The sequence below is a fragment of the Mesoplodon densirostris genome, chromosome 1 (genome assembly GCF_025265405.1).
Source record: "Mesoplodon densirostris isolate mMesDen1 chromosome 1, mMesDen1 primary haplotype, whole genome shotgun sequence".
NCBI lineage: Eukaryota > Metazoa > Chordata > Mammalia > Artiodactyla > Ziphiidae > Mesoplodon > Mesoplodon densirostris.
Window position 1 is genome coordinate 192,092,102 of NC_082661.1, and position 134,835 is coordinate 192,226,936.

Below are 134,835 nucleotides of genomic sequence, written 5' to 3' on the forward strand. Positions count from 1 at the left end.
TTCTCTTGGGCTTTCACCAATTATAGAGGAGGTTTAACTCTCAAATTTCCCAGTACTTTGGAAATTTCTACTTTCTTGGGTCACCTACTATAATTTAGTGCATAGGAAAAAAAGTGCTGGATGAATAAACATGCTAACAGTGGTTATTCCTAGGGAGTGGGATTACTGGAGAGAGCCTTCCATTTTTACTTTACACACCTTAGAATTATTATATTACTTTTGTTATAAAAGTAATCCAGACATCCAGACATTTCAGGCAATAGGTATGATTCTCAGGCTGAAAAAAAAACATTCTTTACTTTCTTTTTTTTAAATAAATGTATTTATTTTTGGCTGCGTTGGGTCTTCGTTGTTGCGCAAGGGCTTTCTCTAGTTGTGGCGAGCCGGGGATACTCTTCATTGCGGTGCGCAGGCTTCTCATTGTGGTGGCTTCTCTTGTTGCGGAGCACGGGCTTTAGGCGCCCGGGATTCAGTAGTTGTGGCTTGCAGGCTCTAGAGCACGGGTTCAGTAGTTGTGGTGCACGGGCTTTGTTACTCCACGGCACGTGGAATCTTCCGGGACCAGGGCTCGAACCTGTGTCCTCTGCATTGGCAGGTGGATTCTTAACCACTACGCCACCAGGGAAGTCCCTCCATTATGGTTTATCACAGGATATTGGATATATTTCCCTGTGCTATACAGTAGGACCTTGTTGTTTATCCATTCTATATATAATGGTTTGCATCTAATATTTCAATTTTAAAGGAATTATTAAATAAGCATTTTATGTTGACAAAACTCTTTGATATTATTTAATTAGGTTTTCCTCACGACTACTCTTCTGGTGCTATTATCTGAGTTTTTAAAAAGTTATTAAATGAATGAATGGATGGATGAATAAATGCTTTGCTTAAGATCCCGAAGGTAAGAAATGGCAAAGACAGGTTAAAGTTTATTGACTCTGTCTATTGACTCTGTCTCCCCAGACTACTGTTTGGCCCCCTGAGCCCTGTTGTCTCCCCAGAACAAAGAGGTAGTACTGCAATGCTTCTTTTCCCGTGGCAGTAAATAAGTGGGTCATTTGCTGTAGTAAATGCTTGACAGGAAAACATGAAAGAGTAAGCCAAATAAGAAATATCTACTTACTGCAGGTACAGCTTAGCAGCTTGTTTATAACTTATCTATAAGAAATGTTATGGTCATCATTAGCAAGTCTTTGCAGTCTTTAAATATACAAACTCACATCTTCTCCAGTGCCAAAAAATAATTCCTCTGTGTTCTATGCCTGGGAAGAGAGAGAGAGAGGGATAGAATGAACAAAGTTAAAATGGATCTGAAATACTGAGATTTCTTTGCTATATTTTATTGAATTTCACATTTTAAAATTGAGTTGGAATGGTTCTTACTAAAAAAAATGGTATTGATGGATACACTTTGAAAAAAGAAAGGGAAAATTAAGGTTTTGGCAGTAGGTCAGTTTTTACTAAATCTATTTTCCTTTCTTTTTTTTCCCCTTATTACATTTTTATTGAGTCTTTTCCTGTAGTTTTTTGGGACTAAGCTAGTAGCTATAGAGGGAAACTTGTTTGTATGCACAAATGAGTTTTTTTCCCTACTTCCTTTGATGTTCATATGAATTTTTATTAAATTTCTTTGGCTTTGGATACTTACCTCTCTAGATCTTTCGTGTTCTGAACAGCATTTTCCTTTCCATCTATTGTTCATGTGAATTAGGCATTCACAGTTGCATTCACAAACTGTTGTGGAAATAAAAAGTTGTCCTTTGTGGCATGCAACTCTTAGAGCACAGTCCACTCTTGGTGGATGCCAGTTATGCGTGGTACCTATCCCAGTCTAAGCACTAACACAGGTGGTTGGCTGACACCAATGTTGAACTACAGCTTTCGACTAATAGATACAAAATCCCTATTGTTTCATAGTTCTATTTGGAAACACAAATGTTCTTTAAATGATTTGTTTTTGTTTTTTTTTTCTATTCCAAACTCTTTTTCTTAGCTTTATCTGCCTCTGAAATATTTGTCAGTGTTATGTCTCAGTATAATCACTGATAAATGTATATTATTATTGTGCTGGTTTTAATTCCTTACTAAAATTTAAATATATTTGAGATATTATTAATACCCACTTACAATATTCTTTTGATTCTTAATATGGAACAAATCTTGCTGGATAACATTATACAAAACAGTGATTTGATTTACTAAAAGTAAACCTTAGTAATGAAAATTCCTACCCTTTGGGCTTACGCATTATTTTAAATGTCAAAATCTGCCGAGAAAAATCAACTGTATTCCCCTCCTAGGCAATTAGTTACAAGCAGAAACGAAGAAAAAAATTGAAGTGCTTTTTAAAAAATATTGTTACAGCATTAAAAATTTATCTTGAGTTTATAATACAGAATGTCTAATAGAAATCCCCCTGTACCAAAGATGCAGCCCACTTGTAGACTTTTGTTTGGGAAAACATCATTTAGAAATAATTGCTTTTTAGTACTGCTACATTATTAAGTTCTATTCTCATTTTTTTTTTTTTTTCTTTTTGTGGTATGTGGGCCTCTCACTGTTGTGGCCTCTCCCGTTGCGGAGCACAGGCTCCGGATGCGCAGGCCCAGCGGCCATGGCTCACGGGCCCAGCCGCTCCGCGGCATATGGGATCCTCCCAGACCGGGGCACGAACCCGTATCCCCTGCATCGGCAGGCGGACTCTTAACCACTTGCGCCACCAGGGAGGCCCTCTATTCTCATTTTTAATGGAATGTGGCAAATATCGCTCACTTTCATGAGTGTCAAAGGAGTTTTGTGATGAAATTATTACAGTTTCTCCCCTGTCTTTATTAAAATCCTCAATCCCCAAGGATTACAGTGATTAAACCAACTCAGTTTAGCAGGCCAGAGCTGCTCTTTCTGGTGGGTCTCGCACAAGTCTTCCCTGGTTTCCAAACTTCCTAAGCCACTTCCTTTCCCAGAATTCTCTCTGACAGTCTCTGCTCCTGCCAATGCCAAACCCCACCCAGAATCCCCTTCCCTGTTGACCTTCCATTGCAAACTCAGTGGTGAAATCCTCACAAATACCAACCTTCTTTCCAGTTAGTCTGAGATTCCTCTAAGGCAGTGGCTTTCTAGTGTGGTCCCCTACAGGCAGCAGCAGTATCTCATCACCTAGGAACTTGTGAACAATGGAAATTCTCCTGTCACATGCTAGACCTATTGAATTTGAAAGGGGGTGGAGCCTATTGTGTATTTTAACCAGCACTTCTGGAGATGCTGACCCACAGCCCTAGGGCACAGATCCACTAATATCCATCTCACCCTCAGACTCTCACTTGTTTTCACAGTAAGTGCTCCAGAGGCTTTCATATGAAACCAATCCATCTAAACAAACAAAAACAAAAATAGTTGGCTAAACTTGGTTAACTGAAATACATTAATCTGAAGCTAATTTTCCCAAAGCTTATTATTTAATGATGACAGCTGTTAATGACCAATTTACCTAAAATTCAGCCTCCTTTGAGTATTTTTTACCACCGTATCAGTTTCCACACCTACACATTCTTCAAGCTAATAATGAAAGTTCTACTTTCATTCCAAACCTGGGATTCTCCCCACCTGGGCTTAGTCTTTTTCTCTTATTTGTTCCCATAGTGAGCTAGCAGTAGATTTCTCCCTTGTATAACATTATGCATATTTCTTGTGAGCAAAACGCTCTTAGTTTTCTGGTTATGTCTCATACAATGCATTATGCATATTAGACATTTGACACATGCTGCAATGGCAGTACAGTATAATAGCTGAGAATATAGCCTGGAGCCAAACCTTGTGTTCAGTTGCCACCCCCTTTACTTACTAGCTTTGTGACTTTGGGTATGTTTTTAAATACCACTCTATGCCTCAATCTCCTTACCTACAAAATGGGCATAATATACTAGTACTCAACTCACAGGCTGTCATAAAATAAAATGCTTTTATATGTAAAGCACCTAGAACAGGGCCAGCCATGAAGTATTATATAAGGGTTAGTTATTATTTCCTTAGTTTCCAAATCCTATTTCTGCTTTTATTCAACTATCTGTTTATGTCTTCATTTCCTTTTCAATGCCCCTTCTTATTTTATACCCTCTGCCTCATTTGGATTTAATAGAATAATTTTGTCACAAAACATAAAATATTACCACTTCTAAAAAGTTAAGATGTATGCTTGAAATAGTTCCTATTCTCTGGTATAGTAATTGTTTTTCTAGAACTCTAATTTTTTTAATAATAAAAATACTTAGCAAAATCTATGGATCAAAATATTCATTTTAACATCATTAATAATAATAGAGTTCTTCACATATTTTGGGTATGTATTGTATCAGATACATGGCTTGCAAATATTTTCTCCCAGTCTGTGGCTTACTTCTCATTCTATTAATATATCTTTCACAGAACAAACTTTAATAAAGTCCAATTTATCAATCTTTTCTTTCATGGATTGTGCCTTTGGTGTTTTACCTAACATCTCATTTCCAAACCCAAGGTCACCTAGATTTTCTCCTATGTTTTCTTCTAGAAGTTTTATAGTTTTGTTTTGTACATTTAGGGCTATGTTCCATTTTGAGTTAACTTGTGTAAAGTGTAGGGTATGTATCGAGGTTCATTTTTTCTACATATAGTTGTTCAATTATACTAGCACTATTTATTGAAAAGACTATTTTTTCTATGAGTTCAGTTTTTTTTGGTTTTTGTTTTCTTTTTCTTTTAATTGAAGTATAGTTGATATACAATATTATATAAGTTACAGGTGTACAATCTAGTGATTCACAATTATTTAAGGTTATACTCCACTATTTTGTTGTTTTCAATGTACAATTAACTGGGTTAGTTGATCACATGAAAGTTGGTTAAAAGGATGTGTACTACAAATGCAACAAGACCATCTTTTCTTGATCATTATTTTAAAGCCAGCAGTGACTAGACAATGTCAAGGTTTAAGTGGACACTGTTAGATGCCCCAATGACAAACTAGTCTTAAAAGTTTTGCACTTTCAAAATAAGTGTAAAGTTTTTGTCAGCAATGGAGATTCCATTTAGAGCATTCACCCTTAGTACAATACTGATTTAATAAATTCAGTTGCATTATATTATAATGCGGGAGGTCAAGTTTAAAAAATGGGTTGGAACGGAGTGGACAGGCTTCAAACAAGAATTCTGGGCTGGGGATAAAAAACGTCTCTGCTAGCACTATGTTACATTTTGCAGCATATACAACTAACTCAAACTGGACAAAACATACTACAAGAATCAAATGAAAAAAACGTTTAAGAATTCATTCATTTAAAAAACATAGCTGGACGAGCTCAGACTAATTTACTGACAGCTAGTTTACCTAAACCAGTTTGACTAAGAGAGTCCAATGTGTTCAAAAGTATGTAAAATAGAGAAAGACACCGTCAGGATAGGAAACATCTACCTACTTACAAAAAAGTAGCAAATTGTATAAATAATTACTAAATATACATGGTTAAGATAGCAGGGCCCTTAGGCGAATTGCTTAAAATATGAAAGGCAAACAGACCTTATCTAAGTATTTACTCAGATTTTTATGAGTGGTAATTTCAAAGCTTCACCCTGGTATTTTTGCTAATAGAACAACCATTGAGAGGTTTATTCTTCAGCAGTAGCCTTATTTCTCATTCTGACAGACTCCAGAGGACATAATTTGAAAAGAAGTGAGATTAGAGGTTGCAAACTCAGGTGTCTGCAGAGTCTAGGCTGACGCTTCGAATGAATGACATGTCCAGAGAGGCAATAAAGAGTGGTGACGATTGTGGTGAATGGATAGCTGATTCCCCAACTAAAAAGTCCAATGCATTCTCAGGTCCAGTGGGTCATGGCCATGTAGAAATATGGGCCCAGTATGGCTTGGTCTGTTGGCTATTTTCAACAGAGACAGAATCTAGATTTTTTTAGCTTAATTAGTTTTCAGTTCAATTAAAAAAACATTTCTGGGCCAATACTGGTTTAACAATGTATATTATCTCTGAGAATTCGTACTTCCCCTTAGGAGTTGTGTGTGTGTGTGTGTGTGTGATCTAACAGTTATCTGCTAGGCAACTGAAACAGCAAAGAGGCATTTTTGCCATTTGCACTAGAGAGAAAAGTTAAAGAGAATCAGATTATAATGCCAATGTCGTAGGCAACTGTTCTGTGGTCCTTGGAGTGTGCTAATGGACACTTGTTGGAGTCTCCAGGACATTATTCTTGACTGAACAACTCCAAATATTATATATGTATTATTATATATTGGAAGAGTTGTACATCATGGGGTAAGGCCTTCTCTTTTAAGTACAGAAGGAGTTTCAGCAAAGACTGGTACAGCATTGTACCTTGGAAGTAAGATGAAAGTGGTGTTCTTACAGTAAGACACAGACCTTAGGACAGAGTTAAGAACTAAAGTAACCATAAGAGGACTGCTGTGAATTGTTTGACTTCTTGCCTACATTTCCTCTGAACTATGGAAGTTGTTATTATTAGCATAGTGTTGAAATTTTTCACCAACAAATATAATTCTCTGTGTATTTCACACAGAAAAAGTTAAAGTCTGATCTAGCAATACAGTTGGCCCTCTGTATTCGAGGTTTCTGCATGCAGTGTTCAACAAACCGCAGATCAAAAATATTTGAAAAAAAATTTCAGAACATTCCAAAAAGCAAAACTTGAAATTGCCATGCTGGCAATGATTTACATATCATTTACATTGTATTTACAACTATTTACATAGCATTTACATTGCATTAAGTATTACAAATAATCTAGAGATGATTTAAAATATACCAGAGGATGTGTATATGTTATATACAAATACTATGCCATTTTGTATAAGAGACTTGAGCATCATCTGATTTTGGTGTCCACGGGGGGTCCTGGAACAAATTCTCCACAGATACTGAGGAACAACTATTTATTGACTAGGTATCTGTATTACTCAGAGGTGGTACAGTTTAATTTATTTATTTTTGGCTGCATTGGGTCTTTGTTGCTGCACACAGGCTTTCTCTATTTGCTGCGAGTGGCAGCTACTCTTCCTTCAGTGCACGGGCTTCTCACTGCGGTGACTTCTCTTGTTGCAGAGCACAGGCTCTACACTCACGGGCTTCAGTAGTTGTGGCACGCGGGCTCAGTAGTTGTGGCTTGCGGGCTCTAGAGCACAGGCTCAGTAGTTGTGGTGCACGGGCTTAGTTGTTCCGTGGCATGTGGTATCTTCCCAACCCCGGCTCAGACCCGTTTCCCCTGAATTGGCAGGTGGATTCTTAACCTCTGTGTCACTAGGGAAGTCCCAGGGGTGGTACAGTTTAAAAGAGTCAGTCACCAAGGATACACTTAGCAGGGTGGACAGAATAAAGAAAGGATATAGTTGGTAGCAAATAGAGTATAACCAGTACAGTATTCTTTTAAAATAAGAAATTATCAATAATTAGCAGATCATAGCAAGGAGAAACAATGTCAGGAAAAAATGAGTATAAGATAATGAAGCATTTTTGTAGCAGGTGGATTTTTGGCAACATGATAAGGGCAGAGCAGTTTTGTAAAAATAAAGCTTCCTTCTAATCTACTAAATTATTTGAAAGAGGCAACATAAATGACAAAGGAGGATTAGCCAGTGAGCATAATTTATTCAGATTTTGCCATGAATTGTGATAACGCTTTCTTACTGTAGACTATGAAGGATACTTAATTTCGTAGAATAAGAGATATGATAAATAGTCATAGGTAACTTGATAAGATTTAGGAAATTAGACCAGGATTTCATATTAATTCAGTTAATAGTAAGTTAAGGTATATGGTCCAGTGTGTCATATTTTATTATATAAACTGGAATTATATACTTTATAGAAAGGTACAAGGGAAAAAACCCTGCTAATCTTTGGCCAAAGAAAATTTAGGAGAATTAAACATTAAATGAAACCTAGTAAATAATTGGGCAACATTATTGTAGAAAAATATAATCATACTTGCTTGTCTTACTCTCAGAGGATTTTCTGCATGCAGCTGGTGTTTTCCAGACTGAGGGTGAACTAGAATTTGATTATTTCTCTGCCTTTAGGACACGACCAATAATTTTTTGTTCTATAGTTCACCCAAAAATGCTCGCAAGCTCTCCCACGTTCTGGATGGATGTAAGGATTGTAACAAGGGAGTGTCTCACTGGGTGTTCCCAAACACATTTGCTACTGCCTGGCATCAGCGGTTTTTGTCCTCTTCTGCTGCTTTTGGTTACTGTCTGTAAGAAAGGTGCCAAAGCCATCAAAGCTGTCCTGAGTGTGTCAATGCACATGGCATTGAAGAGTTTCTCTGATATCCTCCCTGTTACCTGGTTCCCATAGACAAGAAGTTCTGTGCTCACAGGTCCCCCAGAGGTCTCAGTGCAATGTCTTTTATATATTTTTCTTTTGCCTCCCTGCCCAGGTTCTAACGCTCATCCTTGGAAGGCAGCATGTAGAAGCAGGGCCCTGAAGAACACACCCAGAATTGCCTTCCCTTTACACTGGTCCTGTAGCCTTTAAATGCTCTCACCTCCCTTAGGATGAACTGCTCCTCAGAGCCATGCAAAACACACTGCAGGTCCTTTGTCCGTCCAACACGTGTCTGGATCTTAGGGTGCACACCAGTTGGGTTAAGTGGAACCCTCCGGTAACATAGCTACTACTTCCTGAATCCATTCTGTGTGCTGTGTAAATGGTGAATTGTGGTAACCCTGCAAAAATCCCCACCCTCACTGTCAGCCATGGAAGGGGTTGGGTCTTTTCCTATAATGGAGCCTTGAGCACCAGGATGTCTTACCTTCCCTAATCTTCTGTAGCCCTCCCCCGGAGAGGGTTCAGGAGGGCGATGCATTCTTGTATCTTCTTGAAGAATCACATGTTTTCTGCCAGTTATAATGGTTCAAACTAATGAAAGATAAGCAATTACAAGTAAATATTTTAGAACCTAAATTATTACAGTTGAAAAGAAATTTTATTTAGTATAAAATTTCCATTCTTGGGGCTTCCCTGGTGGCGCAGTGGTTGAGAATCTGCCTGCCAATGCAGGGGACACGGGTTTGAGCCCTGGTCTGGGAAGATCCCACATGCTGCAGAGTAACTAGGCCCGTGAGCCACAATTACTGAGCCTGCACGTCTGGAGCCTGTGCTCCGCAACAAGAGAGGCCACGATAGTGAGAGGCCCGCACACTGCGATGAAGAGCGGCCCCCACTTGCCGCAGCTAGAGAAGGCCCTCGCACAGAAAACGAAGACCCAACACAGCCATAAATAAATAAAAATAAAATAAAATAAAAAGAAACAGGAAAGATAAATTAAAAGGTTTAATATAAAAAAATTCCATTCTTATCTCTATGCCCAGCCATTATTATTTTCCTTTGATTTTTGGAGGAATCTATTTATTTTTCTAAATACAATCTATTTTCCCTGATGGGTCAGAAATGCTACTTACTTCCTCCCCTTGGGTCCCCGCATATCCCTTTGACCTGTTGTGTTTTTGTTCTTGTTTTTTGCTTGGGTTAAAGCTCTATTATCTGTCCCAGAGGAGCCAGAAGAGCATCTATTATTTACCCATTAAAAATTAACCCTTAACAATTATCCATAGTTATTTAGCATACATTCACAAGGTGTCACTGGAGCTGAGGAACTGCAGTGGAGAATCAAGTGCCACAAAAATGTTGTCATTCCTATTTTCAGATGGAAAAACTGAGGCACTGGGTGGGGACACAGCTTGCTGGGGTTGGCCATGCCACGAAAACCTGAACTGAACCTGTGGCTTCTTGATTATTAAAGCCTGCTCCACTCTGAGCCTCTTTTCTTCCCATCCCATCCCCTATTCCCTCCAATACCACCACTGTTCTACTCTTCCACCTGATAACCATGGGAAGAAGAAAAAGGCTAACCCAGTAGCAACAACAGAAAAACTGTTAGACGGAATAAAATAATTTAGACCAAGATGAGATGCTGCTATATGTACATGGGTGAATACTGGAGTATTTGATTCAATATTTTTCAGATAAAAATAACTAAGAAATAATTACTTAATCTTAATAAGAAGATTATTAACCACTTATTAGTCCCTAAGGTCAGACCTTGGAAAGGAACTCAGCCTCTGTCTGACCTAATTTAAAAGAAAGGACCTGAAAGGAGTGCAACAACAAAATGTCAAGTTCACTTCTAAGTCAACAAAACAATAAAGACACACAGCACAGAAGGGAGGACAAGAGTCACATCCTTTTAAACCTTACTGCTTCCTCTCATGAGTTTGCACACTCTTCTATAAAAATAAGACCTCTTCCTGAGAATTGCTTTATTGCTATTGTTACTTTTCTCAGATTTATAACATTTTAAAAAATGCATTGCCATGTTTTAGATAAATATTTCAAACAAGTTTTACCTCTGCGTGCATTAGAGATAAAAAAAAAAAAAAACTAACTCCAATTAGTGTTTTGTTGGTGCTTGTGATTTCCACCCTTGGCTTTGAAGAAAATAAATAATGTGTAGGTGCTTCCATATTATTTACTTTCTTCCACACACTCTGATATTACCTGGCCATTTTCTAATGTAAAACATTGGCATGAAAACTATTGAGTCAGGGCTTCCCTGGTGGTGCAGTGGTTGAGAGTCTGCCTGCCGATGCAGGGGACACAGGTTCATGCCCTGGTCCGAGAGGATCCCACATGCCGTGGAGTGGCTGGGCCCGTGAGCCATGGCCGCTGAGCCTGCACGTCCGGAGCCTGTGCTCCGCAACAGGAGAGGCCACAACAGTGAGAAGCCAGTGTACCACGAAAAAAAAAAAAAATGAGTCATAGGTGTATGTATGTATAAACACCAGAGTTTCGGGGTGGCAGTGAAGCAGGAGGAGGGGGTGATGGTCAAATGCACTGACTGGGTTGTTAGGCTTGAACACTACTTGTGTGGCCTTGGGCAACTCACTAACTTTTTGGAGCCTCAGTTTCTTTATCTTTAATTAAACAAGCTACTACATGCTTAGCACAATGTCCAGCAAGAAATATGTGTGTGATACAGGTATACTGCTGGTTACAAACATAGACTCTGGAGTCAGGCATCCTGGATTCAAATCCCAACTCAACTATGCACTAATTGGGCAAGTTACTGAACTTCTCAGTGCTTCTGTACCTTCATCTGTAACCAGAAATTTGAGTATCATAGAGAGGGTTTATACATCTAACTTTTCAAACTCTGAGATTCCATGATTAAGGCTTTGCTACTAATTCTGGCAGAGAGCTGCCAATTCATGCATCTTCACTAGAATAACTAGAGTCCCATGATTTTAATTAGGTCTTTGTTTGCTGGTTTAGAAAATAAAGACATTCACTGGTGATAGCTCAAGAAAACAGGAGTTGTTGTAGGGATATATATGGTAGATATGGATCTCACAAGAAGGCAGGGAGAGGAACAGTGATACTGCAGGCTTGACGGAAATAGGAACTGAGGCAGCATTTGCTATCTTCCTCTCAGAAGCGGGTAAGCTCTCTTTCTTCTTCATGATATTTCTGCTTTTCAAGGCATCCTCACTCCATTCTATTCTTGAAACTGACTGGCTTCATGTGACTCTACTCAGGCATCATTTCTGCTTGCTAATAACCCCAGCTTGCCTTTCAAGGCTTCTCTAGCCTTGAATCTACACCATGACCTTACAGCTTGAGTTCTCCCACCTAAATGTTTCAGCCCTTCATTTTCCCAATTCCAGTTCTGTGAGATGGATGACTGGCCCAGCTTCTCTTTTCAAGCCAGATCACTGGCTACAGTATGAACAGATTTTCCTTGAGTCAGATGGTTTCCACTGACCCAAATAGCTGGGGCTTGTGGAATTTTATTTATGTGGGAGAGGAAAGTTTCCAACAGCAGCAGATGTAGGCGGGGCAGGAAGTTAGTGATATTTCTAGTATCTCCACTGAGTGATGGAGGTCATGGAGTTTATACCTAGAAATTTGGGAATCCACTTAAGTTTATACTCTGTATTAGGAAGAGACCTATTCAGAAGGTTTTGGTTTGGGACTAATGATGGAAATATGAATTTTGCTCCAGGATGTGTTCTAGGACCTTGCTACTCAAAGTGTGGTCCATGGACTAGCAGCCTCAATATCACTTAGGAGCCAACAGATTTCTAACAAGAAATAAGAATCTCAGGCTCTACCTCAGACCTACTGAATTAGAATCTACATATTAATGAGATTCTCAGATGATTTGTATTCACATTAAAGTTTGAGAAGTGTGGCTCTAGGATGAATTGGTTTAGTGTTGGCCTTCTAAAAGTAACCAAAGGCTTTTACTAAGAAACTTCCAGTAGTGCTGTAGTCATGTGAGAACCAAGTGCTAGGTTGTCAGAATTTTGTGAGTTGGTTGATTTGATGTATGACAGCTTGAAATCATCTATTTTGGGAATGTTTACACCATGGAGATTGGCAAATACTATAAATTTGTGTCTTTTGTACTGGAAGGCTGGTTGTCAAACATTTCCCAGCATTCAACTGGACAGTTCTAAACCTCCTGATTCAATCTGGAATTAAAACAATCTCCTAGGGGTTGTTGGACAGAGAAACTCCCATATATGGAAAGGACAAGACAAAACGAGTTTCAATTCTTCACCAAACTTTCAATCTTCTAAGAAATTATTATTCTAGATAGTGATTTCTTTATTAAAAAATAATCTGAGTATAAAGTAAGCACAAGGAGGGAAGGGAACCTAGGAGTTGGTAATACTTAAAAATCCAGATGGGTAGACAGGCAGACATTGAAAATTCTCCCAGCTGACAGCTGGACAGTTTTGGAGCCGAAATCCAGATGTGGAATAGCAGTTTCTGTATAAAGGAGAAGATAAGAGTGGGTAGAGTCTGGTCCTAGAGACATATCACATGGGGAAATTCATGCTTTTATTGCTTATATTATATCGAGTATAAAATTGTTAAATAAAATGACTCCTCCCCAAGTTAATGATAGATATGGATGTAAATGTTTCACGATATTACATAGGAAGTGGATTTTAAAGTGTGGTCTCTAGACTAGTATATAAGCATCACCCAGGAACCTATTATAAATGCAAATTAATGAGCCCTGCCCCAGGCCTACTGGATCAGAAACTCTGGGGGGTAGAGCACAGCCATCTGAGTTTTAACAAGCCTTCTGGGTGATTCTGTTGCACACTAATGAAGTAGGAAATGTCATAGAGTTCCTTTTTTTGTCCAATCAGAGTACTCATTTTCAACTTGAACTACAAATGGGAAGAGACTCTTCTTGCAAAGGAGTTTCCAGCTCAATTGGAAGATAGTTGAGAAAGGCAGAGAACACAGATCAAGAGAACTATAAGGTTGGGCAAATATTGAGAAACTTTTCCCAAGGAAATTAGCCAGGCAGGCAGCTGGCATGATGCCAAGACTCCTGGAGAGTAAAAACCTTCCTAGAAATCAATTGGGAAAAGTTGCTTTAAAGTGAACTTTGAGGAAGTACACAAGCACAGCCTAAAGACTTTCTGAAAATACTAATGAGTTCTCATATAAAGAAGGTGACATCCTAGCACATATAGGAACAAGAATAGCATGTATCACATTAAGAATTAAGCAGATATTGGAAGAAAGGTTACTAGAACAGCGTATTCATTTTACCTCTCTGGTTAAGAGCTCTCCCTGGTTCCTTAGTAATGACAACATTTAACATTTAATGAGTGTTTACTCTGTGCCAGGTATGGTAGTAAGTACCTCAGTAAATTATCTCACAGGTGAGGAAACTGAGGCCCAGAAAGGTATAGTAACTTGCCCCAAGTTACACAACTAGTAAGTGATGATACTGGGATTCAAACCTGGGAAGTTTTGCTCCAGAGCACCACTGTTTAACTAAAACGCTCTATTGCTTCTCTTTAATGAGAACCTCATTGTGTGTTAAATATTTAGAGGCTTGGAGTTCCCATCTCAGAGTGTGCATTTTTGTGGTTTTTACAAGTCTCAAGCTAAATAACCTCTTTATATATTATTATATATAGATAACTGGACTCTGGGCCCCACCTGACTAATGCTATCCAGTTCTGGTGCCCAAAGTGGACAATCAGGTAAGCTGCACCTCTACAGGACATTGCTTCAATAAAGCTACTACTACAAGCACATTAAATGTTACTCTAAATCCTAATATTGGATGTTTAAATTCTCTTATTATAACAGGAGACATAAAGAAGCACACACATGGGGGCCAACTGATCCCAACTATGAAAAGGAAGGGATGTAGAGTCTAAGGACCAGAATCTCTAATCTGGATGTTTGGTTTTTGTCTGAGATAAATTAAGTGAACTTGCTCTAATTCTGGCATTTACCCTTACATGAAATTCATTTTTAAGTATCATGAGAGCAACGGCTCTTTTATTCACCATATCTGTGCATAGCCAAGCACACTGCTTGACACATGGCAGGCACTCACGCATTTGTGAAAGGAAGGGAGGAAGGGTAAGGAGGGAGACAGGAAAGAAAGTTATAAAGGTAGATTCAGTTTTTTTTCTAATTTTTTTTTGTATAACAGCCATAAATGGGTGTGGAACTTTTGAAGTAACTGCTTAGGTGTTGGCAAGGCAGGCAAATAAATTAGAAATCTTATACTTCATATAGATGAGTACAGTATACAAATACAAAATAAAGCATTTGTGAAAATCCTACTTTGATCCAGTCCTATGGGCAGCTTCATAGAAGCAAATTTGCAAGCTTGCCATTCTAATCGAGTCAATAATTCATGTGTGCATATAACATTCACTTATTCAACAAATATTTGTTGAGAGCCTCCTATATGCCAGGCAGGTAGTATGTGCTCAGTTTACAAAAATGAGTAAGACATGATTTCTGTCCCCAAGAGCTCAGATGATTAGTTGAGAAAAACAGATAACATTGTGGTGATGGTCACACAACTCTATAAATATACTAAAACCCATTGAATTGTACAATTTAGACTGGTGAATTGTATGGTATGTGAATTATAACTCAATAAAATTGTATAAAACAAACAGATAAACAAAAACAGGTGTAAGCCTTGTACAAAACCGCGAAGAGGTGGCCATAAATCAGCCTGGTAAGGGAAGAGGGAGGCTTCATTAGTGAATAAACCCTGAGTTGAAGTCTTAGATAAAAAAAATTAAAAAAAAAAAAGTTACCGAGCCTGGAGGTGAGAAACCGTGTGTGTGAATGGGGTTGAATGGGGGTGGGCTGTGGGCAGAGGTTTGAGGCCGGGGAGGTAGGCGGAGGCCAGAAGCGAGCTCGAGGTAGTCACGGGAGGGTTTTATATTAAACTGGGAAGTGATATAATTCGTGATCAGATTTGTTTTAGATAAACTACACTGACAGTTTTGACATAATGGAAAGGATACTGATTCCCCCCCCCCGTCAGAATAACCTGTGCGTAGGTCTTAGATCTGCCATTTTAAAACTAGAAGTGTTATATAAATTTGTCAAGTTTTATTATTCAGTTGATCCTAATGGCACAGTTTGTCAGCAGCGGGAAAATGTAGAACTGCTTAATGTTCAGATTAACTGAAAACCACGCTGATCTTGCGATGAGTTCAAAAGAGTTGGTTAGTGAGTGGACACGCCCCTTGGGTGGTAGTGGACACCCTGGTTAATTTTTAAAAGTCTTTACGAGGCTGGAAACGTGGCGGTGGAAGCTGGTGAGATTATTCAGATTTTCTGTTTTTCATGCTCTCCTGGGTACTCTCACAATTTATTAATAAAATGATCGTTCTGAGTACACTTGCAGAATCAAAAAGAAAAAAATAAAAAGGAATAAAATAGTTGGAGCATCGCCAACAGGACCGTACTTTCCAGGAAGGGCAGGTTTCCCTGAAGATGGATGAACTGTCGAACCGGAACCAGGAAACACTGGGCCCTACACAGCACGCAGGACTAACGGGAACACAGCCACGGGGCACCCGCGCGGTGCGCCCTCCCGCGCCGGCTCGAAGGCTTACCTTGGTCCCACCTCGTTTCCTCTTGCTCCTTCGAATCCCTTCCCCCTCCGCCGTTTCCGCATAGGAACCCTTTGTAAATTCTTTCCAAGTTGAAGCGTGGGACCAATTTCGTCAACACAATCCGGAATGGTCAACATGGCGGCTGTAAGGTTCCTCGGTAGAGGTAAAGCGAGGGGTCGTCTGGGTTGGCGGGGAAAATAGCTCTGGCGCCGGGTCTTCCGTGGCTGCACAGTGCAAGCCGGACTCTCGTAGGTGCAGGTCTGCACTGGGGCTCGATAAGCCTCTACTCTTTCTGGACTCTTAAGTTCTCTAAAGGGTTGTTGCTACTTAAAAACGACCTTATCAGAGGTTTCACTCCTTTCTGGAGCTGTCCACCCTAGGACGGGAGTGGGAGAGGGTATACATTGACACCTTTCCAGCCACCCGTAGGGACCGAGGCAGAGACTTGGTTCTGTCTCCGATGCTGGGGATGTGGGCTGCGGGGGGAAAGGAGTTTGATACGTGAAGAGAGATCTGGAATGGAAAAGGTGGTATATTTTAGTGGCTTACATCCATAAACTTAGAATACTTGGTGCTTTCGGAGCACATCGTTGCAGGCAATTCCAATCCTTAAAACTTCCAGATGTTGTCCAGTTTGGATCAACATTTATCATTTGGAGGCTAATGCCGTGGTGCTTCTTGCTAGCAACTCTTCTCAGCAGTTAATAAGGTCTAATTTGTTGGCTAGGATGACAAGCCTTTTTGGGTACAATACTTAAAATTTTTTTGTTTTGTGTTTTTGAAGTACAGTGATACGTATTATTTAATTATGGTGGATTTTTGGGTGGAGGCAGCAGCCAGGAACACCCCCATTTTACAGAGGAAGAAACTGATTCTGTTAAGTATGTCGCCAAGTTCATGTAACTACTTAGTGGCAGAGGAAGACTGAAGCTTAACTCCTAGACCAGTGATTAGTTGATTTTTTTTTTTTTTAACAGCATCATAGTCTTCTCTTTGAGCTTCGTAACAGGAAAGCTCAATGTAAACATCAGCATTCCCTATTTGGGATAGTTGTTGCTTGAAAGATAGGGGTGACAAGAGATCACAATAGACCCTGATAACTGCTAAGTGAGCAAACCAAAAAGTATATCTTTACTGAAAAGAGATTAATGGTATTATCTTCATGTATGACAGAAATAACATTATGTTAGACAAACTAAAGGAACCAAAAGGAGAATCAAAGGTTATCATCCTCTCCTTGCCACATTTTCTTCTCATGGCTCTCAGAATGTCTCACTCTCTTAATTTTCTTTTTATCTCACTTGTCACTTCTCACATTACTTTGCTGGTTCCTCCTCTTCTCCCAATTTCTTACCTTGGAATGTCTCAGGAGCAAGGATTCCATCCTTCATCCTCATGTCTGTTGTATCTAAACTCACTCTTTTAGTGATCTCATCCAAGTTTTGTGGCTTTGACTATTGTCTATATCTTAATGGTTCTCAAAATTATCTACAATCAGGAACTCTCTCCTGAACTTTAGATTCTTAAACTCATCTCTCTATTCTAGATCTCCACTTGTATATCTAATCAGCACCTAACACTTGTCTAAAATCAAATTCATTGTCATCGCCTGGAGTCTTCCCCATCTCATTTGATGGTTACTGCATCCTTTCAATTGCTCAGACCAGAACCTCAGAATATCCTTGACTCCCCCTCTTTTTCTCACACTTCACATTAAATAGTTGACAAATCTTTTCTGCTTTACCCTCAAAATAAATCCAGAATCTGACTTCTTCTCACTACTTTACTACAACTACCTTCCAAGCCACTACCATCTCTCACCTAGATTTCTCTACAGTGTTCTCTCAACAAGTAGTCAGATTGGTCCTTTAAGAACTTAAATCAAATCATGTTACTCCTATGCTCAAAACTCTGCAAAACCTCCCCATTTTTCTAAATCTAAAGTCCTTAGAATGGCCTACAGCTGTGCTGTCCATTTTGTTATCCACAACTGAGCACTTCAAATGTGGCTAATCCAACCTGAGTGTATTAAATACACATTAGATTTTGAGGACTTAGTACCAGAAAAAGTACAATATCTCAATAATTTTTTTATATTGTTAACATGTTGGAATGATAATATTTGGGGGTATTAGCTGTAATAAAATATGTTAATTTTTATTATTAATTAATTTCCCTGATTTCTGTTTCACCTTTTTTTTATTGTGGCTATTAGAAAATTTAAAGTTATGCATGTGGCTTATATTATACTTCCATTGGACAGCACTGGCCTAGGGTCTTCCATATCATTTTGTGCCTACCTTCTTCCACCTCCATTCACCCAGCTTACCACTCTGAGTTCTTCTCCAGCTCTCCTCCTTCTCACTCACTGTGCTGTAGCACATTGGCTTCTTTGTTCCTTAAACGCACCAAGAACATTCCTTTGTTGGGAGGACTTTTTCTCCCAAGTGGAGTGGGCCTGGAACACTTTCTCTAGATATTTGCATGACCGACTTTCTCATTTCTTTCAAGCCTTTGCTCAAATGTCACCTTTTTAAAAGGGCCTACCTTAACCTTCCTATTTAAAGCTGCAACCCACTTTCCCCTTGATTTTCAATTCCTTTTATCCAGTGGGTTTCCTCTTACCAGTACCATTTTATGTTTGTTAGTATTGTCCACCCCCAGTAGGATGTAAGCTCCATGAGGACAGGGATTTTATTTGTTTTGTTCACTAAATACTTAAAGCAGTGCTAGCACATGTTTCATTGGCATAATCGTTGTCTAATAAATAAATGAGTGAATGAATACATGGATCTTCAACAAAATGCCACCCCTCTTCCATGTGTTGTAATGAATATTAAAGTGATTTAAATCCAGTTTTTTGCTCTCATTAGTTGACATTTCCTTCTTTCATTCAACAGATGTTTATCATGTCTTCATTTGCCAAACACTGTGTTTTGTGTTAGGAACAGAATAGTGAAAAAGTTATATACACTCCTTGGCCATGGTACTTATCATCTATTGAAGAGCAGACATTCATTGTATAATTATTTTTTTAATTACAGTTGTCCTGAGTGCTGTGAAGGAAAGTACAGGTTGTTATAAGAGTGTATATGAGAGACCTTAATCTATTCTGAGTCTTCAGGGAAGTCTTTTCTGAAGGAGTAGCTTAAGCAGAGTCCCTGAAAGATCATTGGATAGTTACAAATTAGCTATTGGAAGGGGGAGTGGGAAGTAGTAGGGGAGAATGTCACAGATGGAGGGAAGATTATATTTGAAAATCTGAAGTTTGTAAAAACCACGGTGTGTTCAAGAAACTGAAAGGAGGCCAGTGTATTTGAAGTGTGGCAAGCATGAGAGAGAATGGTATTAGATGAAGCTCGCTAAATAGGTTAGAAGCAGCTCATGGAGGACCCTTTTAAGAATTTACTTTATTCAGAGAGCAAGGTGAAGCCATCCAAGTGTTGTAAGGGTATGACGAGATTTCGTTTTTAAGTCATTCCTCTTACTAGTAGGTGGAAAAGAAATGGAAAGGGCCAAGAGTAGTAGAATAGTTTGGAGTCTGTTGCAGTATTCCATGTAGTAGATGATGGTGGCCTGGACTACAGTGCTTATGGTGGGAAGGCAAAGACTAGATGGATAAGATCTCCTGGGGAAAGTGAGGATTATAGAGTTAGGTTGAGAAGCCCTGGGGAACTCTAACCTTTCAGTATCATGTTTAAGAGAATGAGCTAGCAAAGGAGATGGAGTTATTTCCATCTCATTGCCACGAGGTAGGGGTGAGGATAACTTTTGAGAATGAGTGCAGATTCAGTTACGTTCCTAAGTAGTGGGGGAAGTTCTGAGGGCTTCTGTTTTCTCTGAAGTAGCGAGTGAGGTTATTTGCTAACAGTGAGAGGAGAAGAAATATATTAAAGGAATATAATAAAATACTACAGATAAATTGACTACAGAAGTATTGAAAATACAGATATCATGGCCTAGCAGTGCTATTTAAGTAGTGGTATTTTTGTAGTTTATTTTTTCTTAGTCTGGAGCAGTTTGATTTTTGTTGAAAATTTTAATTTCTGGTTGTCATGACTGGGGGTTCTGAAAGTAGTGGTTGAGTATTTTATAGCAGGTTGCAATTGATATATTCAAGAGGATTATTATTTTGAGGATCCTGCCAGGTTGTGGGGTTCTTGTTTAGTACAATTAGAATTATTTTTTGGAAGTGTTTTCCAAATCTTGAGTGGATAATTGCTCTTCCTTCATTTACCATATGTGATTTTTCAAGGTAGCTGGCTTCTTTAAAAATGTGGAGAATCTGGGCTTCCCTGGTGGCGCAGTGGTTGAGAGTCTGCCTGCCGATGCAGGGGACACGGGTTCGTGCCCCGGTCTGGGAGGATCCCACATGCCGCGGAGCGGCTGGGCCCGTGAGCCATGGCCACTGAGCCTGCGCGTCCGGAGCCTGTGCTCCGCACGGGAGAGGCCACAGCAGTGAGAGGCCCGCATACTGCACACACACAAACACAAAATGTGGAGAATCTCCTCTTAGACTGTTGCATGCCAGCATAGCCCACTAAATTTGAGACTCTGGAGGTCAGGAACTGGATCTCATTAGTCTATTTCTCTTCTTTTTCCTAGCCATTAAAGCCCCGGTTGTGGCTTTTGTGCCACAGTAATAAACAGGTGTCCTATACTGTCCCAAATGTCGGACCCATATGTTCACAGAATTCACAGTTTTGGTGATTTTCTTGTACTTCAACTTCGTTTTGGAAGATTAGAATTAGAGATGAAATTGAGTTGTTAGGCATGTGGCTTTGATGACGTTTGAGCTGATGATAAGGAGTAGGCCAGGGGAAGATATGGAGCTGGTGCATCCCTGTCAAATGTAACATTAACTGTAAAGGCCCTGAGTGAGGAATTAACTTGAGGGATTCTAGAGATTCAAGGATCTGAAAGAAGGTTCATAGTGAGCAAGTAAGAGAGTGGTATGGAGTGATAGGCAGGGGCCGGCTCACATAGGGCCTTGTAGACCACAGCGAGGACTCGGTAGCTCTTCTGCATGCGCAGTGCCCTGCACTTGGAAACTTAACTCATGAAATGAATTCATTTGATGTGTAGACAAGTCTTACAGTTTACATGCTATTGGTTTATATAATGAGTGGATTTTAAGATATTAGATTTTAACAGTTATTTTACCGGAAAACCTAGCTGTAGAGCACTAATTTAAAAAGTTGAGTTTAGAGAGTTCCCTGGTGGCCTAGTGGTTAGGATTCTGGGCTTTCACTGCCATGGCCCAGGTTCAGTCCCTGGTCGGGGAACTGATGTCCTGCAAACCACATGGCACAGCCAAAAAAAAAAAAAAAAAAAAAAAGAAAGAAAAAGAAAACAAAATTGAGTTTAAGCCCAATTAAACAGAAAAGAAATATAGATGACCAAACATGAAAACATATTCAGCCTAATTCATAAGGAAATGCAAATTAAAACAACTCTGCATACCATCTTTCATCTACTAGGTTGATGAATATCAACATGTTTGGTAACATACTATGTTGGCATGAGTGTATGGAAACAGGCAACCTTTTCATTGCTGCTTGAAATGTGTATGGCACTGTTATTGTAGAGAGCAGTATTTATCAAAATTACAAACGTTCATATCCTTTGACCCAGCAAATTCCCTTGAATTTATCCTATGAATATACTTGTATGTGTGCAAAATGATGTTTGTACAAGGTCATTTACTGCAGCACTGTTTATAATAGCAAAATATTATAAATGAACTAATTGCTGGTCACTGATTATGATACAACCACAGAGTGTAGTACTTTTGCAGCTCTGAAGAGATGAAGTCTTTATGAACTGATATGAAATTATTGCTGTAATACATATGTATAAATGTACCTTTGTGAAAGGCATACATGAGATTATATATACACATCTCTAAATAATGTGTGTACATCTATATCTAATATATGTGTGAAAATGGGCTCTAATACCTTTACATGAAAAATAAAGGTGTAGAACAGTGAGTAGAGTGTGCTGCCATTTAATAAAAGAGTAGGGAAATAATATTTCTAGAGAGATGCATAAGAAATTACTAACGTGGGAGGGAAGCTGGGTTTTAGGGGTTGGAAGAAGACTTTACTTTTGATTATTCTTTTGTAATCCTTAAATAAAAACATTTTCCTAGTATTTCTACATACAAAAGATATTTATAACATATAAAGAATAATAACTTAAAATTCTGGATACTTACTAGTAAGCTTAAAAAAAAAAAGAACATTATCAGTACCTTCAAAGGCCCAAGTACTTTTGTCTTATTTGATCTGCTTCTTCCCCAGAGGTAAGGCACTTTTCCTAAATTTCTATTCATTGTTTTTCTGTATAGTTTTTTTTTTGGGGGGGGGGTGCTGCATTGGGTCTTCGTTGATGCGCGCAGGCTTTCTCTAGTTGTGGTGAGTGGGGGCTACTGTTTGTTGTGGTGCACAGGCTTCTCATTGCGGTGGCTTTTTTTGTTGTGGAGCATGGGCTCTAGATGCATGGGCTTCAGTAGTTGTGGTGCGTGGGCTCAGTAGTTGTGCGTGGGCTCAGTAGTTGTGGTGCACGGGCTTAGTTGCTCCACAGCATGTGGAATCTTCCCAGACCAGGGCTCGAACCCATGTCCCTGCATTGACAGGAGGATTCTTAACCACTGTGCCACCAGGGGAGTCCCCTTCTGTATAGTTTTAACATACACACACACACACACACACACACACACACACACACACACACACACACTCCTAAATACAATATTGATTACTTATGCATGTTTTTGAATTTAAGTAATACCAAATGAATTCTTTTGCCAGTGACATTTTTGCTCAAATTATGTTTGTAAGATCCATCTATATATATGGCATATAGTTTATTCATTTTTACAGTCCTGTAGCTTTCCATTATAGGAATATACCACAAATTATTTATCCATCCTACTGTAGATACACACTTGGGTTCTTTTCTTCAGTTTTGCCATTTCAACGATGTGATGATCATTCTTGTGCATGTCTCTTAGTACACGTGTGCAGGAGTTCCTCTAGGGTACATGCCCAGGAGTATAATTGCTGCATCATTGAGGTGTGCGTGCCCATCCTCTTTGGGTAATGCCGTATTGTTTTCCAAAATGGTATTCCAATTCATACTCTTAACTGCTATGTGTAAAATTTATCCTGATGTGATATTTTCAGCTATACAGGACTTTTAAAAAAAAGTTTTGCCAATTTGCTACATGTAAAACAGTGCTACTTAAATTATCTCATCTACAAACTGTTACCTGTCCAAAATAAGATCAAAGCACTCTTCCTTCATTGAGAAAGTCTTGTGGAAAAAAAATTTTGTCAGCTGCACTAAATAATATACTTACTTAGTGATGTGTTTGATTTACATGCTGGGGTAATTTTAATTTGGTAACAGATAGGCTGTAACAGGCTCACAGACCACTCTTTAAGTAGCACAGTAAAATGATATGTTACTGTGGTTGAAATTAACATTTACCTGATTACTAATGAGACTGTACGCTTTTTGGGGTTTTGGGTTTTTTTTTTTTTGCGGTATGTGGGCCTCTCACTGTTGTGGCCTCTCCTGTTGTGGAGCACAGGCTCCAGACGTGCAGGCTCAGTGGCCATGGCTCACAGACCCAGCCGCTCCGTGGCCATGTGGGATCTTCCCGGACCGGGGCACGAACCCTTGTGCCCTGCATCGGCAGGCGGACTCTCAACCACTGCGCCACCAGGGAAGCCCGAGACTGTACATTTTTTATATGTTTATGCATCATTTGTATCTCCTTTTCAGTTAGAAGTCTATTCATCTCTTTTGTTTATTTTTCAATTGGGTTGATCTTATATATTCTGGATATTAATCCTTAGTCCAGTATGTATGTTACTATTATAATCTCCCAGTTTTTGGCTTGTCTTTTCACTTTCTTTAAAGTATCTTTTGATAAACAGGTGTTCTTAACACTAACGCAGTCACTTTTTGGTTAGTGCTTTTGGATTTTGTTTGTGAAATTGTTCCCTTCTCAAAGGTCATAAAGATATTTTCCTATATTCTGAAAACCTTTAAATTTTGCCATTCACATGTAAGTCAGTCCATCTAGATTTGATTGATTGTGTGTGTGTGTGTGTGTGTGTATGTGTGTGTGTGAAACAGGGATCTAAATATACTCTTTTCCCTGTTGATAATCACTTGTCTTAGCACCACTTATTGAATTCTTTGCACAGTGTTTGCAATAACATCTCTGTCATATTTCAGTATCCATATGTACATGGGCTTGTTGCTGGGCTGTTTATTTTTTCATTAGTCTATTCTTCTATACTTGTGCCAATACCAAAGTGTCTTAATTACCATAGCTTTATAACAATCTTGATCTCTGGTAAGACAGTACCCTCCACTTTCTTATCCTTCAGAAGTACCTTGGGCAACATGAATGTATTATCTATACAAGAAAAAAAAACGAAGAAGAATAAAATTTAAATTAAAAATTCAGGATACGTATTTGTAATCTTTAATAATAGAGCTAACATACTTTGTTGAGCCTGAACTAGACTAAGTTAAAAATAAATTAGGACAGAATTCTTCAATTAGATATGTTTACTTGGCTTTAGTTTCAAGAAGTACAGTTTCCATTTTTACACTTTTTAAAGATTGTGGTTAACTCACAAATGTTGAATATTTTTGTTTTAGAAAACACTGAGAATGTAAAAACTATGTATGTAGTGATTAATATTAATATTTTACATGTTTTTTTTCTTTCAAGTCTTGATACATCAGCAAAGGCATAGTCTTTCCAAGATGGCTTCTCAGACGTCTCTTTATCCTTGTTCTGTGTACGTTCTGGTGCCCAACAGACATTTTGCTGCTGCTACAAGGTAAGTTTTTTTGTTTTGTTTTCTTAGTTATTTCATTTGCTATCATTTAAATCTTTGATTAAAAAACAATATGCTTGGGGGGCTTCCCTAGTGGCGCAGTGGTTAAGAATCCTCCTGCCAGTGCAGGACACATGGATTCAATCCCTGGGCCGGGAAGATCCCACATGCTATGGAGCAACTAAGCCTGTGCTCCACAACTACTGAGCCTGTGCTGTAGAGCCTGTGAGCCACAACTACTGAAGCCCGTGTGCCTAGAGCCCGTACTCCGCAACAAGAGAGGCCACTGCATTGAGAAGCCCACGCACAACAATGAAGACCCAATGCAGCCAAGAATAAATAAATAAATTTTAAAAAACAAAACCAATATGCTTGGTTCTGTAAAGACATACAGGGATATATAGTTGTAAAACTTTATCATCTCTGCTTCTTTGACCTGGTAGTCCTGAAGGAGAGGCATGACTTATTATAATAATACTTCACATGTATTGAATACTAACATTCAATAACTAATTTAATACCTACAGCATCCTTATGTGGCGGCCATTGTTATGCTCTTTTTTAGAGGCAGAAAGCAAGGAATAGACTATGTAACTTGCCCAAGGTCACAGAGCTAGTAAGTGTTGGAGCTAATATTCTGTGACATAATAAGAACTATTTATATTGGGCTCTGCCACCAGCTCCTGACACAGAGCTCATAAAATCCTTGTGATGTCCTGAGTGATAGGGATGCTAGGAGCATTTTTCAAAAATATTTGGTCTTTGACCCAGTTCCTGATACAGAGCTCATAAAACCCTTAATTTTCTGGGTGATAGGAGTGTCTTTTTGTCTAGTGAGGCAACTCTTGGTGGACTCCTGGATGGAGACTGGTCACTAGAAAGACCAAGCAGTGATTACAAGCTTGGAACTTTTAGGCCTACCTTCCATCCTTCAGGGAGGAGAGAGGGGCTAGAGATTGCGTTCATAATTGCTCATGCCTACATGATGAAGCCTCCATAAAAATCCCTGAACTATGGGGTCTGGAGAACTGCTGGGTTGCTGAACACATCCGTGTGCTGAAAGGGTGGTACACCCAAATCCTACAGGGACACAAGCTCCTGCGCTCCAGACCCTTCTGGACCTTGTCCCCTGTACCTATTCATCTGGCTGTTCATCTGTATCCTTTATCATATCGTTTCTTATGTAATAAACCAGTAAGTGTTAAGTAAGCGTTTGTCTGAGTTCTGCAAGCCATTCTAGCAAATTATGAAGCCTGAGGAGGGGGATCCTGGGGCCCCCCCGATATATAGCTGTTAACCAAAAGTACCGGAGGCCCGGACTTGCAGTTGGCATCTGAAGTAGGGGCAGTCTTGTGGGACAGAACCCTTAACTTGTGGGATCTGATGTTTAATCCAAATAGTGTCAGAATTGTGTTGAATTACAGGCTATCCAGCTGATGTTGGATAATTGGAGAGTGTGGGGAAAAAAATCCACACATTTAGTGTCAGAATTGTTGTGAGTAGAGGAAAATAGTTTCCTGTCTAACTATACACCCTGCATCTCACTTCCTTGCTTCTAACTTAACAGTATATCTTGGAGATTGTTTCAGATGGAGCTGTTTAGTCATTTTTTTAAAATTGCGATATGATCGACATATATTAGTTTCAGGTATGCAACATAATGATTTAATATTTGTATATATTGGGAAGTGCTTACTACAGTAAGTCTAGTTAACATCCATCACCATTCAGAGTTACAGATTTTTTTTGTGCGGTGAGAACTATTAAGATATACTCTCTCAGCAACTTTCAGATATACGTTACAGTATTATTAATTATAGTCACCATGCTGTACATTACATCCCTATGGCTTATTTATTTTATAACCAGAAGTTTGTACCTTTTGACCATCTTTACCTATTTCACCTACACCCTACTCCCCCTGCCTCTAGCAATCACCAATCTGTTTTCTGTATCTGTAAGTGCATTTTTTTTTTTTAGATTACACATATGAGTGAGATCATATGATATTTGTCTCTCTTTGGCCGACTTAGTTCACTTAGCATAAGAGAAAGGTCCATCCATGTTGTTGCAAATGGCAAGATTTCATTCTTTTTATGGCTGAATAATATTCCTCTGTGTGTGTGTGTGTATGTGTGTGTGTGTATGACATTTTCTTTATCCATTCCTCCATTAGTGGACTCTTAGATTGCTTCCGTGTCTTGGTTATTGTATAAATTGCTACAGTGAACATGGGTATAACATTTCATTGTGTGAATATACCATAACTTACTTAACCATTCCCTTATTGAAACACATTTTGGAAATGTCTTTCCAAAAGACATTTGCCTTTTGCTATTACAAATGATCCTGCATTGAATAATCATGTACATAGATCTTGTCAAGTATTATGAATATATTTGTAGTATGAACTCAGAAATAGAATTGAATCAAAAGATGTGTGCATTTATAATTTTGATAGGTAATACCAAATTGCCTTCATAGAGATCTTGCCAATTTATGTCCTTACCAGCAACTATTGTTAGAATGCCCATTTTCCCATATACAATGTAGTCAAAATTTTTGAACTTTGCCAATTTGATAGGTAATAAATGGTATCATCATGTTTTTAATTTATATTTTATTACTGTTATTATTGAGGTTGTATATCTTTTTATCTGTTTAAGAGCCATTTATATTTTCCTTACTGTGAATTTTCTGTTCATGTCCTATTCCTATTTTTTTGTTGTTGATTAGTAGGAGCTCTTTATACATTGTAAATTAGCACATATCTGCACTATAACTTTAATATGTCTTAACTGCTGTAGTAGAGGAATGGACCAGGTACTGTGGGATCACAGATGAAAGGTCAATTAATTCTTCCTGGAGGAGAATATGGCAAGAAGTATTTGAGCTGGGTCTTTTTTTTTTTTTAATAAATTTATTTATTTTATTTTATTTATTTTTTGCTGCATTGGGTCTTCACTGAGCATGGTCTTTCTCTAGTTGCGGCGAGTGGGGCTACTCTTCGTTGCGGTGCACAGGGTTGTCATTGCGGTGGCTTCTCCTTGCAGAGCACAGGCTCTAGGCACACAAGCTTCTGTAGTTGTGGCACGCGGGCTCAGTAGTTGTGGCTCTTGGGTTCTAGATCACAGGCTCAGTAGTTGTGGTGTACGGGCTTAGTTGCTTCGCGGCATGTGGGATCTTCCCAGACCAGGGCTCGAACCCGTGTCCCCTGCATTGGCAGGCAGATTCTTAACCACTGTGCCACCAGGGAAGCCCTGAGCTGAGTCTTGAAAGATAGATAGGATTTTGCAGGGGAATTGGGAGAAAGGTATTTCACTGGTGCAGAAGGATGAAAGTGAATGATATAGCTTGAATATAGGATGAAGAGAGAGGAGGCAGAAATGATGCTAGAATGGAGGCTTCCTTTGAGTCTGAGTAGTACCTGGATTCTTTTTGAGAATTTGGAGGAGTATTGGTTATACCAGTTTACATCCCTACCCAGCAGTGAGTGAGAGTGCCCACATTTTTAACAACTCTGGTTATCATCAATCTTTATTGGTGTTTCTTCATTGTATGTCTAATTTATATCTTTTGCCCATTTTTCTATTGGGCTATTTGTCTTTTTCTTTCTGCTTTGTGGAATTATTTGTTTATTAGGGACAAATTATTTTGAGAATATTTTATCTTTAAGTGTTGTTTTCTTTTATCCTATAGAAATTTCTCATTTTATGTCTTCCCCATATTCCAGTACAACTTTAAAAGGAGTTTTCACTCACCTAAAAACTGTAGCATAAGAAATACGCATGGGGCTTTCCTGGTGGCGCAGTGTTTGAGGGTCCGCCTGCCAGTGCAGGGGACACGGGTTCAAGCCCTGGTCCAGGGGGATCCCACATGCTGCGGAGCAGCTGAGACCATGTGCCACAACTACTGAGCCTGTGCTCTAGAGCCCACGTGCCACAACTACTGAAGCCCACACATCTAGAGCCCGTGCTCCGAGGCAGGAGAGGCTGCTGCAATGGGAGGCCCGCGCACCGCAGCGGCGGGTAGCCCCTGCTCTCTGCAGCTGGAGAGGGCCCGCGAGGCGGCAGGGACCCAACACAGCCAAAAATAAAATAAATTAATTAAAAAAAAAAAGAAATATGCATGTTTAAAAAAAACCTGAAAATTTATTAGCAGATAATTTTTTCCGTGTCTAACAATGAGTTATTCAGTAGCTTGATGAGAATCATAGTATTCGCAATTTTAATTGTGGTTTTAATTTTTTAATATATTGACTTTATAATATACTAAAAAAAATAGTTGTTTCATGGCTGATTTTTTATCAGGACCTGAGACAGGGTAGAGGGGCTTGTGCTTGCTTCTCTCTTCTCTCTTGTCACTCTGAATCTCCTCTCTTCTCCGTGTATGTGTATATACTCATGGTCTGCCAGTGGCATCTCTGACTCTGGTTTTGCTTCTATCTTGACAACAGGTTCTTTTTCTTGCTTCTTTGTATATCCCAGAATATTTTATTGACTGCTAGATATTTTGTTCAAACAGCTGAGACTAAAGTACATACTATTTATGCCTGGAAATGGACATGGCTCTTCTGTCACAGTGTTAAGTCAATCCAGTCAAAAGTTGAGCTGGGGTTTGGTTTCGTTACCACCACCAGCTTCAGATTTCTGTACTGTTACCTTGTGCTTAGGGTGGGGGCTGGGTTGCTAGAAGGTTTTTTTTCTCAGTGTTGCTGTTCCGTGCCCAGTTTTCAACCTTGCCTGTGCAGCTATGCCTCAGAAGGGGGTCACTCTCCATACTCTTGCTCCTCCCCAAGTAGAAGACTGCTATTGCTTATTACTCAGTGCTTGTCAGGCTAGTGATGGGTGCAGAAGGGATTCTGTGTTTTCCAAATTCAGCCATTGTCTTAAGTAGGCCCAGTGTTGCTGGTCCTTGGGGATGAGGTTTTCTCAGTATTTCTCTCCCTCCCCCCATGGTATGTATCTATTGGAGGTCTTGTGCCATAGTGCCTGGGCCCTTCCATAGCTTTATTGGTAGATGATACTGCACTCAGGACTATTTCCTGCCCTACCCCCGAGGATAGAAGTTTTAGTGTTTTTTCTTCTTTCTAGTGCTTTTTTCTTCTTTTGTTTCCCTACATACAGTGGGTGTTTACCTGTGCCCTAGAGGGCTTCAGGGTTACTTGCCTTTCCCGCTGTAGTAGCTGATCTTCTCCATACTGCACCCTTGAAGGAGGCTCCCTAGTCCCCTGGCCTGCTCCCGTCTTTCCCGGGAGCACCTGGTGGAGGTCTGTGGAAAAGGCCCACGCAATGAGTGTGAACTCCCCTCGTGTCTGGATCTCTCAGGGGGTTTATACGTTAGTGCTAAAAGTTTAGCTGATTTTTTTCCTGCCTGCTTGCCTTCCTCTTATTCTCTGCTACAGGTGAGACCCTCCTGGATATATGCATATGGAGTGGGGTTGTGGGGAGATTTCAGACCTACTTGGTTGCCCTACGATCTCAGCTCTGTGACGCATTCAAGAAAAGTTGTGACTTTATCTGACTCTGTCATTGTTAATGCTCTTTCCAGCTTTTATTTGTATTATTATTGACTAGGTTTTATTCTGTCAGTTTTTACATTTTAGGTATAAGCAGAACTTCTGCATTTAGGTTTTTTTTTAATAATTATTTATTTGGTTGCTTGGGGTCTTAGTTGTGGCAGGTGGGCTCCTTAGTTGTGGCACGCGAACTTTTAGTTGCGGCATGCGTGTGGGATCTAGTTCCCTGATCAGGGATTAAACCTGGGCCCCCTGCATTGGGAGCGCGGAGTCCTATTCACTGCGCCACCAGGAAGTCCCTGCATTTAAGTTTAATGAATAAACCGGCATCAGAGGTGGGTGTTTGTGATTTTATTTATGTGATTACACTGAGAAGTAAGAATTCCAAACATTGGCATTCCATTAATAGTTATATGCCCTAGGCATTTTCTCTTTAGTTCTGTTTAGTTCAGTTTAGTTTGACTGAGGTTGTGTACCCTCCTACCTCCACCCCAATTCCTCAAAGTAAAGGCTTCTTCAGCCTTAAAAGGACTTGGATCTCTGGGGTCACAGATCTTCAAGGATCTTGAAGTGAGCTTTATTATAGCACTGATTTTTTTCTTATCTTGTTTTATTTGGGTATGACCGTGGAATTATTTTTTCCTTTCATTCTCTTGGAGGTAGGAGACAGGTGAAGCAGGGAGAAAGTTATTATCTGAAAACAGTCTCTTATTACTCATTTAGTCTGTGTGGTTTAGTTACCCAGGTAACTACAGCTAAATTCTGTCCTCTCTAATTCAGACTGCCAGATGTTTCTCCCTCACCTTCCCCAAAACCTTTCTAATATGATTATTTTATTCTCTGAGAATCATAGTATTTAAGTTCTCCTGATAGGGCCTTACATAATTGCATGAACAACAGAGTTCTTCTGGATGTGATTCTTTTGAATAAAAGCAGACAATTTTTGGAGCATCATGGAAAACAACAGGTGGTGGGTTTATAAAATTAATTATTATTGACAGATTTTATTCAATTGCAGTTTTTTTTTAATTTTGGAAGACAGTGTTTTCCTTAGAGTGCTATTTGCTCTGTGTTATAATGATGTACTTTTTTTTTTTTTACTAAAATAGTGTTCTATTTTTAACTTAATATTTTGACTGAACCATCTCAAATATTTTGTGAAACAAGGTCTAAAGTATAAATAAGTAAACTGCTGTATATCCCAACTCAGTCTCATTATGTATCAGACTTATATTGGGTTTTGCAAATATTTATTACTTTAAAAATCATATTTTAGCCCCTGGGAACTTCATATTACTAATTACAAATTAAATGGACAGGTTCAGTCATGGTTAAAAATATACTGGTGAAATCAGCATTTACATAAAGTAAATCTGTAGGTTATAGTTACAATATTTATTCCTTTGTTTATCTTAGAGAGTTTATTACTAAAACAGGCTCTCTAGGCTCCTTCTTCTATTGGCCTCACTGCTCTTTTACTAAATATAAAATGTGATTTCTCCAGTTTGGAAGGTTTCAGGATTTTGTGGTGTCCTCCCAAATACCACTGGGACATGTCGCATCATCCACTTGGGCACCTACTTAGACTTGTCAGCAGTCCAGTGGTAGGGCACCTGTGTCCCATTAAAAAGAAGCACTGTCATTATCTGCTATTCGGTCAAATTGCTTATTAGTTGGGAGGATACTCTTATTAGCTATGGTAATAAGGATTCATCCAGTGCTATAAGTGAGAATGGAATTATATGTTGGATTGGTTTCTGAGGTTCTTTTTTAAAATATCATTTGACTGTCATCCATTTCTTTTGCATAAATTTTATAGGACCCCATATTAGTTTTCTGTTGCTGATGTAACAAATTACCACAAACCTCGTGGCTTAAAACAACTCAAGTTTATTATCTTGCAGTTCCGTAGGTCAGAATTCTGACATGGATCTCACTGGACTAAAATCAAGGAGTCATCAGAGCTTCGTTCCTTTCTAGAGGCTCTAGGGGAGAATCTGTTTCCTTGCCATTCCCAGCTTCAAGAGGCTACCCATATTCCTTGGCTCATGGCTCCCCCTTCCTCCGTCTTCAAAGCTAGGAATGGCATATTGAGTCCCTTTTATGCTCACATTTCTCCTGTCTCCTCCCATATCTATCAGATGCGGATGAGAAAGGGGAAAGTTTCTCTGCTTTCAAGGACTGTGTGATTTAGGCCCACCTGGGTAGTCCAGGATAATCTCCCCATCTCAAGTTCTTTAACCTTAATCCCATCTGCAGAGTCCTTTTTCCCAGGTAAGTACGGACATCTTTGGGAAGCCATTATTCTGTCTACCTTAGAACCCAGACATCTTTCTAAAATATTATTTCACTAATTTAAAAGTTTTATGGTTAAAAGATTAAAGGTGTGATTTGAATTAATGCTGAGAAAATATATCACCTCTAGCTCTGACTTCTTAACTTCAAACTCTTACCTGTAATTTTCTGTTGAACATATTTTCTTAGTTTGGAAGCATCTTGTTAGCATTTGCTATGTAACAAACTACCTTATAATTAGTTATCATTGCCCACACATCTCTGGGTGAGCTGATCTAAGCTAGGTTTGGATGGGTGTCTCTGATGACCTTGGCTGGGCTTGCTGTGCATCCATGAGTCTGCTGCAGGTCAGCTGAGAATTGTCTAATCTAGGGGCTCTGTGGGGCAGCTGTGTTTCACACTTCTCGCATCCTCCCACCTTGGGCTACCCGGGTCCTGTTCTTATGAAAATAGCAGAAATACAAACTTACAAGTGGAAACAGATGAAGCCTCTTATGCCTTAAGCTTAGAGCATAGAAACTCACTTTTGCTCTATTCTATTGGTCTACTAGTCACATGACCAAATCAAGGCACTGAGAAATATACTCCACCCTTTTAATTGGGAGGAACTGCAGAGTCACTTAGCAGAGGGACTTGAATAGAGAGAGGGAGTAAGGAATTGGGGCCAGTGATGCAACTAACCCCACACTCAAACTCTGTTTACCCAAACTGAACTCATCTCTGTGACTACCTCCCTCACAGGAAACCTGTTTTGCTTTCTTTTTTTTTTTTTGCTGTACGCGGGCCTCTCACTGCTGTGGCCTCTCCCGTTGCGGAGCACAGGCTCCGGACACACAGGCTCCGCGGCCATGGCTCGCGGGCCCAGCCGCTCCACGGCATGTGGGATCTTCCGGGATCGGGGCACGAACCCGTGTCCCCTGCATCGGCAGGCGGACTCTCAACCACTGCGCCACCAGGAAGCCCCTGTTTTGCTTTCTTTATTTCTGGTTTTAGTTAATGATACTACTCTATGTCTAGTCACCCAAGCCAGAACCCTACAAAGTATTCTAGAGTCTTCTCTTTCCCCTTTCCCTATCTTCAATATTTACCTTGTAAAATATCTCTCTGTAATCTGTCCAGCCTATTACCATCACTGCTCTGGTTCAGGCTGTCATACCTCCTTAAGAAGAGAGGGAGCGAGTTGTCTCTTAATTGTCTCCAATCTAGCTTCCTTCAGATCCATCCCTTATATTGCAGCCAGAATACTCTACCTGAAATACAGATCCCACTCCTGTTCAGTGGCTTCTCATTGCTTCTAGAGGAGGCCCTTTGTGATCTAGATTTGCCAGCCTCATGTGCTACTGTTCCCTGCCTTTTGCTTTACCTTTAGTTCAGGAGTCAGCAAAATATGGCCAGTGGGCCAAAAAATCTGGCCTGCCACCTATTTTTATACAGTTCATGAGCTGAGAATGTTTTTCACATTTTTAAGTGATTAGGGAAAAAAAAAGGAAAAAAGGAACAGTATTTTGTGACACATGAAAATTATAAAATTTAAACCAGTGTTCATAAATAAAGTTTTATAGGAACAGAGCTACACTCATTCATTTTTGAATTGGCTGTGGCTGCTTTCACATTACAGTGGCAGAGTTGAAATTTTTGCTCATAAATATTTTTGCTCATAAAATATTTGCTCTCTGATCCCTTACAGAAAAAGTTTACCAACCCCTGCTCTAGTCAGCTAGAAATTATAATAGCTCCCCTTATGTACCATTCTGTTTATCATGCCTCAGTACTTTTATTACATTGTTTCTTTGCCTGGATAACTCTATAACTTTATTGCTATATAATTTACGTACCAAACAATTCACCCATATAAAGTGTACAATTCAGTGGGTTTTAGTATATTCACAGCATTGTGCAACCATCACCACAGTCAGTTTTAGAACATTTTCATTATCTTCCCTCAAAACCTCATGCCCATTAGCAGTAGCTCCCCATTTCCTTAACCCTCTCCCCTGGCCCTAGACAACCACCAAATCTACTTTCAGTTTCTATAGATGTGCCCATTCTTGATATTTACAATAAATGGAACCATACAACATGTGGTGCTTTTGTGACTGGCTTCTTTCACTTAGCATAATGTGTTTACGGTTTATACAAATTATAGCATGTATCAGTGCTTCATTTCCTTTCATTGCCTATTAATATTCTGCTGTATGAATATACCACATTTTGTGTATCCATTCATCAGTTGATGGACATCTGGGTTGTTTTACTTTTTTGACTCTTTTGAGTAATGCTGCTATGAATATTTGTGTACAAGTGTTGGTGTGGTCATATATTTTCATTTCTCTTGGGTATATATCTGGGCTAATTCTTCCTTATCCTTCAAGAATTGATTTTGGGGTCATCTCTTTCAGAACTCTTCCCTTCCTCCTACGCAGGGTTAATGTCTTTTCCCTATGGCCCTGATAACATTCTCAAAGTATTTACCACATCATATTGAAATTATCTCTTTGCATGTCTGTCTCCTCTAAGTTTCTGGAGAGCAACATCAATGCCTTATCCAACATTGTATCAATTGCAAACAGTTCAAAAGTTCACTTAATATTTGTTGCACTAGAAAAACTATAAAATAATCTATGCTTTTGAATTAAAATAAACTTTATCTTTTGTCTTTTTTTGGTCTAATGTACATTGCCTTTTTCTTTTTTTTTTTGGCGGTACGCGGGCCTCTCACTGTTGTGGCCTCTCCCGTTGCAGAGCACAGGCTCCGGACGTGCAGGCTCAGCGGCCACGGCTCACGGGCCCAGCCGCTCTGCGGCATGTGGGATCTTCCCGGACCAAGGCACGAACCCACGTCCCCTGCATCGGCAGGCGGACTCTCAACCACTGTGCCACCAGGGAAGCCCCATTGCCTTTTTTTTAAGTCTCTTGGACTACATATTGAGATAACTGATCTTGAATTTTTTTTTTAAGGCCTGCAAAGAAAACAAAAAAAGGTGCCAAAGAAAAAGCGTCGGATGAGAAAAAAGATGAGATAGAAAAAATAAAGTCACATCCCTTTATGGAAGGTGAACCTGAAGATGATGTCTACCTAAAACGCTTATATCCAAGGCAGATATACGAGGTGGAGAAAGCTATTCACTTACTTAAGAAATTTCAAGTTCTGGACTTTACTAATCCAAAGCAAGGTGTCTATCTTGATTTGACACTGGATATGACACTGGGGAAGAAGGTATGTAGACTCAATTAAAATTTATTTGTGAACAGTGGTCTAAAGAATTGCTGTTTCTTCATTTAAACAATTTTTGTCTCCTGTAATAATTTTTAGAAAATCTTGTGCTCTTTCTGAACTTTAGGTTGAAAAATATGTTTGTTTGTCCTAATTTTCCAAATATAAAATAAAATGTTGAATGTACTCTTCAGAGTTGATGAACATATATCTCCTCTTCATCTGAAAGTCACCGGTATAAATTTCAATAAAAGTAGTGTTAAAATTAATTGAGGTATTGCTGTAACTTTGAAAAATGACTTAGGCTGCCTAGGTATGTTGTTCCTTCCCTGTAAATGAGGACTTTGGATTAGCTTAGTAGCCTTCAGATGTGTTCCTTAGAATCCTAAAGTTGAGACTAAGTTTGGGTAGAGTTCCAAGCCCCTTACTCTCATCTCAGCCAGAACTTTGTCTGTTTATATATTGCAGTTCCATGGAAGACTTGTTTATAAAATTCTAAAAGTGGGAAAAACACTAGATTAGATTTGAGGTCCATTACAGCTCTAAATTTTATAAGCTTCTCACTTAAGAAGTCTGATTTTTTTGGAGATGATATTTTAATTTTTATTCCGAGAATGTCTTTTTTGGGTCAAACTAGAAGATATGTAGTTTTGAATACAATTTAACAACCTCAATGACAACAATTAATTAAGCATGTAGAAGGAGGCAGTCCAGCATAGTGCTTAAGAGCATAGGCTCTGGAGTCGAGTTACAGTACAGGCCAGAATCCTGGCATCACCAGTTACCTGCTCTTTGAGCTTCTGGTTTAACCTCTCTAAATCTCAGTTTTTTCCTCTCTTTGTAAAGGGGGATAAAATGCTTATTAGTTCATTTGGTTATAGTGAGGATTAAATGAGATGATAGTGAAGGATTTGGTAAGAGTTTAATAATAATGATCAACATTTACTGGAAACTTTCTATGTACCAGCCACAGTGCTAAATGCTTTGCATGCATTTGCTCATTTAATTCTATAATAATCTCAGAAGAGGAAGCTGAGACACAGAAAGTGAGGTAACTTGCTCAAGGTCACAGAGTAGGGGGTGGAGTTAGGATTTGAACCAAAGTCTGTCTCATTTCTTAGTTCTTATTTTAGTTCATACCAGCCCTGTTGTGATTTTATTTTATACCATAGTGTTACTGTTCTTTTATTTTAAAATGTTGTACCTCCAAGATAATCACTTTCTCAGTCAACCACTAATGTAGTTTATAACGAAGTCTTGTAGGACCACAGGTTTCATTTCATAAATGGAAGCCACTTGTAAACTAATAACATTGGAAGGGTACAGTTGTTTTCCTGAGACATTTTTTGTTATTGATAGAGTGCTTGTAAAACAAGCCAGCATTCCCCCAGGGGATGCTATTGTGATTGCTTGCCATTGAAAAATTTACTGAAGTCAGTTGTGACATGTTAATGGCAAAGGAATGCCAGTCAGTAAAACTGAGTTGCATGTCTGATATAAAGTGTGCTTAAGAGTTTGTGCCTTCTTGTCTGAAAAGAAATCTCAGGAGGTTATCTCTATGCAAAGCTTTTCTAAAAATATAATCTTTCAATCAGTTTAATTAGGGAGCAACTCCTTTTCTCTTTCTTCCAGACCTTAAGGCTGCACCAAAACTATGGGCCTAGAACTTGTTTCCCTGTGACGTCTCCCTAAGAGATCTGAGCCATAGGCCTAGACAGGTCCTTGACCCAGTGACTGAACATATTAGTTCTGAGGCCCTGTAGAAACTCCACCTGTATTAGGGCGCCTCACATGCATTCCATTATTTATTTGGGATTTTCCAACTGGCTTCCCAAATATATCTGAAAGTGGTGGGTGGTCCAGGTAATTTCAAAATAGACCCACTCAGAAGAGCCTTTCAGGTTTGGCAGTCTATCTTGGATTTAAAGTTAATATCATCTGATTTACCTGATGGTTTAGAGTCAATGATGGAAATTAGGGGTGACCTACTGAGCAGATCAGCTGGATATTGTTCAATATGCATAGCTATATACATGTCCTGCTTGATGGTATTAAAAAAATTACATGTTCTTTTGAATGTAATTCAGGGTAGCAAACGCTTATTGGCATCCATCATGTGGAAAGCATTGTACTAGGTGCTTGGGAAGATACGGATTGTGCAAACACATCTGTTAATATGTGAGAGACTGTGATGAATGATGTAGAGATAGAAGCCAAGTGCCATGGGAGTATGGAGCTGAGGAGAGAGATTTAAATTTTTATTAGGATTTCTTACAAAAGAAATGTAATCTCTTATGCCTTAAAGTGTAACCAGTGAATATTTCAGATATAGAAAAGCTGAATGAATTTTTCATAGTTGTTTTTCCATTGTTGTGTATTTAGAAAAAAGTGGAGCCGTTTGCCAGTGTTCTTAGTTTGCCATACCCATTTGTTTCAGAGACCAGCAAAGTTGCTGTATTTACAGGGGTGAGTAACCTTTGTCAACTTTTTATATCGCTTAATTTTTTTTACATATCACATTAGTCAATGATTAGAATAACTGAATGAGTAGAGTTAGAGGAAACCTTAGCATTCCTTTAGACTTATTTTCCCCACATGAAGCTCAAAGCAATTAGATGACTTATTTGAGGTTATGTTATTAGCTTGAGAAAGAGCTAAGCCACAACATTAACTTCATCATTATTCATCTACTATATTATGTTTCTCACAAGAAACTGAAGAGAAGTATAGAATTTATCCTACTAGCTGCTGCTTCCTACTGAAGCTCTTCAAACAAGAATAACATTGACGTTAAAGCAGTGGGCCCATTTAGTGCTGTGAAGACATACAAACCACACTTTTAAAATGGTCTAGTCTGGAAAGTCAAGAAAGTCAAGGCGATAACAAGTGTAGTAATACAGCTCTTTGTCATTCTTTTTGTATTATAAACATTTGTTTATAACATGTTCATGAATTTGTTTTGTAAGGTGTTTTGATTCCTCTCTATCTGTCTCGCTTTCAATGAAGAAATTCTTTACTCTTTTCCTAGGAAAGTAGAGAATATAGCTCTTGGAATGCCACAAAACTTGAGGAAATAAGGGAGTGATATGTTTTCACAGTAAAACCAAATGGCATGAATGGAACATATAGAAAAAAAAACCCTAATACTGTGCATTTTTCTTTTGAATTTTCAGACAAAAGGCTAAATTTTGGTTCTCGTTTCTTAAATTAAAAAAATTTTTACTCTTGTATATTGGTTTGATAAAATGTCTCCATTTAGATTAGCAAAACTAAATATATTTTAATCTTTTACTTTTGGAAGATGATGTATTGATAACATTGGAGACTAAGGACCACTTGGTGGGTTCCTAATATGCCATTTTGATGTGTTTCCTCATATGTTAAGTCAAGAAACACTTTAATCACCTCTAAACTAAACTTGTTCTGGATGTAATATCTCTGATGCATCTAGTTGAAAATTGATGCACATTCAGTTAAAAGTAAAAAAAACCAGTTTTTATTTTGAACTGTGGTATTATTTCTGACAAATACTTGAAAGCAGACTGAATTTGCTTAAAGATTGATGTTCATACTATTGTGTTTTGGTAGAATGCATCAGAGATAAAAATAGCAGAAGAAAATGGAGCTGCATTTGCAGGAGGAACTAATCTGATTCAGAAGGTACAGTATTGTTTTCATGTTCATTAGTTATAGAAATTGTTCTGTTATCTTTGACATCTATTGATTTATTACATGAGGAACATAACCACTCTGTTCATATCTTTTGATAAATGGTTAGTAGAGCTTTACAGAACAGGGGAAATTTTTCCTACTCTTTTGAGTCTCAAAATCAAGCTAAGAAAAAACTATCCAGACTTTCTGATATTAACTATGCTTGATTTATATTGTGATTTTTTTTTCTTTGCTTCCTATATGTTTGTGAGAGTTCTGTGGGTAGACTGGAAAGGGCAGTATGACTCTTTCTGGTTTTGAATATGAGATTTGAGATGAAGCGCAAAAGGTAGCATGCATGGATATCTCTATTCACGTTTTGAAGGTCAAATATTTGTTTTGCTTTCTTGGAGTGAAAAGTGTGATTTGCTTTAGTAGATCACAAAGGATCGTATCTGACCTCTATAATATGGTACTTCTAGTTACTCTTAACTTTTACCTCCCCAACTTCATCAGTTCAAGTAATGTAGGCTTAGCATGGAGGCAAAAAAAATGATTATATAGCCTGCCTTAAGAAAATAACATAGAATTTGTGGAGCCCGTTTGAAACAAAGACAACATTTTTTTTTTTTTAAGAGGTGGGGAGGGGAATTTTCTGGTGGTCCAGTGGTTAGGACTCCTCACTTTCACTGACTGAAGGAACTAAGATCCCACATGGCCAAAAAAAAAAAAAAAAAAAAAAAAAGACGTGGGGAGAAGAGGCACATCTGTTGAATTTTGGGAGTTATTTCTGAAATACAAAAGATTTCCCTAACATTCTCTAAAATCTCTTCTAAATCTAATCCTTTAGACTGTGGAATACTTATTGTTTTGTTTTTAGAATGGGAGAAAGTGATATGAAAATTTATCTTTTGTCCTGTATCCAGATTTCAATTTGGGGGAAGTTTTAACTGGACCATTAACTGGACCAAGCACAACAGTGCTTGTAGCGTGTTTTTTTCTACCCCAGTAGTTCTCTAAATTTGGTGTGGATTCTGGATTTTTAAGGGGAATCTCTAGAATTATTTTTGGGAGCAGAACTAATGGAAAATATGAAGAGATGTACTTTCATACAGCTTCTAGGTCAAAGTCAGAGGGTGGTACCCAATTCTCTCTGATGTATCATAAATTTTAATTTAGTAAGATTATTAACATTCTTTTAATATTAAAAAATAAACAGTACCACAAATTCTTTGGAATTTGAGAGTGTAGCTTGGACCCCGGAGTCAGAGAACTAACTATTCTTATTAAACTTGTGTACTACCTTCCATCTGTTTTCTTCCGCAAGCATAAGAGTATGTTATAGAACTGTCATAGCAACAGTTTAGTTTGAATAGATATCTCCACTTCTTAAATGTTAAGTAAGAAGTTACTTCTCAAGAAAGAAATGGTATGGGAGCAGAAAGTATTCTGTATCATTAAGTTCATTAAATAAAATATTTTGAAAAAAGTAACCCAAATAAGGAAACCAGGTACATTTTGAAATTATTTGGTAAGTAAAATATTACAGGTACAGAATTTCTCTTTAGGTGCCCCACTGATGATCTATTATTAGAGGGAAAAATGCCACCTATATACGGCATCAAAACCAATATATTCTTGCAGATTACCCCCTGGTATCTTTTAAAACTCATCCATTTTATTTTCAAAAGGTATTCAGGTTGTGAAGTAAATTCAGTACAGTTTTGTAAATAGTATCATGGCTGCAATTTTTTTTTACACATTCTTGTATTTTTTAATTAGTTTACATATCAATACTATTTTACTTAGTGCTTATAATAGGTAAATGTAGGATGAATTTACTGAACTTTTAGTCATTTCTTAGGTAAGACTTTATTTACTAAATTCATTTTGCTTTAATTACAGTACTTTTGAAATATCACAAGAATGCTTGGTTCTGAGGGATTTTTAAATAGTTTCATTTTTACTTGTCTCTAGAGCATGCATGATTTTCATCCATATAGTTTTATATTATTCAATGATATGATCTTAAGGTTAACTATAGCATAACTTTCAAACATAATTTTAAATTTAATTCAAAGGGACATGTTTTAGAATCAGTATTAGAAGGTGTTGGAGTAGAAATGTCACATACAGTTCTTTGACATTTCAAAATTGCCTCTGCTTTCATGATTCTAGTGATGAGAGCCCTGGTTCTGGAACCACACTGCCTGTGTTTCAGTTCTGGGTCTGCCTCTTAGAAGTGCAAAGATTGACTCGTCCTCCTTAAGCCCTCCATTTCCTTATCTGGAATGTGTGGTCAATAGTACTTTCTTCATAGATTTATTGTAAAGACCTTATGAACTAAACCATGTATGATGCTTAGCAGAATGCTTGGCATGTTATAAGTTCTCTTTTAAAGTAAGTTGTTATTGTTTAGGGGAGCACAGTATGTTGTTTAGGGAGTAAAGAATTTGTAAAAAGAAGAAATAGTAACAGGAAGATCAAATTCCAGAATCACACTTAATTTTGCCAGAGTCCAGGTTTTTACAGTTCAGTGTGTAACCCCAAACCAAGGCTTTGAATGACATACTGTGATAAGACTTTATGCAAAACAATCATTGGCAAAATATTTGTTGTCCAGGCAGTATTGTTCTAAAAAGTTGCTTCATTTTATTTATTTATTTTTTTTTTTTGCGGTACGCGGGCCTCTCACTGTTGTGGCCTCTCCCCTTGCGGAGCACAGGCTCCGGACGCGCAGGCTCAGCGGCTGTGGCTCACGGGCCCAGCCGCTCCGCGGCATGTGGGATCTTCCCGGACCGGGGCACGAATCCGTGTCCCCTGCATCGGCAGGCGGACTCTCAACCACTGCGCCACCAGGGAAGCCCGCTTCATTTTATAATCAACTGAATTTTTAAATGGAGTATACTGTAGGAGTAAAACAATTACTTTGGGTGCCTGCCTGAATTAATTTAAAATGTCTTTTAAAAATTGAAATTATTTTCTTTGCTCTTAGAATGGAAATAGAGTATGGATAATAAACTATAAGTAAACTTGTCTTTGACTATTCCACTCCTCTTATTTTTTGGAGGCAAAGAGAATTTTGGTTTCAATTCTTTGTGAAAATAACGATAAATTCAGTTCTCCTGATGCTCCAAATTTAGGAAAGCAGTGTAGTTGCTAGTGATTTGGCAGCTAGTGGTTATTAATTTTACATGTGATCTATTACAAAATTTTCAACATATTTCTTCAGTTTTGATGGACATATGAATTCAACTTTGTGGGACTGTATGAGTCATGTACACATCAGTGATATGTTCTAGCTTGTAACACTTTGCCTAACATAACGCCATGGAAGAATTAAGCCCATTAAATGTTTGTTTATTTTTAATGGATGTGGCTATTTTTAAAAGAAAACATCAGAAAATGTTTTGCTTCTGATGGTTTTCATAATTGATAAATGTGTTCAAATGATCCTTGTGGTTAAAGAATTGTGCTTAATAGCTATTTTCTAAATTATAAGGGAAATTATTGCTACATTAGACTTTATTTTTAGAAAAAGCTTTTTATACAATCTAAGGTTATCTTTTCCCCCCTGATTTTTAGATTTTGGATGATGAAATTCAACCAGACTTTTATGTAGCTGTTCCAGAAATAATGCCGGAGCTTAATCCATTAAGGAAGAAACTGAAAAAAAGATTTCCTAAGCTTACTCGAAGTAAGGGAGAATTCTTTTACTATTTCAATATGCTATCAACAACTTTCTAATATATATGTTTAGTTAGAAAACAAAATTGCTAATATATGTGTAGAATAAATAATATGTTCTTGTGTTTGAGTGTTGGGTTATATAGGAACATAGGGATTTAATATTTTTTTCCTTTGGCATTAATACTGGTGATTTAATGTAATTTGAAGACCTAGTTACTTTATAATACCAGATCTTTAAATTTAGGCCATATTCTAGTTTTAAATTAGTGGAACATAATACCCACTACATATGTTATCATCATACTATTTTATACCTCTTTATCAATATAACATGTATGCTCATTTATGTTAGCATTCAACATATATGTATGAATGCTTACTGTGTATGGTTCTGCAGTTATTTCCCTTGAGCAACTTTTCCCTTGTGGATATTTCCCCCTTATGAAACCTAGTAAGAGAAGTAAGGGTGCTACATAAATAGCCGTGTTATAAAGTATGAAGTATTATATGATAAATTCACAAGGTGCTGTAGGTGTTCAGTAGAGGAGGAATTTATACATAGGTGGGGAAATCAGAGAAGGTACCCTGAAGGGGGTGACATTTAAACTGTACCTTGAATAATTTGGTGAGCAGATTAAGGGGGATATTATTTTAAGTGGAAAGAATCTGTTAATCATAGACACTGAAGTAAGTTAGAAATTATCGGCTACATCCCATAAATACCAATTAGTTCTCTTTGGCTGTAGTGAATGGTACCCCTATGAAATGAAAGAGAATATGTTGTACTGGTAGATTGATGCCATGTTGAGCAGAATCTTGAATAAGATCCTAATAAATTTGGACTTTTATTCTGTATTCAACAGGAATCTCTTAGAAGTTTTTAAGGTGGGGGATTCTTCAGAGCTTTAATTTAGCAAGAGTTTGTAAGATGTATTGGCATGAATCAAAAGTAGAGGCAGGGAGACAAGTTCAGGTGCAATCGCCAGAGACTAATAAAGGTAATGTTTAAACTAAAGTCTTCATAATGAGACTGGAGTGAAGAGGACAGATGTCAAAGATAATAGGACTTTGCACTAAGTAGTTAGGAATGGACATGTTGAGAGAGAGAAAGGGAAGAGTCAAATGATGCTGAGATTTAAACCTTGGGATCTCTCCTAATAAGTTGATGTCATTAATGGAAACAGGGAGTAGATTTGGGAAGAAAAGTAAGTTCATTTGCAGACATTGTTTCTTTTAGATGGTGCTGGATATCTGCTATAGATAGACGTTATTTCAAATACAATTTTATAAGGTAAAAGCAAGTATTTTAAAATCATTTTAGTAGATTGGTCTTCAAATTTTAACTCTAGTTGAGCTAAAAAAAATCTTGTGAAAATTCTTCATACATGATAGCCACTAATGTTCATCTGAATTATAGATCATGTTCTATGCTGTAAGCAAATTCAAATGTACTCTTCAGTTTTGTTGTACCAGTGTTTTGTTTATTCTTGATAGCCTGCATTGAATGACACATCCTTTTGAGATATTGAACTGAGGTTTGACACTTTTTATTACGGATTTCCAGTACAGTAGTGTTTGTTTTCATGGAAGCACACTTACATTCTTTCCTAAGTAGGACCTGAAATTGAACATTATTTTAAAAATTAAACCAGAGTTACAGTTGAATTTGAAAATAATTCTCATATTTTTTTCTAATTAAATTCAAGCTCAACAAAGCCAAACAATATTAAATAAAGTCAATTAAAACTGAAACTGAATACTGAATATATCTGTATTCAGCTCACTCCTTGCTTTGCACGGTTAACTGGTTTTTCACAGAAATTAATTTTGTTACCTTTGCTGCTTTATCCATTCTTTGAATAACTCTTTTGGCCTCAATTTTCTTTAGCGTTGAGGTTTCTTATTACCATTTTCATTGCAAAATTTGGGACTGAAAGGTTTTCAGATAACTTATTTCTTTATTTCAGATAAGAAAAGTTTCTTTTGAAAATGTTTATTTTTAGTAGTGGGCTTTGTTTCTGCTTTCATAATGAATCATAGCTTGTGTATACCATGGTCAAGTTACCTAGGTATGTTATCCCCACCCAGCCCCCCCAATTTGCTTAACAAATCATCTTGGAAAACCAGGCAGACTTTTCTCGTTCCCTAACTTTTTCTTTTCAGCCCCACACGATCTGCTTAACAGCACTGGCAAAACATTTGTGTTCTTTAAACATGAAGACAAATGATTAACCTGTCAAAAATGTGAAAACAGAATACAGCAGATGTTCATTAGAACAAATGAAGCTTGTATTATGCATTTTTAGAGCTTATTCAGAATCTTGTTTAGGAACATTTGATTCCCCTTACATCCAACAAAAGACGTAAGGGTAAAACAGAAATTACGTTTTGAGCAAATGGATGGAATTAAAAAACAAACAAACAAGCCCCTGCAGCTGAGCTCATTAGTTTCCCATTTTATCTTACATTTTGTTTTTCTAGTGGGAGTGGGTGTAACCAACTTGGCTGGATTGAATGTGCACATTTTGCAGCATGTTTAATGCTGCAGTTTTATTTGTTTTATTTTAATTGCTTACATAACTATAGGCAAGTTCTCTATTTTTCCAGTGCACATTTAGCTTGTTTTCTGAGTATTTCTTTTTTATCTCATTAAAAAAAAAAAAACATTTAAAACTTGCTTTTTAAAATTTCTTGGAAGAAATTAGCCTTCATTTTGCATGTCAACTTAGCTTTTTTTTCTCCACAATACAAATGCCCTCTGAAATTCTTTCATATCTAATATAGATATATCTTATTGATATTTTTTGATTTTCTTTATTCCTAATCTTATTTTTTAGCATTTACTAAACAAAAAATACTAGTATGAAAAATATCTAGACTTAATGGAATCAGTTTTCTATTATGCATATTAAGCCATAGTAGGTATAATGGCATACGTGGAAATAGTTGAATTCTTTTAAAGCATACTAAGTTGTTGGCAGGTAAGGGATATAATTAGAAAACTGGAACCACTACTGTGTGTTCCTCTTAACACATAGTTCTTAGGATTGAACATCAGTGCTCTAGTTGGAGTCTTGTCAAAAGGATATTCCAGCAGACTTGTCCAAAGAGTATTCACATCTACTGAGTAGGACACTGCTTTCTGTATGGAAGTTGGTATTGTATCATATTTGAGAGTAATGGATATAAAATTATTGAAATCTAATGTAAATTATTTTTAACTCATAGATTGACATGCTGTACTTCAGAGTATTGCTTGCATTATTGAAACAATTTGATTATATAAAGAAAAATGCTAAAACACAGGGAATTTTTGCAGGGTAACCAATTTGAAATTTTTCTAAATTTCCCTCTCTCATGTGTTAGTTTAAAAACTATTTATGTGTGAAAGACTCCAATGATGAATAGGTATGATTATAATTATTATAGATGAATTATTGATATATTACAGCTGGTTCTGTTGCTCTCCTTCATTTCCCTTACTCCAGCCATAGTGGCCTCTTTGCCCTTCTTTATACGCACTACGTGTTCTTCCTTCTCAGGTCTTTGGACTCATCGTCCCATCTGTCTGTAATGCTCTTTGCTAATTTGCCTGGCTCACGTTCTTATTCAAATATCACCTTAAACAGAGAGGCCTTCTGTAACCATCCTATATAAAATATTAATCTCCACTTCCCATCATTACCGGATTTCTCATTATTGTGTGTTTTTTTTTTTCCCTTTGGCTGCGTTGGGTCTTCGTTGCTGTGCGCAGGCTTTCTCTAGTTGCGGCGAGCAGGGGCTAGTCTTTGTTGTGGTGTGCAGGCTTCTCACTGTGGTGGCTTCTCGTTGCAGAGCATGGGCTCTAGGGCGTGCAGGCTTCAGTAGTTGTGGCGCACAGGTTTAGTTGCTGTGCAGCATGTGGGATCTTACTGGACTAGGGCTTGAACCTGTGTCCCCTGCATTTGGAGGCAGATTCTTAACCACTGTGCCACCCGGGAAGTCCCCATGTATTTTTTTGAATTATAGTTTTGTCTAGATATATGCCCAGGAGTGGGATTGCTGGATCATACAGTAATTCTATTTTTAGTTTTTTGAGGAACCTCCATACTGTTTTCCATAGTGGCTGTATATAATGAGATTTTCATATTGACTTATCATGGGAAGAGCTGCTGGAGACACACTGAGAGTGGTGTGTCTCTAGTGGTATGTTCCTTATTGTATTTCTTACCCTCCAAATAAATTACATTTTCTAGGTACAAAATTGAAATTTTTTCAGGTTAAGTTATGGTATTGTGGGATATTAGAAGTATGTATGCAACTAGAGATTATCATACTAAGTGAAGTAAGTCAGAAAGAGAAAGACAAATACCATATGATATCACTTATATGTGGAATCTAAAATATGACACAAATGAACCTATCTGTGAAACAGAAACAGAATCAGGGACAGAGAGAACAGACTGGTGGTTGCCAAGGGAGAGGGGGATGGGAGAGGGTTGGATTGGAAGTTTGGGATTAGCAGATGCAAACTGGTGTATATATAATGGATAAACAACAAAGTCCTACTGTACAGCACAGGGAACTGTATTCAATATCCTGTGATAAACCATAATAGAAAAGAATAGAAAAAGAATATATATATATATGTATAACTGAGTCACTTTGCTGTAGAGCAGTAATTAACACAACATTGTAATTCAACTATACTTCAATAAAAAACAAATTTTTAAAAAGTTTAAAGTAAAATTAAAAAATATATTTATCTTTATGTGTTGAATTTGAGTTAAAATGTTAATGATTAAAGATTAGGAAGGTATAGTTTATGTTTGGAGTCTCCTCCATTATCCTTTGAAAATTCTTAGTTTTTACCTTGATTCCTTTTTTCTCCTTTCTTTATTCAGTTGCATCTTTTTTTCCACCTTAATGGAGGACAAAGTGACATTCGAATCCAATAAAGTCTCAAATCTTAACTCTTTCTTCCTGCCAGCTTCTGTAACCATTTGTGCAGCAATGAGCTGCTTCCAGATTGTACCACTCACTGATGTATTATTTCTACTGCTAGATCTTGCTACTTTTCTAGTTCCTTCCCTTCTTTATGGTAAGGCAGGTCAGACAAATTTCACACAAAGGTAAGTAAAAAGTACTTCAAAGATTTCAAGACTCCACTGTCAGCTTTTATCATGGGTTATTTTATAGGTTTTATTTTAATTTGTCATCAGTGTTTCTAGAGTATAAGCATCATCATTGTATATACTTATTTATTAGTTATTTATTACTGTACAACAATAATATCACAAATTTAGTGGCTTAAAACAACACACATTTACTATCTCAGCTTCTGTGTATCAGGAATATGTATACATCTAAGCTAGGTTCTCTGCTTCAGGGTCTCATAAAGCTACAATCAAGGTGTCAGCTGGGGCTGTGATTTTATCTGAGACTTGACTGGGGAAAGTTCCCTTCCAGATTCATGTGGCTTTTTGGCAGAATCCAGTTCCTTGCAGGTTTCTGGACTGAGGATCTCAGTTTCTTGACCCATGGCTCTCTCCATATGCCACCTCACAACATTGTAGCTTGCTTCTTCAAAGCCAGTAGGAAGAGAGACTCCTCCAAGATAGGCATTGCAGTTTTATGTAATGTAATCAGGTATGCATAATCATACTGTCTCTTGCTTAGAAGCACGTTGCAACTCTCATCCATATGCAAGGGGAAGGGATCACACAAAGGCATGAACACCAGGAAATGGGCCACCCTAAAGTCTCTCTGCCACAAATCATTTTTTATATCTTAACTTGGTTGAATGTTTCTCTTATTCAGTAATTTTTGCTACTTGTTTAGATGTAGTGATAACTTTGAATTTTCTCCTTTTATAACCAGATTCCATTGGCCGAGACATCCCCAAAATGCTTGAATTATTTAAAACTGGACATGAAATTAAGGTAGATGAAGAAAGGGAGAACTTTCTGGAGACCAAAATAGGAACAGTAAGTTATAGTGAAAATTATTCAGTAACCCCTTTTATTTTTTGCTTAAGTGATTCATTAATAATTTATAACATACCAGCCCTTTCAACTTGTCCTTGTCAGTAGCATTAGAAGTGGCACTAAATATATACATAGATAATTTTTTTTATGAGTTGAATTCATAAATTTTAGTGGTGCTTTAGAATTCCTTCTTTTCTAGAGTTATGTGCCACTCTCTGACATTTACTTGTACTTTGCCTTATTAGTCTATTCTATGTTATTTTTGCTAATATTTTAAGCATTTTGGGAGTTGCATCTATATCTTACATGTACCTTATAGAGTATTACATAATGCTGAGTCCATAGTAAGTATTTAATGCTACTTTAATGGAATTGAGTAATTTGCTTTATTTTAATGAATTGTTTCTGATTATCCCTGCTTGTGTTTTAAAAGCTGTTTGCCCACTTATTGAAGATGCTGGAAATTAATTTCCAAAGCCATTTTTGGGACACTAATATAGCTAAATCAGATTTTTATAGGACTGTGTTTCAAAAGATATAGTCTTTTACTAATATTTCTTAATCCTACAGAATTTCTAATGTGCCTATTTAATGTATGTAATTTTTTCCTGTGCAGTAACTATAGGAATAATAATAATATTGTTAGCCAAATTTAAACAGTGCCTACCAAGTGCTAGCACTATTCCAGACATTTTTCATATATTCTTTTAATCCTGAACCCTATAAGAGGTAAATTATCATCCCTAATTTATAGGTGAAGGAATGGAAGCCCAAAGAGGTTAAGTAATTTTTCCAGTGTCTCACAGCTAGTATGAGGCATACTTGGTATTTAAACCTTGGGAGTCTCCGCAAGAGTCCAAGCTCTTTAGCCTGTCTTGCCTCATGACTGGAGTTATTTGAAGAGCTATTATTCCTCCTCCCATCCTACTCCTGAGAGCAATTCTGCATTATAGCCCACCACTAGTAGTCCAAACTCATTGAGCTGTACCTATTGTAAATCATCAGAAATATATAAAAGGAACTTATCTAGTTTTATGGAAGGAAAACTTGCTTTAGAAAGGGGGCAAAGCAAGTTTAATCCAGTCAGGGATTGAGAAACTCCCCTTCGCCTTCATTATCATCAAAGCTTATCTCTAATTCAGTTGGTGTTGAACTCTGCTTGAATCTGATGTTGGAATTTCCTTGTTCCCAAAAGGCCCTTGGCAGTGTGTCTTGTTTCTCAGAGGTGGTAACATTGCAATGTGAAACACAAACAGAAAACCAAATAGAAATTTTAAGAGAGTATTCTAGAGCTGTAGAGACTTGGGCTTGAATACCTGTTCTGCTACTTAAGGGATGGCAGATTTTAGACAAGTTTCTTTTCTTTTTTTTTAAAATGTTTCTTTAATTGAAGTATGGTTGATGTACAATATTATATAAGTTACAGATGTACAGTATAGTGACTCACAATTTTAGAAGTTATAATCCATTTATAGTTATTATAAAATATTGTTTATGTTCCCCATGTTGTACAATATATCCTGGTAGCTTATTTTATATATAATAGTTTGTACCTCTTAACCCCTTACTCCTATATTGCCCCTCCTCCCAAACAAGTTACTTAATGTTGTTGTGTCTCAAATTTCCTCATCTATAAAATTTATATAGTAATATCTATTTCACAGTGTGGTATCAAAGATGAAATAAAATTTTAGAATGATAACACCTATTGTTACTGTTTTAGTTGGACTGTTTAGGTCTGTAAATTCTCTTTATAAGACTCTTTCTTCCTAGATGTATCTTTTTTCTTAAGTAATGTTTTCAGTATATTGAGTAGTGTTAATAGTTTATATAGATCCTAACTCAGTGTATAAGAAACCATGGCATCTCATTCATTATTTTTAACAAATACCATAGTGATTAAGACATGGGCTTCAGACCAGACTACCTGGATCTTTTAGAGATATAATGCTTTTTCTTAATGAAAAAGAAATTAATCTGTGTGCCTCAAGAGAATCTTTTCTGAGTACTATTTAAATAGCATAGTATAGTAGGAGGTTAAGAGAATGGGTTTTAGATTCATACGTGTGGATTCAAATCCTAGTTCCAGATTAGAACTGTGTTACCTTGCTCTCTGAGCCTCAGTTTTCCCCCATTCCCCATTTTCCCTATATGTAAGATGATGTTGATAATGATATATACTTTATAGATTAGGAAGGAGTAGATGAGATAATGACCTGCTAATAACTATTAAACAGAATTCTACTTCTGGCTAAGATGGAGTAACAGGGACCTGATTTACTCTCCCACCTAAAGCAATTAGCATTACCTTGATACCAAAACCAGACAAAGGAAATGACAGTCCAGCATCATTCATGAATGTAGATATTAAAATTATAAACTAAACTTTAGCAAATAGAATCCAGCAATGTATAAAAAGAATAGCATATCATGACTGAGTAGGGCTTATCCTAGGAATTCAAGGTTAGTTTAACATTCAATAATCAATCATTATAATTTACCACATTAACACACTAAAAATCAAAAGTCATGTGATCATCTCAGTAGATACAGAGAAAACATTTGACAGAATCCAACACTTGTTCCTGACTAAAATGTCTCAGAAAACTAGGAATAGAAGTTAATGTCCTCAACCAGAAAAAGGGCATCTAAGAAAAAGCAGCAGCTGATATCATAGTGATGAAAGGCTGAATGCTTTCCTCCTAAGATCAGGAACAAGATAAGGATATCCACTCTCACCACTTCTGTTCAACATTAATCTAGGGATTCTAACTGGTGTAGTCAGGCAAAAAAAAAAGAGGCAGCAGATTAGAAAGGAAGAAGTAAAACTCATTTCTCAAAGGATGACATGATCTAGATACTAGAACAAGGAAGTGAGTTAAGTAAGTTGAAGGATACAAGATCAATATACAGAAATCAGTTTGCTTCTATATAACAGCAATGAACATTTACAAATTAAAATTTAAAACTAAGGAATGCCATTTATAGTGGTATTAAAAAATATGAAATACTTAGGGATAAATCTGACAAAAGATGTGGAAGATCCATACACTGGAAACTTCAAAACATAGTGGAGAGAAATTAAATAAAGAAGATCTAAATAAATGATGGAATGAATCATGTTCAGGGATTAGTAAACTTAATATTGTTCAGGTGTCAGTTATCCCCACAATAATGTATAGATTCAGTACATTCTCAGTCAAAATCCCATTAAGGTTTTTTGTAGAATTGACATGATTCTAAAATTCATGTGAAAATACAAAGGATCTAGACTAGCCAAAACATCTTTAACAAAGGACAAAGTTGGAGGTCTATCTGATTTCAAGATTTACAAAGCTACAGGAATTAAGACAATGTGACGTTGATGTCAAAAGAGACAAAACAATCAATGGAGTAGAATAGAGAGTCCAAAAAAAAAAAGGACAAAACACATATGGACAACTGATTTAAAACAAGATGCAAAAGCATTTTTAATGGTGAAACAAGTCTTTTCAACAAACGGCAGTGGAACAATTAGGTAGCTGTATCTGATAAAATGAACTTTGATCCACACTTCATACCATATATAATTACCTCAAAATGTGTCAAAGACCTAAATGTAAAGCTTAAAATTATAAAACTTCTGGAAGGAAATGTTGGGTCAGGGACTAATTTCTTAGATATGACACCAACAGCATGATCCACAAAAGAACAAATTGATAAATTGTACTTTTTAAAAATTAAAAGCTTTTTCTCTTTAAAAGATACAGTTAAGAGAATGAAAAGGTAAATTGCAGATTGGGATAAAATATTTGTAAATCATCTGTCTGATAAATCCACGATATATAAAGAACTCTTAAAACTCAACAGTAAAACAATCCAGTTTTAAAAGGCAAAAGATTTGAACAGGGCTTCCCTGGTGGCGCAGTGGTTGAGAGTCCGCCTGCCGATGCAGGGGACGTGGGTTCGTGCCCCGGTCCGGGAGGATCCCACATGCGGCGGAGCGGCTAGGCCCGTGAGCCATGGCTGCTGAGCCTGTGCATCCGGAGCCTGTGCTCCGCAATGGGAGAGGCCACAACAGTGAGAGGCCCGCGTACTGAAAAAAAAAAAAAAAAAAAAAAAAAAAAAGATTTGAACACACCTCACTAAGGGGTGACAAACACATGGCAGACAAATGACAAACATATTGAAAGATGCTCAACATTATTGTAGTTGTTAAGGAAATACAAATTAAAATCACAATGAGATATCATTACACATCTATTGGAATAACTAAAATTAAAAAGACTGATCATACCAACGTTGGTGAGAATGTGGAGCGACTGGAATGTTCATATGCTGCTGTGGGAATGTAAAATGATGCACCCTCTTTGGCAAACAGTTTGGTAGATTAAGAAGTTTAATACCCACCTACTATATGATCCCACTACTTCACATTTAGATATTTACTCAGGAGAAATGGAAACATATGGTTATGCAAAGATTTGTAAACAAATGCTTATATCAGATTTATTTGTAATAGCCACAACCCAGAAGCATTTCACGTGTCCATTGACAGGTGAATGTATAAACAAACTTTGTTATGTCTATACAATTAAATATTCTTTAATACAGTAATAAAAAGAAACAATTGATGCATGCTTTAACATGAATGAATTTTTAAAAAATCATGCTGAATGAAAGAAGCCAGACAAGAAGGAGTACATACTGTGTGATTCCATTTATGTAAAATTCTGGCAAATGCAAAGTAATATATAGTGACAGAAACTAGACTGGTAGTTGCCTTGGGGACAAGGTGGCTGGGATGGGGTGGAGAGGAGGGATTACAAAGGAGCACAAGGAATTTGGGATATGATTGACATGTTTGTTATCCTGACTGGTGATGGTTTGAGTGTATACATATGTCAAAACTTAATAAATTGACACTTTAAAAATGTGCAACATATCCCTTGGAATACTGTTTAGCAATAAGAAGGAACAAACTATGGATACATGCTATGATGTGGATGAACCTCAAAAACATTATGCTTAGTGAAAGAAAACAGATGCAGAAACCACATTTATGTGAAATGTCCAAAAAAAGGGTGAAACTGTAAAGGCAAAAAGTAGATTAATGGTTGCCTGGGGCGAGGGGTTGGGAGGAAACAGGCATTAACAGTAAATGTGCCTCAGGGATCATCAGTTTTAAAACTGATTTATGGTATTGGTTGATAAACATACTAAAAAATCATTGAATTATAAATTAGAAAATGGTGAATGACATCATATGCAAAATATGCCTCTATAAAGTTATCAAGTATACCTCAATAAAGTTGTTGAAAAAGGAATAAAAATCTGTCTACAATTGTATCTAATACAATATAACTATTCCATAAAAATATTTATTTTTATAATTATCAGAGGTAACATTTTTTTAAAAAGATTTCAAAGCAAAGTAATATATCTTCCTTAAAAGTTGGCAATTTCCACGAGTGATGTTATTCTTATTATATAGTTGGAAATACTAAAGGTTTATTTTTGTTGTTGCTTTGTTTCTGTTGTTGCCACCTGTATGATACAAGGATTGGATTTAGAATGAGTGTGCAGATGAAGGGGCACTGACAGCATTACATGCCCATTCAGGGTCTGCCTCATTTTGGATAAAAGGGGGCTATCCAGAGCAGGGTCAAAAGAGATGTATGGCCATGGGCCAAATCCAGTTGTGGCCTGTTTTTTTTTATAACCTGTGACCTTGGAATCGTCTTTACAATTTTAAATGGTTTTAAAAAACAAGCAAAACAAAGAATTTGCAGAGATTATATGTGGCCTACAAAGCTTAAAATATTTACTGTCTGGATCTTTAGAGAAAAGTTTTGCTGACTCCTAATCTAGAAAGATGTTTTGAGGGAGAGTGAAATGTATTAGTTTTGTGTTTTTATTTGCCTGTATGGGAGAGACTATCTTACTTTAGTTAAATCACCTAGAATTCCCTTGTTTTAATTCTGTACTACCACATTGCTTCAGGATCCAGTTCTAATACTGCTGTAATGTGAAATTGATCTTGAGTAGTTTAAGCTGGTTTTTATTCTGTATCAAAGTGATAAATACAATCAGTTGAATGATCTTTCTTAATTATCTGACTTGAGGATTAGCATCTTGGGTATTAGAACTCAACCACTACTGCCTTTGTATATCAGAACTTTACTAATGCTCTTATAGCCAGCCAGTATCTAACATTTGTCTGCATTACTTGCAGGTAAATTAGTTTCCTTCTTAATCTTTCCTACCATTTGTACCTATAGTTTACATATTCATGAAATTGTTTATGTCTACACGCACTATCAGATAAAATACTCATATCAGTGAAAATGTCATTCAGATGATATAGTGAACATCATGCTGACAGAACAGACTATTATTGGAATATTTTATTTTTCAGTCTCTTATATTGCTGTTATGCAATCACCATTTATTTTCTCTCTTGGCATGAAGAATAAGTTGGTTAGGATAAAAGTGAGTTGCTAAGTGATCAGCTTCAAGGGAAATGTCTTAAAGCATAAAACTAAAAATAAAGTTTACAGGGGAGAAAAAGCACATTTCTTCAACTGGACCTTAAGTTTTTTAAAAATTTAAATTATGACTCTTTCCACGAAATAGAAATGAAACTAAGGCAGATTCTCAAAAAATGAAATGGAGACATAATATGTCTCAGTATATATATTCTAAATAGCAGTTTAATTTCAGGTAGTAATTAGATAATTTACAAATGATTAATCTGAGTTTAATATTTAGAAAACAATATCATAGTTATAATTCTGCTGCCCAGATAAACCTGTTGACATTTAAAAATTTTCAAATTAATGTATTCACTTGGTTAAATTAAAGCGGTTTACAAAAATGTGTAAGGGAACACTAAATCCCATCTGTCTGTAATTGTTTCCTTATGGAACTCCTATTAATAGTTTTATCCTGTCCTTCCAGAAATGTTACAGCCTAAACACCCTTATAAAAATATATGTTATATATGGTGAATCAGTATTTTATTTTATAAAAATTTAATTTACACTAAACTTTTCAAACAGTCCTTAGAAGTAATATTGAAAGCGAAAATTTTCATTCCTGGGATTTCACAAAATGAGAGTCAGAATTAAGAATCTTGCCCTTTATTCATTATAGGAATGCTTAGTCAGGTGTATATTTTGACATTACACAAAAAAACTAAACAGTGTCCAGATATTATAGCAGAAACCTGCCAGAATAAAGACTTTGAAGTAATTTTCAAAGGGTGTCTGTTAGTATTTTATAACATACCACAAATCCATTTTATGTCAGCTATGAGGCTCTCAGAAACATGCTTCTTCTCACTGATAGATTGCTTGTTTGATTTAAGAATCTTGGCCTCCAGCCTACTTTTCCAGATCACTTGTAAGTGTAATTGTAAGCCAGTCCCATTGTTGATTGGTTTTCTTAACTTGTCCTTTATTATAAGGTAAAAGTTCTTTCCAAGTTTCTATTAATGTTGACTTTCCCATTTTACAGAGGCACACATAATATCATTATATTTGTCAAAAACTAAAATGTTCTCTCTCTCTCTTCCTTCTTTCACTTTTGTTAATATTGACTGCTTCACATATTTTAAAATCAAAGGTGATAGTGTTGTTGTTAGGTTTCATTTGCTGAGAGTGGTGGAGATCAAGAGATAGAACCTTTCACTAGGAAAAAAATTCTACAGCTGTAAAATATGGTACATTAGGACTTGTAGGACTTTTCTTCATTTATCAAGAAGAAAGGACATAAACTGTAGTTTAAAGGAAAATTTGGAATGTGCCTATTTGATGTATTTAACCTATATAGTATTTCATGCCATAATAAATTATGACTCTCATGGCCTATTATATACACTCCTAAAAGAGCCTGTAAAATTTGACCCATGTTTCTGTATATATGTTTTCAAGTAGCAACTAACTTTTATGTCTGAATCCAGTTCAATAGAATCTCACATGTGTAGAAATAGTTACTGTAGTTTTCATGGGTTTTAGACTTTGATTTTCAAATCAAGTCTAAACTAGAAATCTTCAGGGATTAATAAAGTTAGATAAAGTTTGAGGATAAAAATGTAGATTTGTGTTATAATGCACAGTGGACCTTTTAAAGGGTGCGGTGTACTATATAATCTACTCAGTTTCAGATCATTTTTTGTAGTTTTGGCCCCTTTATAAATACTTTGGTGTCAGCACAGAAACTTAGTGGGATTTTCCACACTTTCAAAAGAATGTTTACTGAGGACCTGCTATATTTCCAATCAACTTTTTCTTTTATTTTTATTGAAGCTGATATTTATGCAGATATTTGAGTTAGAATATGATTGAAATCCACATAAAACCATTTATCTAGGGAAATATTACTTCACATTTCACTTTATAGAACATTAAAATAAATAAGTACAAAGAAGAATGACTTCTGCATACCAGCTTTTATATTTACACAATTAAAACATCTACATATTTTATACTTAAATGCTTACAAAATCTCTATAGGATCATGTCCAATCAACTTTTTCTGTTTAATTTTTCACTTCAAAGTAATTCAAGTATACATGTATATACAAGCTTTTAAAAATGACTTTTCACTGTAATATTTTCTGAAACACCATAAAATCAGGAATCTTGATGATCTATCTTCATTTTATCTTAGAGCATTGGGGACTCCTTGGGTCATAGCACGTTAGAAAAGAAAATCTAAAGAGAAATTAAATCACATAACATTTTAGGTAAGAAAATAATGAAACATTACACATTTTCTTGGAATTTATTGCTTAATAAACTTAGTTAAGCTCTTACTTGAAAGAGCTTAAGATCTTATTTTTAAATACCCTCAATGTCAGCATATCTTTTTCCTCAGTTTTTTATTTTGGAAAATTTTAAATGAATGGAAAGGTTGAAAGAATAGTATAACAAACACCTATATACTCATCACCTAGATTCACCAATTTGCTTAGAAAAACTAGGATAAGTAGTTTGCTTAGAGAAAACAGTAGATATTCTTTTATATTTTCTAAACCACTTAAAATTAAGTTGCAGACATCATAACACTTCATTCATCATAACACTTTTATTTGCATATAAAATATGCAAATATTTTATATGCATAATTTATATGCATAGCCTAAGAATAGGACATTTTTCTGTATATGTTTTTTAAAATTTATTGAAGAATAGTTGGTTTACAATACGTTAATTTCTACTGTACAGCAAAGTGATTCCATTATACATATATATACATTCTTTTTCCTATTCTTTTCCATTATGGTTTATTGCAGGATATTGAATATAGTTCCCTGTGCTATCCTGTGTATGTTTTTTAAAGTACTTTTGTTTTTTAGTATAGTTTTTAGAATTTATTGCTATTTTTTTCTATTTATAAATTATTGATTTGCCCTTTTTCTTTATTATATTATCTTGAGATTTGTTTTGTTGTTTTCTAATTTTCTAAGTTTTATATGAGGTTTGTGAGTTGTTTTTTTTTCTTAATAAGAGTTTAAATTTGTGAATTTGCCTCTAATTACATGTTTGATATTTAGTTTTCTTGTCATTATTTTCTAAATAATCTGCCATGGGACTTTTTATTCTTATTTGGGAGAGTATTTAAAAATTTTTGACTTAAAAAATTTTTACTGGGCTTCCCTGGTGGCGCAGTGGTTGAGAGTCCGCCTGCCGATGCAGGAGACACGGGTTTGTGCCCCGGTCCGGGAAGATCCCACATGCCGCAGAGCGGCTGGGCCCGTGAGCCATGGCCACTGAGCCTGCACGTCCGGAGCCTGTGCTCCGCAACGGGAGAGGCCTCAACAGTGAGAGGCCCGCATACCGCAAAAAAAAAATTTTTTTTACTATATTCTAGTTTGACTGCCTTATGGTTGAAGACTGCATCCTTTTTAGTTTCTACTTTTAAAAAATTCCTTGAGACTTTCATTGTGGCCCATAGTATAAGATTAATATTCTTTTTCCAAGTATCACATGGACACTTGAAAATAACATGTGCTCTGAGGCTTCCAGGTAAAGATGGATTGGATGCATACCACAGTAGTAACTGATTAGAAAATGTCAAATCTTAAGTCAGCAATGGAGAAAGCCAAAATATTAATATAATTTAAATTTCAGGATCTTTAAAAAGGCTAGGATCTGGCTCTAGATATCTCTGGAACTGAGTGTTAATGGTATGTGTGGGGATGGGGCAAGAACCCTCTCAAATAGGATTAGTTGAAAACTCTTGAAGATTTTTACATATTTCATGACCTTGGGTAACTGCCCTTTCCCATGCTAGCAGATGGCGGGAAAGATTAAAACAAAGGTCTCTTACTGGGGGAGATCAGGAGTTGAGAAAATTGAAAACAGGGAGATTAAGTGAATATATGTATATGGAATGTTGAGAAATCCTTCCCTCCTCCCCACCCAGTCCTCTTCCCTTACCTGGCTCTCAGAATTCTGGCCACCAATCTAGGCAGGAGATTAGATGAGGATTAATTCAAGAATAATTATAATAGGCTTTTGAGCAGCTTTGTAATATTTTCCTTCCCATTTGAACATTCATGGTGGTTTTACTTTTTCAGTCTCCAGATGAAGAGGTAGTTCATTTCTGGTACTTTGATGAAAATTATTTGACATGATTTAAAAATAATTGTTATTATTTGTAGGTTTCTTTTTTTAATGTAGTTTGTTTTTGATACTTGTTTTCAGGCTCCCTTTTCCCTTCCTTCTTCCTTCCTCCCTCTTTCTCTTTCCTTTTATTTTTTCCTTCTTTTAATAGCTCTCTGAAGTTTTTCTTTTCTATTTTCTTTTTCTGTATCTCTTTTTTTTCTCTACTCTTCCCTACCTCCTTGTTCATCCACCTACATATTGGAAAGACATGAAAAATCGAATTAAATTTTTGGGAAAATTAATGTGAATTAGTTGAAAGTGAATACCACAGACTAGTTTTTCAATGAAATACAACTAACTTTGATAACATAGAGTATCTAATCCAAAAATGTTGCTTGATAGATGCTGCCTCAGTTAATTATGCTATATAATTAACAAATCAGTGGTTTATATTAAACAGTGTTTTTAATGTAAGTGTTCTCTAAAGATGTTTAAATACTTTCCTGTAATTTTTTTTTTTTTTTTTTTGTGGTACGCGGGCCTCTCACTGTTGTGGCCTCTCCCGTTGTGGAGCGCAGGCTTCAGACGCGCAGGCTCAGCGGCCATGGCTCACAGGCCCAGCCGCTCCACGGCATGTGGGATCTTCCCGGACCGGGGCACGAACCCATGTCCCCTGCATCGGCAGGCAGACTCTCAACCACTGCACCACCAGGGAAGCCCCTTTCCTGTAATCTTAATTCACATTCATTATATCACATTCATTACATCATATTCATTACATTCACATTCATTACATCATAAAACTTTTAAAACATATTTGACAGTCTTTGAATTATTACTAATTCCAAATCAGTGGCGTCAGTAAGTTTATTATGAAACATTGATTCCTCCTGTGAGTGGAGTTCTACTTTTCCTATTTATTTTCTTATATCACAAGACAGATTCCTACTAGTATCCTGTGAAATCAACTTAAGTAAATAAAAGAGTAAAGTATTCTAAAGAAACTATACTTTCAAAATGTGTATGCCACTTGTTCTGTTTTAATTTAGAAACTATTGCTATTTCTTTTAATGTATTAATATGGAATTAGAACATAAATTCTTAAATAATTTGGATTGAGGAAGACTTCTAAAAACTTCATTAAATATAATTGAAATTTTGAAGAACATTTTTTAAATGTAATATAATAGCCTAGCTTTGACATGAATGGTTATCATAGCATTAAAGGAAAAACAACTGGAACCCTTTTACAATCATGTAAATATCCAGATTTTGAAGACTTGTAAATAATAATGCTATTGGCAAATCAAACCATTTTCTTAAAAGAAAGAAAAAACAGAGGATAGGACATCTCAGATTTCTGTTTATAATAAATCATGCCAAGACCTGATTTGACTAGTGTTTCTTGTCTGGGTTTCAAATATACTTGGATCTTTGACATACTTAATATAAAGGTAGTGTCTTTGATGTGCTTTTTCCCCCCTCTTTTTAAAGTTGTAGACATGGTCCATTCATAGGTGTGTATCACTATGTTTTGCTTGTGTAATAGTGAATTGTTTTGTGGCAAGAATATTTTCAACTTGCCAGCTGATAAAAGATGATGTATATGGTAACAAAAATAAACAAGTTCAGGGCAAGGGAATATAAACATAGTAAAATCTTGTGTTGAAATCAGAGCCTTCAGTTTTGGCGAACATGTTAGAACAGGAAAAGTGAATGTGTCGGAGTTCAGTTAAACAAGATGTGAGTAGTATAGCGCATGGAAAATGAAGCCTTACTTTGAAGCATCTAGATCCACAAGTTGAGAAAGTGGCAAACAAGGAGTATTGCTTATATCAATTAGATACAAACAATAGTTGGATACAAGGAGGCAGCTCATTGGCTCATGGCTCATTGCCACTTCCCCTCCTCCTTTTCCTCCATTTCTTCCAGTTGATGATTAACTTTTCTTTCGTTGCACTATTTTTGGTATATTGCAGTGTACTGTGTCATAGATAAGGAAATTTAAAGGTGGAAAATAAACTGTAGAATATAAAAGTCAAATTCTGTACTTTTTAAGTTCTCATTAAAAATAAAGGAAGTAGACTGGCAGTAGATCTTAGATTTCTAGAAGTATGGGGCTAAGAAAGAGGAGAAAATGATGTTTATCCTGGACCCAATATGTGCCAGCATTTTGCTTGATGCTTTATTGTGAGAGATGTATATTTATTTAACTGGGATGAATAGTCTTTGTAGTATTTTAGGGTATATCCATTGTATGGATTTTTATCAGTGTTCTTACCAGTAGGCATATTAGAATTAAAAATAGTTTATTATCATTTTTAGTTTTCTTATCTATACTGTCATGAAATCAGATGATAATTTCCCAGAACTTTTGGGATTGGAAGTGTGACTGTCCCCTTCAATCAGATATAAATAATAGCATAAGAAAAACCATACCACTTGAGAGAAACAGCTAACTTTGCTTTTTAATTCATTGCAGTAACTCAACAATGTAATAATGATCATTGATCAATAGAATAACACATGATGAAAAATATGTGACATAACATGCAGTAGGGAAGTAAACTGACTTGCTTTCCTTTGTTTGCCAACCCATTTGTTAATAAGTAATTGTCAGTATACTGCACACGCAGCTTTCTTTTGTTAGCTTTATTTTAAAAACCAGTGATAAGTATGATAGCTTTTACTGAATTCTGTCTTTATCCAAATCCTTGTAAAAGAAATTGAATGGATCTGAAAGATAATTCCCTGTAATTTTCATTAGTGTTACTTCTAAACAAATAATAACTTTTAGTAATACAGTATTTACAGTAAACAATAAAACATCTATAAGATCCTATTATGAATTATTAAATATATTAAATGTAACACAAAATTACGGATTTTTCAGACAACTTTATCATGAGCAATGATGAAGGCTGCTTTTGCCTTATAGCACCCATAGATTTTGGTAAAGATATTGATTTGTTAAAGTGATGTAAAGCATAAATCATACTACACCTTGTCTTTGCATGAATTTTTGTATACTTGGAGATAAATAATGTATTCTAATACAGGAGTTGGAAAACAATGGCTCTATGGTCTGTTTTTGTACCACCTGTGAGCTTAGAATGATCTTTTAAGAGGTTGTATAAAAAAAGAATATGCAGCAGAAATCATATGTGACCCTCCAAGCCTAAAATATTTACTCTTTGGTCCTTTACAGAAAACGTTTGCCAACCCTAAAATATAAATATATAAAACATAAGCCTGGGAAGTTCTGGTTCCAAGTGAGATGGTGTAATAATCATATGACACCCTGTGTCTCTCAGTGAGTGCACCTATTATAAAACCTGGACAGAATGCATGGAGCAGCTATTTGAAGACTCTGAAAAGTCAATAGTAACAGGTGAATTAGGGAAGACCAGAATTTGAAGTACCACCAAACTGGCGGTGAGTTTGCCATTTTTCCTTTTGTGTTGTCACATGGCCTGGTCTCAACATAGCCTGAAACCGGGAAGTAGACATCAATGCAGGCAGAGAGCCCCAGGAGAGCTCTAGGAGAAGACCTCTTACCTCAGGCTTGGGAAATAGAGATCATGGCTCCTAACAGTGACAGTGGGTGCAGAGGAAGACACAGGTATCTAAAATTGAGGAATGGGGTTGCCTCGCTTTCTGATTGGAGGATCTATGGTCTCAAGAGGTAGGGGCATGCACCCTTTTCTTATCTTCTCTGTCTTCCTGCCAGTTGACCCCCACTGCCAAAACAGTTGGAGGAAGTAAGAGGCAAAATGTAAATAAAACCTCAGCTTTCTGGGCAGAGTGCTGAAAAGGAGAGCCCCAGGAAACCAGAAAGTACTGGGGATATCAAGGGGTGGGGTACTTAGGAAAGGGATCTCATAAAAATTATGTATTAACTTCTGGAGCTGAAATTAATGGAGGTGACAGAGGAAAGAGTCAGAGAACTTGAAGGTAGATCATAAAAATTATTCAATCTAAAAAGCAGAGATGAAAGATAGGAAAAAAAAAAAGATCATCAAGGCCCTATGGGATGATAACAAAGATCTAACTTTCATATCATCAGCATCTCAAAAGGAAAGGAGGAAGTATTGTGCAGAAAATTACTTTTTTAAAAAATGGCAAGATTATGGAGAAACTCTCATACATTGATGGTTGGAATACAAAATAGTACAGCCACTCTAGAAAACAGCTTGATAGTGTCTTGTAAAGCTGAACATACGTTTACTGTAAGGTCCACCAATTCCATTCCCATAGAGTTGAAACATTTGTGGTGAAATCAAAACTTAACGTTCACACAAATATCTGAACACAAATATTTATAGGAACTGTAGTGATAATCATCAAAAGATGGAAAAACCTCAGTTATCCTTCTATGTGTGAATGGATTAAAAAAAAAAAACATGTGGTACATCCGTATAATGGAGTATGACTCAGTGATAAAAAACGGTATGAACTATTGATAGACACAACAAAAGGTCAGTCCCAAAAGGTTACGTACTGTAACCTGAGCGAAAGTAGTCTCAAAAGGTTAAATACTGATACCAAAAGCACAGGTAACAAAAGAGATAAATTGTATTTTATCAAAACAAGACTTTTGTGCATCACAGGACACTATCAACAGAATGATATGGCAAGCCACTGAATGGCAGAAAATATCTGCAAACTATATATATATACCTGATAAGAGACTTATATCTAAAATATATAAAGTATTCTTATAACTCAATAATAAAAAGATAAATAAAGTGAGCAGAGTATCTGAACACACATTTCTCCAAATAAGATATACAGATAGCCAATAAACACATGAAAAGATGCTCAGCATCATTAGCCATCAAGAAAATGCAAATTTAAACCAAATGAGATACTGCACTACACCTATTGAAATGGATGTTACCAAAAAAACAGAAATTAGTGTTGGCGAGAATGGGGAGCATTGCTGGTGGGGATGTGAAGTGGTGCATCTGCTGTGGAAGATGGTGTGGCGGTTCCTCAAAAATTTAAACAGAATTACCATAAGATCCATCAGTTCCACTTATAGACATATGCCCCAAAGAACTGAAAGCAGGGACTCAGAGAGGTATAAGTATACCTATGTTCATAGCAGCATTGTTCACAATAGCCAAATGGTGGAAGCAACCCAAGTGTCCATCTAAGGCTGGACGGATAAACAAAATGCGTATGTACATACAGTAGAATATTATTCAGCCTTAAAAAGGAAGGAAATTCTGACACTTGCTACAACATGAATAAAACTTAGAGACATCATGCTAAATGAAATAAGCCAGTCACAAAAGGACAAATATATGATTCCACCAAATATTTGTCCAAAAGGACAAATATTATATGATTCCAAATGTGATATGAGGTACCTAGAGCAGTTAAAGTCATAGAAACAGAAAGTAGAATGGTAGTTGTCAGGGGCTGGGGGTTGAAGGGAATGGGGAGTTAGTGTTTAATGGGTTTTTAGATGCAGACTTTTAGATGCAGGAGATAGAGTTCTAGAGATAGATGATGGTCAGAGTGGTACAACAATGTGAATGTACTTAATGCCACTGAACTGTATACTTCAGAATGGTTAAAATGGTAAATTTTATGTATATTTTACCATATTTTTTTAAATTATGGAGGAAAGAAAACAAAGGTTACATATAATTATTCCATCTGTATGACTTTTTTTTTTTTTTTTTTTGCGGTACGCAGGCCTCTCACTGTTGTGGCCTCTCCTGTTGTGGAGCACAGGCTCCGGACGTGCAGGCTCAGCGGTCATGGCTCACGGGCCCAGCCGCTCCGTGGCATGTGGGATCCTCCCGGACCGGGGCATGAACCCGCATCCCCTGCATCAGCAGGCGGACTCTCAACCACTGCGCCACCAGGGAAGCCCTGTATGACATTTTTAAAGAGATGAAAAGTTGCCAGGGATTAGGAGTGGCTAAAAGAGGCCACATGAGGGATGAGGAAGGATTTTTTGGATTCTGTGTCCAGTACTGTGGTAGTAGTTACTCAAATATATGCAGGAGTTAAAATTTATAGAACTGTACACCCCCAAAAAGGTTACTTTTACTGCCTTTCAATTCAAAAAATATAATTAAATATATATATAAGCCTGTAACAACATAATTAGCTGTTAGGACCCATGGTGGTGGGGGGATGTGGAGGTCTGGGTCTATCCCTCAGTACCAAAAGTGAGAATGGTTTTTATTTTGTTTCAGGGAAATGTGAAGAAATAAAGTATGCCTTGTCATTTATAGTATCTTTTTTTTTTTTTTTTTTTTTTTTTTTTTTTTTTGCGGTACGCGGGCCTCTCACTGCTTTGTCCTCTCCTGTTGCGGAACACAGGCTCCAAACGTGCAGGCTGAGTGGCCATGGCTCACGGGCCCAGCCGCTCCGCGGCATGTGGGATTTTCCCAGACCGGGGCCCGAACCCATGTCCCCTGCATCGGCAGGCGGACTGTCAACCACTGCGCTACCAGGGAAGCGCCATCTATAGCATTTTAAAGGACTGGTTTTATAGTTTAAAATGCTAAACTAAAACTAGTTTTTTTTTTTATCAACAGGTGATAACGTGCACATAATAATATTTGAAAAATACTGAATAGCATAAATAAGAATATAAACGTTATTTTAAAATTGCAATTGGTAACATTTTAGTGCTTTTCATTACTGCTCTTTCTCTATGCATGTATTTGTGTGTGTTTGTAGCAGAGCAGAAACCTTATTCAGAAACCTTGATGAAGGAATGGAAAAGGGAAGCCTCGAGCCCTAAAAACACCTTCTGGGGCTTCTCTGGTGGCACAGTGGTTGAGAGTCCGCCTGCCGATGCAGGGGACACGGGTCCGTGCCCCGGTCTGGGAAGATCTCACATGCCGTGGAGCGGCTGGGCCCATGAGCCATGGCCTGTGAGCCTGCGCATCCGGAGCCTGTGCTCCGCAACGGGAGAGGCCACAACAGTGAGAGGCCCGCGTACCGCAAAAAACAAAAAAACAAAACAAAACAAAAAAAACACCTTCTCCCTGAGGGGAGGGGAGTAAATGAATTTTAAGGGGCAGGAGGCAGGCATATCATCAGGGCTCGAGGAAAGGGGAGGAGATTTCCAAGGCACTATGCATTTATTTTTTATGTAATTGCTGTCATATATCGACTTTTCTATTCTCTTTTCCTTAAATACTGTATCTTGAATATTCTCCGAAATCATTAAAATTCTTACAAAGTATTATTTTCATAGCTGTATTGTGGATATATCTTAATTTATTCAATTTTACTCTTTTTCTTGGGCATTTAGATTGTTTGCAGTATCACTCATTATTATAACCATGATTCCTATGAACATAAATTCACATAAATTCTCATGTGCACAGAATACAGTCTATGTGTAAATGTACAGCTCTATTGAAAAGTCTGAATTTAATGGAGTACAAACATGAAATAGTCTTCTCCATCCCCTGATTCCAAGTGTGCCATGTACAATTTTTCTTCTCTGTTATGCACAGGCATGTTAGGTGACAGGCATAACTCTAGTGGCTCTCAGTAATTAAAAGTGCAGTGAGATTCAGTTCAAAACTGTGATCTGCTATCCAGAGATTTTCCTTGTTCAGTTTGGAACCAGGCTTTTATAGCTCGTGATCTGAAGCAGGGAGGGCTTAGTAAAATTTCACTCACACCTTCTCCCACTCTAGACTGTAGAGTGCTGCAGTGACTTGATTCAGTTCTAAATACTGAATCCCTACTCCTACTGAATACTGAATCCCTACTCCCTACCCCCTGTTCCAGGCCTAACTTCTGTGGTAGAGGCTTAACAAAGGGAATAAGGGAGAAGAGGCAACTGCCCCGTCTTATCTGCCTGTATTTGTTGTCCCTACTTTGGTTGTTGCCACTTCTCTGGCCAGTGACCAGCTCTTACTTATTTGATGTCCTTCAAGCATATGTTCAGCAAGCTAGTATCTTCCTCTGGCAGCGCCCCCAGTCGCTACACAAGAGCCTCTTGGAGCCTTGCCTCTTGGCCTGCTTCTCCTTAGCATGGTGGTTGATTATGGTGAGAACTTTTTGGCCTTAATTGTTGGCATCTTTCTGTAAAATATAGGGCATGCACTACATGCCTTTTTTGCTTTCAGATTTAGGCCCTGGTCATCAGTCCTGAAGAAACTTCCAGAAAGGCCCAATGCAACATCTTGTTTCAAGTGCGTATATAAAATTTACGGCAGTTGTTGAAACAGTTGCTAAGCATTTTTCCTACTTTTATTTTAAATGGCAATGCAATTCTTAGCTTGACAAAACATTTTTTTGCCTCATCTGCATAGTAGATGCATTATAGGATACCATGTCTATCAGCACCCAACAAAGCTTTCTGTTAAACACAACAAAACAAAAATCTTTTCTGCTTTAGCAAAAAGTAATGGTTTCCTTTGCCCATTCACTTTCTCAGACATCCTTTGGTCTATCTTCCACACCAGAGGTGTGCAAACTGTGGCCTGTGGGCCACTTCCAGCTCTCCACCTGTTTTTTTAAGTAAAGTTTTCTTGAAGCGCAGCTGTGGTCATTTGTTTATGTATTGTCTATGATGACTTTTGCACCACAACAGCAGAATTGAGTATTTGCAACGGAAACCATTAGGCCTGCAAAGCCCCCAAATATTTACTGTCTGACCATTTACAGAGAAAGTTTGCCAACTCCTGTTTTACACCCTTCCTCTAAAATTCTTTCTAAAACGTAAACCAGAAATACCATTTGTCTGCTTAAAAACATTAAGTAGCTTCTCACTGTTGACAGAATATGTTCTAAAATCTTAGCTTTACATTCAAATCTTTTTATAATTTAGTGTCAAATCACTATGTCAAGTTCAAATTCAGGATTTCCTGTTATTTTCAGTGATGCAGCTTGAAGTCTAGAGTTACAAATTGGCAGCTTACCGGCTGAGTTTGGCCCCCAGACTTGTTTTGTTTTATTGATTCAGTATTTAAAAACTAGATAATGTCACATAGAAATCCAGATTTCTGGTTGTTCTTCACCAGTCAAGAGTTCTGATAAACCGGCCTCAGAGCCCTCAGTGTAACAGTCTGTTAGCACTCAATGGCTGCTGCCTCTTCCCTATGGAGCAGTGCTCTCCACCTATGCACAGCCTGTGTCCCGTGGGTCCTGTATGCATATGCACTCAAACCCAGTCCTCTTCAATCATGCATGTTACCTGCTGTGGCCACTGTAGCCATTTGAGTTTGCAACCCTGGGCTAGATATAGTGAGCTGCCTTCTGGTCACATGATCCACCTGTTCTCACATTACCTCTTGCTGCTCCATCTGCCTAGAAGATCCTCTTTGTCCTTCAGAATTCTTCATCCTTTAAGACTCAATTTAAATATAACCTTTGTGAAGCGTTCTCTGCCAAAGTCAGTCAATTCTTCCTCTCTACCCTTGTGGCACTTTGTTCATTTGATTAGAGTAGCACCTGTCATGTTGTATTTTAGTGACCAGATGGTGAGCTCCTTGACGTTAAGGTTTGTATCTTACTCATCTTTCTGTTCCTAGTCCCCAGCATGTTGCTCAGCAAAGAGTGAAGGCCAAGTAAATGTTGCTGAATTGTACGCTGTTAACATCTAAAAACTGGGAAGGTAGGAAAGGATTCATTAGGTGAAAAGAAAAATTCATATTTTTCCCACTTAAATGTAAATTCTTTCCCTTTCAGTATTTCACTTAGTTTCCTCTTTTTCTCCCCTTAGTTTATAACCAACTCATTTGTGTTTCCCAGACAACTGACACTTTAATTTTCATTAAGGATTACCAACACTTACTAGCTGTGTCCAGGGTTACAAGCTAGTAAATGGTGGAAATGGGGTTCAAAGTCACATTTCTCTGCCTTTAGAGCTCATGCACATAGCTGCTGAGCCACTCCTTATCATGTGGGTGCTTTTGAATAAGTTACAGAGTTTTCTAAGTCTCAGTTTCTAATTGTAAAAGAGGAACGATAGGGCTTCCCTGGTAGCACAGTGGTTAAGAGTCCGCCTGCCGATGCAGGGGACGCGGGTTCGTGCCCCGGTCCGGGAGGATCCCACATGCCGCGGAGCGGCTGGGCCCGTGAGCCATGGCCGCTGAGCCTGTGCGTCCGGAGTCTGTGCTCCGCAACGCGAGAGGCCACAACAGTGAGAGGCCTGCGTACCGCAAAAAAAAAAAAAAAAAAAAAAAAAAAAAAGGAATGATAATGGTTCCCATCTTTAGGATACTTGGGAGAAATGAATGAGAATATCTATGTAATGCTTAGAACAGAGTTTGGCTTAGAGTAAGCACCCAATAAATAGAGCTGCTCTAGTATTATTATTATTATTACTATTACTATTACTGCCGCCGCTGCCGTTGCTGCTGCTACTACTTCTACTACTACTATTACTTAATGTTGTATAGGAGATACACAGACTGTCTTGTCTTCCTTTTCTTGGTTTAGACTTTCAGGCGTCAAGGGAATTGAGTATTGGCCCACCTGCAGAAACCATTGCCAGGCTACCCTTTTTGTAACCCTAGAACATTGCACTTGGAAGGGGTTTTGGAGGTCAGGTGTTCTAACAAGTGCTTATCCAAAGCAGCAGTCCTCTCTGCAGTTCCCAGCTAGAAATGATCAGTCATCTAGAGGCTGTTACAACTTTTACAGTGACAGAAGCTGGCCACTTTAGGTGGAACATATGATTGTTTAAAAACTGTGCACACATACTTTGCTTTTTCTTTTTTATTTCTGTCCTCTATAAAATGTAGAAAATTAAGTTGAATCCTTTTTCCATACTGTTGTCCTTAGTCCTTCAAAGTATTTGAGCCGAATTAAACAGCGACACTGGTGGTTCTCAAAGTGTAGCCCTTTTAACTTGAGCCCCTTTCCTCAGGAGCCTTTCTTCTCTCTTCCCCTTTCTTTTAATCAAAGAATCCTTGAAGACCCTAAAAGCATAAGCTAAAATTTTTGTGTGCCTGTGTGCATTTTTCTGGAGCAAGTTTTGATAACCTGAAAAAAGTTTAAGAATCACTGTCTTAGACACTCTCATGACTATAGTTTGTCCTGCATATGTCTGCATCTCAAAGGGACAAACAATGGTTAAGAACCACAGTTTTTTAGTTTTCTCGTAATGGTAGAGAGTGACTGAAAACAAAGGTTAGGAATTGCATAGAAAGAGGAAAATCTGAGAGTTAAAGCAAAGAGGTATAATTCAGCTGTATCGATTGAGCCGCCACCCTGACATATTTGGGAAGTCTTCCATCTAGTCTGCTTAGGGAATTATTTCTGATATAATAAGAATGTTAAGCAGAAGGGAGGATTCAGTAAATCAGTCTTTTCTTAAAAACATTTATGCTACAGAACAAGGAATAACTATTTTGCCCTGTAGTGGACAATCACTTTAGCTAAACATAGGTACTGTTGTGACTATTATATATTCAAATGCACACATATATACACACACAAATACAGTGCTTAATATAGTTCAATATCGCCTTCAAGGTCAACCCGTTCCACTCCCCCCGCCCCCACTTTTTTCCTGCTTTGCCAAGTCTAATGCTCTGCTATTGAGAATCTAACAGATAATATACCCTCAAAATGGTCCTCCTTACCTTTGTCAGGCCACAGAATGTTACGGTGTGGAAAGCACTACTGGTAGAACAGAGCAACTGAGATGTAGATGGAGAAGCTTGTAAATGTTGCTTTCCTGAGTTGTCTCTAGATCATTGTCGGCCCAAATAAATTCCCTATGCAAGTTTTGATAAAATGCATGCATGCATGCATACATTTTTTTTACGTAGCTATCTTGTCATCGGTAGTCAATTGTGTAATCAAAGTTATGCCCATAAAATATATCTTTTTCATAATTTTACAAAATATCTAAAAGAAAAAGTAAAGTGAGGTATTATGGCTAAAAATATATGTTAAGATTCAGTAGAGGACATAGTACTGATAATTAGAGGTGCTAAAATTTGAACAAAAGTGTAAACTATATTTTAAAACAATTTGTATATTTTAAAACTTAATGAAACCATTGAAGGCATCTGTTTTGCATTTCTTTTTGTTCTTGTTGTTTGTTTTTTTGTTTTGCATTTCTAAAGCCTATGTTGTTAGCTTATTGTAGGAATGGCAATATAAGTCTGCAGAAAGTACAGTTACAAAAATCTGAGAAGTTTAGTATATATAGTCCAACAGTATAGCTTGTAACTATCAAGGAAGATATATTGGACCTCTTGCTTTTTCTTGTATCTATTGCTCTCCCAAATCTAAGGTAGGTATAGGTCTTTACAAAGGGTAAAGGAACTCCTCAGAGCTGTGTTGGTTACTTCAGTTGATAATAGAAAGGAGGACATTTTGAGGGAAAGTGGAGAATTAAGAGAGGAATGAAAGGACACATGTTGATACTCTTGGTGTTTTGTTTTGTTTTCTTTTTTTTACCGTAGCAAATGTAAGGTGCCCTGTCTGTCAGTGAACTACTTACTTCAATACAACTTAAAGTCTATAAGTTCTATGGATTTAATAAGGAGAATAAGCATTGCTTGATTTTTTTCCTCTCTCCAAACTCCCACTTGTGGATTGGCATAAAGTGAAAATTCCTCCAGTAATACCCAAACCTTCTCATTTAGGGTTTGGTACTGCATCATGCCTAAGTGAATGTCAAATAAATGTTGTCTGATGATGATGAGAATAATTTGTTTCAGGAGGAATTCTCTTTCTGCTTATGTACTACATTTCTCACAATGGTCTCAAGAGTCATTGGAAAATAGAATTCTTGTTTGAACTCTTACTGTCTAATTTTTGCCAATTACACTATTATAAGTTTTATATGAATTTTAAAAACTGGATTCATTTGGCAAAGTGCAAAATCCTCTAAACATAGGAATGCAATAGAACTGATTTTAACTGGTATATTTAAGAAGAATAACATGCACTGAATTTGAATGATAAACTCAAGGACTTTCCAAAGATGTATGCTGGGTTTAGGTGTTTTATGAATAGGGCTCATTCACTATATATTTACTTACTGTAGCTTTTACTAAGTAGCAGGATAATTGTTATTGCAGAGTTAGAGTGTTAGCATAGCATCGTGAAAATGTCTCTGTGTGGGAGATGTTACGTGAATGTGTGTTGTCAAGTAGTTTCATTTTGGACTTTTGAAAGCATTAACTTCTAAATATTTTCTTAGTTTCTTTTAAAAAATAAACAAATAACTTGAAGAAAAAATATCACTAATTCCTTGGTGATAGGGAAAGGGTGGGAGGAATGGTGTATTCTGCCCCAGGATATGCTGTGGGGAAATTACTTGGAATTCAAGGAATCACAAGTGGAGCAACTTTAAAACACTTTGCTATAATGTGTTCTAAAAGGTAATTAAGTCTTGACGTGTAAAGACATGTTAATGTTGTATTCTGAAAAAAGTTATGGAAGTTTTTTTCTTTCACAGTAGGGTCTCCTAATACATAATTTGCACTAGTTGAATATTTGAAAAAACTGTCTGGAACAACTACTGATACAGCTACCAAAAATTGTATTATCATCTCACTTTCACATCATTAATGTTATATATCCTTTTCTTTCAGCTGGATATGTCAAGTGACCAGATAGCTGCCAATCTGCAAGCAGTTATCAGTGAAGTCTGTAGGCAAAGACCGCTGAATTTGGGTAAGTGGTTCTCTGGGGTAGACTTCCTTGTAGCTCTGTGATACTTTAAAAATGTAAAATATTAAGAAAACAATCCAGTTAATATGCAACTGCAATAACAATAATATTTCCAGGGATTAAAGAAATACAACTTAATTCTCCAAAGGATTCCTAATGATCTTATTAAGAAGTTGTAGTTGTTTGGAGAGGAGACCTCTTTAACATTAATAAGGAATACATCGTGAAACCTTTATAAGTTCCCACATTATTTCTACCATTAAATGTAATAAAGTTTGAAAGAAAACTGTAACGGATTGCCTTAAACTTACAGTAGTGTTTAAGCAGAACCTAAAGTCATTTATGAGACAGATGATATTTTGAAGGCAGACCATTCACTTTGTCACTGGTACTAGCAGTTGGCTTTCTTAATCTTATTTATTTTAGAAAAGAAACAAGGTTTTTAATCATGCCACAGAATCACTATTTATAAATGGGGTGATTCGTGGAGAACAGTGAAACTTGATGTGGAAGCTGTGTCATAGGCTAGGAACATGTGTGGCACCCGCTGCATTACCTGCCATTCACAGTCCTTCCTCAGACAAACGTGTTCTCTTTCCACTGGTTGAAAGCAAGCAAGAGTCTGTAACCCTCAATTGACTATGCACTTACAGGCTTACCATTATAGGAATCTGTCATGTTTCATTTTATAAACCAAGTGTATAATTAAAACACAACCTCACATTATGTTTAACCTTCTTTGGGAGTTAAACACACTGGTGAATAAATACATTTGTTAATTCTGTTGTGTTAGATATGACCATAGTACTTAGTGACTGTATGTGTATAGATTCTTCTCTTTCATGGAGAACTTTGTTTTGAGTATAGGAGCCTCTGAACCTATATCAGGAGTAGAATGATGAACAGTAAATCTCTAAAAGCAATGTAGTTATCTTCTCTTTGCCATTTTAACTGAGGGTCCCTTAACATTGTTCTTATGAAAGGCTTTTTAATTTTTAAGGAATTTTACTAAATGTTTGGTAACACAGTTAGCATTTGCGCTGACTGTTTTAAATAAATATTTAGAAACTTGCCATCAAATGTAAATATCATCACCTGTTCCCTTTACTGTTGACTTCGCAATGAAATAAATTCTAGGTGATCACCTTCTGAAAGAGAGAAATGAATTATTAGTGAATATGTGTAGTTTCATCTATAAATCTCTAATATACTATGGTACAGCTAGTTTGTCTTCTACTCTAGAAATGAAGCGATCTTCCCTTTGTTATAATTCAAAATAATAGTTCAGTAATATCAGTACTTTTCAAGTGAAAATATAACACGAGTCCTATAAAGTTTCTTGTTGTATGTTTGTATTTGCTCATTAGGTATCTATGGAATAAAATGAAAATTGATTCTTGTCTTTGTTTTCAGGACCCTTTGTGGTACGTGCTTTCCTTCGAAGTTCAACAAGTGAAGGTTTGTTACTAAAGATCGAGTCATTATTGCCTAAAGAAGTAGAACCCAAAGAAAGTGACAAAAAAGCTGCCTAAATGTGTTGCATTGAGAAATTATTTTCAGTGGATCAAGAAACAACAGAGAAAATTAAAAACTGTTTAATTTCTAAGTTTGGTGTCTTGTTATTTCTTGATCATCATACTTGAAAGTAAATTTTAACACTGGAAAATCCTATAATACTTTCAAAACTAAGAAAATAAAATTTGCTCTGTGTCTGAACCTAACTTTTAGATCATGTTAAATTTTCTTCCTTAGTATTCAGATTCTACAATCTGGTAATTATAGCAGCAATTTCTAGCTTAATAACTTTCCCTTGAGAGTCATACCATCTGAGGGAAAAGTAACATCCTCAGTTCCCATAAGGCAGAGAATGGCAGAGTCATGAGCTACATCATAAATATGACTATTTTCTAAAGAAAAAATATGGAAAATCTTCATTCTAATAATTCCTTAATGTCTTTTGTGATAGCATGAATATAGAAAATGATTAAGCCCTTAAAACAAGTGGATGGAAAACTTTTTTTTTCTCTTAGGAATCAATTTATAGTATTTGTATTTTTTTGTAATAACAATATTGTATATTTTATTTATTTATTTATTTAAAAAAATATTGTATATTTTAATGATGCTTTGTAATATACAAGGCACTGTGTATGGTGTTTTTATACACTTTATTTGATCCTGAATTCCTCTGCTTAATAGCAAGTTGTTAGTGTTTGTTGAGTGAATATCCCATGAGGTAGATAAAGCAACGTAATTTATGGATGAAGAATCAGGCTACCAGTTTGCATACTGGTGTTGGTCCTTAAGTGTTTACTGGTATGTGACAAAACAAAAAAAATATGGATAATTTTGTCATGCAGTTGCCAACTGTCCTTTCTTGGGAACGATTTCTTTTACTCTGAGGCTGTCTTCCACTTTTTTTAGGGGATGTTCAGGGCTTTTTCTTATATGAAAAAGTAGTCCTGATAAATTTGTTGGTGGGTTTTAATAGCTCTCACTTTGTAAAGAATATTTTGATGGCTCCATATAGGTCTCCCCAATTGTTTTTGAAATTTTAGTGGTCTGAGAAGTCCAAAAGACTGTGAACAACCATTGTACTCCACTAAGCCTTTTTTCCCACAGGAAAATTAAAAGTTAAAGGCTGTTTACTAAAAACAACTGTAGCATTAACTACAAAACAGTAACAGCAGTTACCTTTTATTGAGTGCCTACTACTATCTTATGCTTTATATGCATTCTCTCATTTCATCCTCGCAGGAGTTTAGTAAGAAGGGCGGTACTCTCATTTTACAGTTAAGGAAATTGAAACTTGTGTGAGGTCCTAAAAGTGGCAACCTAAGATTCAAACCTACATTTGTCTGATTTTGAAGCCTGTTCTCTTAACCATTAGGCTATTTTGCCTCCTTTTTATGTGTTCTAAGATAAATTAAACTATTTAACCAATTTTAAATTTTTAAAATATTGAATAATTACACTTCAGTTTCTTGGTATGTCTAGTTATGGGGTTATGGCACAGTGATGTGAAGAAAGTTGAAATAAAAAGGTTGGAGGACTGGGATGAGAAAAAAGCAGTGCAGAGTGGAGAGAAAAAGATATCTACTTGTCTCCCACATTTATGGTCTTCTGAAAGCATACTGATTGTTATTTAAAGACCCTAGTTCACAGAGTAGAAACTCTATTACTGTATTTGTGGGTTTTCTTCTGATTAATAGAGTAAGTATACTCTTATTATAGAGAACTTTAGAAACACTAATAAATATAAAAAAATAAATCACTCAGAGTCCTACTACTCAGATAACCAGTATTAATATTTTGGTGCTTCCCATTATCTTTTTCAATTGACAGAGAAAGAGAGACAGAGAAACAGAGGGAACATGTACACACATGATGTTATATAAAGTAAGCATTTCCCCATATTTTTAAAAATCTCATATGAAAATCATTTTAATGATTGGGCAATATTTCATCCTATTGATGCTCTAATTTATGGAGTCATTTCTTAGTTTTGGGGCATTTAACTTGCTTTCAGGTCCCCCTTAACCTTATTATTTACAATGCTTTGGAGAAAGTCTTTGAGCATAATTTAGTTTCCTCTATATTTCTAGAACTGACATTCCTGAGTTAAAAGGTATGATATGGCTAAAGGTCTTAATTATGTCTTAGAAAGGTGCCTTTCTGAGCAGAACAAACCAGAACAAGGAAATATGGTTGGAAAACTTGCTCTAGGCAAGAGCATTCCAGGGTCTTATTAACTGGCCTATGAATAAATTATTCCCTCACCTTCCATTAGAGCATTTTTCCTATTGGCTAACTAGAAGTAATGTTGAATGTTCATAATGGTATGCTTCTGGAAAAATAGTAGAATTGCACTAGATTACTCTTCACATAAACCTCTCTCTTTTGTGTTATTAATGTATTTTCTTCTTTCTGAGAAAACAGTAAATTAAAATCTTATATTTAAAAAGAGTAAAAAGTTTTAAATAATTATGGTAAATATCAATACTAGTAATTCTCAAACATTAGCCTGCATCCAAATTACCTGGAGGGCTTGCAGGCACAAATTGCTTGGCACCAGTCAGCATCAGGCCTTGAAAATTTACATTTCTAATAAGTTCCTGTTGCCAAACCGAGTTTGTGTGCCTGGTGCACAGTGAGGCCAAACAAACCAAAATGTTGGAGTTTGGAGCAGAGAAAGGTTTATTTCAAGGGCCGAACAATGAGAATGGGCTGCTGGTGCTCAAAAAGCCTGAACTCTCCCAAGGTTTTTAGGGAAGAGTTTTTATAGGCAAAATGTGGAGGGCGGACTGAAAGGTGAGTGACCTTCCCCTGATTGGTTGGTGATGAGGTAACGGGATGATGTTCCATGAAACTCAATCATTAGCCTTCGGGTTCCAACCTGTCTGGGATCCAGAGCTTGTGCTCTGACTAAAGTTACCATCCTCTACCTGGGTGGGTTAGTTCCTGGAGAACTATCAGGTTGTTATGTATAGCCCTTGAGGAGGACCTGGGACCCTGCCCCATCGCTGCACTGTTTCTTGACTGCCTTTCCTTTATTTCTGCATTCCTTCACTCTTCTGTTTGAATCTGCCCTCTGGAACTCAGGGAACATCTAGGAGGCTAAACCTTTTTCCTACAAGCAAGGAAGTGGAGGACAAGGAAAGGCTTTTGTCCACAGGGTCCTGCTCAGTTTCATTCACAGGTGATGATGATGTTGCTGGTTCAAAGACTATATTTTGAGAACCACTGATACTTAGTAATGGATCTTTTAACCCTGGATTAAAAAAATCCCTGGCTTTGGTATCAGCATTAGTTTATTTTCCAATTTGACAGGTAATTCTTGTGCAGCAAGGTTGAGAATCATTGGTGTATGCAATTAACCAAGTTATAAAAGGTGAAAAATTTTTCATAAAAGTCAAGATTTTAAAAGACTGAGATGAAAAAAAAGATAATGCACTGAATTTAAGAGCCAGGACTAGTTTCTAGCTTCCTGGTCTATCCCTATGTGTAAACAATTTAAATTCCTATGGGAAAACAACTCAAAATCTGGGATCTTCTGTAAAACAAGGACATCATAAGGTGATCATCAATGTACTTTCTAACAAAAATTTTATGACACAGCTTTTGTAGTTGGCATTTCATGTTGTTAGAAATAATGTGGTAAAACATTATTAATTAACATTACTAATATAAACACACGTAAACATAAGTTTAATGGTATTACTTATCATTATCTTGTTAAAGACCAGAGGCTTATGGTGGGATGGGGAGACCTACTCAATAGTGACTTTTTTTAGTAACAAGTAGTAATCGCAGTGTCCAGTAGGTGGCAATAGTAACCTTTCATACAACTTTTAAATAGTTGTGTACTTATTGGTAAATATTTGTTTTCTCATTTGACTATACAGATAAAATAGCAAAAATACTTTATAGACCCCTGGAGTTTTATTTATTTATTTATTTTTCTGCTTTGAGCATGTTACAGAGGTTGCTTTAGTTGTCACTCTGCAGTAATGCATTTTTAGAATTTAAAGAATTCATTTCTGTTTTAACTTTTATTATAGAATTTTTTCAAATATACAGAAAAAAAGAACACCCATTTACTTACCACCCAGCTTCAGCAATTATCAACATCATGCTCTTGTTCTAGGTACATCTATCCCTTCCATCTACCTACCACTCCCCAGCTCGTCCTCATCCTTGCTAGAGTAATTAAAAGCAAACCCCTATAAAGAGTTTTAAGAATAATCAAGCTATAATTACAAGAAAATTTTAGGTCCATGTTTCAGAACCCAATGTTTTTGTGTTCTACTCTGGCCATTGAGGACATTTAGGTTCTTTGGATTGTATTTTTCATGTAATAATGGGCAAAACACCTATTTCTAGTGCTTTGAGAACTTAAGAGTACATAGTAACAGAACTAGCCACAAAAGGTTGTATATAAGTATCAATACTTTAAAAAATAAGAAGGAAGAAATTGGTATCTTCACTTAAATTTTTGTTTTTGAATCAAAATATGAAATTAGAAATGTAACTAAGGGATAGGTTGAAATAATAGTTTTCATTCTGAAGGTTTTCAAAGGAACAAAAAGTTTTATTGTATTGCTTTATTTTAAAAAATAGGACATTAAATAAATTGGGCAAGTAGAGAAAGGAAAACACAATAAAAAATTTAAAGAAAACAATGACCTATAATTCCTTAAGTAACTGCTTAACATTTCATATACTTCCTTTTTTTCTTCTTCCCATGGGGAGGTCTCCTTTTTCTCCCTGAAATAACATGGTTGTGATCATGTTGGGTATAAGGTAGGAAGGGTGATGTCTTGGCTTTGGCAGTTTCCCACATCTCCAGCTCTTTCGTCACTTTTATTTGAAAAAAGCCAACCAAAAGCAATTTTCAAGTATTTGCTAAATGAAAGGTTTAACACTTCCTATATCTTGTCATATGTTGCATAAAACTTTATAGTATTGTTTCCTAAGTTGGTAATTACTTTAATGAAAATTAATTTATGTAAATTTTAAGTTGAATAACCCAGTGTTTCCCCAAGGGGAGTAAGTGTACCAAGGAAGACCAAGAAATGAATTTTGATGGTAAGTGAGCCACATCTTTAAGAGTTTAGTATGCTTTACTATATTATAGGAAAATATAACTTGCACATAAATGACCATGACTTCAGGGGCATTGTTGCCTAGGATGACATTGCCTAGATGATTATTTGTAAAGTCTATTTAAAAATATTGTGTAAATTATGTAAATATATAAGCTATATAAACTGCTTTCCAAAGTAGCTATACAGTTTTACATTCCCTCCAGTAGTGCATAAGGGTTCCAGTCTCTCCACATCCTTGTCAACACTTGGAATTGTCTGTTTTTTATTATAGCCATTCTAGTGAGTGTGTAGTAGTCATATATGTTTTAATTTGAAAATAAATTATTTTGCTGAGAAAGTGTTTGGGGATAAATGATAGAGTTTTAAATGTGTGCCATTTAGAAGATGGAGTATATTTATACTATGAAGCTCCAGAAGTAGAGGTAGGACTAATGTAGACTTTATAAGGAAGCAAATTCTGGCAAAAAGTTAAGCAAAAGTTAAATACTATGGGCTTTCTTGCAAAGTTGTAGTAATCTTTTTATTGATTATATTTACATCCAGCTGTTTCAGTGTTTCCTGTTACAGTCAACAGAAATTAACCAGAGAAGAAATGTAATGTAAGGATATGTAGTGATTCACAGAATCTAAGGAAAAGTTAAACAACTGGTACTTGGAAAGGATAGGAAGCAGTGCAGCTTAAGGGATCTAAGCAGCAGGAACCAATGGACAGCTTCTTCAGAGAGCTACTGTCAAGGTGAATTTGTTTTCTGACCTTGTGTCACTCTACTCAAGATTTAAATTTTAAGGAGAAAGAGTCTGTTTGGCCTAGTTTAGTTTACACTCCCACTCCTTGGTCAGGAGAAGGCAGAATTGATAATCTCACCAAAACTGCATGCAGTAGGGTAGAAGAAATTGCCCAGGGGGAATATTGAAATGCCTTTACCAAAAGAAGGGGCTCATTGGGTGCTGGGCAGGCAAGACCAATAGATGCCCACTATACCACGTCACTATCTCTCATGAATGACTAGGAAGAATTAATAGCAATGATAGGAGGGTCAACAAATCTCTAAGGGTCATTCATTCCTTGAATATTTATTAAATGTCTCTTCCTATGATTTCTATGAAATCAATGTATTTCTTTGACCTAAAAAACATTTACTTTGTTACTCAAAGTATTTTTACATACATAACAAATATTCTTTGAATGCAAAAAAATGTTGCCCATTTATTTTTTGGAGGGGAGAAATGTCAATTTCATTTTATTAAACATAAATAGGAACACATGAACAGATTCCCATGGTAAAAAGTTTAAATCAGATACAGCAAAACTTCTATGATTCTCCCAATCAGCCTCCCTTGTGGCTCCATGTGGATCTTCTATACTTGTACAAATTATATTCCTACATTTACAGTTAATTGCCTGTTGAGATATGTAGGTTTTTCATATTTAAAAATAGATAGTATTAGCAAGTACTTTTTTTTTTTTTTAATTTATTATTATTATTTTTTTCTGTACGCGGGCCTCTCACTGCTGTGGCCTCTCCCGTTGCGGAGCACAGGCTCCAGACACACAGGCTCCGCGGCCATGGCTCGCGGGCCCAGCCGCTCCGCGGCATGTGGGATCTTCCGGGATCGGGGCACGAACCCGTGTCCCCTGCATCGGCAGGCGGACTCTTAACCACTGCGCCACCAGGGAAGCCCAGCAAGTACTTTTTTAAGGTAGGTTGCTAAAATAATATAGTGGTTAAGAGCACAGACCCTAGAGACAAACTATAAGGATTCAAGTTCTAGCTCTCCTATGTAGCTGTATATTGTTGGTATTGCCCAGTAATTTTAAGGAAACTTCTTATTGACTTACAACACAAATTCATAACTATGAACAACTTGATGAATTTTCCTAAAGTGAACATGTACCTAGCATATAGGTCAAGAAGTAGGTAATACCAGTACCCCAGAAAAATACTCCCTCCTTGAAAAATACTCCTCTTCAAGGTAACCACTATCATGACTTCTAAGAACATGTATTTGTTATTCCTCTTTTTGAACTTTATGTAAATGGAATAATAATTACCATATGCATTTTGGGGGGGAGGCCCAGGTTCACTCAGTATGTTTATGAAACTCATCCATGTTGTATGTATTTATATTTTATTAATTCTCATTGCTGTTTTAATATTCCATTGTGTGAATATATCACAATTTATTCATTCTACTGTTGATGGACATGTGGATTCTTTACAGTTTGAGGTATTACAAATAATGCTATTCTGAACATTCTTATACAGTTTTTTGGGCGGAGGTTTTAGGGATTTTACAAATAATGCTATTTATTAACATTCTTGTTCACTTCTTTTGGTGAACATATGTTTGCATTTCCCTTAGATATATATACCTAAGAGCGGAATTACTGGATCATAAGTTAGGTATATGTTCATTTATAGTAGATAATGCTTCACAGTCTTCCAAAGTAGTTGTACCAATATAACTTCCAACGGCGTGTGAGAGTTCCCACTGATCTATATCCTTGCCGATAATTGGTTTATCTTTTTCATTTTAACCATTTTGCTGAATGTGACGTGGTCCAGTAATTTTTGAAGAGTGTAAAAATCCCATTAGTGGGGAAGACAGAATGTAAGGTGTCACTCCCCAGTGATTGAAGTTGGCTCTGAGGTCGGGCAAGGCCCGGGCTGGGCAGACCTGCCCTACGGGTGAGGGGTTGCTGGCATGTCAGCACTCCTGCCCTTCTTCATTACCCTCTCTCTGTATTGGGGCCCACATGCCCTTTGGAAAAAGGGATCACCTGAGAAGCACAATACAAGGGCTTGTCCCTTGCATCTGGGCTGGTGATCTGGGCAGAGGCTGGGACAGGAGCCACAAGAGTCAGATAGTTTTCCCAGGAGAGGCCCAGTGCCTCCCTCCTTCCCAGGGTCACCACCTTCCTGGCTCCTCCTGCCTTGTGCCCTCTCAGGCCTTCCAGCCCCTTGTACCTTTACTACTGTTTGGTTAAAGCCTCTATTTTGTTAAAAAAAAAAAAAAATCAGGTGATCTAGAGTTTCATGGGATTTATAAAATAACTTTTTCTTTAAAAAATGAAAAGAGATGGAAGAAATCTGTTATTCTCTGACTCCAACAAGTTACCATCTTCTGGGGAAAGATTAATTTGGTTTGGATTATCCTATGTAATAAAGGGCCCTCCATCAGACTCTAGAACCTGGTTTTGAACATTACCCCTTCTTTATATCTAAATCCCATGTTTGGTAAAATTAGGTGTTTAAGGTTTTAAAATTATTGTTCCTGGTATATTATGCAATTTCAAATATTACTACTCTTACCCTAGACTGGAGACTGCAAATACCTGACTCACATTTTGTCATCCCTTGTTTCCAACCAGGCAGACTGTGACAGATGACGTGACTCACAGAATGTTCTCCCACTGATTTCTATGTGGTCTCAGATTTGTTTTTCTCAGTACAGTGCTCCACATAGTCACACTGTTGAATAGAAGTGTGATGGAAGATTAAAACACTCTTTTTGTCCTGTACCTCAAGGTACAAGGTGATCAGCTGAGTCTTAAAATTTTCTTAAGTATTGCCATTGTTGGTTGGCCCTATATTATACTGAGAGAAATGTGACTCATTCTTAGAAAGCTGTCGTTTAAATCTATTACTTAGTCATGCTGACTGAGGAGCTGACTTACTTTTATTTTATGCTTGTTTAAATTTTTTTGTTTTCCTCTCTATTTTAATATTTAATTGATTTTTTTTTCTTTTGGACTAGGAAATATTCTGAGAAGTTTGCTGCAGCTTCATAGGTCAAAGTAAGTTAGGGGAAATGACTTGAAAGAGGAGGAAAGATGATGCAGATACAGGATTACACGTGAATACTGACAGTTTGGGGGTTAGGGAGACCTTTAGAGGCCTGTATGGTTTTGGAGTATATTGGTTATGGTATGATATATATTGATTATAGCTTGTCACTTGAAATTAAAATTAAAAATAATTTATGGTAGTGAATTACAAAGTAGCATTTTTCAAGGTGACGTTAGAAAATAAGTTGCTTCTTTAAAAATTTTGACTGCTAAAATGATAAAGCTGATGATTAAAACCTAAGATGAAAGATAATTAAAACCTGAAGGGGATAAAGAAGGAAGGAAGGATGGATGAAAAATAAAAGAGTTTGGTGATATAGATGAAACCAGGAGATAAGTTTTAGCAGTAGTAGTTTATGCTAATGTCATATTCCCAGCTCCAACCCCTTACTAAGTGTGTTACTTTGAGCATTCACTTGCCTTGTGAGCTTCAATCTTTTTGACTATAACACAATCATAAGAAAGGTCGCCTTTATTAACTCAAAGTGTTGTGAAAACTACTCAGGTAATGTAAATGAAATTATTTTATAAAATGAAGGTACAATCAACTGCTGTTATCATAAATACTAGGATAATATGTGAGCCTCAACATGTAAATAGCTCAAACTAGGTTAAAAAAAAAAATTCTAGCTTTCCTTTTCTGCCCATAATGGAATAACGTATACCAGACTTGCCCTCTACCTGTGAACAGCTAGAAAACTGGACAAAAATATTTGAAGCTACTGTTTGCTGACCTTGGAAAACATGCAGTACGGGTGTGTGTTCTCTGAATGGATGGAAACAAATAAGTTGTACAAAAGCCTCAGCATTCTGCCTGATGTCACTTTCCAGACCCTGCACAGGAAGAGGGAAACCAAGGAAAGCATGGCAGTCTCTTTATAGAAGTCACTGAGATCAGATTTGGGGAAAGCTGTGGCAGCTTCAGTTTGTGAGGCATGGCACCAGAGATGTAGGTGCTATGCAGGGAAGCTCCAGGACTCTGCAGGGGGTTTCACTGAGACTTCTGCTCTGTGCTAAGATGGGCCTGCATAGATTGAAATGCCACAAGGCTAGACTAAACGCAATTATTGGGGAGCTTTAAGTTGAACAATTCCCAGAACTTACATGTGGCTGAGAGACATTTGAGTTTTGACCACCAGAGTGGCAAGACATTGTTGAAAATCCTGGGCATTCAGTAGATAACCCAGAACTGTGCCTTCAAATAGGTCTAGAAGAGCTCTAGAGTAGAGGCTACTCTGGACCACCAATAACACTTTAAAAACAACTTCAAAAGGATAAAATTGATGGCTTCCCTGGTGGCGCAGTGGTTGAAAGTCCGCCTGCCGATGCGGGGGACACGGGTTCATGCCCCGGTCCGGGAAGATCCCACATGCCATGGAGCAGCTGGGCCTGTGAGCCATGGCCACTGAGCCTGCATGTCCGGAGCCTGTGCTCTGCAACGGGAGAGGCCACAACAGTGAGAGGCCCGTGTACCGCAAAAAAAAAAAAAAAAAAGGATCAAATTGACTGGCAAGGAAGTTAACTGCCTGCCAAATTCAACACTCTTTAAATGCAGAAAACAAAATCCAAAATTTTAAGAACATAGCTTTTATGGTGTCTGGTACCCAATAAAAATTATGACATGCAAAAAGGAAGGAATATGTAAGGAAGAAAATCAGTCAATAGAAACTGACTCAAATGATGGAGATGAATGAAGTAGCTGACAAGGGCTTTAAAACAACTATAGTAAATATGTACAAGTATATAATGAAAAACATGAACATAATGAGGAGAGAAATGGAAGACATTAAAGAAGGCAAAGGGAGCTTTAGAGCTGCAATGCAATTTAGAAATGCAGTATCTGAACGGAAAATTCACCAATGGATTAACACCTATAGCCACTGCAGAAGAAGAGAAGCATGACTTAAAGATACTGCAATAGGAACTATACAAATTGAGGTACAGAATGAAAATAATAATAGTAGTAAAAGGCCAGATCCTCAGTGATCTGAGGAATATTCAAAGTGATCTAATGTATGTGTAATTGGAGTATCTGAAAAGGGCAGGGGAGAGGAGCCAGAAAATATATATTTGAAGTAATAATGGTTTAATTTTTAACAAACAGGATGAAAACTATGATTTCTAAATCTAAGTAGATGCACTTCAAGCAGGAATATTGAAAGGAAAATCATTCTAAGGCATATCATATTCAATTTGTTGAGAACCAGTGGTAACATAAAACTCAAAAGCAGCCAGAGAGAAAAAGAAACATTAAATACAGGGGTACCAAGGTAAGAATTACTGATTTCTTGTCAGAAATAATGCAAGCCAAATAGGGAATGGAATGATGACTTTAACATGCTTTTAAAAAAGTCAATGTAGGGCTTCCCTGGTGGCGCAGTGGTTGAGAGTCCGCCTGCCGATGCAGGGGACACAGGTTCATGCCCCTTTCCAGGAAGATCCCACATGCCGCGGAGCAGCTAGGCCCGTGAGCCATGGCCGCTGAGCCTGCGCATCCAGAGCCTGTGCTCCGCAACGGGAGAGGCCACAACAGTGAGAGGCCCGCGTACCACAAAAAAAAAAAAAAAAAAAAAGTAGAATTCTATGTCAAGTGAAAATATCCTTCAAAAATGAGAGAAGCATAAAGACTTTATTGACAAATAAAACACAGAAAATTTATTTCCAGCAGACCTGAATTACAAGAAATGTTAAAGGAAGTCCTTCTAGAGGAAGAAAACTGATACCAGTACAAACCCAGTTCCATACAAATGAATGAAGAATGCCAGAAATGGAAAATATGTGGGAAAATATGAAAAATGCTTTTCTGATTTTTATCCCTTCTTTAAAAAAAAACTACCTTTTAAAAGCAAATGTAATAACAGTGTATGGTGGGGTTTATAACAGTTTGAAGTAAAATGTAGGAAAATAGCACAAAGGTTGGCATGGTATATACTTATACTTGGCTTATTTCAGTTGCATGCAGCTTTCTGTGTTCATCTAGTATTTTTAGTGGATAAAATCACATTAAAATCAAAAGTCAAGTTAATACTAAAAATTTTTGTTATCGTGTTAAAACAAGTTTGCATTTTTGAAAACATTGTAGTAGAACTGACTGTATAGTTCACCTAGTATGACAAATGTTTGCACCCATGTTACCATGGTGAAAATCAAGATACAGAAAATTTCCATCACCCCCAAAAGTTTAATTGTACACTTTGTACTGATTCTTGCCTTCAGCTCCAAGCAACAATAGATTTGTGTTCTGTCACTATAGTTTTGCTTGCTGTAGAATTTCATATGGAAGGATCATACACTTGTTATGTATATGTTTTAATATTTTAAAATTCATCCACATTGCTGCATGTATCAAATACATCATTCTTTTCTATTGCTGAAATATATTCCATTGTATAGATACGCCAAATGTATTTATCCATTCATTCACCTGTTGATGGGTATTTGTGTTGTTTCCAGTTTGTGGTTATTATGAATAAAACTTCTCTGAACATTAATGTACAAGCTTTTTTTGGTGGACATTTGCTTTCTTCTCCCTTGGATTAATAATGGAACTGCTAGGTCATATGGTGACAGCTTTCATAAGAAACAACCAAATAGGTCTCCAAAGTGGTTGTACTATTTTATACCCCCAACAGCAATGTCTGAAAGTTGAAATTGCTTCATATCCTTGGGAAAAGTTGGATTTTTAATGTTTAATTTTAGCTATTCTAGTGGGTGTGTAGTGATATCTCATTGTGATTTTAACTTGCATTTCCCTAGTGACTAATGATGCTAAGCATCTTTTTATGTGCTAATTAACTATTCTTCTATCTCCTTTGGTAATTAGTACAAAGTGTCTATTCAAATCTTCCACTCTTTTGAAAAGTTGGATTGTTTGTCTTCTTATTGAATTGTAAGGTTACTTTATATTATCTGGTTTCAAGCCCTTTGTCAAATATATGTATTGCAAATATCTTCCAGTTGAGGACTGACTTCATTTTCTTAGTTGCATCTTTCAAAGAGCAGAATTTTATAATTTTCATAAAGACTATTTTATTAATATTTATTGTATGGTTAGAGCTTTCTGTGTCCTAATATATCTTTTCCCTCACAAAAGTTGCAAAATTTTTCTTCTGTATTTTCCTCTATTACATGTCTTTTATAAGGTTAATAAGTTTTAACCTTTACTTTTAGATTTATGATTTATTTCAAATAAGTTTTTTGCATGATGTCATGAAGGAAGTATATTTGTTCCATACTGATATCCAATTGCCCCAGCACCATTTGTTGAAAAGACTGTTTCCCTAGACTTCACACCTTGGTCAAAAATTTAACCATATATGTGTAGGTTTATTTTTGAACTCTCTATTTTGTTCCACTGATCTATTTGTCATCATACTACTACCACATTGTCCTAATAACTGTAATTTATGGTAAGTCTTGAAGTCAGAAAATATAAGCACTCCAACTTTGTTCTTTTTTAAAAATATTTGTTCTGGCTGTTTTATATCGTTTGTATTTCTACCTACATTTTAGAATCAGGGAATTCCCTGGCAGTCCAGTGGTTAGGATTTGGCACTTTCACCACAGTGGCCCATGTTCAGTCCCTAGTTGGGGAACTAAGATCCCACAAGCTGTGCAGTGCAGCCAAGAAAAGAAAAAATTTTTTAGAATCAACTTGTCAATTTCTACCACAAGGGCTTCTGGGATTTTGATTGAGATTTCATTGCATCTACTATATTCTAATTTAGAGAGAACTGGTACCTTAACAATACTGAGTCTTCTAATCCATGACTGGTATATCTCTCAACTTATTTAAATCTCCTTCAATGGCTCTCAGCAAGAAAAAGTTTGAGGAAATTCCTTTCTATGCCTAATTTGATGAGAGTTTTTGGTTGTCGTTGTTCCTGAGTAGGTGTTAACTTTTATCAAGTGCTTTTTCTGAATCTAGAGAACCACGTGGATTTCCTTTTTTAGTTTGTTAACATGGTGAATTTCATTGATTATTTTTAAAAGGTTAGACCAACTTTCTGTTACTGGAGTAAATCCCACTTGGTCATGATGCATTATCCTTTTTATGTGTTGCTAAGTTAGATTTGATAATATTTTATTAGGAACTTTTCCAACTAGCCTCAGGAGAGAGATTGGTTTTTAATTTTCTTTTCTTGTGATAGCTTTACTTTTGGTGTCAGAGTAATGGTAGACTCATAATAAGTTGAGAAGTATTCCCTCTATTTTCTGAAACTTTCTCTAAGACAACTATTATATCTTCCTCAAACGTTGGATAAAATTCACCAGTGAATGCATATGGAATTAGGGTATTTTTTGTTGGAAGATTTTAAGTTATTTCATTTATTCAGATGATATAGGGCTATTAGGTAATTAATTTTTTTCTTTTTTTTGCCAGTTTTGGTTCTGTAAATTTTGGCTATCAAGGACTTGGTCTGTTTCTTATAAGTTGTCATATTTATTGCAATAAATATGTTTAAAACATTTCTCTTTGACTCTTTTAATATATATGGAATCTATGGTGATATCCCTCTTTCATTTTTATACTGGTAATTCATGTCTATTTTTTTCTTGATTCTTCTAAGGTAGTTTATTATTTTATTGATCTTTTTTAAAAAATCAGCTTGAATTTCACTAGTTTTTCTCTGTTGTTTGTGCATTTTATTTTTAATTGGAATTTTCACATACCATGTAATTCACCCATTTAAAGCATACACTCAGGGTTGTTTGTTTGTTTTGTTTTGTTTTGTATATTCAGAGTTGTACAACCATCACCATAATGAATTTGAGAACAGTTTCATAACCCCAAAAAGGAATCTATCCAGTCACTCTTAATTTTCCCCACATACCCTTCCCTAGTACCGGGCATCAACTAAACTACTTCATATCTCTATAAATTTGCCTATTCTGGACATTTCATATAAATGGAATCATGTAATTTGTGGTCTTTTGTGACTGGCGTCTTTCACTTAGCATAATGTTTTCAAGGTTCATCTATGTAGCATGTATCAGTGCTTCATTTATTTTTATTGTTGAATAATATTCTATTGTATGGCTACATCACACTTTGTTTATCAACTCATCAATTGGTGGACATTTGGATTATTTCTATTGCTTGGCTATTGTGAACAATGGTGCTGTGTTATTTGGGTACAAGTTTTGTGCAGACATATGTTTTCATTTTGCCTAGTATATATACCTAGCAGTGGAATTCTGGGTCAAATGTTAACTCTGTGTTTAGTCTTTGGAGGACATACCAGGTTGTTTTCCAAAGTGGCTGCATCATATTATATTCCCATCAGTAGTGTGTGAGGGTTCCAATTTCTCCACATCCTTACCAACACTTGTTATTATCTGTCTTCTTGATTGTAGCCATCCTAGTGGATGTGAATTGGTATCTCATTGTGGTTTTGATTTGCATTTCCCTGATGGCTAAAGATGTCCTTTTTCTCCTCAGCTGGAGTTTTGCTAGAGATTGTGTTGAATTTGTAGATCAATTTGAGGAGTATTGCTATCTTGATAATATTAAGTTTTTCTATCCACGAACACAGGATGCCTTTCCATTTGTTTAGGTCTTCTTTATTTCCTTCAGTGATGTGTTGTAGTTTTAGCATACAAGTCTTTCACTTTTGTTAACTTTATTCATAAGTATTTTCTTCTTTTTGCTGTTGTTATAAATGGAATTATTTTCTCAATTTCATTTTTGGATTGTTCATTGGTATTGTATAGAACTTCAGTTGACTTTTGTGTATTGTTCTTGTATCCAGCAACCTTGTTGAACTCGATTATTACTCTTAATTGTGTATGTGTGTGTGTGTGTGTGTGTGTGTATGTATTCCTCAGGATTTTCTGTATTCAAGATTATGTCATCTGTGAATAGACATAGTTTTGCTTCTTTTTTTCCAATCTGGATGCCTTTTATTTCATTTTTTCCCCCTAATCTGTCTGACTAGAAACTCCAGTGCAATATTGAATAGAAATGTCAAGAAAGGACATCCTTGCCTTGTTTCTTATATTAAAAGGAAAACACTCGATTTTTCATCATTAACTTTGATTAACTGAGGGATTTTGTAGATGCCCTTTATCATGTTGAGGGAGTTTCCTTCTATTCTTAGTTTGTTGAATATTTTTATCATGAAATGTTGAATTTTAAAAAATGTTTGTTTTGCATCTATTTGGAAGATTCTGTGGGAATTTTCCTTTGTTCTATTGACATGATATATTAATTGATTTTTGGATGTTAAATCAACCTTGCATTTTTGAGATAAACCCTTGGTTATGTTGTATGATCCTTTTTGTATATTGCTGGATTAAGTTTGCTAGTATTGTGTTGAGAAGTTTTGCTTCTATATTCATAAGAAATATTGCTGTATAGTTTTCTTTCTTGTGAAATCTTTGTGTGGTTTTGGTATTGGGGTAATACTGTCCTCATAGGATGAGTTGGGAAACGCCCACTCTTCTATTTTTACAATAGTTTGTGAAGAGTTGTTATTTAAAAAAATATTTGAATTAACCAGTGAAGCTGTCTGGGTCTCAGCTTTTCTTCTGGGTAATTTTTTATTTCTAATTTAATATCTTCACTTTTTCTAGGTCTATATGGATTTTCTTTTTCTTATTAAGTTAGTTTTGGTAGTTTGTGTCCTTCTAGGAATTTGTCTGTTTCATCTACGTTACCTATTTCCTTACTATCCTTTTCTGTATGGGCAGAAGTGATATCTCCCCCTTCATTCCTGATTTTAGTAATTTGAGTCTTCTCTTTTCTTTGCTTGGAGAGTCTAGTTTAAAGTTTGTCAATTTTGTTGACTTTTTCAAAGAACCAATGTTTGGTTTTATTAGTTGTATCTATTGTTTTTCTATTCTCTATTTGATTTATTACTACTCTAATCTATCATTTCCTTCCTTCTGCTTGCTTTAGATTTAATTTACTCTTCTTTTTCTAGTGTCTTAAGGTGTAAGTTTAGGTTATTGATTTGATATCCTTTTATTTTTTTAGTGTAGCCATTTAAAACTATAAAATTTTGCTTTAGCTGCATTCCATAAGTTTTAGTATGCTGTGTTTTCATTTTCATTCATCTCAAAGTATTTTTCAGTTTCCATTGTGATTTCTTCTTTGACCCATTGGTTATTTAGTAGTGTGTTATTTAATTTCTATATCTTTGTTAATTTCCCATATTTGTTTGTTATTAATTTATAATTTCACTCAACTGTGGTAGTTGGAGAATGTATTTGGTATGATTTCAATCCTTTTAAATTTATTGAGGTTTGTTTTATGGCCCAGCATATGGTCTATCCTAGAGAATGTTCTACGTGCACTTGAGAAGAATGTGTATCCTCCAATTGTTGAATAGAGTGTTCTGTAATTGTCTTTTTTTTTTAAATTATCTATTTATTTGATTGTGCCAGGTCTTTAGTTGTGGCACATGGGATCTTCGTTGCCTTGTGCGGGATCTTCATTGCAGCATGTGGGATCTTTGGTTGCGGCATGCAGGCTCTTAGATGCAGCATGTGGGATCTGGTTCCCTGACCAGGGATCGAACCTGGGCCCCCTGCATTGGGAGTGCAGAGTCTTAACTGCTGGACCACCAGGGAAATCCTTGTAAATGTCTTTTAGTTCTAGTTGGTTTAAAGTTGTTAAAGTGTGCTACATTTTTATTAGGTAATATCTTTGTTTTTCTCCTCCTCCTCCTCCCCTTACCCCTCCCTCTCCCCTCCCCCTTTCTCTCCTCCTCTCCTTTTCTCTCCTCCTCTTCTCGTGTGTGTGTGTGTGTGTGTGTGTGTGTATGTGTGTGTGAATGACATAGTCTTCATTATTCTTCTAACCCCATTTCCCCCCTGGGTCCTTTATTTTTTATTGAGGGGATTTTTATAGCGCTATGATTTTTAGGAATACTTGGGCTGAGTTATAGAAGAACTGACTGTATGCTTTAAATGGGTACTTTTTAAAATATAAATTATGCCTCAGTAAAGTTGATTTTAAAAGAAATTAATAATTCTGGGTTAAAGTTATTTAAGATTGTAAATTACAGTTTCTTAGAGTAACAAATAATTGTATTGAACAGAAAGATTTTGAAAACTTACTCCCTTAAAAGAGATTTTTAAAAATCTATCCACCCTTTTCTAATGGGTATTTAAATCTATTTTTCTACTTCCACTAAACTTGTCATATAAACCCAATTTTTCCCCACAAAGTTTGGATTATTCTTTTGTCTTAAATTGTTTAGTAAAATGCTTCTGCCTTTATTATTATTATTTAACGTTTTAAAAAGTTACTGATGATTGGCAATATCTGACCTTAAAATTCTAGCTGTCAACCATGTCAGGCTAAGAGAGCATATTTACCAGCAATTGTTCTTTAATTCAAAATACAATGTTCCCTTTATGTTCATTTAAAAAGGAAGAGTTGGTTCCAACTCTTACTCTTCTCCCAATATTGCCTGCAAAGTAGAAAGCAATTTTGCATAGATTAAAAGCCTAAGTTAACCATTTACAAAAGCATGTGGACTTGTCAGGTCATCTCAATGGATTCATTGAGAATTCAAAGGAATAAGAAACAGAGCCTTCATTACATGTCTTTAGCTTGGCTAATCATTTAGCTTTAGCTAATCATTTAACAAACATTTGTTCCCATGGGAAAATGATGTTTCGGTATACTAATGATAACCTTCAACATTCTAAAAGAATAAAATGCAACACAGCAAAACCTGTTGAGTGCTTACTAAAAGTAAGGTGTGTTATGAATTTGGTTTAATGATAGTTTATAATTTTGAAGGCATGTTTTGAGACTCATAGCCAAGTTTTAATATTAAGGTCAATAGACATCATTGGGCTTCTAGTTGTGAGAACTAAAGTGATAGAGGTAAGTGAATAATGCTGTCATTGTTTTCTCCAAATGTTTATTTTCATAGATCTGTCTCGGATGGTTAATTCTAGATGATACTGATAAACTTCTGACTTGGTAAGAGTTTGAAATAATGATATATGTAAAAATGAATGAACATTCTCTAAAAATACACATCTTCTCAAAAGAGTGACCTGGTTTTTTAATAAATTTTAGCTTAAACATATAGTCTAGCTGTAAATTAGGGAACCTTCCCTCCCTGTTGTTTTCTCATTAGATGCTGTTCTTCCTTTATAGTGCTTACTACAGTTTATTTGTGTGTTCATTTCTTCAGTCTATGTCCCATGTCTGATTTTCATGTATATATTTTTTACCACTATACATCCAGTACCTAGAACCATGCCTTGCATGTAGTATACACTCTAAAAAAAACTGTTGAATAGCCAAATAAATAAAATGTCAGGAGACCTGCCTTGAATCCAGTCTTAACTCCATTCTGACTTAAGAAATAACTTGAGCAAGTGACTTGCTCTTACACTCTTTGTGCCTTTTTTCCCTGTTTAGTGATAATAGTACCTTACATATAATACATTACATCTCTATAATATTCAAAACATTTTCACAACATTCACTGAATGATTACTATGTGCCAGATACACTTCTAGGTATTAAGGATACAACAGTAAACCAAAAAAGACAAAAATCTGAGCCTTCATTGAGCTTATATTCTGTTGTTTTGTTTTGGTCCTCACAACACCCCTGTGAGGTTACTGACAAGGGTGTTGATACTGATACTGATACTATTAATTTACTGATGTGGAAGTAGAGACTTGAGGTCAAGCATTTACTCCCGATCAATCAGCTGGTGAGCTCAAGAACCAGATATTTTATATCCAGTGCTTTTCCTTCCTCCCGTAACTCCCCATCTATTGTATAGGAATTTTTTGAGGAAAAGTAAGATCCAATTTATATATCTTCTGTAACTATGTTGCATAAATACAAAGTGATGGCATGATTCAGGTTTTAAAGTAGCTTTAAAACTATGGCATTTCAAGATACCTTAAATCCAAAAGAAATTTAAAATTTAAGTATGAACTTCTTTGTTTGGATATGGCCTGCTGTTATTTATGTAGCACCTCTTATACCTAGACCCTTGGCTCTCGGAGTTGGGGCTTCCTGTTGTTAAATGATCTAATACTGTACATTAGTATGGAAATCTAGACAGTGCCCATAGTAGATAACATATTAGTTGCTAAGCAAGGGAAATTATTATGCCATCTGCTGCCTCTTATAAGGTGTTATTACCCGACTCATTTTCTGAATCAACACACCAAAGGCACCATAAGTAATGTAAATTATAGTGGCTTGCACATTTTTTAACTAAATAAGCAGTTTATAAGAAAAAAAAACCTTTGTGCCTCTTCTCAATTTTAATGGATGCCACGGAAAATTATTTTTGTCCTTCAAACTCTCTTTTTATGGGACAATCTTTTATTAGACCATCAGATATCCCATATTCAGACTTAAGCAAGAATTTTTCTTTGTAATGAACTTACAGCAGTTCTTTAGCATTGATAGTATGCTACTCATGGAAAATCTGGTATTTATTTTAATTTGATCACTTTAAATTTTAAAAAGCATAAAATCCTCCCACATATGCTTAGGCTTGCATAGAGGAACCTGGAAAATATATATCTATTTGGCAGAAGTGATAAAGTAACTTCTTTATAAATATGCCCTAAAAGCCATACATTTGATATAATTCTATTTGACCTTTTATCCTACTAAAGGATTAGATTTCCATAGAAAAACACTTCTCAAAGTGTGTTCCTTGAGTGTGTTTCTTAAGATATCAACAAGTATTATTGGGAGAGAAGGAAGGTTTCTGTAGTCAAATATGATGAAAATGCGAAGTTAAATAGTTTTCTTCACTATCAGTCTTCTCAGAGCCTTTAGTATGTTAATACGTTAGTGTGTATTATAATCTCTAGTGGGCAGTATTTTTCCCAACATTTTGCCACAGGATGTTCTTTTTCTTAGGAGTATCTTATGGGACTAATGTTCTGCAAAACACAGTTTGGGGAACACTGCCTTAGAGTATATGTTGGCATTTGCGTAATAGCCTATGAAGTCTATACTTGTTACAGGTTGCTCCTTAGTCCTCTTCTTTCTCTGGGCACTCTCAATGGTACCAAACACTTTAAATGCCACATGTAATCAAGGATCCTCAAATATGTAAATTCACCAGCTCTGTTTTTTGAGCTCTACATCCATATATCTATATGCATAACCAACTTTTCCAACTGGGTATTGAGGCTTTCAAATTTAACACTCCAAAACTGAACTCAGTATCTTCCTCTTAAATCTGCTCCTCTCCTATATCATTGAAGATCACTAGTATCCATCTAGCTTGTATCCAAGCTAGATGCATGGGAGCCATCCTTAACTCTTGCCACTCATTGTCCTTTCTCATCCAGCCATCAGCATGACCTAACTATCCTAATTCTTTATATCTCTTAAGTAAGTCCACTTCACTTAAATTGCATCTAACTTAGTTTAAGCCTTCATCATCTTATACAGATTGCTAAAGTAACCCTTTAACTCAGCATTGTTCAATAGAAATACAATGCAAGCCACAAACCCAAGTCATGTACATAATTTTAAATTTTCTAATAGCCACATTAAAAAATGTAAGACCAAACAGGAGAAATTAATTTTTATAATACATTTTATTTAGCTCAGTGTATCCATATTATTATCATTTCAACATATAATCACTTACTGCTATACATATATATATAAACATATTTTACATTATTATTCGTTGCACTGTTTGAACTCCAGTGTGTATTTTACACTTTCAGCCATCTCAATTTGTGCTAGCTATATTGAAGAGCTCAATAGCCATATGTGGCTATAATAATAGGACAGTACATCTTTAAGTGGTTTTCCTTTCTGCAGCTTCTCCCCTTCCTATCCATTCTTCCCATTCAGCCAACATGGTATGTCTATATCTGATGATATCCTTCCATTGTTTAAGATCCTTTGTTGATTCCTTGTTGCTTCAGGCCTCAAGATCCATGATAATCTATATTTACCTCTCCAGCCTCATCTCACTTAACCCCACTTCAAATTCCTTACATACTGATCTATTTGTGGTTGTTTTCCAAAGATATCATGCCTTTCTCCTCTAGCCTTTGTACACATGACTTCTGTTTGGAATAATCCTTCCCAACCACTTTGCCAGGTAAAGTCCTGTTCAGGTCTCAGCCTAGATTTCACTTCTTCAAGGAAATCTTTCCTAAATGCGCAAGTCTGAATTAGGTGCTACTCCTATGAACTCTCACTGTACCATCTGCTTACCTAATATTAGTTGTTATTGCACTATATTTTATTGTACTGTAATAACTTACCTCTAAGAGCTTAGGATTATGTTTGCTCTTAATTCCATGATTTAACTAATTAGACTGGAAGCTTCTTGAAAATCTTGTATATGCTTACTAAATAATTTTTAAATGAAAGAATGAGAGAAATAGAATAATGTAACAACCAAAAGACCTCTGCCCCGCCTCTAATGATGACATTATCAGTCTCTAATTCCCCACACCTGGAAGTATGCATTCAGCAAGAATTTATTGATGTGTTGTATGTCAGGCACTGAGTTAGGTATTTCCTGGCATAGTGGGAAATAGCCTGACTTATTGATCAACAATAATACATATTCCTTTTATGTTACTTTATAGTATGAAAGCCCTAAATTATCATGCATTGAAAAAGCACTACCAGTTAAAATTCTGTGACTACAAGAAACAGAACCAATTATTTTTTAACAACAAAAGGATATTTATTGGAAGGACACTGGAGGTAGGCCACAGAATAGAAGTACAGAACCAAACTTAGAAAGTTTTGGGAAGGACAAGAACCAAGATAGCTTCAGATTTCTCAGCCTTAGAAATTCATAGGTATGGTTATCAAGTATGTTTCCATCAGCTGACTCAGGTAAGTCCTAGAGGTGTCTGCTCAAGAGTCAACTTCTTGGAAGAGAAAAACTGGCCCACAAGAAAAAAAAAAGAAAAGAAAACAAAAGCTGGTCCAAGATCACATATTTGCCTCACTGGTCAAGATCAGGAAGTAATTCTAGAAGAAGGACGGGTAGTAGGAAAGCATTCTAGGAAGACAAAAACAATATCTGCTACAGTTACGAAAATATCTCTCAGGGACTAAGGCTCTGGAGAAGGCATCTGAATGGCTTAGTCATTGTATTAATGGTTATTATTTTAACTAGTTATCATGTAGAAGAACCAATAATCCAAGTAAGATTTCAGTCTTTGCATATGATTCATTCATTTATAATTTGCATTTATTCAAACATAGAGGACCTATCATGTCAGATACTGCTAAGAAACAGGGTTATAAAAATGAATTAAACATAGTCCCTGTCTTCAAAGAACTTGGTCTTGTATGAAAAAAGTCATATATGGATACTATGGAGAAATTGGAGTAAGCTTTATAGCTTTGGGCTAGGATGAACATTAATTTACCCATTGGACAAGCAGTGGGAAAGAGTTCTACAATTCCAACAGAGGGAATTGCAGATGAGCAATCACCAAAACAGAAGAGAGGTACATATGTTTAAGAACTACATGTAATTCAGAATATCAAGAATGTAATGTGTCCCTGTATTGTGTGTTGGGAGAGATGGGGGCAGAGAGAATGGTTACTGATGAGACTGGATAGGCAAGTAGGAGTGAGATCTTGAAGGACTTTGCATACCAGGATCAAAGATTTAGATTTCATCTTGTGCACAATGGGAATGCATGCGAAGAGTCCTGGGGAAGGGACTGTGATGATCAGATTTCTGTATTAAACTGAGTATCCGATGGCTATGTAATCAACAGATTGAATGGAAGAGAAATTAAAGTCAAAGAAACTTGCTAAGTATTTTATGGTAAAATTGAGGAGAAAGGTGATAAGGCTTAAATATAGGCAATGACAATTGAGTAAGGAGAGAAGGCGGTAGATAAAGAACATATTTAGGTTGTACTATAAAAACCCCTTATGACGTGGAGTTTTTCCTTTAAAATTTTTTCGGTGCCCAGTAACAGAAAATTGAATTCTAATAATAAAGAAGTTCATTGCCTCACATACCTGGAAAATTCAGAGGAGGGCAGGTGTTAGACTTAATAATATCATTTTAAAAGTTTATTATCAGAAATTCCCTGGTGGTCCAGTGGTTAGGACTCTGTGCTTCTACTGCAGGGGGCATGGGTTCGATCCCTGGTCAGGGAACTAAGATCCTACAAGCTGTGGGGTGCAGCAAAGTTAGTAAAGTACATGGAAATTTGTTTAAAATAAAGTTTATTATCATCTTGTATTTCGGCTTTCCATAGTGTCAGATTGTTTCAGGTCTGGTTTTCTTTCTGGTGACAAAATGACTGCAGCAGTTTTAGGCCTCTCCTCAGAAAAACACAAGATCCAGAAAGAGAAAGTGTGGGTGACCTTTTGGAGGCTTTCCTAGAAGAGAAAAAAACAAGTTATTTTGGCCAATTCATGACCTAATCCCCATGGCCAGGAAAATTTCAAGTTTGCCTTAACCAGTTTATCTGAACCAATTATTTTAGCAAGGAGGATGAGTCCATGTCTGGGAATAGGGTCAACTTCCCACAAGCACAGGACTCTCAGGAAAGGAGTGGATCCCAAACTGGAAGCTTAGGCAGGAGGAGATGAATGCTGGATAAAGTCTACTCAGGGAGGATGTCTACTCTTTCCAGAATATTGATGGAGAGAAGAGGAAGATATATATAAAGAGACACAGGATGAAGGGAAGAATATTTTCTTTTTTTTCTATTTTCTTCCATTTTCTCTCTCTCTTTCTTCCTTTCTTCCTTTCATTGAAGATAATTAAGCATGTTAATGGTTCACACTTCCATTTGGATCTCATTGGCCAGCATTGTGTCACATGGCCACATTCAGCTTCAAGCGAGGCTGAAGAAGTAGTGGCTATGTAGTAGAAGGCAGCAAGGGAAAAAGGAAATGGGAACAGCTGGTGAGTGAGCAAAACATAAAAATTTGCGGGCTTGCCTGGTGGCGCAGTGGTTGAGAGTCCGCCTGCCGATGCAGGCGACACGGGTTCGTGCCCTGGTCCGGGGGGATCCCGCATGCCGTGGAGCGGCTGGGCCCATGAGCCATGGTCGCTGGGCCTGCGCGTCCGGAGCCTGTGCTTCGCGGTGGGAGAGGCCACAGCAGTGAGAGGCCCAAGTACCGCAAAAAACAAAACAAAACAAAACAAAACAAATTTGCTTTAAGGATTTCTTTTGAAGTCTTTCTCTCCCCAACCCCCAAGATTTTGGGAGTGCTTTTTTGTTTGTGTGTTTGAGATATTGGAATTATATGACAATGCTGTAGGTCTGTTATGAAGTCTGAGTTCGACAATGTGGGGGAAAAGGAAATGTGTTCCTTTCCTTTCTAAGATTACAAAGTGAATGAAGTGGGAACTGTAGGCATACACTCCAGATTTACTTTGCAAGACAATGCTGAGGCATGAATTTAGTTTTCTTGGGTGGACCTCCAACTAACATGAAGTGAATGGCTCCATGGGGTAGAGATGAACCTTTGAGTCATAGTACATTAAGTTCTAGCAATGAATGTGTGAGACACAGTAACTCACTCTTTGATTAAGCACAATAAGAACCATTCCCTTGAAGAAGTAAAGTGTCAGCTTATATATATGAAACTCTCATACCTGTATTGTGACAGCTGATTCCGATGGCTAGGTGATCCCAAATTGCTGAGCCTTGTTTCTTCAACCAGAGATAGCATCAGAAATGAAGATGAATAAAAATTGATCTATAATATAAAATAGATGATCCATCCAGAGCAGACTGCCTTCTCACTGGCAGGAGTGCTACTCTCACCGGGGGTCTGCTTTATAAGCCAGCCTTCTTGATAGCAGCCATCAGGTAAGAGTATGATGCAAAAGCATCTGTGGATCCTGTCAACATCTATTGACCTAACAGTATTCTTTCTTTATCGCTCACTTCCTGATACATAGAAACAAAGTCAGAATGATTGAGTGCTTTGAAAGGGTCAGTATTTCTAGCCCTGTAAATACACACTGCTTTGCTTCCCCATTTATTTCTCATCAGTGGATTTGCTTCTGCAGTTATCCAGCAGCCAGGAGACCATTATTGCATGAAAATGTTCCATGACAGTGACATTCACTCAATTTTATTTTTTTAATTTGAAAATATTTTATTTGGAAAATTTTATACAAGTGCAGTATTTAATATGTTCTTTAATTACTTTATATTTTATTTTTATAATTCTTTAATATAAAGAAAACATAATTACTTTTTCTATCAAGCCCTGTACAGATGTCCTCAAATCCCCTCCAGTTTACTTGAGCATGCCATAAAAATGTGAATACTTCTTGTGAGTATGATGACATGAAATAATTTAAGAGAAGGTATTTTTGAGCATCTTTCAGGTTTGGAAAAGGCATTTTGAGCATCTCACCACGCCCAGAGCCATGCTGGATTCTTACACAGAGCTGTACATATGGTATATTTTATAGTATACACAGGGACAGTTATTCATGGGAAATCTTTGTTCTTCCACTAAGGAAAGAACACCTGGCAAGAAGTCCTCAGCAATTTGCTCTGTTGACCACAGAATTCATGAGCATCTTATTGAGGACAGGACCAGCCACAGAGCAGCAGGCCAGGAGGACTCAGTCTGAACAGAGTGACAGGAGTCACTCAATTTTTTAAAGCTTAGCATGGGCCCTGGACTTGTGAATCCCTCTAAAAATATGACAAGCAACTTACATTTGAATAGTGATTAGACACTTAAAAAATTTGGAAAACTCAAGCTTATTCATATTTTGTGACAGCAATAGCTTATTTTCCATTCTGCAGATAAAAAGGCCTGGAAGTGTCAAAGAAAATTAAAATTCTCTGATAATTTCTAAACTTTATTTAATACTATTGTGTGTACTTCCATATTATCTTCTATCAAGCCCTTTCATTAGAACTTCTATGGAGCTGCAACACTGATGTTTGACTTCACCTTTCTGCCGCTCTACAAGCCCAGTTGAAAGTAGTAGATAGCAAATGGGAAAGGTCAAGCAGCCTGAGGGAGAGAACAGGGAAGAGGAAAAAAAAAGTGTCTAGATAATACATAAACTCTAGTCTATCATTGAATTAGCTAGAGTTGACTGTTTCCCTAAGGCATTTGTATATACAGATCTGCCCATTTCAACGTGTCCTTCTCGTACCAGCATGTTATACGATGACATTATCCTGTTACATGAACAAAGGCAGTGATTTTAATTACATGGAAATTGATGTTTACTGCGAGCTTTTATGAAGAGTAATTATTACATTGAAAAAGGATCCAAACAGTAGTTATCTTTATAGACTTTGATTTGAGTGTAAATGCATCTGATTTTGAGGGTACAGTAGTGAGACTGAATTTGTGTGTTAGATCCACATTTATTTATTTATTTTTTCAGGTATCATATTCCTGGTGCATCTGTAGTTTTTGCCTACCCACAAATGTTGATGCCAAGGCTTTGTTTAACTACTTCCTTCTCAATATATTGCTGCTTCTATTTTTCCCTAAGTACGCTTGGACGCATTATCAGAATTTTTGCTTTCATGACTAGACTTTGCCTTCCTCAAGCCAGAGATCCTGTGTTAATCAGCTTTGCAAATCTCCCAACAAGGCTCATAGGAGGTATTCATATAAAAGTTGAAGGAAATGAATCTAGGTCAGATAGATGATTTGGGACAAATGAAATAATCTGCAACTGAAATAATCTGTTTGCATGCATTGCCTTATCTCAAAGAGGTAAATAGTCTGATTTACATTACAGCGTATGTATTTTGAGAATCAATATATGGTGGTAATCACTCAGAAGATGATTGTCATACAAAATTCAAGGGAGAAAAATCACTGGTTTTCCTCTGGTTCTCTGCTTTGACGTGTCTGCATAAAATCCTACTCTCCTTGTTTTGCTGATGTGGCAAGTACTTGAGCAGTTTGCTGTTTGCACCCATCCCTGGATCTATATGGTATTATGCTTTACAGGTTTCTCATTGCCATTGAATAGCTGCTCTTCAGAATTAGTATAATCTCAGAATTTAATTAGGAATCAGAACACAGGTGAATTGGTGTCTCACTTTCTGGGCTGAGAGAGGGGGGTTCAAAGACGATTACTGTTTTGCCTGATGCCCATTGCTCACTTTAAAGGAGAACTTGAAGCCAGCAATGGTGTGAGGCGAGGTGTGTTTATCGATCTGCTATCCCTGAGAGCTGAAGCTACTTCATCAACATTGATTAATATGCTCTAGCAGGTGCAGGTCTTCAGAAATCAGTTTAAATAATTAAAAGCTTTACTTACCTAGGGGTTCCTAGAATGCCCCCCAAACTTCACTTCCTGCCCAAGGTCAAGGGATTCTGAGGGGACTGGACAATGCTCTGTGACTGTTCACTCCCATTTGAATATGGAGTCTTCATTTAGAGAGTCTCAGCCTGCCTTAAATATTCTTTTAGCCCGTGACTCAGTGATGTAATAGAATGAAGTGGTCAGTGAACCATTCAGATATTTATATATAGATCACTAGTTTTAGCATGTTTATAACATCAAAAGCTTGTAACCAATCAGAATGCTTAAGTAGGAAATTGAGTAAATAATGATACAATCACAGAGTGGAATCCAATGCAGCCACTAAAAATTATTTCTTTAAATGGATGAGGAAATGCTTATTATATAACTTGAAGTGAACAAAACAGAATACAAGTATTGATATACATAACATATTATAATTTTGTAAAACAAACCATATATATATAACAGTTTGGAAAATGTATTTATACTTGGTTAGTGGGATTATAGATGTTTGCAAGTATTTTCCCCATTTAAGCCTATCTGTATTTTCCAGGTTTTCTACAATTTTATCAAAAAGAGTTAATTTTTTAAAAATATTTTTATTGGAGTATAATTGCTTTACAATGTTGTGTTAGTTTCTGCTGTATAACAAAGTGAATCAGCTGTATATATACATATGTCGCCATATGCCCTGCCTCTTTCGTCTCACTCCCACCCTCCCTATCCCACCCCTCTAGGTTGTCACAAAGCACCCAGCTGATCTCCCTGTGCTATGCGGCTGCTTCCCACTAGCTATCTACCTTACGTTTGGTAGTGTATATATGTCCATGCCGCTCTTTCGCTTTGTCACAGTTTACCCTTCCCCCTCCCCATATCCTCAAGTCCATCCTCAAGTCCATTCTCTAGTAGGTCTCTGTCTTTATTCCTGTCTTACCCCTAGGTTCTTCATGACATTTTTTTCTTAAATTCCATATATATGTGTCAGCATACAGTATTTGTCTTTCTCCTTCTGACTTACTTCACTCCGTATGACAAACTCTAGGTCCGTCCACCTCACTACAAATAACTCAATTTTGTTTCTTTTTATGGCCGAGTAATATTCCATTGTATACATGTGCCACATCTTCTTTATCCATTCATCTGTTGATGGACACTTAGGTTGCTTCCATGTCCTGGCTATTGTAAATAGAGCTGCAATGAACATTGTGGTGCATGACTCTTTTTGAATAATGGTTTTCTCAGGGTATATGCCCAGCAGTGGGATTGCAGGGTCGTATGGTAGTTCTATTTTTAGTTTTTTAAGAAACCTCCATACTGTTCTCCATAGTGGCTGTATCAATTTACTATCCCACCAACAGTGCAAGAGGGTTCCCTTTTCTCCACACCCTCTCCAGCATTTATTGTTTGTAGACTTTTTGATGATGGCCATTCTGACTGGTGTGAGGTGATACCTCATTGTAGTTTTGATTTTCATTTCTCTAATGATTAGTGATATTGAGCATCCTTTCATGTGTTTGTTGGCAATCTGTATATCTTCCTTGGAGAAATGTCTATTTAGGTCTTCTGCCCATTTTTGGATTGGGTTGTTTGTTTTTTTGATATTGAGCTGCATGAGCTGCTTGTAAATTTTGGAGATTAATCCTTTGTCAGTTGCTTCATTTGCAAACATTTTCTCCCAGTCTAAGGGTTGTCTTTTCATCTTGTTTATGGTTTCCTTTGCTGTGCAAAAGCTTTGAAGTTTCATTAGGTCCCATTTGTTTATTTTTGTTTTTATTTCCATTTCTCTAGGAGGTGGGGCAAAAAGCATATTGCTGTGCTTTATGTCATAGAGTGTTCTGCCTATGTTTTCCTCTAAAAGTTTTATAGTCTCTGGCCTTACATTTAGGTCTTTAATCCAATTTTAGTTTATTTTTGTATATGGTGTTAGGGAGTCTTCTAATTTCATTCTTTTACATGGAGTTGTCCTGTTTTCCCAGCACCACTTATTGAAGAGGCTGTCTTTTCTCCATTGTATATTCTTGCCTCCTTTATCAAAGATAAGGGGACCATATGTGCGTGGGTTTATCTCTGGGCTTTCTATCCTGTTCCATTGATCTATATTCTGTTTTTGTGCCGGTACCATACTGTCTTGATTACTGTAGCTTTGTAGTATAGTCCAAAGTCAGGGAGCCTGATTCCTCCAGCTCCGTTTTTCTTTCTCAAGATTGCTTTGGCTATTTGGGGTCTTTTGTATTTCCATACAAATTGTGAAATTTTTTGTTCTAGTTCTGTGAAAAATGCCATTGGTAGTTTGATAGGGATTGCATTGAATCTGTAGATTGCTTTGGGTAATAGAGTCATTTTCACAATGTTGATTCTTCCAATCCAAGAACATGGTATATCTCTCCGTCTCTTTGTATCATCTTTAATTTCTTTCTTCAGTGTCTAATAGTTTTTTGCATACAGGTCTTTTGTCTCCTTAGGTGGGTTTATTCCTACGTATTTTATTCTTTTTGTTGCAATGGTAAATGAGAGTGTTTCCTTAATTTCTCTTTCAGATTTTTCATCATTAGTGTATAGGAATGCAAGAGATTTCTCTGCATTAATTTTGTATCCTGCTACTTTGCCAAATTCGTTGGTTAGCTCTGACAGTTTTCTGGTAGCATCTGTATTATTCTCCAGGTATAATATCTTGTCATCTTCAAACAGTGACAACTTTACTTCTTTTCTGATTTGGATTCCTTTTATTTCTTTTTCTTCTCTGATTGCTGTGGCTAAAGCTTCCAAAACTATGTTGAATAATAGTGGTGAGAGTGGGCAACCTTGTCGTGTTCCTGATCTTAGAGGAAATGCTTTCAGTTTTTCACCATTGCAAACTATGTTGGCTGTGGGTTTGTCATATATGGCCTTTATTATGTTGATGTAGATTCCCTCTATGCCTACCTTCTGGGGAGTTTTTATCACAAACGGGTGTTGAATTTTGTTGAAAGATTTTTCTGCATCTATTGAGAAGACCATATAGTTTTTCCCCTTCAATTTGTTAATATGGTGTATCACATTGGTTAATTTGCATATATTGTAGAATCCTTGCATTCCTGGGATAAACCCCACTTGATCATGGTGTATGATCCTTTTAATGTGCTGTTGGATCCTGTTTGCTAGTATTTTGTTGAGGATTTTTGCATCTATGTTCATCAGTGATATTGGCCTGTAGTTTTCTTTCTTTGTGACATCTTTGTCTGGTTTTGGTATCAGGGTGATGGTGGCCTTGTAGAATGAGTTTGGTAGGGCTCCCCCCTATACTATATTTTGGAAGAGTTTGAGAAGGATAGTTTTTAGCTCTTCTCTAAAAGTTTGATAGAATTCGCCTGTGAAGCCATCTGGTCCTGGGCTTCTGTTTCTTGGAAGATTTAAAATCACAGTTTCAATTTCAGTGCTTGTGAGTGGTCTGTTTATATTTTCTATTTCTTCCTGGTTCAGTCTCAGAAGGTTGTGCTTGTCTAAGAATTTGTCATTTTCTTCCAAGTTGTCCAGTTTATTGGCGTATAGCTGCTTGTAGTAATCTCTCATAATCCTTTGTATTTCTGCATTGTCAGTTGTTACTTTTCCTTTTTCATTTCTAATTCTGTTGATTTGAGTCTTCTCACTTTTTTTTTTGATGAGTCTGGATAATGGTTTATCAATTTTGTTTATCTTCTCAAAGAACCAGGTTTTAGTTTTATTGATCTTTGCTATCATTTCCTTCATTTCTTTTTCATTTACTTCTGATCTGCTCTTTATGATTTCTTTCCTCCTGCTAACTTTGGGGGTTTTTTGTTCTTCTTTCTCTAGTTGCTTTTGGTGTAAGGTTAGGTTGTTTATTTGAGATGTTTCTTGTTTCTTCAGGTAAGATTGTACTGCTATAAACTTCCCTCCTAGAACTGCTTTTGCTGCATCCCATAGATTTTAGGTCATCATGTTTTCATTGTCACTTGTTTGTAGGTATTTTTTGATTTCCTCTTTGATTTTTTCAGTGATCTCTTGGTTATTTGTAGCATATTATTTAGCCTTCATGTGTTTGTATTATTTACAGGTTTTTTTTTCTGTAATTGATATCTAGTCTCATAGTGCTGTGGTCAGAATAGGTTTCAGTTTTCTTAAATTTACCAGGGCTTGATTTGTGACCCAAGTTATGATCTATCCTGGAGAATATTCCATGAGCACTTGAGAAGAATGTGTATTCTGTTGTTTTTGGATGGAATGTCCTATAAATATCAATTACATCCATCTTGTTTAATGTGTCATTTCAAGCTTGTGTTTCCTTATTTATTTTCATTTTGGATGATCTGTCCATTGGTGAAAGTGGGATGTTAAAGTTGCCTACTATTACTGTGTTACTGTCGATTTCCCGTTTTATGGCTGTTAGCATTTGCCTTATGTATTGAGGTGCTCCTATGTTAGGTGCATAAATATTTACAATTGTTACATCTTCTTCTTTGATTGATCCCTTGATCCTTATGTGGTGTCCTTCTTTGTCTCTTGTAATAGTCTTTATTTGAAAGTCTATTTTGTCTGATATGAGAATTGGTACTCCAGCTTTCTTTTGAGTCCATTTGCATGGAATATCTTTTTCCATCTCCTCACTTTCAGTCTCTATGTGTCCCTAGGTCTGAAGTGGGTCTCTTGTAGAGAGCATATATAGGGGTCTTGTTTTTGTATCCATTCAGCCAGTCTATTTCTTTTGGTTCGAGTATTTAATCCATTTACATTTAAGGTAATTGTCGATATGTATGTTCCTGTTACCATTTTCTTAATTGTTTTGAGTTTGTTTTTGTAGGTCTTTTCCTTCTCTTGTGTTTCCTGCCTAGAGAAGTTCCTTTAGCATTTGTTGTAAACCTGGTTTGGTGGTGCTGAACTCTCATAACTTTTGCTTGTCTGTAAAGGTTTTAATTTCTCCATGAAATCTGAATGAGATCCTTGCTGGGTAGAATAATCTTGGTTGTAGGTTTTTCCCTTTCATCACTTTAAATATGTCCTGCCACTCCCTTCTGGCCTGCAGAGTTTCTGCTGAAAGATCAGCTGTTAACCTGATGGGGATTCCCTTGTATGTTATTTGTTGCTTTTCCCTTGCTGCTTTTAGTATGTTTTCTTTGTATTTAATTTTTGACAGTTTGATTAATATGTGTCTTGGTGTGTTTCTTCTTGGGTTTATCCTGTATGGGACTCTGTGTGCTTCCTGGACTTGATTGACTATTTCCTTTCCCATGTTAGGGATCTTTTCAACTATAATCTCTTCAAATATTTTCTCAGAACCTTACTTTTTCTCTTATTTTTCTGGGACCCCTGTAGTTCAAATGTTGGTGCATTTAATGTTTTCCCAGAGTTCCCTGAAACTGTCCTCAGTTCTTTTCATTCTTTTTTCTTTATTCTGCTCTGTGGTAGTTATTTCCACTATTTTATCTTCCAGGTCATTTATCTGTTCTTCTGCCTCAGTTATTCTGCTATTCCTTCTCTCTAGAGAATTTTTTATTTCATTTATTGTGTTGTTTATCATTGTTTCTGGCATTTTCTCCCTTCTGTTTCCCAGATTTTGGATCATCTTTACTATCACTACTCTGAATTCTTTTTCAGGTAGACTGCCTATTTCCTCTTCATTTGTTTGGTCTGGTGGGTTTTTACTTTGCTCCTCCATCTGCTGCATATTTTTCCGTCTTCTCATTTTGCTTACTTACAGTGTTTGGGGTCTCCTTTTCGCAGGCTGCACGTTCGTAGTTCCCGTTGTTTTTGGTGTCTGCCACCAGTGCGTGAGGTTGGTTCAGTGGCTTGTGTAGGCTTTCTGGTGGAGGGGACTGGTGCCTGTGTTCTGGTGGGTGGGGCTGGATCTTTTCTTTCTGGTGTGCAGGGCTGTGTCCAGTGGTGTGTTTTGGAGTGTCTGTGAACTTAGTATGATTTTAGGCAGCCTCTGTGCTAATGGGTGTGGTTGTGTTCCTGTCTTCTTAGTTGTTTGGCATGGGGCATCCAGCAGTGGAGCTTGCTGGCTGTTGGGTCGAGCTGGGTCTTAGCATTGAGACGGAGATCTCTTGGAGAGCTCTCGCTGACTGATACTACATGGGGTTGGGAGGTCTCTGGTGGACCAATGTCCTGAACTTGGCTCTCCCTCCTCCAGCATACCAGGCCGGAGCACCAAGACCCTGTCAGCCATATGGCTTATCCTGGTGTGGTTCTTTGAACTTTTACTCCTGGATACTCCAAGAAAAACAACATGACAGCCAACCCCAAGAAAAAGTTTCCCTATGGGGCATTTCACCATTTTACTGCACAAAACCTGCGTGATGCATTCAAATCCCTCAGCCTTTGGGATGAAACACTCAGAATGAGAATGCCACAGTGACCAAGATGAAAAACAAGTTTCAGGAGGCACTCAGTTTTTCCCCAGTCGCCTCTGATAGTTGCGTGGCTTCTCAACCTTTAATGTGCTTGCAAATCACCTAGAGATCTTGCTAAACATGCTGATTTTGATTTACTAGGTCTGGGGCAAAGTCTGAGCTGCTGCATTTTTAACATGCTCCCAGGTCATGCTGATCTGCTGACTCAAGGAGGGCCACCCTTGGAGTACACAAGGGACGCGAGGTCTTCACCTCCGCTGCCAGGTGTGTGTATGCCCAGCCTCGAACTAAATGTTTCTAATTGATAACCAAAAGGCAGTGATTCACATACAGTAAAGTGTGGGCATGTCCTTATGAAGCAGACTTTAAAGGTGAGAAGCGAGGCGACAAGCTGAGCAGAGTCAAGGTACCCGTGTGGGAGAGGGACCACTCACAGATGTGGGTCACCCTGACCTGGGGCATCTCTGAGAAAAAAGTGAAACTTCTATGCGAAGTCAAACACATACAGAATGCAATACTGCTTTCAGATGATAAACTATTACATTGTTGATGTTGGTAAGGAGACAGCCTGGCTCTGTTAGCTGCCATGGAGGGGCCAAGAAAAGAGAAACTGGGGTCAGCAGGTAGTGAGCCCACCTGGCTAAGGAAAAGTCTGGGAGCAGAGCTGGATGGACAGAGCTTGTTGTAAATGGTGAAGGAGAGGAAGCGAACCCAGCAGGCAGAGCAAGAATAAGATTTCCCACCAGACTGGCAGAACACAGCAGTGGGAAATACAGGGATGAGTAACATTTGGAGATCCAAATCCAGCAGAAGAAGCCTGGGAAAGTTCAGTCTCCTTTACCATTCCTCTGCTCAAAACCCTACAGTAGCCACTCAGGTCACTCAGAGTAAAAGTCATCATCATAAAAATCTAAATTTTAAAAGCGTCCCCTTGGATATTGGCTTGAAGTTTCATGTTGCCCTCTTCTCCATGGTTCTTGAACTGCATAAGGATGACAGGCTCTCCTGAACCCTCAAAGTGCCACAACTACTAAACCTGGAACCTTAGAACCTACAGCAGATTGAATCCAGAAGATGGCCCGGAAGGGGAAACCTTGATAAAGAGATGCAAATTGGCATCTAAGTCAGGGGTTGCTGTAGGAAATGCAATGAAACTGAGAATTTGGGTCTGGAGCATAAGGTATCCTCATGCTTTGGGGATTATTGCCTTTGTGCAGAAATTGAGTCCTCTGGTTCCACCAAAGAATATCACCAACGTGCTCAGCTGCTTCAAGCAGGTTTAAGTAATGAGACTGTATATTTGAGACTTTCCTGCTTGAATTTCATTAATTTGTATCCCCAAGGTCTGAAATTATACCACAGTCATCCTTGCTATTAACTGGTTGGCTGAGTGGGTATGTAATAAGCAACCATTGTGGGGAATTAGGGTGGGGAGAGAAAGGGATGCAGAGGAGAAGAAAAGAGGAAAAGGTGAGTCTCTTGGGTAGTGATGTCAAAAAGTGATCCCTAGAAAGCCTAGGGGATGGGTCAGGATGGTAGGTGGCTGTACCCTGCCCTGTTTCATCAAATCAGAATCAAAAGTGCTGCTATTAGAGTTTTGAGTGAACATTCTGATGTGCACCCTGGAGCCCTTAGCCTAAATCTACATCAGTTTTTCTGAGGTTGGAGACTGAGGCAGTGAGAGAGCTGAGAATAGAACCCCTGAGCATCTGCTGCCCACTGTGACCTCTAAACCATACAGAGCAAGGTGTATGCACACAAAGTATTTTTTATTATTAGTGATGGGAAACAGGCCTTGCCAAATTTAGAAACTTCTTTGAAACCAGAGGTTCGGTCTTTGCAACCTGAACACTGATACCTTCTCTTCTTAGGAAAAAGGAATTTTTCTAATAATAAAGGATTCAAAGACGTTTTCCTAGACATGAATTGTTGTTTTAAAGCAGCACTGTTTTCTTATTTAAATGTAAATGCATTTGAAAGGGCTGGATTTAAACTGCCACATTCGTTTCTCAGTCACATCCTCCTCTACCTGTCTAAGCCAACACAAAGAATTCCAGCCCTGAAGGTCTGTGCTCAAAGCTCATCATAAAAGCACAAGCCAAGGTAACAACACAAGCATCTTGGTTCCACCTGCCTGTTTTTGCTGGGTTTTGACTTTGAGTCAAGTAAACAAGAAACCTTGTACAGTGCCTGGCATGGAGCTGTCTCAAGCCATGTGGATTTCCCAAAGTGACTAATAATTTTGTGCATCCATGAACCTTTACTAAATAAATACTTCCTCAGTTGAGTGTGGCAAGGAGTAAGAGGACTTTTGTGGCTATACGTGGCATTTCCTGTCCTGTGCTTTCCAATAGGGTAGCTATTGGACACATATAGCTATTTAAATTTAAATGGAAATTCATTTAAATTAAATAAAATAACTAAAGTTAATAATGCTGTATTGCATATTTGAAAGCTGCTAAAAGAGTAAATCTTAAAAGCCCTCATCACAAGAAAAAAAAATTTTATAGCTATCTATGGTGATGGATAGTAACTAGATTTATTGTGGTGATCACTTTGCAATGTCTACAAAGAGTGAATCATTATGTTGTACACCTGAAACTACTGTAATGTTATATGTCAATTATACCTCAATAAAATAAGATTAAATTAAAATTTAAAATTTAGCTATTTACTCACACTAGCCACTTCTCAAGTGCTCGATAGCTTCATGTGGATAGTAGCTATTGTATTGGACAGCACTGATGTAGAAACTTTCCATCACTGCAGAACGTTCTACTGTTATGTCCCATGTAGTTCAGGTTCTAAACATGCATGCCCCTCATGGCACGGCAAGAGTCTTGCAGTTTGTCTACTGACAAGGCAGTTTAATAGCAATCTATTATACTCATTCAACATTTACTCCTTCAACAAATATTTATTGAGTAACTCTTACATTTCCTGGCTTTGCTTGGCTATGGGCCAACTAGGTGCTGTAGTGTAAGATTTCAGAGAAGGCCCTGAGATATAAAATGGAAAGACGTGGTGGGATTTGAGGTGAGACTGTCAATTGCCACTGGAGATCAGAAGTGGGCTTAGGAGAGGTGACCAGGGACACCATATGTGTCTGCTGGTGTCTGCTCCAAATACTTGGTAACTGTAACTATTTTGCCTCTGTTTTAACATTCACCGTTATTATGATTTAAAATATTTTTAGTATCTGATAGCTATGACTTCTAAGCATTCATTTGAATGTGGTCCAAATAATAGTGCTGAAAAAGTGAGCCTGAAAATCAATATCTTTGGAAAAGAAGTTAGACGTGCTAATATAAGGCCAAACACCCTAACACACCATGCTGTTACTTTAGGAGAAAGCATGCTATGAAATATTAGAGATAACCTTGAGGGGGAAAAAAAAGGCAAAAGTAGGCAACAATTGTAGTAGATGGATATTTTGTTAGAATTCATCTCTCCCTAGTTTCCATGTTTTCCTATGGGAAAATTAACCTGGCATTATGTGAAGCTTAATGACCCTCACATGGGAAGGCCCTGAACAACTTTCTCCATCTAGGTACATTTCCTGTGAGGGCTTCAAGTAAGTTGGCACCCTATGCAACTGCCCAGATAGCCCATCCTGTTGGTTAGCTTCAGTCTGGCACATGGTAGTAAAAAACATAATTGTTGCCTCCATAATATCCATTTCACACTGTTGCTTTGGGTAGAAATCATGTGGCTTGGTGGGTTCAACTTCTTTCTAGCTCTGAAGTTGGGTTCTCATTAGTCTAGCCCTGTCTATGTTACTGGTTCAGGTACAGGCTCATTTTCCAGGTCTGAAATTACTGTAGTGATAACTTATCTGGCCACAGTAATTTTTTTCAGCAGTGGGAAAATCCCAGTGTGAAGCATAATAATTTGGTTTTATGCTGGGAAGGAAGGGAAGCCCCTTTGCCTCCAGGGTAAATGAGAAAGCATTTGGTCCTGGGAGCTGCTGGTAGTCACTTTGCTACCATAAGGAAAGACACCCTAACTAAAAACTCAATAAAAGAAAGATGGCACAGTCAAGGGAATTGCCAAAAAATGGGAAGCAATGGCCCTGATGGTATTACAAACCGTTTGCTCAAACTGACCCTAAAGTTTGTTTCTGGTTATGTGAGTCAATAGATTCCCTTATTCTCTAAGCCAGTTTAAATTGTGTTTGTGCTACAGAAAGCTTTCTAACTGACAACAGACATTTAGAAATAAATATTCCTTTCCCTTACCTTCCATTAGTGGTATCTTCAGAGCATTCAGGGCTTAAGACAGAAAGTCATAAATGAATCCATAGAAGACTGTGACTTTTTTCATGGCCCAAATCAAATGTTCTGGTCTTTTTCCACTCAAAGTTTTTGTATAACCTTATTATTTTGTTATTAGTCTCTAGTCATTGGCAATTAACTTCTAAATTGATTTACATTGCTTATAAAGTGAAACATCATCTACTACTCAGTTTAATTACTGGATTTTTATTGCTTACATAAATAAACAACTCTCTGCATGTGACAGTCTGAGCATTGCTGACCTCAGATTGGTCAGATTTACTTGTGGTCCCAGTGGGTGGTCAATGATATGCGTGTGCAGGAGTTCTGATTGTAATAATGCTCTGGTGCAACAAAGTAATGTTGCATAATTTAGTATTTTACAAAGTACATAATTGCTTCCATTTGTCCTAGGTATATATCCAACAATGTCTATTTCAACAGATTCTGCAAATTATCTCCCAATAGAAATGGCTGAAATTATGAACGCATTTATATGTTATAGTTTACACAAGGACATTTGTGTAAATGAAATGTATATCAGTTTGGACTCTTTCTGTTGCTGGTGATGAAGGACCTAACTTAAACTGGTTTAACAGAGAAGGGGAATTTATCGGTCTGTGTAACTGAGAAATTCAGGGGCGTTAGGTAGGGCAGGATTTGAGGTTCAAACAATGATATGGGAACTCAGCTTTTGTCTGTTTCCATGTCTGTCAGAGCTCTACTCTGCTGCCTTGATTCCATCCTCAGGCTCCACAAGGGTCCACTTCGCAGCTCCAGGTTCCCTCACATCTCTTAGTCCAACAGAAGGTATAGTCTCCCCCCAAAAGATCTCAAAGAGAGGTCCCAGAATTTAGAGTAGTTGACACAGATTGGCCTGAACCAATTATTGTGACCAGGGAATAGAACACAGATCAGCTCAGAAAAGGTTATATTCCCAACTGCTACATTTGGTGGAAGAGGTAGTTCCCTGGAACCATATCCACACCTCCTGAAAGTAAGGAGAATCCTAAATATGCATGCATTGTACATTCTTCTCTCAAAAAAGGGGGCATGGGTGATGGGAAGTGAAACGACTACAAACTATCAGAAAACGAGGCCATATACCATTCTTATCTTTGAGCTCCAGGGAACTCATGGTGGTCTAGCTGAGCAAGGCCTTTACCACTTACTATGTGTTTTCACATTCAGGTTCCTAGGAAGTAACCAAGTTCCTTCTGATGAGGCTTCTTTCCCTTTTCTTCTGGCCATATTTGGGTCCTATCTGAGTGCTGATTTCTCTATGAGCTCAATGCTTGTCTTGTCAGCCAAAGTTCATGGTTGCACAAGGAACTGTTAAATCTATTGACTGTTTGCTTTTTTTTTTTTTAAGCCAGTTTCATTAGCCTCACAGTATGATTTATGAAAACCAACAGTGACTAGAAGAGAAGGAATATTCTGCTTGATAGGTTCTGAGGCAGCTGGCTGAGTAATTTGATAAACAGAAAATAACTAACCTAAGAGAGCAGGGAGAATGTGTTGGAGCCAGGCACTATGCTGCTTTCCCCACCTCCGCCCCCTCCCCAGAATGTGGTTGAATTTGTTCTGATATATTTAGAGGTCTTAGTGTTGATCTGTCTTGGGAACAGTGTCCTGAAAAGGGGTTGGTTTCATTTTTAAAGGTGGTAGTGAAAATGCAAGAGCATTTCCAATTCTGGAAGGTTAAAATTGCCCGCTGAGAAATTTGTTGATCTAATTTGGCTGTTAATCAAACAACCTAAAAATAAGGGGTGCTTTAAATAAAAGACTAAAATAAATCACTCAAGAGAAAGTCCCATGTCTGTTCCTGTCCAGCCATCCAAATACACCATCTAATCACTTATTTGTTCCCCTTTAAAGTTGACATGGTTGCGTTTGTCCTTTTCACCTAACCAATATGAACCCCCTTTTTAAATTTATGTGAAGTAATATACGTCCTTCTTTTTGCCTAAGAGAGCATGTTTTATTATGATTTTTTTTTTTTTTTTTTTTTTTTGGCGAAGGGAGATGTTACTTAGAGTGAATTCAAGAAGTCCCAAAGAAGAAGCTGAAATAATGTGAGGCAACTAGGAGATGTCAGGAAAAAGTAATGAACTTGGAGTAAAAAAACTGGAGTTTAAATTTAGTCCAGCCATTACAGCGGTGCCTCTGAACTTCAGTTTCTGAAGAAAACAGAGAACAAGCAAGAGGATCCAAAGCAACATTTTGACCCTCCTTAGAGCTCAAGGGAGTCTTAGGTGGCCTTTACATCTCTTCTCCAAATATTTAAAGCATTGTGGGTAGATGAATATTTAATCTGTTTGAAATTATAACAATAATACCTTTGATTTATGTAAACTTTGCCCTCAAAGAACTTTTCTAACAAAGGAATAATTTATTTTAAAATCTTTAATATGACTAGAATAAATGACACTCCTTTATATCTGCCAGTGTTTTGTTACCATAACGTTATAATGATAAGCATTAAGTCCTGAGAACTGTAGATAAGCCAAGTACCACTTAGATCATAGGTTCTCATAGGTACAAATCCAAATCTAATTTGGATCATACCCAGGAATTGATGAACCTTTTACCCAGCATTAGCATGAAGATAGAGAAAATCATGTGATGGGCTTGGGAGGAGAAAGGATTCAAATGCCAAATTGATATGTTTGCCTTCCAGGTCCCAAACTCAGTGTTTTAAAATCATCCTTGGTATTTCAAAGAAAAGCATTGTTTTCCTGGCTCCATTCTATATAGTTCTTGCCCCACCTATTTCTTGACATTTTACATATCATACACAGGTACTCATATAAAAGAAGAAAATATTTGATAAATATTATTTTCCCAAAGATAATTTTTTTTACCTATCATATTTAATCTGAGCTATTCTAAACTTCAAGTTCAAATAAAAATGAGAAAAACAAGACAAAATAAAACATGAAAAAATTTTAAGTTAGCTTTTGTTTCGTTAAAAAAAAGTAAGTTCTGACTTCATTGGAAACCTTTCTATGCCACTTTTTTGAATCTAATCCTATCTTCTGATGATCCAGATTAGACTAATAGGTTCTAAGCCTTCTGGAGTGATTAACAACCAATCATGGTTAATTTGCAACTCTCCCTTCGTCCTTGTTTCCTTCTTTATTCTATACATTTTTTAAAAAAATCACACATCGCATACATAATATTGTATAACATTTTAGTTTTAAATTTAATAAAATTTATAACAGTTTTATTGAGATATAATTCACATACAATTCACCCTTTTAAAAATTTTTTATTGAACTATAGTTGATTTACAGTGTCATGTTAGTTTCAGATATACAGCAAAGTGATTCAATTATATATATTGATATATAAACCTATTCTTTTTTTTAGATTCTTTTCCTTTATAGCTTGTTTATGAGGTAACAATCCACCATTTTAAAGTGTACAATTCAGTGGTTTTTAATATATTCACGGAGTTGTGTAATCATCACCCCCATCTAATTCCAGAACATTTTTATCTCTCTGAAAAGAAACCCTGTACCTATTAGCAGTCACTCCCCATTTTGCCCTCTCCCTAGGCCCTGGCAATCGCTATGGCCTATGTCTCTATGGATTATATCTCTATGGATTTGCCTATCCTGACATTTATTTACATTTCATATAAATGGAATCATATAATATGTAGCTTTTTGCATCTGGCTTCTTTAATTTAGCTCAAAGTTTTTAAGATTCATCTATGTTTTAACATGTATCAGTACTTCATTTCTTTCTATTGCCTAAAAATAATAATCTGTTGTATGTGTATACCACATTTTATTTGTCCATTTATCAGCTTATGGACATTTAGGTTGTTTCCACTATTAGGCTATTATGTTGCTATGAACGTTCATGTGCAAGTTTCTGTGGGCACATATCTTTTCAGTTCTCTTGGGTTATACCTAGAGTGGAATTACTGGGTCACATGGTAACTCTAGGCTTAACTTTTTAAGGAACTGCTAACCTGTTTTCCAAAGTGTCTACATCATTTTACATTCTCGCCAACAGTGTATGAGGGTCTAATTTCTCCACATCTTTGCCAAAACTTGTTATTGTCTGTCTTTTCGAGTATAGCCATCCTAGTATGTCTAACGTAGTACTTCATTGTGATTTTAAGTTAAACGTATTTTGATTTGAAAGCATTTTTCAGAATTTTATGGTATCCTTTATGACTAATAGCCATAGCTATCATTTATTGAATATCTTTCTAAACAATATCTTATCTTGTGGGTATACTTGCAGCCAGCCCTTCTAGGGATCCTCATCCATGGTTCAACCAACCATGGATCAAAAGTATTTGGAAAGGGCTTCCCTGGTGGCACAGTGGTTAAGAATCTGCCTGCCAGTGCAGGGGACACGGGTTTGAGCCCTGGTCCGGGAAGATCCCACATGCCGTGGAGCAACTAAGCCCATGAGCCACAACTACGGAAGCCCACGCACCTAGAGCCCGTGCTCCACAACAAGAGAAGCCACTGCAATGAGAAGGCTGCGCAACGCGAGAAAGAGCAGCCCCTGCTCGCTGCAACTAGAAGAAAGCTCGCGCACAGCAACAAAGACCCAGCACAGCCAAAAATAAATAAAATAAATAAAACATTAAGAAAAATATTTGGAAAAAAATTCCAGAAAGTTTCAAAAAGCAAATCCGAATTTGCCATGCTGGCAACCATTTACATAGCATTTACATTGTATTAGGTATTATAAGCAATACTGAGATGATTTAAGGTATACAGGTGGGTGTGCATAGGTTATATGCAAATACTACACCATTTTATATAAGGTACTTGAGCATATGCGTATTTTGGTATCTGCGGGAGTCCTGGAACCCATCCCCTGCAGATACAGAGGGATCACTGTATTCCTATGCTACAAAGAGACCAAAGTAAGGAAAGTCAGGTGCTGTGCATGGTTTTCGTTATAGGTAGAGTCGGTTTTTGCTGTCAGGGCTGTCTGACACCCATGTCCTTATTGTTGTGCAAATTCATTATATGCTATAGACATACACTCCCAATCTGGTAGTCCCCAAACTCACAGCCTTTGAACTTCTAATATGAGACACAAACTCAATGAACCTATTCATTTTAGTATAGAGACTTTAAGGTCTTTGGGAACACCATGTTCAGGTCCTGGTCCTAAATTCTGGAGAGGGATCTAAAGGAGCCTTACTTGAAGAGCAATTTGACTTACTTTTTTTCCTTGCCCAACCTAGTCAGCTTCATTCTGATTGTCTGAATACTTAGCTAGATGATGTAGCCCTGACTTTGTCATGGATACTAGAAGTTCTTGTACTCACGTAGATAATTTCTTGCCTCAAAGGAATAATTGCTTACATTATCTGGTCAACAATCCTTTAAATCCAGAAAATCTTGCGTTATGGGTGGAGTAAATTCAATACATTTGTAAAGGAGAGCCGAGATCCTTGTGGCAACTGCTGCCGTCAAGATATTACCCTTGTTTGTATGACTTCCTCTCTTTGCAGTCAATCTTACAAACTCTATGTTGCCTGACTATGCCTTTTATTTTTAAAAAATGATTCCAGTCTAGTTGTTTGTCTTTCAATCTATTATTCAACTTACCTATGTATAATTTTTATTCAAGTAATGAGTACTAGTTCCTCGCCTTATTTATTCTATCTTCACCCATTCTCAAGAGTCAACCACCTATTACACATTTCTGAGATTACTTCCATATCTCTAAATATGCTTTTTCTATCATGCTTGATTTATCAATTTTAGATATTATCTAAATTTGCTTCCTCTAAAATAAATGAGAAATGAGATATTTATTCAGTGATATTACCCATCACTTCCCTAGTAACTTAAGAGATATTACCACACCTAATTTTTTATTTCACCAACTGTAGGCATTATTATTGATTGCCTGTCTTGTCAGATGAGGATAATAATGGCTCTATCCTTCCATTTAGTTCTTCTCCAACTCCTTCCCCTCCTTAACTTCTAACATCTATACTTTTTTATTTGCATTGTAAAAGTTGATAACATTTACAGTCTATTCTGTAACCAAAATTTAGTCTTCCATATGTTGCCTATAGGGTTGAATCTAAAAGCTGAAAAGCAATAAAATGTTATCATTATTTTGACTTTATAAAAATCCTTTTCCATTAGCACTATAAAAATATTATTGCACTGTTTTCAGGCAACCCATATTGCCATTGAGAAGCCGTATGCTATTTTGAGTACCATTGCTTTGTAGGAAAGCAATTTTGCTTTTAGGGAAGATTTTAGGATCTTTTCTTTATTCTTCATGTGCGCAGTTACCTCTATTGATATAGGTCTTTTTTCATTCATTTTACTGGGCAACTGGGGACTTCCTTAGTTTTAGGAGACATATATCCTTCATCTCTAGAAACTTTCCTTATTTATTTGTAAATAACCTTATTTCTGGGTTTTTTTTTTTTTTCCTGTTCTTCCTGCCTGGAACTCCTATTAATTGATGTTGGGTCTTTTGTATTGGACTCTACAAATTGTTCAAAATAGCTGGAGAGGTGAACTTTTCTGAAAACACACTTTATTTATTTATTTTCTTTTTGTTTAAACAGATTTATTGAGATAAAATATGTCATAAAAGTCACTCAAAGTGTGCAATTTAATGGTTTTAAAATATACGTAGAATTATGCAACCATCACCACCACAATCAATTTAAGAACATTTTCCAAAGTGTCTGAACTATTTTACATTCCCACTGGCAGTATATGATGCTTGTTATTGTTTCTCTGTCTTTTTTTTTTTTTAACAAAAAGCTAGTAATACTTTTGAATTAAAAAAAATTATTTTCGTCTTTTATTTTTATACAATTTTAAAGGTTACACTCCATTTTAATTTTAAAAAATTAAAAAATTGAAGTATAGTTGATTTACAATGTTGTGTTAGGTTCAGGTGTACGGCAAAGTGATTCTTTTCCATTATAAGTTATTACAAGGTATTGAATATTGTTCCCTGTGCTATACAGTAGGTCCTTGTTGTTTCATTTATATATAATAATGTGTATCTGTTAGTCCCAAACTCCTAATTTATCCCTCCCTTCCCCCTTTGGTAACCGTAAGTTTGTTGAAAACACATTTTAATTAATTCCTTTGTTTGTAGCCCATAGCTCAATGCCACTATTTGTTGTACCTGGTATATCTGTGTCCTGTGCCTCTCCTAGATTCTTCAAGTTGTTTTTCTCCTTGATCATATTCCCTGACCTACTCCCCAAACTTACATGTATGTACACTCCTCCGGCTCTCTCTCTCAACTGAAGCTTCTTCCTTGTTGCTTCATCAGTAAACACTTCTCCATCAGCTCTCAGTTTTCCAGAAATTGATCTAATATATTGTTCATCAATAGAACCTTTCCTCTTTTTTTTTTTGTATTCTGTTTCTGTCATTTTCATACCATCTCAAGAGGAAGAGAAGATAAATATATATTACTGTTTCACCATACCCTCTGACAAATCAAGCTCTTTATCAGAAACTACCTGCCTTTTCTCTGCGCAGATCCTTGTCACTCCTTATCGTTAACTCAGCTTCCTTTAGATCACCTGATTTTGCCCTACATTATCCATTACCTTGACTCAACTGCTCAGGTTTGCCATTATTCTTCTTGGTACAGAGAAATTCCTTGATGTATTACAAAACAGGTCTGAGAATCACTGTCTAGTGTTTCGGATTAGTAATTTTCATACTGTGAATTATAACCCAACTGTAGTAAGATCATTATTTTCTTTATTTGCTCTCAGAGAAGTGAAAGTAGTAGAGTCATTAGCTGTGCATTTGGGGTAGGGTCCCTCGGGAGTGAGAAAGGAAGAGGAGGGCCAAGTCATAATTTCCTTAAAGTACAGCATCTACAATATTGCTAAAGAGGGTGATAAGTTGTTCCCCACCCTCAGTAAATATAGCCAAGAAGAAATAGACTTATGTTGCAACATGAGAGGTTTTTAGAAAAACTAGAAAACATTTCTGAGCGAGAAAGAATTCCTATAGGAAATAATGTATTTTCCTTTTTCTTAAATACCCTTAAAAATAGGAGAGGGACTCATTTTGTTTTCTGTAAGTATTTAAATGTGATCCAAATTAGAAGCAGAAAGATGGACTAGAAGACTTATCTAGCTCTTTCGCCTACTAGGATGATGATGAAAAGTAACAACAATAATGCTAATGGTTATAATTTATTGAGTGCTTATAATGTGCCAGCTTCTGGGCTAAGTACTTAACATGCCAATCTCATTTAATTTTTACAACAAGCCCGTGAAGTAAGAAACATTAACTATTCCATTTCACAGATGAAGAAACCCATTGCCCCAGATCCCTAAAGCAACACATTCAGATCTGGGTCTGTTTGACCACAAGATCCATACTTTGAATCGTCACATTAATTTGCCTCTTCTAGGATGCCATGATTCACATTTTCAAAAGCAATGCCTTTATCTAGGACCACTGTCCCTTCACTATTCTAAGTAATGTTTGTAGTTGTAGTTGTTTTTAGGTGATTTGTTCTTTGCTCTGTATTTTATCATCCAGTCAGAGTGAGGTGATGCCTCTTTCTTTCAAGGACTTGAACTAGTTTTCCAGTATTATTAAAAACGTGTCACCTCCAAGCTGGCATTCAAAGTCAGATTACTTTTCACTTGTCATCCATTGTGGAGCTTAGCCTCTGCCTTGAAGAAACTATTCAGGAAATGGCTTCCTAGCCTAACCCCACAGCTGCCCGCCAGCACTTAACAGCCTTCTGGGGTGCTGGCCTAACCCTAACCAGGGCAGGCAAGCATTCCTTCCTTATAAGGACACTCTTCACATTCACCTTTTAAACTTGTGGCTGCTTCATGTAGAGTAAAAAATTGCTGGTTAAAGAAAAACCTTCATCCCGCAGAATCTTCAGATGAATTCTGTTTCACGTTACAAGCCTCACGGCATGTTTATTCTTGCTCTTTTTGGCTTTACTGTTCATTAAAGAGTTGTTTGCCCTTTTCCTGTTTATACATCTGAGTGAATTGGAAGGTGCATACTTATTTTAAACCCACTTAAAAGGCACAAGAGCAATAGGAAGAGAAACGAAGGAAGGAAGGAAGGAAGAAAAGAAAAGGTCTTTTCTCTCTTGCCCTGGAGGTAAAGAGAAGTCCAATTGAACAGATCCCTATTGTAATACAAAGGGTTAAGTGTACCCTAAATGAAATGCTGACAACTAAAACATATTCACACAATTGCAGTTAGCCTACAAGGTGATTCTTGTTACAAAGGAATTTTGCTGTCCTTTCAAGTGTTTATACTTTTTTTCCTTTGTAGTATTTATCCTGGGGGTGACCAAGTGGGAGTCTTTCAGCTGCTACTGGCTGGCATGCCACTGCCCACTAGCTCCCCTGTTATTTTCTCTCCCTCCCTCCTTCTGAAGTCCTGTGATGTCGCTGTCACATTCTGAGCCTTAGACTCTTAGTTTGCTCTGCACTAGAGAATAGGACGAAGCCAACAGTCTCCTACACAAACTAAAGAGAGCAGTCTAGTCACATTTGTACCATGTTTTAAACAACTTTGCTTCACAAATTAGGTTTTCCTCTTTTATGTAGAGGCTTTATGAGAATTTTCTCAGCAATGACAAATTTTCCAATCTGGGGACAGTAGGAGGAAGAGAAAGTGACCCTGTCTTAGATATAATCTAAAGTGCCATAACTGCACTTTGGAAAAAATACAGAAGCCTAGAAAGGTTATTGATTGGGATTCAACATAGTAAATATTAAAACAGATGATAAAACCACAGCAATTTAGCAAGTATAGTGCACAGAAAGAGACAAATAAATTTATGTAACAGGAAAAGAATCCAACATGTATACAATTTTAATAAATGATATTGGAAGACATGACCAATCAATCAGAAAGGGTAAGATTGTTCACTAGATGGTCTGGGGAGACATGGCTTTATAGTCAGAGAAAAATCAATTTAGATTTTCACCTCACACAATATGTGAAAATTTATTCCAGATGGACAAATTTAAACTATTAATTAATAGGGAGAAACTGTAAGTGCTGATCTCTAGAATAGAATGTACACTCTGGCGTTAGAGCAAAGATAAAAATTACAAAGTAATCTATTATCATTTGACTACATAATGTAGAACTTCTGTACATCAAAAACCAATGACATAAAGGACGAATATCATTCATATATCAATAATTTATACAAACAGACAAGAAAAACACTATGACCCAGTAGGAAAAATGGAAAAAGAACATGAATAGTCAGTTCACAAAAGAGGACATTTCAGAGCTTAGTAAAGGTAAATATTCAATTGTGTCTGTAATCAAAGAAATGCAACTAAAATAATGAAATGTCTTTTGTTTCTCGTATCAACTTAGCAAAGTTTCTGTATTTGTTGGGTCCTCTGGAACGCGGATGCGGAGGCAGAGTGAGGAATACAAAGTTTTAATTGGGAGTAAGACCTCTGAAAAATAAAAGAGGGAGGAAGCAGTGTGTGACATTCGTGTAGTATGAGCATTCTGTTATAGCACGTGATAATCTATCAGGAAAAACAGAGGTAATTAATGTTGATGACTTTCAAATATAAACCCATTTAGTCCTTACAACAGCCCTATATGGCATGTACTTTCCTGATCCCTGTATTAGAGATGAGGAAACTAAGGCACAGAGAAGATAAGTAAAATGCCCAAGGCAGAGCTAGAACCTGAACTCAGGCAATTTGGCTCCAGAGTCTTTGGTCTTCAGCCTTGTATTACAGTGCCTCTTAAGTATAGTGTCCAATATTAAGCAGTTTTAAAAATGATACTAGAAAGAATTTTAATGATGTGGGGAAATGCTTATGGCATAAAATTAATTAGAAAGAGCTGAATTCAAAATTATCTGTATAATGAAATCCCAATTAACTATAATATGCCTAAAGTAATGGATGAAAATAGAGTAGGTTATTAATAGTAACTACTTAGTGAGAGGTGAGGTAGAGTGTCACCAACTCCTGGCTTGCCCTGGACATTGTTGGTTTTTTCCATGTCCTGGAAATCCCCTCAGTTCTTGGACAAACTGGGATGATTGGTCAACCCCAGTGACTTCAATTGTCTTTTTATATGACTTAGATTTCACCCCCTAATTTTCTAAAATGAGCATATATTAACTGGTTATCAGGGAAAGAACAATAAACTCTTGGAAGAAGAAATGGAAGCATGCTGGCTGTATTTTGGTGAGGAGACACTGGGGATAGAAGAGAGCATCCCAAATAATGGCTCAGATCAAAGGGATTAATCAGTAACAGGAAATTTTCATTCATTTTCTCATTCATTCAACTCAATGCTAGCCTCTGGGGATACAGAAATGAAGAAGGTGACAATCACTTGCTCTCAGGAGCACACTCTAGTAGCTTAAGGCATTCAATAAACAAATGACAGCACTTACACCTTGTGATGAATGCTGTTCAGGAAAGAGGTAGGTGATGTAATAGAGAGTAATGGGATGGGGACACTCTAGAGAGGAGGCTGGGGGAAAGCCTCTGTGGGCTGGTGACATTTGATTTGGGACTGAATGAGAAGTGGCATTATAAACACAATGCAAGTGTAAAACTGAACTGAATGAAAAGATTTCTAGCAACTCATTTCTTCTCAGACTTGGAGATCTGAGATAGAATTCTGAGAATTCACTCATCTCTGGAGATAGAATTCCTTGGTGCCATACTCCCAACTCTAATGAACAATAACTGAAAGAGTATGTTCACAGTTTTGGAGCCTGTGAGAAACTGGGTCAGTTTGTAAAAATGGAGCTTTTTGAAGGGGAATATTCATGAAATATCAGTTATCAGAGACTTTTTCCCTAAGTATTATATTTTGGAGTGGTAATAAAACAACTTGACTTTATAATTATTCACCAAAACAAAGGCTCCTAAAAATTAGACTAATGCCTGTGTTTGAATGATCTCATTTTAGCATGAAACTGCTTAGAAGCAATATAAATTTTGAAGGAATAAAGAATAGCATAAGGGAAGCTGCAGTCTCCTCTTCATTTAGCAAATGTACAACTCCTTAAAATGAAGGCTGAGCATGCAGTTTACAGGGGAGAATAAAAAAGCACCTAGGCTTGCCAAAGTCAACAGAGCTTTTCTGGAGTAAGCAGACTAGCAGAAGTAATGTCTCCTCCAAAACTTTTTTTAAACATCGAGAGCCTGTTTCATAAAGAGAGATAATAGGTTCACAGGACTCCTTGGCTTTTCATCAAGGACAATCGACAGAAGAAATTATTCAGTAAGAACAAGGAAGGGTCACACAGGAGCAGGGAAGGAGATGCTAGGAACAAGAGGGGTTTTGTTTGTTTGTTTTATTTTGTTTTGCTTTTAAACTAGAAGAGCTTGATATATTCCTCATGTCTACCCAGACAATAAATTAGGACCAGGGTATCAGAGTATATTTTAGATTATAATGCTTATAATAGAACTGGTCCTAAAAAGACTGTAGTATTTGTTCTTCCACATTCCTCCCCTGTTTCTTTCTGAAAATACTGTTTAGGAAAAAATTGTTGAATTGCTTATTAACCAATTTTTATGCTTTAAGTTGATTACAAATATGGACTTTAAGAAAGGAAATAAGCAGTAGAATGGATTTTTTAAATCCTCAGAAAAATTCCTATGGAGGGGATGCTTTTTCTGGGTAGCAGTTCAGGTTGGGTATCAGTGTCTGCTGGAAGGCTTATCGTAACTGAGAACACTGAGCTTTTCTTAAAAAATTCCTTAGCTGGAGTGAATAATTGAAAATGCTGAGCCATTAGAACTTCAAAGATTAATTTCTCCATTAATGGCACAAGGTGATAGAGAGAAACAATCAGGCTAAAGAAGAATAATCAAGCTAACCCAACTGGGGCATTTCATCTGATATTCAAAATTACTGGGCCAAAACTTTGATCTTCGGTTTTGTTTGAGGGAGTTTTCAGGCATTTAAAACTGCAGAAACCTTCCGTCTTTGTGTGCCCGAACTGTGTTCTGATATATGGTTTTCTTTTAATTCCTGCAGGTAATAGGATACAAGTGCTAGTTCAGGGGACTGTGAGATGCAGGATGGTTATTTAATGACCAGCGTCAGATATTCCCAGAAGGCTTTGGGTATATTTTTAATGTGCTTCCTTGATAGTCACAAGTCCATTCAGTTATATTAAACTTAGAGGCAGAGCATCATACTTTGCTAAAGAAAGAACAATGATGCAACAGGAAGTCAGATGGCAAATACAAGACACCTGTGTTCCAAGATAAACCAAATAAAGAAGAATCTGGTTTTGAATAACAGTTGGGGATGGGGTAGATTTAAGTATAAAATTTCTTTTTAGTAGCCAATTCTGTCAGTAACAGATGTATTTTCCAGGTTTACAGGTAAGAATACAGAGGCTAGCTTATAATAATACCAGGTAGATTGTTTTCTCTTTGTCAGTGAAATGTTCACTATATACGTCTAACTTATAAAACATCTTCATGAATGCTCATCAGGATTATTGTATGGTTGTAGGTACTTTCTCTTGCAGAGACTGTGATTCATATCTTTATAACTATTGTTGTCATCAATATTACTGGCAAAATCGGCACCATATTAGTAAGAGATATAGAGAGTTTCTGCCTATATTTATTTATTCCTGTTCTGTCTGAAGCACTTTTTGGCCTATTTAAAACATCATCTCCATTCCTTACAGCAGCCCTGCTAAGTATTATTCATGCCATTTAATACTTGAGGAAATAGATTTTAAGTTACTTATTCAAGGGTTACAAATTATTAAGTGGTAGATTCAAGATTCCAATAGGAGCTTCTTTGACTTTGAAAAACAAATCCATCATAATCACTGTTTCTCCATTTTTTTAATACTGCTTTTCCTTGAGAATTAATGGATGGAGTGGTTTTCCTTGCCAATGTCACTTACTCAGAAGAAATGTCCTCTTTCTTTCTTTGCAATCATATTGTATTTATGGAATATTCACAAGTTCTTCAGATCTATGGCTGTCTAACTGGTGGGAGTGAAAGAAGAGACAAATCATGGTGGAGAACTCCAAAGCATCTTCACTATGGTAGAAAACAAATCAAGTACACACCATGCCTTTAGCCCTGGTACTTGGAACTCTAGTGGGATTACATGCTCAAGTCCCATTTGAGTTTTTCACATCCTGGGCTTCAGAAGAACTCTTCACGTCACTAGTGACCTGGATAAGTTCAACAATAGCCAGCTCTCACTGAGTGCTTTCCAGATGTGAGGTACTCGCATTGATTATCTCTTTTATCAACACATCAACTCTGTGAGTTGAGTACTATCGTCATTATCATCCTCATATTACAGATAAGGTCAAGGTCATTCATATACTTATTGGTAGAACAAGAATTAGAACCTATGACTCCTGACATCAAAATACTATAATCATTTATATGATATCTGGTAATTCTTTAGGTTGGTGTTCTCAAGTGTCTTGAAACTGTGATGTACTATAATTCTCAAACATTCTAAGTAATTTGTAATTAAACTATATAAAATACTGAAATTTGCAATGGTTTACTTTTTTTGTAATCTAGAAAACATTCAAGGACTTCTCTTAAATACCATCATCCTGTACTGTTTGCATATTTTGTTTGGTATGAGAGAAATGTTTGTAATAGCAGCCAATATGCAGGAAACTGAACACAACCCTGTCTGTTACCTGTTGTGTTACTTTATCTATTTCCTATCTTGGATCTTCAAAAGCCACCTAAAGGGCCTGACACAAGCTTGTCTTTACACGTAGCAAGTGCAGTAAGTTCTTGCTAAAACCATGGGAGTAAGGAACAGAGTGGTTAAAAGCACAGATTGCAGGGTTGAAGCCAGCCTTCCAGCACTTACCAGCTCTGTAATTTCAGGCAGGTTATTTACACTCCCCAAGCCTTGAGTTCCTCATTAAAGAAATGGGGGTAATAGCAGTATGTACCTCATAGGGTTGTTGTGAGGATTAAATAAGATAATCTAAGTAGAAGTGTTTAGCACAATGCCTGGCTTAGAGTAAGTGCTCAATAATGTTAGCTCATAGTATCTGCTATTCTAAAGGTTTCTTTTTTTCCCGTGACTCGGTAAAGTCTAATTAGATAGTAATAACACAAAATAATGATTTTGTGGTAGTAACACAAAATATCTTTTATTAAATTATTTTGTGTTAATAACACAAAAGTAGTAACAAGGGTAGTAACACAATACATCTTTATTTTGGGGTGAGCTAAGGAAGTCTGGGACATAGTATTATAAATGGACATATAATATTTGATTTATGTTATTTATAATGCCATGTATTATGAGGGGAGGTGGGAAAAGATAGTCAATAAATAACTCAGCTCTGGGAGGGTTAATAAAATATTTACTCTTTTCCATCTAATCTTGTAAATTAGTAAGTACCATTTTTAAGTCTTGTTAATAACAACATTGCATCCAAGATGATGAAGAATTTGTATGGGGGGATTTAATCATTTATCACTAGATATTGAGTTTTTAAAAAGCTAATCATTAATGTAATGGAAATTAGTGCATTTTGAATTCTTCTGGAATTCATTTTTTCCCCTTATGACTTGAAAATATTATATACTATCTGCACAGAGAGTTAAGAAGAAAAATCCACGTAGATAGACAGACTTGGTTTTAATAGCCAGTAGAAGGAACTGAGCAGGCTTCACAACTGCACAGTAGGAAACACCAGGACTAGGGCAAGGTCCTAATTCAGAGGGGACATTCTCCAAAGTTATTGTGAAACATCACCTGCTGTGATATGGCAGTCGGCACCATTGCTCTCACTCACTTTCTCGATAGGTTGTTCTGTAGTATGATAAAACATTGCTAACATATCTAGGTGAGCTCTGTTTTCAACAACTGCCACACAGGTTTCCCATCTTCCATAATATTCTACAAGCATTTTTTGACTCAGGGTCACATACTTTATACATGCTACAGGAGAGCAGCAAAGACTTTCAGCTTTAGAAATGAAAGTAGAGTTTCATATTCTGCTTTAAATGTTTTCTATATGCAGTCTTGTCCTCCCCATCTCTTTTGTACCTACGTCTCTGCCACCTGAGCATCTATCACAAGCTTCCTTCTCTGTCTGAATACCTTCTTATTGCCTGTAGTTAGATATTCTTTCCAGCAGGAGGAGTATGGTGATTAAGCTGGCTTCCTTTGACTTATTAAACCCAAAAAGGACTTTAGCAACAATAAAAAGATGTCAGAAGTTATAAATGATGAAAAAAATTGGAGAAAGTGATTTTGTTTTTATTGATATTAATCTTATTAACAAATGGAGTGAATGGGAAAGCCTCTTACACAAATTCCATCTCTGATGAGGAAGGTAGTTTGATGAAATAAAACAAACACACACAAAAAATTGAATTTAGAGAAATAAGAGTTCTGGTCCTAATCTTGCCAACCACCAGCTAGATAATTTTGGGTTAGTTATTGAACTTTTCTAGAACACAATTTCCTTATGAGTAAAACTAGAAGATTAGAACAAATATTCTGAAAGGCTTCTTATGACTCTATTATTTGGTGTTCTAAGATAAACAAAAACCAGCATCCTCAGTGAACAATTTTACAGGAGCTTATCATGAACCAATCACTGTAAATCAATGCTGTAGTGTTAAAAAACGGTCTAATTCTACCCAGAGCATTTTAAGATAAATAGAAGTGAAATAGGTAGAGACATTTTAGACCAGAGAAAGGCAACAGTGGAATCTAAGTGATTATAAAAATCTAGGTAATTAACCAAAGTAACTTAGCAAGAAAAGCAAGCAAAAAAAACCAAAATCCAAATTTCAAATCCCAAAGAATTATTGACAAAATTTCTTTGAATCCTTCCTGGAGATTTTATTTATGTTACTTTTTAACACTGGCAGTTTCCTTTATAAAAGGTAATATAGATTTCCATTTCTGGACCTGGTTGACAGACTTTTCTTCCCATTGTAAATAGCAGAACAACTCAACAAAATATGCAAAACAGTGTTTGGACCATAGGCATGGCAAGAATGTGATCCCTAAGAGAAGGGAAACAAAGAAGCTGAGCCCTACAATCACCCTAAGTTTTACTTGGAAGTATTTTTTAGATCATGATGTGGGGAGGGAGAACCCAAGCAGAACATGGTGGTCTCACTGAATTGAGGGGATAGAGTTTGGAGTTTGGAGGAACCTGAGGTCGCTGGAACTTGTGGCACAGAATAGTGGAGAAAAGAGTGTTATCTAACAAAAAACTCCTACAAATATGAACAGGATCCCCATGAATTAGTTGCTGAATACTACATTATGCATTTCTGAAATACTCATGAGTCCAAATAAGAACAATAAGGGAACTGTAGATTAAATAATTTTCAGAGATAACATTGGGTGGAGACTTTTGAATTCCCATCATCCAGAATGGAGAGACTCTGTTGAATTCCTGGGATATTCATATGGAATCCAGAGGATCATGCATTAGTATCAATAGTATGGCTAAACTAGCCCTAGAATAAAAATTACTCTAGACCTATCTTTAAAAACTTTAAAGACAAGCCTCAAAAGGATCAGGCAACTTAACTTCAAGCAACTTAACTTGCAGTAACTTAAGTAACTTAACGAAATGGTGCAACAAATTTTAACACTAGATAGAAAATCTTGATAGTTAACAATGTAATACTCAGTGTCCAAAGTCCAATAAAAATTATGACATACACAAAAAAGCAGTAAAATGAGACCCATGACCAGAAGAAAAATCATTCAAGAGTAATAGAACAAGAAATGATAGAGATAAGGGACTTCCTGGACAAAGGCTTTAACACAGGCATTATCAGTATACTCAAGGATTTAAAGGAAAACATGAACATAATAAGGAAGAAACTATATACATATGAAGGTTGGTAGTCTGGAGCTGAAAAACGTAATCTCTAAAATAAAAAAAAATTTTACTTGATGAGATTAGCAGCAGATAAGAATCTAGGCAAAAGAAGATCAGGAAAAAATGAAGTCTGAGCAGTAGAAACTACTCAAAATATAGTACAGAGAATAAAAGATGCAAAAATTTAACAAAGCCTCATTTACCTGCAAAAAAAAAAAGGCTAACATACACTTGATTTGAGTCTCAGAAGTAGGAGGGGATAGAAAAATGATTTCAAGAAATAATTTCCAAAAATTTCCCAAATTTGAAGTAAACTAGAAATCCATGTATCCAATAAATACACGGAGCCCCCAAAAGGGTGAAAAATAGCACCAAGGGATATTATGATCAAATTGCTGAACATAACAAATAAGATAAAATCTTAAAAGCAGCCAGAGCAAAAAATATTCATTACATACAGAAGGAAAAGATAAGATATCCATATAGAGGTCTCACCAAGACAGTGCAAGACAAGAATTTTCAAAAACTGCTAAATGACATCAATCTTCAGATTCAAGAAACTCAGTGAAACCAAAATGGGAGAAATATATATAAAGAAAAGTCACATCATAGTCAAACTGCTAGAAACCAATGTAAAGGGAAAATCTTACAAGCAATCAGAAAGGGAAACATTACATTCAGAGAAATATCAATAAGAATCACATCAAACTTCCCATCAAGAACAATGGAAACTGGATAACAGGTAAATGGTATCTTTAAAGTGCTTAAAAAGGGGCTTCCCTGGTGGCGCAGTGGTTGAGAGTCCGCCTGTCGATGCAGGGGACACAGGTTCGTGCCCCAGTCTGGGAAGATCCCACATGCTGCGGAGCGGCTGGGCCCGTGAGCCATGGCTGTTGAGCCTGCGCATCCGGAGCCTGTGCTTCGCAATGGGAGAGGCCACAGTAGTGAGAGGCCCGTGTACCTAAAATAAATAAATAAATAAATAAATATTTAAAAAATAAAGTGCTTAAAAAAAAAACCCCAGAAATAAAACCCTACCAACCTACAGTTCTGTACCCAGTGAATTATTCTTTAGAAAAATTAAGGCAAAATAGATATTTCCAAACAAACAGAACTGAAGATTTAGCAGCAGAACAGCACTACAATAAATTCTAAAGGAAACTCTTTAGTCTGAGGGGAAATGATTGTAGATGGAAACTCAGATATGCAGGAGGAAATGAAGAGCACTAGGCAAGACAGAGGTATGGGTAAATATGTACTTAAAAGCTATTTTTAAAAGCATCTTTAAAAGACTTTTAACTATACAAAGCGAGTATAAAGAAAATTAGATTTTAAAACAAGGAATATGACTAGAGATAAAGGTGGCATTTTATAATGATAAAAGGATCAATTCCTTAGGAAATAATAAGAATCCTAAATATATATGCAGCTAGCTTCTAAATGCAGGAAGCAAAAACTATCAGAACTAAAAGGAGAAATAGACAAACCAACAATCTTATTTAATCTACAGTAATATTTGGTGATTTTAACACCTCACTCTTAGTAATTGATAGGATGTGGCCAAAAAAATATAGTAAGGATATGGAATATTTGCACAACACCATTAACCAATTTGACCTTATTAACACGTATAAAATATTTTACCCAATAACTGGAATATACACTCTTTCAAAGTGCGTATAGAATATTCACCAAAATAAACAATGTGTTGCGCCATGAAACAAGCTTCAATAAAGTTCAAAGGATTGAAATTATACAATGTATATTTGCTGACCACAATATAATTAGATTAAAAATGAATAACAAAAAATAATCTAGAATACTACCAAATGTTGCTAAATTGAATGACACATTTCTAAATAATCCATGGGCCAAAGAAGAAATCACATTAGAAATAGAAAATATTAGGAGTTCCTTCCCTGGTGGCACAGTGGTTAAGAATCCGCCTGCCAATGCATGGGACACGGGTTTAATCCCTGGTCTGGGAAGATCCCACATTCCTTGGAGCACCTAAGCCCGTGTGCCACAACAGAGCCTGCGCTCTAGAGCCCATGAGCCACAACTACTGAGCCTACGTGCTACAACTACTGAAGCCCACGTTCCTAGAGCCCATGCTCCAGAACAAGAGAAGCCACCACAAGGAGAAACCCATGCACCTCAACGAAGAGTAGCCCCTGCTCGCCGCAACTAGAGAAAGCCCGTGCGCAGCAACGAAGACCCAACGCAGCCATAAATAAATAAATAAATTTATTTATTTAAAAAATAAATAGAAAATATTTTGATATAACAAAATTGTGCAGTAAAGCTTAGATGGCACGGACAATCCCTTGAAGGTATGAATACCAGTACTGGCACAAAAAGAAACCAAAAATCTGGGCAGTCCTATATTTGTTAAAGAAGTTGAATCTGTAAAAACACTTGAGGCTGGTGAATTTTAGTTTCCAAAGGATTTGTACTCATTTACACTCCTACAAGCAGTCTGTGATATTCCCTTTGTTCCACGTCCTCTCCAACATTTGGTGCCGTCAATCTTTTCAATTTTAACCATTCTGATGGCTGAATAATTGTATCACAATGTGATTTCAATTTGCATTTCTATCATGACTAAAAAAGGTCAACTTTTCATGTTTTTTGGGTATTTGGATGTTCTGTTTTGTGAAGAACTTAAGTCTTTTGACCATGTTTCTGTTGTGTTGTCTACCTTTTAAAATAGATTTTAGGAGGTTTTAAAAAAATTCTGGATATGAGCCCTTTGTAAGGTGTTATGTTTTGTGAATATCATCTCCCACTTTGTGGGCACAATATATTTTTTCATAAAATATCATTTTATAACCACATGTATATCTACTACATTCTCTCAAAATCTAATATTCAAAAGAATCTAACGTGTTAAGTATATTGCAAACATAAGAAACGTATGATTTATTTTCTTCGTCCAGTTTTGTGACCTTTCCCAGAGAAAATGGCATGTCCCCTGTGTGAAGCAACATGCTCACAGTGAGGGAAGAAAAGCTTTTCCTGAACAATTCCTCTCTGCACCAAAACTGCAAGCTACTTGTTTAAATGAGCTTCTATTTGTTCTGCTGTTGCTGCTAAAACTTCTATGAAGTCTGTACATCTTTTCTTTGGGAAGAAAGCCTTATATTGCATGTTTCATTGGATCCAAAGCACTTCTACATTTGTAGGCATTCTCAGCATGGGAAAGGAAAGAGAGCTGAATTTAAGTCAATTTTCTTGATTCCCATTCCTTATATTGCTACTGACAAAACAGCTTAGATCTGAGATGACCTGCTGAACTTCTG

At 36.8% G+C, this 134,835-nt stretch overlaps 1 protein-coding gene and 1 non-coding gene across 2 annotated transcripts; both read left to right on the plus strand.

Moving 5' to 3' along the window:
• Positions 1–16,052: 16,052 nt before the first annotated feature.
• Positions 16,053–75,001, plus strand: MRPL1 (mitochondrial ribosomal protein L1). The gene is made up of 9 exons (XM_060093082.1): positions 16,053–16,139; positions 24,735–24,846; positions 35,615–35,873; positions 38,253–38,336; positions 39,459–39,530; positions 43,107–43,218; positions 49,071–49,177; positions 73,317–73,398; positions 74,809–75,001. The coding sequence occupies exons 1-9, from the start codon at positions 16,103–16,105 to the stop codon at positions 74,925–74,927; spliced, it is 984 nt and encodes a 327-aa protein (XP_059949065.1). The 5' UTR covers positions 16,053–16,102; the 3' UTR covers positions 74,928–75,001.
• Positions 75,002–98,892: 23,891 nt separating this feature from the next.
• On the plus strand, positions 98,893–98,965 carry TRNAR-UCU (transfer RNA arginine (anticodon UCU)). Its single transcript has one exon. It is a non-coding gene; the product is annotated as a tRNA-Arg (tRNA).
• The last annotated feature ends 35,870 nt before the right edge of the window (positions 98,966–134,835 follow it).

Bases quoted from the DNA above. Each gene is read 5' to 3' on its own strand.
- MRPL1 (XM_060093082.1), top strand. From the start codon at position 16,103: ATGGTCAACATGGCGGCTGTAAGGTTCCTCGGTAGAG. The intron at 38,337-39,458 runs GTGAGTAACCTT...GTGTTTTGGTAG, and splicing joins AAGTTGCTGTATTTACAGGG to AATGCATCAGAGATAAAAAT. The intron at 73,399-74,808 runs GTAAGTGGTTCT...CTTTGTTTTCAG, and splicing joins GCAAAGACCGCTGAATTTGG to GACCCTTTGTGGTACGTGCT.